The sequence below is a fragment of the Gallinula chloropus genome (assembly GCF_964237585.1).
Source record: "Gallinula chloropus genome assembly, chromosome: 16".
Lineage (NCBI taxonomy): Eukaryota > Metazoa > Chordata > Aves > Gruiformes > Rallidae > Gallinula > Gallinula chloropus.
In genome coordinates, this window is record NC_140101.1 from 5,948,904 (window position 1) to 6,090,590 (window position 141,687).

Below are 141,687 nucleotides of genomic sequence, written 5' to 3' on the forward strand. Positions count from 1 at the left end.
ACCCCGGCTCCCCAGGTTGTTCCCGTAGGTACCAGATGAATGACATCAGCTCCACCAGTCTGTATTTGCGGCTGCAGAAATAGCAAGGTGGTGACTCAAAACGAAAAGTGCTTTCCAAGTGGTTACGTTGTATTTGGTATATTAACCGCCACCCCTCGGAGGAGGTGGATGGATGTGGAGGAGGAAGAGGTTGTTTTGGAGATTTTGTGCGAAACTTCTTTTGACTGGCAGCATTCTGTGACAGTTCCCATTGCACTGCTTTTTACTGGCTCCCGAATTCGCTTATCTTTTGGCAAATCTCCTCCCCAGCCTGCTGCCTCTCCTCCTTGGGATGCTGAGACATTGTCAGGAAACAACAAAAGAAACACCCAGCACCCTCCCCTCCCCGTGGCACCGGGACATGGGATGAATGCAGCTTAGGAGTCAGGTCTCAGCAGATGGGTTTGCAGTGGAGCAACGGCTCCCACAGCCTTCAGCGTCGTTTCGGCCCCGGTGACCAGAATTTTGATCATGTGTCCCTGATTATTTCCTGAGCTGCTGCTGACTTTTAAGACCTGCTGCATGGCTAACTGATGGAAAATAAAACCTTTATAAGCGCTACTGGCAGCAGGGCTGGGGGAGGATCGTATTATGAAAGCCATATATGGCACACTGGCCTATGCTATAACTGTGTATTTCAATTGTGCTCTGCAAACTTTGCCCCTGCAGACTGATGGAAAATGGCTAGATGGAGCACGGATTCATTTTCTAAAGGAAATGAGGATATAAATTCATTTAAGAAATGACATGCCAATTTTTCTTGCTCCGTTTTCCTCTCATAATAAACGGTACAGCTGCCAGGAATTTTTGTGAAAATAACACTTGCTTTCTCCCTTTTTTTTTTCTTTTCCTTTTCTTTTTCTTTTCTTTCTTTTTTCTTTTTTTAACACTACCCAAAGACCAGAGATCAGAGGCCCAGAGCCAGATATATCATATTTAAGATCTCAGTGGAGGTAAAACCTCACTTAAACAGATGAGGATCTGTCCCTGTCCCCGCTGACTGCTGACAGTGATAGTGACACAGGCTGCAGTGTTACTTCCTCAAAACTTGGAGAAAATACATAACCCATTTACTTAATGGACTGAGCTATAATGTCATCAGTTAAGTGAATCCCGCGAATAAAGAACAAGATGAAGTAATTGCTTCCAAAACATTTCTGGAATGAAGTAAAGCTTCGCAGTCGCTGGTCTCCTGGGGTCCCACTGATAACCTTTTTTGAGCAAAGTTTGTTGTCCTGTGATGCAGAGCTCCTTTCCAGGTATCCTCAAGGCCTTCATTCCACAGCCAGCGTTAGAGGGGACAGCTTGAGCTAACCCCACTGTGGCTGGGCTTGTGGAGTGCCAGCTTGTTGAGTTTAAATCATAGAGCCCCCTCCAACCACACTGATTGAAAGTGTTACAGAGGCATGGTGCCAAGTGCTTTTCAGCTTGTAAGGGGGCATAATAAAGTCCTAATGCCTCTAAATATGCCGGTCTAACGATGTGACTGCAGAAGTCAGGGCACTTGACCTGTGTCCTGTGAGCACTGCACAGGGCTGGGAGGTCCGTGCCGGTATGTGCACCCGTGCTGGGTGGTGCAGGATGAAAGCACATACCTTCACAGGTACAGTGTAGAGCAGGGCTGGAACAGCCAGGGATCACCACTGCAGAAAAGTGGCTCTATTCCCACAGGGATCCAAGCCCGTGCTGCCATGTGTACACTGGGGCTGCTGGCTTCAGCCCCTGACCTGGAGCAGTGCTGAGCACCATGGCCACACCTTGGAACACCAGCCCCATGCCTCCTACTCCTCGCTTTGCCTTGGACTCCCTGTGTGGCCAAATTCTGGGGGGGAAGCCCATCTGAAGTGTGCAAACTGGCATGCATACACTGTCTTCCAGTGATATTTCTGGGGGTGCTGAGCACCCACCCGTAGGTCCTCTGCAGAGCAGTTACAAGCACAGCCAAGAAATGACGCAGAAAGCTGGGCTGTGTGTCCCAGCTGAGACAGTTTCAAAACAAATGAAGAAACTCCACCAGTCTAATGCTGCAATCGTCACTCCTGCTGTACCGTGGGAGAGCTGATGGAGCTGGGTCCACAGTGTGTGCAGGCTGTCTGGTAATGTGTGGCAGAGCAAGGTTGGGAGGGACATCGGGGGGTCTCCTGGTCCAGCTGTCTGCTCAGCACAGGGCTATTTTCAAAATCAGATCAGGTCATATAAAATAATCAGTTTAGCCCTTGATTATAATTTTTAGAGGTTTCTGCCTCTGTGGCCACACAAAGGGCTAATCTGGCATTTGGCACAATGAATTAGGCAGAGATTTCCAGCTCCAGAGCAAAAGCAAGAGAGGCAGGAAGCTCCTGAGGTAGGTCAGCCGTGGGCAGCACAGCCTGTCCTTTGTCTGCGGAGACCCACATGGCTCGGTTCCCCTCTTCCCTCCTGTCCTCACTGCCTGGCTGCTGAGGGTCGTGGGACCCTCATGGTTACAGAGGAAGTGAAACACCTTGGGGAGCGGGGCAGGAATGGTGATCGTTCACTGCTCTTCCTAACTCGCCTGCCTTCTCCTTCACACAATGCCCCTGCCTGCCCTTCTCGTGTCATTTCTGTACTTCCCCCAGTGATGCTATTTGCACACTGGTGTTTGCTCCCACATACTTATTTTTCTGGCTACTTCACATTGGCTGAAGCATTTAGTTCTTTCCATCTGACTTAGAAGTTTCTGGTCTTACAATTGCTCTGGAAAAATTTAAGCGCTTAATTAACTTGCAAGTACTGGAAGGGAAGAGACAAGGAGATACACCATTGCACATGTTTTGTTTGACAGAGAGACAAGCCCTGTGGTACAAAATGCACAAGACCGGGTTCCATCATGAGATCCAGACTCTCTTCCTCTGCCAGTGCCTTCTGCAATCTCCAGCCAGTGCCTGATCTCTCTACCACCTGCTCTCATCTTGCTTTGCTTCCCCCTTCACTTTATTTTCTTACCTGTTGAGGTGACGAGCAGCTCAGGGCAGACGCCATCCAGCCAAAAAGTACCTGTGTCAGCTAGCAAAGCACCTTCCCTGTGATCCCTTTGCACTCAGTGGGGAAGAGAGACACCTCAGAGTGATTCAGATCTGAAGTGGGATAAATCACAGCTCTTAAAAAGCCTTTTTCTCTCCATTAGTTGCAGTGGGAACCCAAAAGTGCTGCATTGCTAACCTGGACAAAAGAAAAGCTGGTGGGAACCTATGCAGACGGGAGCATATGCAGTGTTTATCACAAGCAGCTCAGCTGAAAACTTTAACACCTAACTGTAACAGATTAGGATGCTAGGAAAAGCTACTTTTCCTGGGTTTCTTTCACACACAGAATCTCGGTGCTGAGTATCGCTATCAAAGCAAGCAGAGCAGAAAGGACTTGAGCTCTTTTTTTCTTTGTAATAGCAGTGAAGGACAGCAAGCAAAATCAAGCACTGTTCTTCTGGGAATAAATGAAAGAAGAGGGATGTGTGTTAGAGCAACCCTTATGGAAACTTAGAGGGAACTTAGGGCCTGATACTTTGTTTGCAAGGCAAAGGGCAAGGATGAAGATGCAGTGGGGAGTTTGCCCTGTTGGGTCGTTCCTTAGTGGAAGCGAATATTGTGCGTAGCTCTGCAGAGTGCATGATGAGCAGACTGCCTCATTAGAGCCCATCTCAGTGGAAGAACTGCTTGGAAGGAGAGGGGAACTGCATAGTGTTTAGCTACCTGGCTTCTAAATGAAAAAACTTGGGGGACTGAAATAGAAAAATGTTGAACACTTCTTGTTGGTGTTCAACCCTAGCCTCTTAGTAGGGCAAATGAGACCTGCCGTGACAGTGGAGTGTGGAAGTCAGCCAGGGGTGTGGGTTCTGAAGGCTGCTGCAACTGCTGGGTGTGAGGATGGAAGAATACAACTTTGCTAGCAGGGCTGGGGAAGTCACCTCTCCTTCCCCACCCTCATCATTTTCCATACGCCCCTGCTGCCTCCTCTCTGCCCTGTTCCCCCTTAGCTTTTCACCCATTACACCTCTTCCCAGTTGGATTATTTTTAATTGATACACTTTTTCCTCAAAAAGGCACATGCTCATTAAGATAATCCATCGTTTGCCACCATGACTTGGTGTGGTGTGTTCCCCTTCACATGGTGTGCTGGGGTCACCGTCACCTTTAGCTCTTGAGCTCTGTTCTGCTGCCATAAGCTCTATGATGAACCACTCCAGCATGTGCTCAATTGTAGGACTTGTCAGCCAGCAAGCAGGTGACAGTCTCTACAGTAGCTAATGTAGGCATTGGCTGGGTAAAATAGCAATAAAATTCTAATAACTAATTTGCTAAAGCATTTTCCCATGGACAGATTTCCTGCTACAAAATCATGACTCAGGCACAACCACTTTCAGCGGTCCAGTCTTCAAAGGATGAAGGTTTTTCACCCAACAGGGTGTTGAATCCATTCCCTAGGATGTGTTAGGTATTTGTGCAAGCACCATGTCGAGGTGTTGTTGTTATGGTAACTCTTCTGTATTAGCCTTGATTCCACATATAGTGCAATTATGAATGCTGTTGTTTTAAAATAATCCGAGCTGTCTCCAGTCCAGGGAGCCAGCATTGCTCAGCAAGACCCGCACATCCACGCTGAGGCGGAGCTGCTTTACCATATGTTGTTAAAATAAAAAGTCGATGAGGGAAAATAACACATCAGAAATATTTCTGTGGAAAATCAATGGAGAAGTCCACACTTTCCTTGAACTCTTCTCTGCAGCTATGAGATAGACACCTATTTTTTTCCCCCCTTTGAAATTAATTCATCCTTGGTTCTCAGGTAATCACATGAGTCCCAATAAGCAAGACTGTACCATACTAATTGAAATGATTATATAAGCCCAGAAATTGTACATCCGTGCCAGACCTTCCTCACTATATCCCAAAAAAGCTAGGGGAGGGAGCTGGAAAGCAGAGGAGCATGTGCAAAGGGATGGTGTCACTTTGTGGTCACCCCCCGGCGAGGAGGCAGGGCCAGCTGGAAGCCCACGGCACGTGAAACGTGCTGACCCCCATTCACAGAGGGGAGAGGGTTGTGCTTCTTGCCTTCTCTAGCAGTCACTGGCTCTGCCCCAAGGTGTGTGATGAGGATCTTGGCAAGCTCACCTTGGGTAGGTCCCTCAGACCTGTTCAGGAAACCGTGAACCTCTCTGTCTGCAGTAGAGATGGTCCAGGGCAGCATCCTGACTCGCAGAGCCCAGCGTGCTCAAGCTGTGAGCAGCTTCTTGAGATCAAGGTCTGAATCTCACAGCTCCAAACTTCCTCTTAACTTGTAGCCTCCAGCCCAAAGCCTCTTTGCCCTGGCCAGCAGCTACCTCTGCCACCTTGCCCATATACAGACCCCTCCTGCCAGGTTCATGAGACGCTGCCACGGTGGCCTACAGCACAGGGACCCCTCTTGCCCCCTCCCTGTCCAGGTTTGATCCACTTTTCTCTTCTCTGCACGTGAAGCAGCTCAGATCTCAGGACAGTATTAAGGACACACAAAATCTCTGTAGACCGTGGCTCCACTATCTGCGATTTGCCTCAAGGCTCCAAAGCATTCCCTGGACATTGCCCAAGGGACCATAAATCCACTGCTATCTCTCCAGACTTTGAAGGACAGACATTTTCTCTTAAATAGACCTTCTCTGTTTTCATTCCCTTATTTATCTGGAGCTGACACTTTAACACAGTGGAAGCAGCCAGGCACTAAAAACAAAGCGCGACTCGAGTCCTTGACTTGTTCTGCGACTTGCAGACTGTGATTAAGAAGGAAAAAAAATCTGAGACACAGAGAAAGCACTTTTACAGATCTGTCTCTCTGGTGTTCATTTAGTCTCTTGGGAAATTTGTAGAACCCGAGTCTGGTTTGGGTCAAAGGGACCTCAGAGCCCCCCAGTGCCCCCTGCGACAGGCAAGCACACCCCCCACCAGACCAGGGTACCACAAGCCCCATCCAACCTGGCCTTGAACCCTGCCAGGGATCCAGGAGCAGCCCCAGCTTCTCTATGCACCCTGTGCCAGGGCCTTCCCCCTCCCCAGGAAGGATTTCTGCCTCTCAGCCCCTCTCCAGCTGCCCTCCTGCAGCTCAAAGCCATTCTCCTGGGCCTGGCCCTCCCTGCCCTTGGCACCAGCCCCTTTCCTGCTCTCCTGGAGCCCCTCAAAGGATGGGAAGGGGCTCGGAGCTCTCCCCAGAAGCAATCTTCTCAAGGCTGAGCCAGCCCAGGTCTCCGAGCCTGGCTCCAGAGCAGAGGGGCTGCAGCTCTCGAATCATCTCCATGGCCTCCTATGGATTTGCTCCAACACCTCCGTGTCCTCCTTGTCCTGGGGACCCCCAAGCTGGAGGCAGCACTGCAGGGGAGTCTCCCCAGAGTGGAGCAGAAGGGCAGAATCCCCTCTCACCCTTGCTGGTCATGCTGCTGGGGATGCAGCCCAGGACACGGGTGGCTTTCTGGGCTGTGAGGCTCAAGTTTGTCTGCATTGCAAACCTTCACACTGAGCTTTTGAAAAATGTTTCATTTAAGTAGATACTTGACCCTCTGTGTGGATAATGTGTCTCCAAAATGAAGGGAGGAAGGAGTAGGCAAGGAAGAAGAAAGGAACCGTCTTTGTTTCTATTATCTTCAAAGGCTGCAGTGTTTCTGCAGGGTTGTGGAGAGCTGGGAAGAAGAGCTCTCCCCTCCTTGCCCCAGCTCCGGGAGATGCCATCTTCCACCCCGTCTGGTGCAGGCCTGATTTCCCTTTAACCATTCACTGCAGCGTGTTTTACCAGGCCTCAGCTGCACAGAAACCAGACTACCCAGCTGGGCTGGCCTCAGCAGAGAGCATTACCACTTCTGGAGGCTGGAATCAAGGTTTGTCACTCCAGGTGCTGAATAAAGCTGAAACCAGCAAGAGGGGAGCACTGAAAGGTGGCCAGACATCCAAAAGTGCTCCAAGCTGCATGGGATAAATGCATCTTATGTATCTTGTAGGGCAGCTTCTCCTCTGGGTGTTCATGCCCTGATTGCTTCTGTGGGTAGCAAGGCGACGAGTGCTGTGGCGTGAGCACCGCCGGTTCTGAGGGGATGCAGAGAACAACAGTGCTGCTCTCAGGTCAGGCGGTGGGATCAGAAATAAGGAGAGCAGTGACTGGAGAGGGAGGAAGCTGAGGACATCATTCGACCCCAGAGCACTTGGAAAAAGTCTGGAAAGCGGTTTGGTTGTTGGTTTGGCAAACAGCACATGAGCCCATGTCACAGGCCTTGCCGTTCCCCCCCAGGCAGCGAGGGCTTCACGGGCTCTGTAAAACCCAGTGTGCACTGAATCACTCGGAGAAGGGCTTGGGGGAGTTTGTATGTCAGGCAGCCAGCTTCGAAGCTCTTGGCCCTGGCCTTGAAGAGGAAAATGAAACTGGTTCTAAACACGAAAGGTGGTTCTCACGTGGGTTCTTCTGTCACCACCACTATGTGAGACTAGCACGTGCATGCAACAGGCACGGAGCCACTGCCACCAAACACATCCAGACTGCCAGCTGGACTTCAACCAGACATCCAAAGGTGAAATCTTATCTCCATGCCCGAGAGAAAACAGGAGGAGATGCAGATGGTCCCAATAAACCATTGCAGGAAACAAAGTACACTTGATAAGGAGCAAGGGAAAAGGAGGACGAGAATTCCTAATGTCAGTGATTCTGTTAAAGACTTTGACCATGCCTTATGGGAAACTGCAAAGTTAAAATATAAATAAACTGACTTTAAAACCTCAATATTGCAACAGTAGTGGCTGAGTTGAATTTAAATTACCTTCTGTAATTCTTGGAATGTCTAATGCTCTAAGAAAGTGTGATGTTTTTCTTACCTCTTACATAACTTTTTTTGGTCAGATTTCTGAAGCAGTGTATCGATTTGATTCTTTTAAGGCAGAGATTATCGAGCCTCTTATCAGCTGCTTACAAATAAGATGCGAGGCTCAGGCCTAAGGTGGGGAACTAACAAAGGAGTTCCCTAAAAATCCCCTACAAAGTGTAGGGATTCTTCTGAGTCTTGTCTGAGGAGCCGGACCCTTTTTGCCAAAGTCCTTGAGTATGGATGGAAGCATCATATTAGTGACTGTCATTTTGGTTTATTTTATTTATCCACTGAGTGCAGTGCAGAGAGGGAATCACTTCCCAGCTCTAAATTACTGTAGGTCTTGTCCACAAATAGGACCTAAGTGCTGCAGGCTGCACTGTGCATTTGCTCTTTGCGTTCTGAAAGACCCGTTGGCTCAAGAAAAAGGCAGTTGTGTATCTGCTCATAAACAGTGCAAACCAGACAGCCACACACATAAGATCTAATTTGAAGGTTTAGTTTTGTCTTCGCCATCTGAATAGGAATGAGAATTACATCAGCAAGAGCACAGTCTAGCCTCCTCAATGGCTCAGCATTTTGGGACAAGGCTGTGCAGACCTGTCTTATTGATTAGAATTAATTTAGTAATACTATTATGCCTCTACCAAACACAAAATGATTCTATAAACCCTGGTGGGTTTTTTTTTTTCCCTTCTAAAATGGTATACGAGACAAGTAAATCTACGGGACACTCTTAGACTGACTGCTGATTCATTTCTGATTCATAAAAATAAACAGATAGCAAGACATATGTCTGAGCCAAACAGCATTTACTCTGTGGGAACATGTAAATGTAATAACACTCTTTAACAGGGTTAAACAATATTAGCCCTCTGATTTGTCATTATTAGTGTCACTAATTCTAGTTTCATGAACATCACTGAAAATATATGGCACGCAAAAAACAACTACCATAATGTGAGCACATCCATCTGTCTTTCCAGAAGAAAAACAGGCTTGGCAGGGACTGCAGTTCTGCAAGGATTTGAAACAACAACTTTTTATTCATTAAAATGTGGTTATGGTCTGAAAATGGACTTGGGGGAGAGGAGGAGGGAGGGAAAAAATGATCTCTCATTACAGACAGCACTTAGCCATTCCAGTTTGTCTTCCATTGGCAATCTGCACTGACAGATACAACGGCTTATTACTGCCCCCATTGAAGCCAACGGAAAAATTCCCTGTTGAATTCAGTGGGAGAAAGACCAGACCCCAAATCTGGACTGCTGTCAGCGGTGGGGAGCCAATGTCAGTCTAAACAGAGCAAATTTGGTTTCTTTTCAGCCCCGTGTGTCTTCAGCAAATTGCCAGCTAAGTGTTGAATCCAGACTCTTTATAGCTCTTGAGGAGAGTGGCTAGTCAGGCTCTGCCAAGCTTGTGGAGTTTGAGGCTTTGCAAACCTCGTGAAATATTTACTAGCTTTGCAGAACGTGATTGACTTTTCCAAGCCAGTTTTCCTGTGACTTCAGGTCAGGGCTCACCTCTTTACCAGGACACTGCCGTTTTGTCTGGGCATCCCATGCACGAGAAGGCAGTGGAGGAAACATGGCACCAAGGGGGCACCTGCCCAGGGGTGCGCTTCCTGGACCGAATCTCTTCCCCTGCCTTGTTCTCCCTCCCCTCCTCGCCCGCTGCGCAGATTGTTTGTGCTGTGCCCACGAGTCTCACTTCGTACAAAGCCCGACGCAGTGGGGCTCCCCTTCAAGCTGCGAGGGGCTAATACCAATAAATAACAGTACCCCGAGCGGAAGAAACGCCTCTGCTGCAAATGAAGGGCCAAGCTGTGACGAAGCGCTGAGCTGGAAAGACAGACTGAGCTGTCTTCTGCCTCTACACGTGCCAAATAGGCCAGCGTGGGAACCGGGGGGGTACGTGGTGCCAGAGGCATCTCCGAATAGTGACCGTACCCATAGTGTGTCCCCACAGGGAGCTCCAGCTTTTTCCGAACCCCGCCGGCATGAGGACAGGGGAGGCTTGGTGGGGACGCTGGACACGCACGCGGCAGATGTCGGCAGCAGTGTCAGGCTGCAGGAGCCGAGCACAAAGCCATAGGTGACGGGACCAGATGGTTTCAGCGCTGCCTGGCCCCTGTCTTGTTGGCCTGTTCAGGAAGCACCCACGCCGGGGAGGCACCCAAACTGCCTGGCGCAGCCTGGTCCGGGATTTCCCTGCTTGTAGTTGGAAAGATGTTTTCCTGGTGCTTAACCTCACTCATCTGCACTGGGAATAAAGTGATTTCTTAAGGACAAGAAAACCAATTGACCATTGTCCTCCTTATAACAAACTTCTGCAAATCGGAAGGCTTCTAACGCATCTTTCCTCATTCTTCTCTTTTCTAGACTAAACAAACCCAATTCCTACAACCTTTCGTTACAGGTCATGTTTTCCAAATCTCTTATCACTCCTGTTTGCTCTTCTCTGGCCCCTGGCCAATCGATCTGTGATCTTTTTGAATTACGGTGCCCAAAGCTGGACATCCTGCTCGTATTTTGCTACTTTGGATACAGGAGGACAGTGAGGCAACCAGACTTAGCGTGAGAGGAGGAGCTGATTTTTAATCCCCTCCGTTATCCCTGAGCTGGATAGCACTGCTGTGGGGTTTCAGGAGAAAAAAATCAGAGGTGTAAGCTCACTGAAGAACCAAACATCAAATGACATCAATTCCTAGTTATAACCAACTCTTGAATTATCCCGAGTCCTAATTAACCCTGAAGTCATTGCTTTGCTCAGATAAACATTCACCTGCACATTCACCTCCGATGGGGTTTTCTTGCACAGCATGAAAAGTTCACCTTGGTTCAGCCCAACTCCTGCCAGCACCTCAGCCCCTCTGCCACGTTCCCGCAGTCCCACTGCTGAGTGGATCGGGCCAGATATTGCTGTGCCAACCGCGGGAACAGGGGGAGGACACTGTTGTCATGTCCATGTTCTATCTGTCATCTACTGGTAGCTATTTATACTGCGGTTATCGCTGTGGTGGGGATGAGCGCGGGGTAATGGTAACGCATTAGAGAGCCTCTGAAGCGGAGAGCTGAAAAAAGAAAGATACTGTTGGTTTTTTAATGTGCTAGACTGAGCCTGGGAGGGAACAGCTACCTGTCACAGCACGGGGACGGCTCCGCGGGCACGGCGTCTCTGCAGACCCATGGCCTTCCAGTGCTGCTCAGCATCCCTGAAAAATCACAGTCTGCATCGGAAAAATGCAAATCCCTTCAGGACTGAGCTCCGGGGCTTTAATAGCAGCATGTTTTATTCAGCCTGGTTCCCCTGTGCTGTATGTTGTCCTTTATGTGCTTTCAATATTTAAAGCCTGTTTTTCATGACAGTGTTTCTTCTGGCATTTCCACTCCAAATTTCTCTTTTTCCGTTCCTCTTTCACACCAGGAAAGGTGTGGGTTTGTCCTCCCGCCGTTGTGAAATCTCCAGGTGTCCATTAAGATGAAGAGAGTGACAGAAAATTAAATTAGTTTTATTATCTGTTGTAGCAGTGCTAGGGAACGTGTGGGAGCCGTCTGTGTTTGGGCTGGTGGCACAGGTAGAGCCAGAGAGCAGGACACGGCAGCGCCTGGATTAGTCATTCTGTTTTTTTCTTAATTCTATTTTTCCCCTCAATTGATTTGTAAGGAACCATCGATGCCTTTTATTGTTATAAACTAAGCCATGCAGGAGGTTTCAAATGAAACCATTTAATTTTTTAATCCTCCACTTCCTTCATGAAAAAGCCATTCCCCAAACCCTACGCATTCGATGCCACTGGTGATGGGAAATCAAGGACCATTTTTAAATAGATTAATTTCTCCAGACAGTCCTGCGGTTAACAAATCCAGTTAATAATACCACACAATTTTAGAGAACACAGAGAAATGTTATATCTACTCATTCACCTGCAGAATAACTTAACGCTGCATGTCAGCATTTAAAGTGGATTGTCTGCAATTAGGCTGCTATAAAACATAAGTATAGCGGTCACAGACAATAAAACCCAGGGACGTATCTTTGCAGCATGCCTGAGCACCAGCAGCTGTACATGACTGTAACAGCCTTTCACAGGAGACCTGCACACAAGAAGAACACACATGTTGGTGTGTGTATTAATGTGTATACACACAGCACACGGAATAGGTCTGTCAGCTGTGTGGGTTATGCATTGCCTCCGGGGAACATGGAACTTGGGCTTGGGGAAACGTAAGGGAATTATTTTTAACTGAGGATGATTACGTCTGCTTCTGTGATCCTGCAAGACACCGGGGTTTCTCTCTCTTCCTCTGTGTTTTCCCTGGAGACTGCATAGGAAAATGAACAGAGCAGGAACACAGAGATCTGTGGCTGCTCTGACACGTGAAGAGGAGACCCACCACTCTGCTTTCCTTCAGCGATCCAAAGCACCTTCATGGCGACAGCTGTGACAGCACAGAGAACACCCTTGGAAGGCTCTGGATTCATCCCTCTGAAACAGGGTCTCAAGGGCTGGAAGTCCCAAATGCCCGGGGTGTCAGGGTGCCTGTGCGCTCCGCTCTGCGAGCCCTCTCGCCTTTGCACATGGAGACGGTGTCCGGGCACTCGGGGGGCTACAGAAGCAAAGCCCTGTGCTGGTGGCTTTGGCATTCGTGGCATCGCCCAGTTCAGGAGGGCTGAGGGCTGTGCCTGCTGGCAAGTGAGACCGAAATGCTTAACCTTGCTTCAGATGAGCCTTGCTGCAGCTTATCTACGGCGCTGGCGTCTGTCAGCTGCATGTTTAATGGCCTCGCTCTCTGGAAAGATGAAATATATGGTTGGGCAATAAAAGAAAAGCTGGGAAGAAAGATTTATAATTTTCCCCTTAAGCCTGTCACTCATGTCATTAATATAGATGTGATTTAGGAGGGCAACAACTTTTTCTTCTTTTTTTCTTCTTTCTTTTTTTGCTAAAAGCTTTGTGTATGTACCCACAGTCTGACAACCAAATGGGGCTGCCTTTCTTTTTTCCCCTCCAATATGTGGATTGCTTCTAATTCTGTCAGTCAAATGGAGCAGCAGTTTCGGGAGGGGAGTGATTAAGGCTCCCTCCGAATAAAGGACTGCATGCTGTGCCTCTGCTATTCATCGGAGCTGGGGATAGAAGAGCAATCCCGGCCTCCTGAATAACGGGATTTTTTCCAACATACAAAACACACCTTAGAAATACCACACAAACAAAGCTGCAAAGCTCCAAGTGCCGTGCTTATTTTCTGTTTATTTCCTCGTGCTTTATTTTCCTCTCTCATCGTGTGCTCGGGACCCCACTCAGCCCCTGACTCCAGGCTCTCTCGGCAATGCACTTGGCAGCTCCTTAATTTAGGTCTGTGCTTAGCTCGCTAAAACCACACAGGTTTAAGCTTGTGCTTAAAGTAAAGACTTTTCTTATATAATTTGCTAAAAGAAGCTTCCCCATTAGAACGGAACGAGTGGCTTTGGTCCCTGCGGAGGGGCAGGGGGGTAATGCTGCAGTGCTTCCCAAACCAGTGTCAGCTCACCGGAGTATTTGTGGAAGGAAAAACCTAAAAGTGTTTAGAAGTTGAAATGCTTTTGGAGGTGTTTCTAAGCCAAATATTTCAAAATTTTTTTGCAAACTGGCATTTTGCAATTCCTTGCAGCGTTATTTAGAGGTGTTAAAAAAAACTTACAATGTAAAATAAAAGCAGCTTTTTCTTTACAGTCAAACAATATCTTTTATTTGTCTTTGGATCATTTTTCTCTCCTTTTTGACTCCTCAAAGGTTTCTGACAAGCATTCATTGCAGGCTCCTCTCAAACAGAACCACCGTGTCGATTTTAGACTTTTATCAGCATTTTTCCTGGTGAATATTTATTCTTCACTGCCAGACATGACTTTAGTTTCTTTAGCTATGCTGTTCTCTTAGAAAGCAAGGCAGGAGCAGGGGTGGACATGCTGGAGCAGGAACAGTCTGCACGTCTCTCCCCCAGCCCTGGTGTGCTCCTTCCCAGCGCTGGCATCTCCTGGAGACTGAAGCAGGGTGGGAACCCAGAGCTGCAGCTCTCCCCAAAGCCCAGGGAAACGTTTCCACCTTCCTTTCAGGCTGGGAGCTTTCTGCAGCTTCCCAGCTCCACCTCCAGCAAACCTCCAACAGCATTTTCCAAAGAAAAGGGAGGAGAGGGCAGCTAGTTCTGGAAGACGCCGCACCAACCAACCGAGCAACCAGAGATGTCTCTGTGCATTTGAATGAAAGTGGGAGCATGGACTGGATTTTGGGGGTTTTGTTTAATTTTGTGGTTCAGTTAAAAGATAAGGCTCATCTCTGTGTCATCTGGTACGCATTCAGGAAAGCAAGGAGGTCCCTGTCCTGGTAGCAGGGCTGGGAATTGGTGCTGGGCAGGGGAGTGGAGGTGTTAGTGCCTTGCTCCACCAATGGGAAACCAAATGGCTGTGATTTATCAGGGCAGCCAGGGAGTATTGGATCCAGGGCCCCCAGTATCAGTCCAGCACCACTGTCATGATACTATCTGCTCCCTGCAGTGAAGATAAAAACTACAGATGACCAGAAATTGTACTCCTACATACCAAGTGTATCGAATGGATAGCGGAGGCCCTCGGAGACCGAGCTTTCATTGAAACGCAAGATATTACTTCCTGATTCCCCACTATGTTTTATGGTGTGGCAAATTTATTATGGAGATAATCTTCAATGCCCACACTTAACTGAATTTAAATCCAGGAGAACGTGTCCAGGTCAGGGTTTTTTTCCTCATGGCTTTTACTGGCTGCAGCCGTCGTGCACACGTGAGTGGCTGCAGCAGCACGTCCGCTGTGTTTGCTGAGGTACGATGGAGCGAACGCTTCGGTACAACACGGTAAATGTTTCATGAAAAGAGTATCAAATGGACTGTCTAAAACCCTCAGAGACTGTCTGCTCTGCACTCAGACGCAGGACATTATTTCATGATTCCCTGTGATCCCTTTGGCATTGTAATTCTAAACTGCGCAAAGAGAAGTGGATGAAGGCGGATTACAAATTCTAGTCCATATAAAGAACCTGTAATTATTTGTTAAACTGTTGTGTTTAGTCTCATGTTCTGCTCTCTCCGGGCTGGGCTGTGCAGTATTTTCCAGTTTAACTCCCTGTCTGTAACACTGGTTTGTAAGAACTACGTGTACCTCCTCCTGTTTTCTCACAGGCCGGGAGATAAGATTTCTCCTTCAGATCCCAGGCGATACCCTGAGCGCGTCTGCAGGCGGAGGATAATTGTCTGTGGCTACGAGCTCCAGTCCCACGCTGTGCTGGTGGGATGCTTTCTGACCTGATGGCAGTAAAAGTGTTCTGCGTGTCTCCAAACATCTTCTTGTATGGGTTTTGATTTTGCTCTTGTTTCCCCTTAGACATGATAGGATTTGTTTTGCTTCAGGACAGAAGCTTCCGTGTCCACCCTTCCTCTCTCAGCAAGTGTCCCCTGCGTCACCGGGAGATGGGTCTGTCTGTGTCTATACCTATATATATGTATCTATCTATGCGTATATTCCCTCTTCCCCTGTTCCGCTGTGATTTAAAATAGCAGCACTTTGCCAGTCTCCTCTCTCCCACCAGAGACAGGTAGGGTTATTTTGGAAGGTGCGAGGGTTGTTTGTTTTAATTTTTCTTAAAGGCACCAAAATGGTGTTAAATATAATTTTCATGAAACGCTCCAAACCCACCGCATTTGCCTGGGTGTATTGTTTTTCAGGCTCTCTCCCACCTCTAATCAGCTATGATTCGGCACAGTTGGCAGTCTCTGCTGGGTAAGCAGACTGTCTGAATCACAACTCAGCCCTAGAAAGGATGGTCTTTCTAGGTCAGGGCTAAATATACTGAGTATGGGGGTGAGGATGGAAAAGTTCCCATTCCAGCTGCTACCCTGCGCTGAGTCTGCGGGGATAAAACTCCCCACCTCGCCGGCACATTGGGAAGCTTCATTCACTGGGAGCTGCAAGGAGAAAAGGGGAAGTCCTCAGTGATCCTGCCCTGGCAGCAGAGAGGTGCCTCTGGGCACAGCGTTCAGAAGTGATTCTGAGCGACCTCGCCACGGTGGCTCAGAGCTGGATGGAGAAAAGGGGCATCGAAGTAGCCACTGGGCATGAACTGGGCTCATGTCCAAACTTAGCACCACTCCTTCCTAGGGCTCCCAGCTGTGGTGGTAGGACTGAGAGGTCCAGGTTCACCTCCTGGCATCATGGGGTGCCCTGTGAATGCACTCGCCTGCTGGATGCTGCTGGTTCTGTGGTAGCTCCCATCCTCGGGCAGTGACGGGCTGACACCAGGTCTTTTCTTGGTCTTGGGGATACTTTCAGGATGGGGGGCTGGCAGGGAAAGCAGGCTTGGGCAACCTGGCTGTGGTGTGAAGGGCGGGATACAGATGATGTGCCATCATGTGTGGTTGAGGGTGCCCCAGATAGTTCGTGAAGTACCAAGGCTGGCAGTCTAGGGAGAGCCAAGGGCTTGCTTTCTCCAGGGCTGATGTCTGCATGATGCCTCCTGAAGCACGTCAGCTATGGAAAGAGCACTCACAGCATCTCCCTCCAGCCTGGTCCAGCCATCCCTCCAGCCCGTGGCTGAGACTTGGCAATCGGGCTGGAAAAATTAGAGCACAAATCCATGTGCTTTTTGAAGTCAGTAAGGAAACAAACTCCCTTTTCCAGGAGTGGGACTGCATTTCCATCGGCCCCTTCCTACTAATTCTGCAACACCATCTTTCCTTTTTACGTAACACACTAGCCTCCTGCATGAGTTTTCTTTCCTTTCTCAAGATGAAGCTTCAAGATTGTTACAGTTGCTAGAGGCAACTCTTCTGCAAAAATCTTTTTATAAAATGTATTTATCTAATTAAAAATCTTTTTAACAGCACCGTGCCTGCAGGATCAGATCTCTCATTGACACTGTGCAGGGCTGGGGCAAGTGTTTGCTGCCTCTGCAGAGCCATGGATAGCCAGGCTGGAGGGGCACAAAGTGGCACCTCCGACAGCTAATCCTAACACACCTTTTCTAATAAAAAAAAGGGGGATCTGAGACCTCTCTGGTTTATTATTGGAAGAAAAGTAATGGGAAGGGGGGAGGAGTGAGCGTATAATGGAGTCAGTTCAGCATAGTTGGCAACAAGAGTGAACAGCCTTACATCAGTGACATTTTCCAGTGAAACAAACCTGTTGTACAGAGAACAATTTTTAATTAACTCTGTATCTCATGTGTTGAGGAACGTGAGCAAACTTCTTTATGACTTTACTTTTGGCTGCAAAGTATATCCCAGTTTTTATTCTCCAAAAATAGATTCCTGAGGTGAGTGGCAGGGAAGAGGGTTTCTAAATATGCCTGTGAAACTCGGCACAAAGCAACTTTGCGAGCGCTTCATCGATTTTTTTATCTGCTTCTTTTACATGATGTAGAGTGGGGTGTATTAAACTTTAAATGGTCCTCAAGGCTCGGCTGAAGTTCCTAAGGAGTTCGGAGAAACCAAACACTCAATGCTCAGCCTTGAGGGGAAGGAGCCCAGGTGGCCAGCGTGGCCCCATCACCGTGGCAGTGCTGCCAACCTGCTGTGACATCTCATGAGGCTCAAGAGAGCAGCCCAGGAGCTGCCGGTGGGCCCAGTCTGACCTCCTCGTCCCCACTGCGAGGTGAGGGCAGCAGCCTGTGGGCTGCAGAGCCCACCCCAAGCTCTGACACAGCGAAGAGAGAAAAGCATTTCCTTTCCTTTGGTGTTACCCTGTCCCATGTGTTGGGCTTTTCTCCGGTGGGGCAAGAATGCTGCCTGCCAAGGTGTGGGGGGACTGGAGGACATACCTGGCTTCAGGTACTGGGCTGCTTTGGGTGACTCCTCTTGTTAGAAAGTTCCAGGGTAAAATCAGGAAGGAACTGGGAGTGTCTGTGCCACGGCAAGGTTTCTGCAGCGATGCAGGAGCCCCACTGAAGCACAGTGTAACATCTGGAGATGCCTCTCCAGAAACTGAAGCTACCGAATTACAAAATTAAACACTTTCTCTCTGGGTTTTTTTAAAACCTGTGGTAACAAGAATAACCTTTGCTCTTAATTAACTTACCCAATCAACAGCAGAAACCAATTGGGGTGTCTGGCTATCGGGGTGTCTGGTTTGGATGTGTTTCTGCATGTAGCTGGAGATGCCCACAGAGCTCTGCAAGCAAGAGCAAGGCAGAAGCTTTTGCTGGCTACAATCTGAACTAGTGTGTAGACAAGAAGAACATAGAGAATGAGTTTTAAAAAGCACATGAGCATCTCTCTGGCTTTGCACATCTTTTGACATTCCAGGAACATTGTTCAAAATACAGATCGCGCTTACGGCCACAAAAGGAGGTTGATGATTTCCAGTCAAGCTGAAAAGATTTCATGGGGCGCTGGGAAGGAATTAAAAAGACCCATCTATGAACTGATTGGTTTCACTTATGGTCCCAGGGCTCTGGAGAGCTCAGGTATTTGTCTTGGTGGGGATCCCTGCTTGGCCTGCCCCCCCGCTCCGTTGGCACTCCCACTAATGTGTATAGATTGGAGTGGTGTTGCAGACACAGTAATGGCACGTTGAACGGCACAGATCATCGGGGAGCTGAATTTGTATGCTTTAGCACAAATTAGATTGCATTGCTAAAATCCTAATAAGCATAAAGATGGATCCAGAGGGATTGTTACAAACTGAACCAGAATATAATAAGCTCATCCAGAATTTACCTAATGGACAAAAGGAGAGATGGTTCTCAAATAATGGGCACATCAAATGAACCAAAGAGCATCTAGTGAGAAGAAATATGATCCCGTTCTGGGATGCTGGGGCCTGCAGTGGGACATGGAGGAACTTTGCAAATTGTAGCTGTGTTGGAGAGCGATGCCGGTGAGTGGGTAGCAGACTCTCTTAAATACAAGAGTCAAGGAAGTACTTTATGTATGATGAATAATTGCTTTTACGAGGCCAAGTCCTTCATTGAAGCTAATGGAAAAATTGCCGTTGACTTCAATGGGATCAGCACAAGAAAATAATAATGGTCTTGTCTGCGATATAAAGCCAAAAACAACACACGCCCCCCCAAAAAAGAGCCAGCATTCACAGCCGCCAAGAGCCTTCTGCATGGATCTAGGAACACTGCACTTGGTGAATCATTTCTCTGTTAGATAGAGCATTTGTTCTGTTCCTGATTTATCTCCAAGCAAATTTAGACTGCTCAAAATTGATTTGCTCGTTATAATTTTTTCAATGCCTATGGGCAAACTCTTGGCTCCTGCCGTTCCCTATTGTTATTCCTGCTGAGCAATTGGTTGTCTCGCTCACGTGGGTCTGATTTACTCCTTGCCTGCCTGATGAAATGTTATAAATAGGGGACAGGTAAAAAACCCAGCTGCCTGTACCTCACCAAGGTGGGCTGGCATGGCTCAGAACTGCTCCCTTACACTACCCATAGCTCCAAAATTTGGAGAGTGTTTTCTCAAGCCATTGCAAAGCCCCTGCTCTTAAAATGAACTGTGTGCACGTGGTAACAGGTGATAACGAAAAGCAAAGAACACAAGGCAGCAGCTAGGAAGACCTTAAAAGGGTTTCCCTGAAAATCAGGGATCCCCAAATCTCCATGACTGACAAGGGGGTTGCTGGTACAGGTTTTTCACAGTCATGATGGGGGTGAATCAGAGTTTAGGAGGAAAAGACCTAAAGAACATTACTGGACATGATGCTGTGGAGCCTGCTGAGTCTTAGGGCAAAACCAACCCAGCATCAGTACATTTTGCAGGGGTTTATTGTCCCAGAAGTCCGTACATCCCACTGCAGGGGCAGATTCGTGGCTCATCTCTCGTGTCGGCAGCGCTGCTCGACTGCACGCGCTGCACAAGGCTTCGCTTAGCACGGCTGTGACGAGGAAGATGCCACCTCTGACTCCAGTAACACACAGGCTCACCTTACGTCAGACTAAGCACCTGATGACGTTGGGTTTTGCCAGGAGCCACTGTGCCTTGTTGGGATCCTTTGTTCCTGCAGCACCATACACCAAAGACATTTTTTTTTGGAAATGCTGAGAATTTGCATGTTATTAAAATGCATGTTCCATTGGGCTTTCCAGTTAATTCTGTCTTTTTTTTCTTGTTCTTGTTCTTTTTTTTTAACAAATAGGGCTTGCTTTTACCATTGTTCAATTTTTTTTCTTTTATTTAAGCAAAATTTTCAGCCATTCAGTGCCTCTGTTGAGATTTTTTTTTTCTTTCATTACTTTATGGCAGATGAAAGTTAAGAGGTCCAATTACTAACATTTTATGATAGCACAGAATATTATTAAAGCACTTAAGAGGTTATTAACACCTTTTATGTACCTCATTATTTAAAAGCCTGCCATATTTAATCATTTTAGCACCATTAAATTGGCATTAACAACAACCCTATGACTTACACTCAGAAATGTCACCATTTGACAACACTACCGCAATAAAACATCTCACAGGAACCTGGTGGCACCAGGTGAACAATAATACTTCCCCAAAATTGGGTGCTTTTTTCATGCACAGAGAGCAGCACGGAGTGCCGGTGGGTGCCCATCTAACCCTGCTGCCAGAGAGCTGGGGGGAGCTGGGACAGCACATTTGGCAGGAGAGCTGGCATTGGTGTAGGACTACCTGAAGTGGGTAAGGAGCACAAGTCACTGACTGGGGTGTGCAGAAAAGAACCTTCCTGGCTCCCTGTGGGTGCTGAGGCACCTTTGCTCTCTCGGTGTCTGTGCCAAGCACCCAGCTCAGACTTCGAGGGCACTGAAGTCAATGACCGGCGCGCTCCTACCTGCGCCTGGTGATGGATGAGTAACTCTGACAGATAAGCAAGGGGACAGCAGAAAAGCCCTTCGTTCCTTGTCCTGCCGGGTCCCCTTGTTTATAGGAGCTGTTACACATGTGCTACTCCCTCTTGTAAAGCTGTAAACTCACGTCTCCTGTGGTTCTCCTCTTGGGTCCCTTCCATTTTTCCCACAGTGCCTTTGCTGCCGCGGCTGACACGCAGTCTGGCAGTGACCAATTCTGCACTCACTATCGGCCTCTGCCCGTTGATTACCAAGGACAAAAACCCAACAGCCACAGAGCCTGGAACGTCACATTAATCAAGCCAGAAATATTCTTTTTACAGCCTCCTGATTATTTCTAACAACCTGCTAAAAGCCAGTGGGACTGGGTGGGTCGAGAAAGCTCTGCGGCAACATTGGGAGCGATCCAGCCCCTCTCTGCAGCTCGCAAGCTCAAACTCCAGAAGCAAGATTCAATTCACATGGGATGCTTTCCCAGCAAAAATGGGATGAATTGTGTTTGCTCTTTAAGGCTTACAAACAAATCCCTTTCCCATAATCATTATTTTCATAGATGAATGTTAATAGTATATTTTGGCATTTTTAAAACACATCCTTGAATTTACTCTGGCAGCTGCTGCACGGCTGAACACAGCATCCGGAAAAATCTATTCTGTGGCTTATCTGCCCAGACTCCAGTAGCATTCCCCTTTCTTTGTGATTGCCTAACAGAAACAAAAACGGAAAAGGTCCCCAAAGCCCCAAGTCTGGGGCCATAAAAGGCCTCCTGAGCCGTTTCTCAGATGCTGGCACTCAGACAAGTGACTGTGTCAAAACCCCCAACAGGTCTATGTACAAACCACATCAGTCCCAGCTGCTGGAAGGATGCCACCACCACTATCTGGATGTTAGTGCAGCCCTTTGGGGAGAGTATATGTCAGTATTTGTACCTCCAGAGGGTCAGGGCTTGTGGCTGCTAACGAGGCTGCCTGCCCACAGCCCCCTACATACATGATCCATGGGCACTTCCCTGTTTCCATTGTCCTTGGAGGGATGGATTAATATCCCAGCCCCACACTTGGGTTTGCTTTGCCCTGGTACTACGTCTCTATCTGCAGCAGCTCAACGCTCATCGGTCTTCAGGTCTGTTGAACAAATTACAGGAGCTTTCAGACATCATGTGCTGGGCTTTGCCCCCCACAGCAGCACCTGGTCACTCAGGTGGGGCAGAGAGAGGTGGACCCCTCCCCTCCAATCCCCCTCTGCAGCTGAGCCAGCCCCTCCTTATCTGGGCATGTGGGGAGGTAATTAGCATGCATTAGTGCAGGGTTTAATAGCAGTGCCCTGGCTCTGAGGTTAGAGCTGTGTTTTGTTCCTGCTGGAGGTTTAGTTCTGACCTCCCCTGGTGCCTCCCATGGCTCTGGGGTTCCCTGCCCTCCTGCCTGCAGCTTAAGGCCTTTTTTTTTTGGTGGTTGTAGTACCCTTGTCTAGAAGATTCCTGATGACAAATGCGCTGAAGTCAGGGATGGGTGTAAGGCACTCATTTTCAGAACAGCTTAGAAGTGAGTGCAAGTTTTACTGGGATTTGAGCTCTTAATTAATTTGGCTTGTTTGAGAAATGTCCCTTTTCACAGCCAAGGGGTTTCTTGAGCCTCCTGCAGTGCTGGTTCTGCCATGACCTTCACCTTCTCTGCCACAGTGATGGAGCCAGGATGCATCTTTGGGGCTGAGCCATGGAGTATGTCCTTGCTGTGCTTGATCAGGACCTGAGGATTAGAAGAGGTGGGTGCCTGTGTGTCTGATGTCTCCCTGCTGTAGCTGTCCCTGCTGTGTGCTTGTGCCAGCCAAGGGGGATGGAGAGAGGAATGTCTCTGCGGGGTCAGCAGTGGCTCTTGCTGGACTGGGCAATCTGGTTGTGACACTCGTTCAGGGCCTGAAGCAGCAAAGGGTGTGAGGAGGGAGCACTGAGGGGAGGGAGGTGCTATATAATGCCTTCCTTAAAATGGCAAAGCCTCCATCCTGCCGATGTGGGTGAGTTTGATCTCTTTTATCAATATAGCTACAGCAACGTATAGCTGCTGTGTACTCAAGGCTGTAGAAGAGATCCCCTGGGGCTCTTCTGACAAATTCTTCATTGCCAGGAGAAGTGGGACTTTTAGTTTTTCTTTATGGGCTGATAGCTAATATACATTAACTGTTCTGCTGTGAAATCCAATGGTGGTGAGGATCAAGACCTAAAGGCAGCACTGCTAGGTGAGACTAGCCGCGGGCCACTTACCATTGAGCATTATCCCTGGGGTTATTTCAGACTCACTATTGCTCTTTACCTGCTGAGTTCACTTAGAAACCTGTCTCAGCAGTTGTTCTGCTTGTGCAAATGCACTTCACGGGACCGTTCGTCCCAGCCTGTGTAGCCAAGCCAGAAGAAGTTTCTAGTTTAGCCTGCCCTTCATCAGTCGAGGGGACCATCTCAGCAAGTGCAGCTAGGCAATTTGGCTGTGCTTAGCAGAGTATCGGCCCAGGCTGGTGCAAACCCAGGATCGTTTATCATCTGGGTATATGATGGATGAGGTGATATGAATTGGTGGCTTTGGTCCATTACTGTTGGAACCAACCGATCTCCTTATTGGCAGCCTCAGCAGAAAGTCTGGGAAAGACTTTTCATGGCCCATGGCACCTTTCCCTCCTCCTCGGAAGCCGCTGTCCTTCAGCAATCAGCACAGAGACCCTTGAGACTTTGCTACCTCTGCTTTCTGGAGCTCTTCCCTGCCTTTGCCGGGACGCTCCAGATGGCCAGCTGCGTGGCCCAGAAGCTGGTGCTCTGATGTTGCCCAGGACCCCCAGGCAGGTGACGCAGATCCCACAGATACTTTCCCTCCTGAGATTTGCATGTCTCCTTTGCAGCACAGAGGTGTTTGCATTTTTATTTGTTTTCTTCCTGCCCCAGATCCCACAGTGAGCTCTGCGCAGAGCTGCTGCGGCTCGGGGGTGCAGGCGAGGCTGGCTGGCTTGGGCAGCTCTCCTGGTGCTTGCCAAACGTTGGGCACTTGAGATTAAAGTTAGCCCTGGCTTTTCAGGTCTATTCCAGCCTATTTAACTGCTGAGCTGTTCATGAAAAACAAGGTGGGAAATACGAAACCTTACACAGCTCCTCCAGCTCACAGAGTCACTGGGAAAGATGCAATAGATTTACAAGCAGAAAAAGAAGAGCTGTTCTTTACGTAAGCTCTCACTTTGAACAAAGGCAGTTGATTATCAAAGGATAGTTTTAGGTGACAGTTGTTGCTGGGGTATTTTGTGCTGGTTTTTTAATTATTACTATTTTTTTGTTACACAGCATGATTCTTGAGCAGATACGCAAGCAGGATTGGCTCATCATTCCTCTTTAATTCCACATCATGTCACTTTGGAAGGGAAATGGCTTGGTAAAAGCCAGAGAGTTCAGATATGATGCTGGCAGATCGTTATGAAATATTCACAAGACATTTAGTTTAACTTGGTGCTAATTGAACGCTGACAGCACAAGTTACTCCTGCCTGCAGCAATAGTCTATCACGTTTAGGCAAGTGGCATTCCTTCCCCTTTGATGCTCTCCTGGAGAGCAGGCTGCAGGGGAGCCCAGTTACCAACCAGCAAACACTTGGGCAGCAGCATCAGAGGCAGATCCCCTGCTCACCATGCAGGGAGGCTCCTCCAGAGCCACAGAGTGTTTGTTTCCATGTGGGCTGTAACGAGACTTCAGTTCCATGGAAATACTTGGCCTTATGTGAGGGGTGAACTGAAGCTGATAGAGGGATTTTTGTGCTGTCTTACTCAGCAAAGGCACCTGAGAGCACAGATTAGCTCATGTCACTACTCTGGGTGCCGTGCCCCAGAAATCCTGAGATGATGTTGCTTCAGGGCAGTGACAGTGATGCTGGTGGGACTGTGTCTCTTCGTGGAGACACGGACTGACTGACATCTTTCACTTTTACCTCTACAGTTTAACATACTGTTTGCTGATATTTGGGGATTTGTTTCTTATCTGTCAGTTCAGCTTCCCCATGGACATTTAATATCAGGAATTTTCTGACCATTTTAATTGTCTCTTATTCCAGCGCCAAGCAGAGTTTGAAGCAGAGTGGTAATGCCATCGTTTTAGTCATCATACATGATATGTGGTCTAAATAGCTTGGATCAGAACTCAGTACCCAGCTCTGCCTGAAACCCTCTTCCCATCTGTGATTCAGATGCAGTCATCTGCTGTGTGTGCCTCAGTTTCCCAGCTATGGAGAAAGGCCAAGTTGCTAATCAAGGACTTTTCCCGTCTTCCTGTTTGGTGGCATTTGCACCAGGCTTGTCCCATGCCAGCAGCACCAGGGGGTGCACAGAGGGACCATGTGGGGATGGCTGCCTCAGCCAGGACCTCCCCTCACCCTTGGCACTCCAGTCCATGCCAGCCACATCTTGTTGCTCCCGGTGTGGCGAAAGCCTAAGAGATTTTCACCTGCAGCAACATCTTAGCCAAGTGTCCCACATGCTGTTCATGGAAATGTGCCTCTGTCTGCCCAATTCACCCATCCCAGGGAGTTAAACCAGTGGTGGACTTGCATCTGAGAAGGTGTTAATGAAGCTGGAACTGAATATTGAGGTGACAGTGACTAAGATTACTTGCCTTACCTGGCATGTGGTGTGGTGGCTGTGAGCTCTGATGGAGCCCTTGCTGGCTGCAGGCAGACAGCAGCGCAGCCACCATGACTGGCTGAAGTACTACCAGTACAACTAGTAGTAACCATCTAAGAGCTCCAGCAGCTCTAAGCAGCAAAGACCTGTTGTTCAGTGCTTGTATAAATGCAGGGAAAATGGGCATCCCTGTTCCTGGAATCCTTTTGAGAAACTAGTGAAGATAAGGAAAAATGTGTGTACCACTGCATGGGCAGCAGTCATAGCGTTGTGTCTTTCCCTTTTACATGGAAATCATTGGAAAAGGGGAGTATTAGGGAAGGGTTTAAAGGACATAGCTGTGACTTCTTGGAAACCTGGGGTGGGGAGAACTATATGAACTTCTTGGGTGCTCTGGAGAATGAATCCGAGCTGCCCAAGCAGGACCTGGGTGTAAGGGCTGAGCTGGAAGTCCACAAAACTGAGTATTTCTGCCAAGAATTTTATACAAGGTGGCTAATCATTCCAGGTAGGGATCTGCTGCAAAAACACACCTTGCTGTTAACAAGGACATGAGCTTAGACGTATTTTCAAAAGCCAAGTGTGCTGTACTGGGCTTAAAAAGCTCCCAGGCTGCTGCTTTCAGTGAACCTCCTGCTTTTGGATGGCTGAACATTGCTCTCACAGTAGCACTGTCCTTGGGAGGGCTGAGTAAACTTAAAGTTCCCCTGTGTCTGCCTAAAGCATCCTCACCGGGAGGAGAGGATGGAGTGCTGGGAAACATCCCATCCTCCACAGAACCCTCCTCCAACTGGCTTCCATAGGCATCCCTCCACAGGAGGGAAAATAAATGAGGCTTTCAAAATTGTTTTACTTGATTCATTTTATTCTGGGCTAGAGCAAGGCAAATAGACAGAGGGAGGACTCCACTGATAAAGTTTTTTGGTGGTTTTTTTTTCCTGAAGCAGAGAATACCAGAAGATAACACAACAGCAAATTACCACATATTTTAAACCTGCGTAGCTAAACATTCCCTGTTGGGGCTGCGCCAGGTATCTCATGGTGCCAGTGAAAATGGGATACAGATGTTCACTTGTTTGGATGGAGACACTGCAATAATTCATGCCTGCTACAAATGATAGGACGCCTCGCCTCTGCAGGAGAATATCCTGATCTTTTTGTCACTAATAAGAAAAATACATCCTCTGTACCTATGCTGAGGAAGGTAAGGCCTGGAAAGGAAGGGGAACCATGGGGCTGGTGGGCCCAGAGATGAAGGGAAACCATGGGGTTGGGGGTGTTCCCAGTTTCCCAGATGTAACTTCTGTTGCAGTGACACAGCCTGTGTGGGTTAGAGTGCAGGCACAACGATACCCTTGGAGGGTGTCATGGCTCACAGGGGTGTCTGGGGGAGGTACATGTCGAGTCACTGACCTGCAGCTAAATATGTGAGTAGAGGGCCTGGGCTCATGGAGCTGTGGAGGTCTGGGATGTTCTCTGAGGCTCTGGGTTTGGTTCTTTAGAAACTCGCTTGGTCTTGTAAGATGAAGTAGGTGGGTTGACAATGAGCTGAACTCAGCTGAGGTGAAAACAGTCTTACCAAAGACCTCAGCAACAGTATTCAGGAAGGTGATCTATCTGCTCAGATGTGCTGGAAGTGGGAGCTGTGTACCCCCAAACCACAGTGGGACAGGGGAAAGAGCTGAGCCCCTCACACTGCAGCCTGGCAGTAGAGCTGATGCTCCCCATCTGCTCTTTCACGTGCAGCAGGTAACTGTGAAACCAGCATCTGCCAGAAGGATTTGTTAGCATACCTGAGCACCTGCACCGCTGGCTTCCCCCTGTTGCGCTCCTGTCAGGAGAGGTACGAACAGGTTCACGCCTGCTGCACAGCTCGGGGTTGAAGGAATGCATGTGCAAATTTGGCAGGGAGAAGTTGCACTCTTAAAATTAGACTCCACTCCTTGAAATCAGAGTGCTCAGCCTTCCCTGCCTGCTGTTCTATTTTTCACTTTCTTCTTGTGATGCCCATATTAAAATGAAGATTTTTTTTTTTTTAAAAAAATTGGTTTATAATTATTTTTTTTTAATCTTCTTAGTTCATTTCCATGGTGGAGCTGGAACTGAATCCAAAATCACACCCCTGGGAATCCAGCACCAAGGCTGTATGAAGATTTTAAAGGTGAGCACAGGGGGGTTTTCTGCTCCCTTGAATTGTACTTTCTTGGTAAGTTTTATGAAGTGGGTTTGGGCTTGACACAACTGGCACCATTTGGGATGTAATGACTCCTTCTTCTGGCTTATTTGGGAGGTGTTTAACTATTTCCTCACCTTTCTCAAGCTGTGGGTTGACTTTTCTGTTGCAGAATGCCTGGTTTTCAACTGAAAAAATGGCAGTCTTTTGATTCACTACCTCTTAAATGCAGTGCTTTATTTCCCTAATTTATCTTTTTTTTTTTAAACTGTTTTTCTTGGCTTCAGCCACTCAGCAGATTTTTTTCTAATTTAATGAAAAGTTTTGGCATTCTGAAATGGCATCTTTTGCAGGACTAACTGTTAACTGAAATGTTTTGCCCTTGTACTGTTGAGTACATTGAAGTTCTCACATCACTGGAGACCATGGACAACCCCAGCTAGCCCAATGTATTAGCATAGTGATTTTTCAGTCCTCAGCAATATGCAGACCATTCACAACTTTTCAAGGGAAATGCAGATCCCTGGATAGCAAACCACAGGCTGATAACAGCTGAATGCCTCTTCTCATGTCTCTGGACTCCTTGAAGTCCCCATAGCCCCGGGAGGTCACGGAGCACAGCTAGAAACTGCTTCAGGTTCACTCCTGCTTGCTCACACCATGTAGTAGCTTAGCAAATACACTCTGCCCCACTGGTGTTTCTTCAGTCTCAGCCAGAAATAAAGGCAAGGTCTATTTTTTTCTCCTGTAAGTATGTTCAAAACATGAATTTCCATGAGTTTCCAACATAAGACCTATATCTGCATGGTAAGTAGAGTCACTTTCACTTGCAAATGAGGTTGGATCTGCTAAAAAATCTGCTAATTTGCAATAAAAATAGCATCCATCTTTGCTCTGCAAATATAGCCTATTTGAAAACTGTCCCATTTTCAGAGCTGTAGCAGCTTGTAGGATGGGAGAAAGGGGAAGGAGGAAATACCTTCTGTTTGAAGTCACTTCACGTTTCTCCAGGACTGTTTCACACACCTTTAGTCATTACGTTGCATTTTTGCGTTGTCACGTTAATTTTCCCAGCAACAGACTGATAGGAACAGTGTGATGGCGCTGCAGAAGCAGGGGAAGCTGGATTGATGGGGAGGGAGAAGGATTTGTTCAGACATAAATATCTCCTGCCATATTGAGGGGAGTTTTTTAAAAAAAAAAAATGGCCAGCCAAGAAATTGCTTTTTTGTAGGAACGCTCTGTTTCTCTCTCTTCACCCCCTCCTCCTTTTTAATGTGTGTTTTAGTATGAGAGACGAAGAACAAGGAGGATGAAGTGGCTGTTTGGTGAGCCTGGGATGCTGACTGCAGCTGCTCTGTCCTGGCCCGGGGGACGCGGCAGGTGACCGTGTGCGCAGGGGCGTTACGTAAGGACGCCTGGTCATGTAAGGTCTTGTTGGAGAAGCTGCTGACTTGCTTGCAGGTGAAAGGCTTGAAGGAGTTGGAGGGTCAGACTTGGGGAAAATGAGGGCACGCAGCCCCAAACCAGCACCTCGGCACACAGATGGGTGGAAGTACCAGGTACAGAGAGGAGAGATGGTGCCCAGCTGTCCTGCATCCCATGGAGGATGCAGATACCGCACAGAGAAGAGCAGGTGGTGGTGTGCCTACAGAGCAGTGCCTACCTGCCCATGTATCACCTGTGTGTTAGGTTGCTATTTGTGTAACTCCAGACTATCAGACACCTCCCCTAAGGGTGGGAGGAGATGGCATTCTTGCTAAGCAGTTTCCCATCTCACCTGTGGGTGAGGCTTCCTATGAGGAACACTGTGCTCTGGTGACCAGGAAACACATGGCAGCAATCTGGGGTTTGAGAGTGATGTGGAAAGTGTCAGTAGCACCTTCTAAGATGAAGTCTGTCAGACTAAAACCTGCCCTGCTCCAGTACCCACATCTGCCAGGCTTGGCAATGCTGCCTGTGCCCTGCCAGCATGATGAGGCTCAGTGCACGCTGGAAACCTTTCCTGTGCTCCCATGGCTCTTCATTCAAGAGGCAGACAGAGAGATACCTCAGCTTTGGAGCTGATGATAGGAGTGCTCTGCTGGCAGTTGTCACTCCTTGAGTATTTTGGGGTAGACCTTGTGGACTGGTGTAAGAAAATAAATGCATCAGTAAGGAGGTGTGAGGAAAAGTCCCAATATCCGAGCAGAGGTTTTGCCAATAAGGGTGGGAACGGCTGCAGCTCCATAGATGCCTCATTCCTCATGCTCCTCCTGCGCTGAGGCCAGTTGTGATGGGTCACGCTGTGCTTCACACCACCCCTGAGCCCTGAACCGAGGTTTCCACTCAGTACATCCAAGTTTCTGACACCGAAAGCCTTGGGTGGAAACTTGCTTGTGTCTGGATGGTTTGCAGCAGGCAAAAGCTCTTAAAAGAAGAACAGCTAATTGCGTATTCGTAATGGCACATACAGTACTTGAGAGAAGCCCTTAATTTCTCCTGTGGTGGATCTGGAAATTCACCTCTGGCCATGCTCAGCAACAGCCATCCCCGGTCTCTGAAGAGAGTGGAGCAAGAGGAGCTTTTTGGCCCTTTTCCTCTGAGAAAGAACCACTAATTCCTCCAGCGTGAGCATGTTATTATTTTTTAACAAAAGAGCGTGATACAGCTCTATCTACCAGTTGGAAGCAACGTGATTTCTGTCATGAATACTAATACACGTTTGACAGTCTCCTATAAATCCAACACGTTCTGAAGAGCGTTAACAGGAGTTGTGGGAACCATACTTAAATCCCTCCCCTACTTTTTTTTTTTCAATTAAAAGAAAAGGAAGCTAGTGAGAGTCTCTATTTGTATCCAAAACAAATATGGCTTGGGTCACGGCAAGACTTCTGCACGTCGTGCTAGACCTGGGTCTACAGCACATTCATTGATTTTTGTCTCTATGAATCACCCTAAAGCTGTAGGCAACAAAAGCTGAAGCTATGTAGATGTGATTTCTAGTTCATTTGTTGTTCATTAGAAAGATTTTCTCTCTCTTATTTGCGGCACCCCTGCTGCTGCATGTTCATTAGGAGAATGGAATGTATTCCAAATATTTCCTAGCTCTGGCAGGGCAGATGGTGGAAAGTAATTTTCCAAACTCTTCTGGAAAATTGGGGGGGGGGATGGGGGTGGGAAATAAAGTCCAAATACCCCTCATTTCATCCCCCTTCCCTGCACACCAGAAGACTTTGGTATTTGGGAGCGCAGACATGCCGTACGCTCCGTCTCTCTGGTTGTACAGTGCTGTGTGTCGGAGTGGTGGGAAGTGTGTATGAATGGGAATGTATCACGTTACATGTGGGATGTTAGCAAGGCTGGGATTTTTTCACAGGAAACGGCATTTGCAAAGAGCACACAGCAACATGCAGTACCCTAGAAGATGTGTGTGAAGGAGTGAGCAAGATTCATTTCCCTAAAACTTCTGGGCAGCCCAATTCCTAAGGGAATCCCAGGGAGGGAGGACAGAGCCTGGGCCAGTTTCTCCATCCAGCCCTGCGCCGGGATGTGAGCAGGACTGGCAGCTCCTCAGACACCCCGTGCCTGTGCCCTGCCCTTCACCTGCACGGGCAGAAGGATGTCCAAGCGCTCAGACAATGGTGGAGGAAGCAGCTCTGGCTGCGTTTCCCTTCTGCTCCCTGGGGAGTCGGGCGAGTGTACAAGCCAGGGCCAGATTTAGCTCTTGGACCCACATGAAACATTCCCGTGCCGACTGCTCCCTTCCTTCGTGCTCAGCCGCTCGTCACGGGAGTGGAAGTGCCGCACGCACAAGGGGAACAGAAGAGCCGAGCCAGTGTGTGGCAGGCAGAGCCGGGAGCACAATGCGGAGCAGACAAAGAGCGGGGCTGTGTGTGCTGCCTCCCCGGTGCCATTCACTTCTCGCGCCTGGAGCCGGTTTCCTCTTTTCACGAGCCTCTTGACCTGCAGATCCCTCTCCTCAGCAGACAGACCCCAAAGCCCCGCAGCCGGATCCTTATGCCTCTTGAGATCAAACCAGCAAAACACTTTGGACACAGAGCCTCAACTGTTTGCCTCGAGGCTTTAAGCTCCTTGGCGCTGGCACCCGGGGTTCCCATTTGTTTTCCAGCTCCTGAGGACAGCAGTGGTGCTCTCTAAGTCAATACAAACAAGCCCAGAGAGGCTCGAGGCAGCGTGGCAGAGCTTACCCAAGTGCCCTGGCACCATGCAGCGCTCTAGCCCATGGAGTGTGTCTCCAGCAATGATTTGGGCTGTCAGCTCAGCACCCCCAAAACCTCACACACAGAAACCTGACAGAACAAGGAACTTCCCTGAAAGAAGGGCACCTGTTGTCCTCTCCGTGCCACTGGGACACTCAGCTTTGGGAGGGGGGGGGGTGTGAGAGATTTTGAAGCCTCTCCCTTTCCCCAGGCACTCTCATGTTGCAGAGCATGTGGGTGCTGGCAGAGGTGTCGGGCCTCTCCCTTGGTTCGCTCCCAAAACTGGGTGCAGATACAAGAACAAGCAGTTCATGGGAGATGTCAGCGAAGGCCCCGGGAAGGGGTGCACCCGCCACACATTGGGCAGGACACCCCTCCAAGCCTGCACTCAGCTTTCAGGCAACTCGATCCCGTGGTGTCCGACCTTTCTGCAGGCTGAGTTAAGCGTTAGTACAGTAGCACTAGTGGCTGTGCTGAAGCAGCACTGTGAAACGGATGCCTTCTGTAGCCGACATGACCTTAAAGCCCATCGCTCAGTCACCCAGCGGAAAACACCGGGGGCAATGCTTCCGAGCGGCCGGAGCGCCGGCCGTGTGGCTGCCCCATGGGAGCTGGCATTTCCTCTTGGCTTCCAGGCCTGCTCCACCGCACCACGTCAGCGAGATGCTGAGATTCCTCTAAGCTCCATCGAATACCTGCACTCACAGCCTGTCGACGCGTTCAACTCCTCTCCACGAGCTTTGGCCAGTAGCCCTCAGAGATGAGCAGTGCCTATAATTGATTCATCAAGACTCCCGTTAATTTGTTTTGCAATATATTTGATTCCCAATTATGCTCTAGAGTCAAACTCCCTTCAGGTAATTTACAGTGTAGCCCACGTATGTGTAAAAAATGTATCGCCATCGTGTTTTTAATTAAAACGCGTACGATAATACCGAAAGGAGAGAGAGGGAGGGGACCCAGATTAAGTTTTTAATTGTTTTAATAGTGAGATTTGGTTCAGTGAGAACGGGGCATATTGGTTTCCTTGGAAACATTGGCGATGTATTAGCTGTATAAAAATCTAGCATAAAAGCTTTGCTAAAGTGAAGCCTTTAGGTTTTAACCGGCATTATAACTCTTTTCACTTGGAAAATCAGATTCACATGTGGCCCCCGGAGCCCTGAAAAGGTGTCTGTTGTGCTTTCTCTTAAGACTTAGAATTAATAATTCCACAGATTATCAGAATCATTCGAAATCTAAATCTGCAGTAGCAACAACAACGAAAAAAACCCCTTCGACAATTCGCTATCCCTGATTCATAGGATTTAATTAGATGTGCCTGTAGGTTCTCTTTGTGCCAGGCAGTGCTAGGTTCAGGCGAGACTCCACGTGATCTGAGAAAGAAGCACAAACATTTGGCTTTTTAAACGTTCTAGTAAACCCAGAGATTATCAGGAGTGGAGTACCGGGTGATGCTGAGTGTATACCCCACGTTTGGGTACTTTATTGCAGACAGCACCGAGACCTGGAGGTATAACGTGCAGAAGCACTCCCAGCTCCAAGGCGAGGGAATGGCTGTAGGTCCTGCTAACGAGCTGGCCTCACACGAAGTCTTCGATGCCTCTGTTTTTCCTGGCGTACGTCTCAGGAAACAGAGAACCCCCAGAGAGCCTCATCCTCAGAGCCAGCACGTGGGTTTGGGGCTACAACACCCCAAGGCACCCAAGGAGGTCAAAGGAACAGTTTAAGGTTGTTCTCATCTTAAGTTTAATCGTGTTCTTTTCGTTCTCTTTGACAACCAGTTTTGTCTCTTTTGTGTTAGAAAATAAAGCTGAGGGAGGCTGCAGCTCTCTGCAGCCAAGTGGGACTGAAACGACCAATTTTACTATCTGTGACTCACCTCCCAGCCCAAACTGTGATGACATAGAGCATCTGGGGATCAAATGCCGCAGAAACTCTCTCCCAAACAAAAGGTGGGGGGATAGACTGCAGATAGAGCACCAGATGTAGGCTTTCGGACTGGCAGGGAAGCGAACGGGCAGCTTGGTTTTAGCATGTAAGAGTAATCACTCAGTTGAAATCATTTCAGCAGCTGAGTAAATAGACCTACGGAAAAGGCATTTACGGGAGCATTTGTGTTCCAGGATCCTCCCTCTTTCCTAGTCCTCCTGTTTTGTTTGTTTTTCTGTCTCTCTGGTGTGGAAGCTTCCCAGTTAACAGGTTTATTAGGTAGCGCTGGCGATGTCAAATGTGCAGCCAGGCAATCCGCACGGCCCCTGGGCCGAGCACATGGAGTGCAAGTTCAACAGCCCGTCCAGGAACAATGGGCCTCTCTGCAGCAGCAGGGCTGTTCAGCTGTGCGCTTGGCTCCACGCCACGCCGAGCCCCGACCGCTCCAGCACAAGCTCGGCCCGTACCACGAGTATCCCGCAGACTTTTCCTTCCGCTCCCTGCTCCCTCCCGCCAGCAGCGCCCAGCTCACTGCCCGGCCGTGTCCCAGCGAGCAGCTCGGGCCTGTCCCAGGCTATGTCCCTAACCAGAGCCCTCCAGGGTGTCACGGAGGGGAACTCTGAGGGCCCCAAGGGACATGGAGCTCGAGGGCACTCCACCACAGCCCGGGCCGCACATCCTGCCAAAGGCACGGGCAGGCGGTGCCTGCGGCTGGGCACGGCCAGGGGGCACAGCCGCAGCTCGGGACGGGTGATGCCGGCGTCCGGGGCCCACCGCGTACCGCGATTGCGGGAGCCTGCGCAGGAAGCGCCGCGGGGCAGAAGCCCGCACCCGGCGCTGACCTTGCGGCCGGCTCCGCAGCACAGCTGCCACACGCCCCGCAGCTCCCGGCGGCCGTGGCAGCCACATCCCCACACCAGGGCCCGGCGCTCTCTCCGCGGGTCGGGCCCTTTAAAACGGCGACGCGGGAAGGCGCGAGCTGCTGCCTTCGTCACGGCACCGGGTCACCGCGCGGTCACGGCCCCGCCCCACGTGGAGCCGGAGCCCGCACGGCCGCGCGCGCCCCGCCTCCCCACCCTAATTGGTTGTCTTGCGACCGGCGGCCGGGAGCCCCTCTTTCTATTGGCTGAGTGAGCGCGTCATTTAGATTGAGGGGCGGGGCACCGCCGGCCCGCGACACCGGGCGCCGTCTGGGGCCGCCCCTGCCGCGTCTGGAGGCGCTTAAAGGGGCGCGCGGCGGGGGCCGCGCGGGTGCTGGGCGCGCTCCCCCCCTTGTCGCGGGGCCGCACCGGCAGCGCGTGCGTGTGCCCTGGGCGCATCGGGGCGGCCCTGGGAGCGGGGGAGCTTCATGTCCCGGCCGCCGGCAGCGGCAGGCCCAGGGCGGGTGCGAGGGCGTGGGGCAGCCTCGGGCGGCTCGGCCCGGTGCCTGGCAGCCGCCCTCCGCGTTGTGTGTGTCCGTACCCCCCCCCCCCCCCCCCAACCCCGGTCGGCGGGTGAGGCGGGGGGAGCAGGGTGAGGTCTCCCGGTGCGCCCGGCACCGGGTGGCGATGGAGGGCGGGGGCGCGGCGGGGGCTCGGGCCCCTCGGCTCGAGCGTTCCCCAGGCAGGGCTGGGCCGAGCTGCCCCAGAGGAGCCCGGGAGCTCGGGTGGGGAGCGGCAGAAACGCGTCACGCCCTGGCTGTGTTTGGCGGGTGGGTGCGTGTCCCTGCGGGTGCGTGTCCGGTTGTGTCTGTGGGGTGTGCGGGCCTCGGCTGAGGACACACCCCTCCACAAAGGAGCCCTGCAGCAGAGCTGGCTACTCTCGGGTGAGCCCTGAACCCTCATGTCGGGGAGTTTGGGGTCCCTTCCACTTGCTTTCCAGTGCCCTGTGCCTCTCTCCAAACCCCTCTTGTCCCACCGAGAGAATTCAGGGATTGTTTTCACTTTGGGCACTTAAAACTCCTTCCTCAGTGCCACTGTGTTTAAATTTTGGTGCCATCCTGGCTTTCCCAGCACTAGAAATGGTTTCAGCTGGGGAGCTGGGCTTTTGGAAGGGGACCATCTTTTGTCACTGAAGCAACCTGTGTCCTGTCGGTGCCTCTGATAAAATGTGAAGGGAGAGGGACTCTTTCTGGTGACCTCAGCCGGTGTTGCGTCAGGCCCGGAGTGAGACAGAATGGCTTGGGATGACGTTCGGGTGCCTTCGGTAAACATTTTTATTGCAGACAAATACTCATTGACTTTTCAGCCCTCTCAGTTGGGAACGAAACCCAAATGGGCCCCAGCCCAACCCTGGGCAGCGATGGAAAAGCCCCTCAGGAGGCAGCTGGGAATGGCCCAGGTTGGTGCCAGCAGCTCCTGCACCAGTACTATCATCTCATGTCAGCCTGATGTCACGGTGGGGGATGTGAGTCATCAACACTCGGCAAATGGGGTGAAGCCTCAGGTGGAAAATGCTTCTGTTCCAAACAAGGATGAGGGCTCCTGTACCCATCACGGTGCTGCTCTCCATCCCAGCAGTGATGGTGCTCTCATTGCCGGGGAGAAAACTCAAATTTCTGTTACCAAACAGTTAAAAACCAACAAATAACACCCCAAAGTTAAATTGCCAGGTTAGGCACCCAAAAGCAGAGCCCATGCCTGGAACTGTTAGAAATTAGGCTTGCTTGAAAATAAATATAGAATTATTCACCATGGTAACTATTGCCCTATTGCGTTAGTGCGTATCGATTTAGCGTTAATCCAAAGACTAATGCTGTGAAATATTTGGTCTCTTTAATGGACAGCTGTTTAGCTAACGAAGCTTTGGGGAGTTGGGGGGGTTTTTTGGTTGGTTTTCCCTTTGAGCACCACAACCGCTTCTGGAAGAAACTGATGGGACTCTTGGGGTTACTCGTTTCTCACCCGGGTTTCTCCTTCCAGCTAGGTTTTACGAGCTTGCCCCCGGTGCTACACTACTATGATGATGGTGATGTGGGGTGGCTCAGATCTCCACTGCTGCAGCGATGCGGTGAGGAATAAAAGGAGAGATTTAAACGTGACCACAGAGGCAACACCCAACTTCTGGTCTGGCAACGACTGAAAGTATCATCCCGAAGCAGCCTGATGAGTCCATGTCAGTCCATTTGTCCAGGGCCCCCTGGCACTGCAGAACCTCCGTACACCTCAGCACATGTAGGTACATACCCATTTATATATCTGTTTGTTATGCTCGTGGGCCAGCAGCAGGAAGCTGAAATTCACAGGGTTGTGGTTTCCGGGGTGGAAGGTAGATGAGGTCGTGTTAGTGCAAGGACCACTGTGAAGCACTTCAGTTACCTGATGTACTTTGAATTTTTACAGGCCCATCTGGGATGACTTTAATTATTTGTTCTGAAATCATGGTGGAAAAATGCTAATTGTTCTTAAAGCCACATGAGTCGTTCCGATGAAGTTGGGAGGTGGGAAATGGTGCCTTTTGAAACCAGCATCGACTTGCAACCAGTTATTTTTCTTTTTTTTTTCTTTTTTTTTTCCTTCTTTTTTTTAAAGGAAGGTCAGGAAGGTGTGTGAACTTGCAGCAGCCTACATCTGAAACTGGGTCCTTTATCTGCCAGAGCTTTGCAAACTTGTAAAAACTTCCCCTAGAACAAGCTGTCTGATTCACTGGGAGGGTGGACACCTTCCCCGCCCCGAGCCCCATCTGGCTCTGCCACAGCTCCGCTGCAGCCTGGGCACCGGGTGCTCCCAGCCTGGGCTCGCTCAGTGTCAGTGCTGCTGAAGGGCTGGGAGATGCCTCCACTAAGGCTTCTTCTGCTGCAGCCCATCCCCAGCACATCCTGCCCGCAGACAGGCCTCCAGCCGTGCCCTTCTGATACCGATAAAGTAGAAATTTCCTATTTACAGGGGCAGAAAAGTGTTTGGGTTGGTGCTTAGACACTTCCACGTGCTGCCCCGTCTCGTGTGCCCGGGCTCACGGGTGACACTGGTGTGTGAAAGGCAAAACCATGTCACAGCGGGGAGGACTCTGTAACCTGCCAGCTGAGGACTTGACCCGCCCCAGAAGAGCAGCACCTTACCTAAAGCTGTGTTTACTTCCTTACAGCTGCTCAAGGATGTTCCACATCCGTCTTAAAAATACAAAGATTCAGAACCAAGCCCTGACTTGTGGCCACAGCCACACAGCTGATGACCCCGGTGGGCTGGGCTGCAGTGGCAGGGCTGGTGCTGGCAGGCTGCTGCTGTCTCATGCAACACAAGGTGTGCAGTGCTCACCTTGGCTCCGCCTCAGCTGTGTGTCTGTAGTGTAGAGGTAGTTGTATGCTGGTGAGCTTGGCTCTGCTGACCCCCCCGCCCCTGTCTGGGCAGTCGAGCAAGGTCTGTCAGAACAGGGTCTCTAGCACTTGGCTGCCACAGATTTTGAAAGGAATATCTGTGTTTCCAGGTAAATAATACTGGAAGTGATGGATGAACCTGCATTTGCCCTATGAGTTGGGGCTGCGTGTGCACCTGGCCTTAACTTTGGAGCCAGCCTTTCCAGGGCTTGCGGCCCCAGCACATGTAACATCGCATCACACTTTCACTAAGCTTTTCCAGAAACTTGCCTGGCACAAAAGAAACCCGAGACTCCAGGACCAGTCAGAAGGCAGGTTTGAAATTCCCCTCCTCTGCAGCACTCATGAGGATACTGAGGCTGGGACCAAAAATAGGGAAATAGGATTGGAAATGCTTCGTCTCCAGCAGTAGTGTTGATTATTTTCACATACTTGTCTATCCTACCTGGTGCAGCCCCCCAGCCCCCCCGCCTTTGGGGGTCGGTGCCCATCTGATAATCCCGTCTGCCCGGCACTGGGAAGCACAGACTTCTCAAAGCTCGTTTCTGTCCGAGCCGCAAGATCCTCTTCCGTGTTTCCTTTGGATTAGTGATTGTTGGGAGTCACCATCTGTCAAGTGGCAAAGAGTAAAAGATTAAACAACCTGGCGGCGCGCGTTCCGTCCCGCTGGGCTGCACGGGGCCGCCGGAGCGCAGCCCAGGCTGGTATTTCACCCTGGAAGTTGTCATGTGGAAATCAATCCCTTTTTTTTTGGGGGGGGGGGGGGAATAAAGGTTAAACCTTCCCAGCTCCTGACCTGTCTCAACACCATCGGTCTCACGCAATTTCTGCAGCTGTGTCCAAGATGGGGTGGAAGCCTGTCCCCTTCCGGGTGCAAGCTTCCTGCAGCATCCCTGGGGAGCATGGGCCTGGCTGGGGGCTCCTCGCAGCCCTCCAAATCCTAAATCATGGTGATCAAGAATTATGGGAAACTAGGCTTTCCTGGAAGATGACCGGAGCTGCCTCTTATCTCCCAGTAACAGGATTCACCAAATACTGCAGCAGCTCTCTCGCTCCGCTGTAGTTAAGCTTGTTTCAGCATTTTCATTCCAAACCTCTGTTTCCACAGATTTATTTCCCAGGAAAAAACAAATTGGAAATGAATCTGGCTCGACTGAACCTCAGCACCCCGAACGCACGGGGAGAGGTGATGGGTTTTCATTTCACCTGAATGACAGGCAAATGGGGTTACTCCGTTCCAAAGCAGGGGGCTTGAAATGGAAATGGGAATTTCATTGTCTGAACCAGTCTCTGAGCTGTGTGGGGACAAGCGGCACCTTGGTGGCAGCATCCCAGCAAACGGCAGGACTCGCGCCCGCTTCAGCCGTGGCTGGATTGGTGCAGATGGGCTTTTCCCCCCCACGTTTCTCTTCCAGTCTTTCCGGTTCGGTCCGTGCCGCGCCGCGTTCGGGAACTGCGAAGTGAGTCAAAGCTCTGCAGGGCTGGGGGCTGCGCTGAGGCCCAAAGGGATCTCAGGGGTCTCAGGCCGCTGCGGCCTGGGCGGCACTGCGGGACTGAGCGTGGCTTTGCTGCGGGATGGGTGAAGCCAGATGCTCTGCCGGGGACGGCTCCCAAAACCACCGCCGGCTCCTGCGGCCGCTGGCGGGGCCTGGGTCGGTGGGCACAGCGAGCCCACGCCGCGGCAGCACCCGCCTCGCCCGGGGAGCCGTCGGAAACAACTGGGCTTCGGGTGCCGTCGGGCTGGGGAGGCCCCGTCCCGTCCCGGGGAGCCCCAGAGGAGCCCCGCCGGCGCGGGGGGGGGGGGGGCGCCGCCGGCTTCACGTTCCCCAGCCTGGCGCGGCTGCGGGGCAGCGCCACGGGCCGCCCGGGGGGTCCCTGCGGGAGGAGGGGGTCCCGGTGAGGGGGTTTGTTCCCGGGCGGGGGGGCGTCCCGGGGCACGGGAACGCGCGCGCGAGGCCCGGCGCAAGCGCGCGGGGTCCCCCAGCTCGCGCGAGGCGGCGCGGATCCGGCGCGGGACGGCCGGCGGCGCGCGCCCCGAGCCCCCGCCCGGCGGCGGCGCGAGGAAAGGGCAGTCCCCGTCTGGCGCTGACGTCACGAAGCCCGCCCGCGGCTGGCGGCGGCGGCGCGCGGCCGCGTCCCCGTGGCCGTGAATGAGCGCGGGGGGGGGGGGGGGGGGGCGTGGGGGGACGGGCGGAGTTGGGGTGGGGGGGGGCGGGAGCGGAGCGGGGAGCGGGCGGGCCGCGCTCCCACCGCGCTCCCACCGCGCCCCACCGCGCCGCGCCGCGCCGCCGCGCCCCACAAAAGTGCGGGGTTGCCGCGGCCGGGCCCAGCCCAGCCGCTTCCCGGGCCGGAGGGGGCGCGGAGCAGCCTCCGAGCCGCGCCGAGCCGAGCCGCGCCGCGCCGCCGCGGGGGGCACCGAGCCGCCGCGGGGGGCACCGAGCCGCTGCGGGGGGCGCTGCGCCGCGCCGGGTTTTTATTTCCAATTTTTGATCGCAGCTGCATTTCCCTCCCCCCGCCCCCCCGCGCCGAGGAGGAGCCCCGGCTTTATGTGGTGCTGCCCGGAGAGCGCTCGGCGGCTGCGAAGTTCTTTGTGTCGCCGTCCCCGGCTTTTTTTTTTTTTCTTTTTTTTTTTCCCCTTTTTTTTCTTTTTTTTTAAATGTATAACTTCATGGGGCTGAACAGCACGGCCGCAGCTCTCCAGCCCAATGTGTCCTGCACATGCAACTGCAAAAGGTCTTTGTTCCAGAGCATGGAGATCAGTAAGTACTTGTCCTACTGCTGCTGCCGCGGGGCCGGCCCCGGGTTCCCCCGGGTGTGAGTGCGAACGGCTGCGAGCCCGGCGCTGGGCACGGCGGCTCCGGCGCTGCGCCGCGCCACGGGCGGGGAAGTTTCCGCGGGGGCTCCCGGCGGCTCCGGGACCCTTCGCGGCGCTTCCTCCGAGTGGGGCTTGGGGTTTTTCTGTACGTGTTTTCCCTCCCTGCAAGCGCTGCTTTCCGCGCCGCGTCTGTCGGGGTGCCCAGGGTGAGCGTGACACGGCGTGACAGTGACACCGGGCAAGGGGGGCGACGGGACGGGCCGGCCGCGGGCGCAGCTTCCCCGGGCTCTCGCGTTCTCCTCTCTCCCACCCCTTCCCGGGCCCTCTCGGCAGCGGAGTGTGAAACCCCAGCCCTTCCCCGTCTCGGCTCCGTCGCTCCCCGCATCTCGCCCCCTTCCCCCGCGGCGCAATCCCGGCGATGCTCCGGCTGGTGCAGCCGCCCGCCGCGCCTTTCCCTCCGCCGGGGGCGGGCGGGTGGGGGGAGAGGAACGGGGGGTTGTGATGTTGGGGGACGCCGGCCCCCGAGCCTCCTCACGGGGGTCTTCGTTACCCCCCGGTGCGGATCACCTTCCTCTTGGTACTGCCAGGGCGGGGGGAGCGCTGCGGTCTGGAGCTTGTATTTGGGAACCTGTTCCCCCCCCCCTTCCCTGCACCCCCGGGCGCTTTTTGTCACGAAGGGCCGTTTCCCTCTTCTTATTAGTATTTTCCCAGCCTGGCAGAGTAACAGTGAGTGCAGAGGCTGCCCGAAATACCCACTACTTCGCTGTTTGCTCTGCCCCTCTTGGAAATGAAGCGCAGGGAGGCGAGAGGGAGGAAGGATATTCTTGCTGGGGAAAGAGGAATGGCTTGGTTTCCCTGGCAATCTGAAGCAGTTGGCATTTAATGTGCAGGGAAGGCTTTTCGAGGCGTCCCAGGCTGGGTGTGGGGTGTCAGGATGCTACCCTGCTTTAACACTTTGCTCCGTGCCGTGAGATCTGAACCCTGACGCGGACAGACACGAAATGGTCCGAAATGAAAACTTGGGGAAAAGAGTCTGGATTTTGCATCTCTCGCTGGCACTGAGACGGGGCGGGCTGGCGGCCGGTTGGTGTGGGGAAAGTCAGCTGAGCTCTGCCTGTTCTGCTAGCACAGGATTTGCCCCGGTACCTCCAGCCAGGTTGCAGAGCAGTATTTTAGAGCCAGCATCTGTCTCTTGGTATTTTGGATGGCTTTTGTCCAGTGTCATCTGCCTCCGCCGTCTGCAGCTTGGTCCTTGTTTAATTCAGGTGTCTGATTCCTGGAGAAGATCCGTAGGCATTTGTATGCCGGGTACTGAGATGTGTTCATGCTGAATTTTAGCATAAACCATACCCTTTGTACTGTATGCACATTTAATCTTGATTTAATCTCATTCGTGTTCAGACAAAACTAAGCTGGATTTGCCTGATTTTATTAACACTACCGGGACTGAATAGACCATTATTCTTTGCTGACTTTAACAGGCCGGGCTAGATGTGCATACCAATAGCCGTGTATAAATAATGAAGATACAGTTCTTTTTTGTGTCAGCCTGTTAGCGAACGTAAACTGTGTCCCACAGAATTACAGGGATGAGAGACTTGGCTTTGTGTCTGATCAAGGCTCATGGTTATGATAAAAGTTGTGAATTAAAATGTGTAATGTCTTTTGAAGAAAAAAGCTTCTCTTCCAGTCTAACTCTTGGCACGAGGTTTCATTGGAACAACTCAGGCTTTTAATTTAATTCCTTGACTTTCCAGAAATAGCATATTTTGTAATTTTTGCCCCCATTTTTTTCAGCAGACGAACGGCTTTGTCAGAGGCGGGTGCTTGGTTATAGATGGGGAGGGTTGCATGAGAGGCTGGGGATGGGCAAGTACACTGGAGGACACCTTGCCTGAATTTGGATGGGTGTCGCGGGTGCCTGATGCCACACAGCTCCCGCGGTCCTTCCCCGACGTGTCCCCTGCCAACCCCATGTCTGTCTCTATGTCAGCCACCCAGCTCTGGGCTCCTGACACTCAGGCGCCGAGTTCCCATTAGCTCCCGGGAGCCTCAGGCCGAGCTCCCTTCTTGCTGCCCTCCCCTATGTCGCTTTCAGGTAGGCATCCCCATGGCCAGCGTTCCGTGTTTATTGTGGTGATGGCAGCCAGCTCCCTGTACTGCCGGAGGGCTGTGGGTGCAGTGCAGGGGCTGTGACCTGACCTCCACCCGGCTTCAGTGGGCAGGATGGAGCTTAGCCTCCCTGAGACAAAATCAAGGTACAGCATTTGCCCCCCACCTCCGCTAGCTTGATTTTATCTTTCTTAGGCGACTCGGAGGGAGCCCCAGAGCAGCTGCTGCTGGATGCTATTCCATTTTCTAGCCAAAAGTTAACATGCAGAAATGCTCTGGGCGAGTGGCACCACTGCACAGTCCTTCAATCCCCCCCACTCAGCGAGGTTACCCGTGCAGCCCATCCCCAGAACCCTTTCTTCACAGGCTTTATTCCGCACGGCAGGCTGCGGCGCTGCGGTGGAGGAAGCAGCTGGTTTCTGTGTGTGGCGCTCCCAGATTAGGATTATAAAAGGGCTTTTGGGGGGGCGGGGGCGCGGAGTCTCGCCCGCGGCTGCCGGGGCCGGAGTGCCAATACGCCGGGCGGCGTTAAGCAGCCAGACGTCTGCGGCAGTGGTCTCTAATCGCCTCGACTGGGTGGAAGAGGTCAGGGGTGATCGCCGTGGCGGAAGAGTCTGTAAATAACTAATTATTTGGCGCAGGGAGCGGAGCACGCCTGCCTCCCCGCCGGCATCCCCGCTCGCAGCTCAGCTCCTGCTGCCGGCTGGGTCGGTGCAAACCGCCATTGCCTGCATGCTCAGTCCAGCCCCACGGCCCTGATGATGGGGATGCCTCATGCCTGTGCCCATCCTTGCGAGGACCAGAGTGCCAAGGCTGGGGATCCTTCTTCCACCGGGCACCCCATGTTCCTGTGGGAAGGCGACTTTGGGGGCGAGGGGCAGGCGTCTGCACCTGGCTGGCTCTCAGCAGAGGTTTTGCTCGTGCGGCAACATGAGCTGAAGCATTCGGGGTTTAGGAGGTGTTGTTACGTCTCCCCAGGAGATGAGGCTGTTCCCCTTGGCTGGCAGCAGCGCTCTGACGTGGTGTCAGTGCCAACCATGAGAGCGGGTTTCTGCCCGAGCGAGGACTTCGAGGTTCTCACATCCTGTGGTTCACTAACAAACCAAACGCAGGTGGCTCAGCCGGCGGTCACGTCTCCTTTCCGCCCCAGACAGCTCATTTGGCAAATACGCTTCTTTCCGGATACTGTCAGCAGCAGTTACGGCTTCTCCCGGGGCAGTGTGGGTGACAGCTGTGGGCTTTGTTGTCCCCTGCGTTTTCCTGCAGGAGGTAGGACATGGAGGGCTGCCGGAGCTGCTGCCAGAGTTGTAACAAGCCGGAGAGTCTTTGCACAGGGCCTGTCTGCTTTGAGCCATCTCAGTTTGAGTTCAGCTGAGCGGGGGAGATCCCTGCGCCTGGCTCCGGCCGTGTGTCCGTGACAAGTACAGCTTTGTGCCCGGGTCGGCATCCCCTGGTATGGCCCAGGCGGAGCAGAGCACGTGTGGCTCTTGGTTGCAGTGGCCCTAGGACTTGTCTGCCTGTGTCCCCAGGGACCCTGGCAGTCTGGGACCCAGCTCTGCAGGTCCCACCTCTTGTACGGAGGGCAGCAGGGAAGGTCTGAATTCCCTGAGCCTGGAGAGCACAGGGGCCTTAAAATCACAGCTTGTTTTGTGCCCTCAGGCGGTGAGTTTAATCTTGACGGTTTATAATCAGTGCTGAATTGCGGGATGAAAAGATGCAGAGGAGGAAATGGGAGGAAAACAGCTAAACTTTGGAGTTTTCCCCCTGGTGAACACCTGGATTGCATTGTGCTGCAGGACCGGCCGGGCACACACAGCCCCAGCAATGATCCAAAGTAACCACAGCTCATGCAGAGCGGAGGCACGACATAGGATCAGGGTGTGTTCAGAGGAGGGTGTTTTGGCACAGTGGGGCCTGTTGGCCTTGCACCGTGAAGGGATCCACCCCAAATAAACCTTTGGGTGCCCTTGTCTCATTTCATAGTCAGCTTTCAGATCCTGGTTGCGAGAGGAATGGCACTGAAGAGTGTGGGAAACAGTGACCATGTTCCTTCCCTTAGAGCCAGGAATTCCCAGGGCAGGGGCTGGGATCACCTCCACGCTATCAGGCTATTGGATTAGCCCAACTACCGCTGTGCGTGTTGCAGATGGAGAGAAGAGTGTCCTCAAAAGTGCGTCCTTACCTGTTTTTATTTGCTGCTGCTCTCTGAATGCACTTAATGTTTTTAGATTTCCTGGGCTGAGAGTTGGTGGCTGGACGAACCCAGATTTAGAATGAATTTGTAGACCTAAATTATAAACGGAGAGACATGAGGAGACCTTTCCAAGGGAAGTACTAAAACACATGGTGTCACTAATAGACGGCAATTATAACCCAGCTTCTTTCCTGAGTAGCTCACGGTGCAGTCAGGGCAGCCGGTCCTGTTTCAGGGTACAGTGGCCGTCAGGACATGGTAACCCAAATTAGCTAAGAAAGATCATTTATTTGCAATGTTTTTTCATGTAAAAAGCTGACTGTCATTTGCTTCTGGACAGGAGTCCCGCGTGGGGTGTGCAGTTTGGTGTGTCGGGTCCCTGGAGTTGTCCTGTACGCGGTGCTGCGGCTCTGGGTGTGTTTCGTCTGAGTGAAGCCTGGCTGCAGAGCTGGTGAGGAGAGAGAGGTGCCAGCGCCCTGTTGCTGCACCCCAAGTATGTCCCCCGGTGTCCATGGAGCAGGGGATGGATCATGCAGTGTTCTTCCTGCCTGCGTGGCTAAAGTGCCGGGCGATTAGGGTATCCTTATTTCGGCAGTTGGGCAGTCCCAGATGAGGAAACAGGTCAGAGACTTGCTCTGTCTGCAAGCAGCGTGGCCTGGTCTGGCCCAGGGAGGAACTGGGAGGATTTTGGCACAAGGCTCCTGTCTGCAGAGCAGGATCTGGCCCATCACCTCCACCTTTCAGAGCTGGTTCTATCTGGTGCTGCTTCCCCTTAAAGGCAGGAGTGGTCTTGGAGCGATGCAGGATGCAGCCTGAGCTGGGAGCCCTTCAGTACTCGTAGGACACGGCCCTATGCCTGTACCTCTCTGAGAGCCCATGGGTTTTCCGTGCTTGAAGAAGTACCGGGATGCGATGTGTGTGTCTACAGAAGGAAAGCAGGGGGGTTTGGTGGTACGAGACAGGAGTCTGCAGTGAAGCAGTTAATGAAATGGTAACTGGAGAGAGGAACTGCGGGGTTTGGGATGGGTTTTTTTTTTAATTGTTTGGGTTTCTTTTTTTTAAGGCAGATAAATTTCAGCTGTAGAAGTTTATCATCCGAATCAGAGGATTTGGGGAGCTATTGAGAGTAAAGAGAGCTTTGATGATTTGGCAAGGAGTACAGCTTCTAAGGCAGCACTTTGATCTGCATTTTAAATGCTTCTTTGTAATGACAGTTTCACAATTTCTTCTCTCATTTTAAGTCAGTTTTGCAGAGGTATGTTTTGAGAGAAAATAGTAACAGCACACATTATTCTTGTTGGCTTTGGAGCCAGCTAGAACTTGTAGTTCATCCCAGATCTTTTGGCTACTATGGTAAATTTGTGATTACACCAAAAAGGAAATTAGTTGAGATGTTAAATATTATCAGAGCTTTGCAAACCTTTTGAAATATTTCCAGCGTGAAACCTAAACTTGCATTAGCATTTTCGCTGTGGTATGTTGCACAGTTTATCTAAGTATCCACCTAATATTGCAGGTTCCTTATTGAGCTTTTTTTCCTTTTCCTCTGAAGGACACACGTTCCTGTGTTTGAAAGGATTGCACATGCATCCTGTCAGTCTCGTGTTTGCACCTGAAGACCTTGGTTCTGATGACTCAAGGCTTCTAAAGACACCCTGGTGCTGCTGTAGCGGTGCTACCGGGAACCTTTTCCTTCCCCTTCTGCCTACCGCACAGCCTCAGATAAACTCTCCTTGGAGGGAGGAGGTTGTTGTCGCCTGCGTATTCTTACACAAGAGACCTTGTTGCGTTAATTGGTGCAGTATGGGTAGAGTAGGAGAGAGGGTAGGAATCAGGAATGGTTTTCATTTAAGTCTCATATGACATCTTTCCTTCTTGTAGCCGGTTCGGGGTAGGGTTTATACCTCTCTTGGAGAATCCACAGCCCTAAGGGTGAGGGACTCCTAAGCAAATTTTCCCAAAGGGATTTAGAGCTCTGTGGTGCTGGTTTGGGGCCTCTCCTGAGCTGTCACTCTGAGCTGTCCCAGGCTGGAAGCTCGCTGCTTGTGGACTAAGTTCAGCTGGTGCGTAGAAGAGGGCACACCTTTCATTTGCAACCTAAATAAACCCATAAAGTTGCGTCTTCACCTCCGTGTAAAGGGCAGCATCACTGGAAGGCCTTAGTCAAACAGTAGACGTTTGTGTGTATACATTTGACTTACATCTTTTCCCAGACGGTCAGTGACTCGGCTCAGTTATCCGTGTTACCCTGCAGCTCTCCGGTGCAGGATGCTGTGTCGGGGCGTGTGGGGCTGCCTGGCCCTGACACTTGCAGATTCAGCTGTCGCGCTTGGAGATGCTGCATCCAAGGCACTGCTGCATGTTGCGGGCTCAGGTTGGCACCAGGTACCCCCATCACCCTTAGATTTTTTTTTTTGACTCACTGCTTTTCGTCCCTGCACACAGCAGGGTCACAGTGCTAAGGCTGTAACTGATGCAGTATCCCCTTTTTAATTCCAAGTAGGCAAGCTTCCAGTTTCTGATTGATCCAAGACCAGGCTTACGCTCTGCACGGGAGAGGGTGCGTTTCTGTGCATGTGTGGGGTGTGTTCGTGCTGTCGGAGATGCTGGTGTTACGTGAAGATCCCTTGCAGATCTTCTGGAACTTGCCTCACAAGTTGTCAGTGTTGGTGGATGTCCCCCGTGCTCCCAGATGCGTCACATATTGGTGTTCAGTGTGTTCAGTCTCGCACGTATCTTTAATAAAATGCCTCAGACCAGCTAGTTTCCTGCTTGTAATTAAGATTGTGCATTTAGAGCAGCAAGTGCTTTTGTGCCTGGCAGTTCTCTAGTCCGCTGGTGAGAGCTGCTCGTGCCACAGCGCCGAGGCCGGTGCCGGTTTGCTGGCACGAGGTGTCTGCACTTCAGCAGGTGCAACAGGATTTCCCACCTAGGGGATCTCAGCCCAAGCCCCCCAGCAAAGCAGAATTTAGCCTTGAAGTGTGAAAGCTGATTAACCCCCAGACTCAGAGCGTACTGAGAATGAAAAGAGGTTCTTGCACAAAAGTCAGCACGACTTTTCAAGAACACACGCAGGACGCGGCGTGGGGATTTTTGTGTTTTCCATTTCTTCATTCTGTCCGATACGTGAAGTAGCTGGTTTGTTACTCTAACCCCCTACAAACGATTGTCAGTAATAATTCTGTAAAACTATGAATCAACTCTGCATGACTTTGTGCAAATAGACTGAGTAATTTCTTTGTTCTTTTCTTCTTACTTAGTAATTGGAGTCTGTAAAAGCCCAAAGGTTTGGTCTTGTGGAAAGCATGATTCATTTATTGGTGTCTGTGCCGACTAGTTATCTTTCAGTAATTCCAGAGTGCTGCTACAAGCCAAGAGTGATTCATACATGGCTAAGTGCACAAACAAATGGGGTCATGGCCATCTGCAGAAACTTTTCTAATCTATTTATGGTATCGGAGAAAGAAGTGGGTGTATTAAGGATGATGGAATAGGTGTCAATTACATTAGTGAATATAACCGGTTAAGTAACAGTAACCATTACTCAAACCCACATCTACTCATTGCTGAAGATCATGACAGTAGGTCCTATTTAAACGTTAACATGGGTCTGATATGGGAGATGGATTGCCTCCTGAGGAGCTCACTCCCATAACTGTGATGATAGTCTCTTCTAAATCCCTTGAGATACAGACGTTAACTTGCACTGTGCGTATCTGGAGTAGCAAAGTCCAGCTCCTTGCTGTTGCAGACCTCAGTCATTACATGCTTTGCACGTGGAATTCAGCCTAACACTTAATGAAGTTGCTGTTGATGATCAGGGGTAGGGTTTCTCATTTGTTCATCGGATGGAATGGCAGCACAACATCTTAGTACAGATGGGGAGGTGAGGGTGTGTGTTCACTGTGTCCGTTTTCCTTCCAAATGCATCTCAGTGCTTTGAAAACCTCAGGCAGAAGACCTGAGACGACCTGCATCTTAGGAGGTAGCATTCCTTTACCTCCATCCCTTTTCACATTGGTGAGAATGAATTTTCAGGTAACCAAAGCAATGCTGGCCACAGCCACCCCTGCATTGCTTTACTCAGGTTTTAGTCCTTTGCTTCGGGGGAGGCAGAGTTTGCCCCTGCCGTGCTCATGAGAGGAGGAGCCAGACCCCAGGGCTGGCACTTGGGTGCCTGAGTTGAATGTGGGATGGAGAGGGTTTGAGCTGAGCAGCAGAAAATAGCGGGGCAAGAATCCCTCCTTGGGTGTGTGGGTGAGGGCAGCTGCCTGGCTATGCCTGCTGGCTCTCCGGCCTTGCACGCTGCGGCCTGGCTTTGCACCCAAGAGAAGTGTGTCCAACAAGATCTTGCACTTGAGCATACAGCCTTGCTGTGCTCTGGAAACATCTCCCACCTCTGAGGATGGGTGAGTGTTACCCTGGAGGTGAGCCCACGGATCAGTGCCGTGAGGTTTGGAGTGGCTGCAGCCCTGTGTTCTTGGGCCCTGGGACACTCGTGCCGTCCCTGCTTGGTTGTGTTTGATTTCTAAAGGCCTCGGCTGGAGCATAGAGCTCCTGGACTCAGATCTCTGTAAATTGAATTTAGGCATCGGTGCTGGCCAAAAATCCAGAAGAATTTGGCAAGGTGTCATTGTCCCTTTCCTGATGCTTTGAGTGCTGTGCCCATGTCTGCAGCAGCCTCGTGCTCTCGCCAAGGGGATGGGGCCCGGCTGACACATGGAGTGTGCTGTGGAAGGGGGGGGGGAAGTGACCCAGACTTTTGCCCAAAGGACTGATGAGCCTCTCCTGATGTCTGAACAGCTTTCTTCTGCCCTTGCTTTATTTAAGTCAACAGATTGTGTAAGCCACATGCTAGATTTACCTGCAGGGCAAGTGGGAAGGAAGCAGTGCCATTTGGATGAATTCCCAAAAGATGTCTAACCGCTGAGCGTTAAGACTAACATTTCCAAGCCTGAGTCCCTACAACCGTCCTCCCGAATCTGCTCGCTGCCTCCTCCATCCATGTGCGACGCAGCTTCTTTGGCTGCTGTGGTCAAGTCCCAGGGGAGCTGCCTGCTACGGGCCCCTGCCCATGGGGCTGCTGCGCGCTGGGCTGTGTGCTGAGTGAGTGTGGAAATTCTCCCCCTTTGTGGTTTCTGTTTAATGCTATGATTAATACTGTTATTTCTAATTAATAACACACACCCCCCCTCAAAGCAAAGCTGTGCCCTGAGCCTCACGTTCCTTCCCTGCTGTGTTTCCCACGGTGCTGAGGATACCGGCTGACTGAAATGGGGGGATGAAACCTGTGGGTCAGTAGCTCAGATGACCCAGGGCTGGACATGTTCTTGGTGCATGCTCCAGGCTTCAAAGCAGGCTGGATTTCCTTGTGCTCTTCACAACTATCAGTTCCATGAGAGTCTTAGAGCATCAGTGTCCCTGATGCTGTCTGGGCTGCCAGGTCTTGGCAACCTGAAGGCAGCTGACTCTGCCACTTTCCTGGAGGAGCAGGTCCTGCTCTTCCTGTGGGTTTTCTTCATTGTTTTCATTGTTATTCCACCTTACAAGGGGTGGTCTCTTGGCTTCAGAGGCTCTGACCAGCACATACCTATTAGGCTGCTTTGTGCTGAGCTTTGGTAACGCCTTGGCCTGTTTGGTGCTGCCCAAAGGACACGTAAGACTGTTTATGGACCCTTGCCTCACATGGTTCAGAGCAAAATTGTCTGAAATAGCCTTGATTTCCCATATAATAAACAGGGATCCTACTTTTATTGTTACACTCCTATTACTGTGATGGGACTTCCCTTGAATGGGAAGATGCATTTCAGCGTCTCCCTCTCCAGCGTGCTCAGACACACGCACACAGGGCGTGTGACGCTTGACGATGCCTCAGCGCTGGTGTGTAACACGATGAATGTTTGAGGTTTCTCTGTGACTTATTCATAGCAATAATATACAAACTGTGCCTTTTTCTAGCAGGTGATGGCTGTCCTGCCGACTGACATGCCAGAGATGGGCTCAGGAATAAGGGGGGAGGGACAAAAGGTCTCTGATGGGGGTCCTGCTGGCTCCAAGTGAGGCACGGCACGAAGGATGGGGTTACAGTCGTGTTCTGGCTTACTGATAGCTTTTAATCCTCATCATTCTCCTGGGTTTTCTTGATAAATACTTCCCAACATCCATTGACCTGCCATCCAGGCCTGAATTGTAAGGAACGATAAATGTAATGGACAGCCTCAATTTAATAGATTCACTACGAGCTTTTTATTAGTGACCTGGGTTGGGTTGTTGGTTTTTTTTAAAAAAAAGGCAAAAGATGGCTGCATTTGTTGAACTTCAGAAAGCAGCTCTTTCAAATCCTAGGGGCATGTGTGCCTGAGTGGGCTCGGTTCGGCTGATTTGGGGATGCTGCAGGGGAAGGATCTGTCCTGCCGTGCAGCCTGAAGAGCGCTGGCTGGTCTCATGCAGGATAACACCCGCATGTGTATGTTCAGGAATCCCTCTTTTGACTTGACAGTGGGGTTTTGCTGCTCTTCAGCCCACAAGTGCACTCCAGTCGCAGCAGTTTCAGGGGTTTGGAGATGCTTTTCATGGCCCCCCTGCTTTTTTTTCCTGTTTGCTTGGGAAGGGATCACGCCATATCTTGCAGCCATGTGTCTTCCTTGGTTACGCTGCTAGAGATTTGCAGTCCCACGTTCAGTATCTATTAAATTAAGGAAAATGGCCTTTAGAAAGATACATTTCAAGTGGAAGAAATGCTTTATGTAACATAAGGGTATGCGAGGGGACCTACATACAGGCTTAAATTGGCTGTTACCAAAATAGGTATAATTGGGTTTTTGCACAATGATTTTACGGCTTCTGAGTGTAATGTCCTGATGAAATCCCACATCCAGTCTGTGTGCAGCTGAGGGGATGGGGGCTGAGGAGCCCAGGGAATGGGACTGGTTCTAGGAACAGCCCTGCCCTCGTTTGCAAAAATCGGACGTACCCATCGTTTGCTGGTGCTCTGCTTGTTCCTTTCCGTCTCACCGTGTGGCTGCCTGGTGTTGGGGCTGCGCAGGGGAAGGGGTGTCTCTTACTACGGTTGTAACTGCTCGCAGGTGAAAAATGCAGCCCCCTTGCAGCTGTGCCCTTCTCACTGCACATGCCAAGAACTGCAGCTCTTGTTTTCCAGCCTGATCAATGCAGTTAAAGTTGTTGGGTAATTTAGTAGCTGGAGGCGCTTCCGTGGGCTTGGCAGGAGAGCAGCTGCTTGGCTTTGCCCTAGGAAGACTGGAGGGTTTCCCTCTGAACCGAGGCTTCCTGGGTCCAGGCACAGGCCACGGGATGCTGTGGGGCAGTCACTGTGCTGTTCTGCGACCGGGAACCTGAGGAAGTGGGGGATGTTGTGTTTTGACCTTGCATCCTCATATTAATCCAGAAAGAGAGTCTTTCCTGTCCTGTATTTAAAGCCTTTCCATTCTTCTGCCTGGAGAGACAGAGCGTCAGCTCTGTGGGGTAAAGTGTGACCCAACCTCTTTTGGAAAGCGGGTCCCTGGGTAGCTTTTCTCCATAGAAAATGAGGCTCTCCCGAATCTCGCCGGCAGAAGCTGGAAGAATCATTTTTTAATTCAGTATATCTTCAACCAGTTAAGACTTGGAGCTGGTTTTCCTTCCAGCTTACAAAACCCTTGCAAGGATGAAAACTCTGGCTTTCCTAGGAGTGTCTTAGCCAGCAACAAGGCAGGAAAGCCCTGCACTGTGAGGCAGGGTGGCAGAAGCTGAGATGGGATCTGCTGCTGCTTTGAAACTATCACTATTTAATTGTCCAAACAGCATTTCAAAGAAAATCTCCGCTCTTCTCTATCTTCTTCCAGCTTTATAATTCCATATAATCACTTTTCTTTCTCAAAAAGAATAGGGCGTGATTTTTTTTTCTTCTTTATTTTGCAGAAGAAGGAAGGGATAAATTCCAGATGTTGCTGGGATACACTTTTTGCCTCTGTTTAATGTTTAGTGGCTGTCAGTAAATGTGCTGCAAGAGGTGGGGCTGATGGTTTTATTCCAGGGCGAATCATCTACAATAAATCCCATCTGCCGATGGGGGAACAGTGTATCTTGGGTGTGACTTGGTGCCGTTAGGAGCTGATCCTGCCTCTTCTGCCTTATGGGAAGGCTGGGGCTTGCCTGAGTGCTCCTCCGGGGTCTTTGGGGTACTTGCTGTCCCTTTCCCACCTCTGCCGAGTCCTGGCTCCATGGGTGAGTGATGCCATATGGGGTTCTGGTCCCCTGCCCCTGCAGACCCCAGCGTGGCAATGGGCACTTCTGCTTTTTTGGGAGCAGCTCTGATCTGTTGGCAGCCCTGAGTGGGCAAGGCATGCCCTGTCTGTGTGCCATCCTGCTTTGGCAGGACTCTTCTGTCCATGCTGCTGGGAAGCCGGTCCTTTTTGGTGCTGGGCTCCAGTGATGGGCAGTCCTCTTCCCTCCTCCCACAGCAAAGACTTGGCTTTTCGGGGCGTGTGGAGCTTTTACTGGCTTTTGGAGTCTTCTTGCAGACTAAACCAAAACTTGTTTTCCAGCATGCCTTGCTCACAGGTGTTGTGGGACAGATGCTCCATTCCTTGTTTCACGTTTTCACCTGTTCAGACCACGTACATCTTTGTTGTGTTGGCAGCCTAATTGATTGCACAAGGGAGTGAGCCAAACCCCTGGCAGGTGGTGGTCTGGCCAGTCAGTTACTGGTTCCTCACTGCTCACCAGGCAGCATGAGCCGCCCTGTACGTTGGGCAGGACGGTGGCTGCAGGTCTCTGGGCACTGATCCATGGGGAACATGCGCTGACTGCTCAGCAGCTGCTCTGCTGCTGATGGCATTAAAATAAAAAAAGAGGGAAAAAGAAATTTTGGCATCTGTGGAGGAAGAGAAGAGAACCAAGGGTGGCTCCGGGCAAGTGTAAAGCACTGATTTTTAAGGGCAAATTCTTATTTGCATGTACAAAGATGGACGAGGCCATGTGTGAACATGTGAGAGCCAAGTGAGCTGGGACAGAGGTGAGAAGCAGTGTCCCAAACCCCTACCTGATGTCAGAGGGGTCAGGCTCACTTTTCCCACACATCCCAGGTGGTTGCCAAAGCATCTTGGGCACAATGTCATGCAACAGGGTGAGGTGTGCTGAGGGTGTCATGCCAGAGTGCGGATGCTGGCGGGATGCTGCAGGGCAGGGCGTGAGGGAGAGCTCAGCTCTTGCTTTCTGCCCTGTTGGATGTTTGACCAGACACCCCCCCAGCGCTGGTCAGACAATTACCAGCATGGGGGCTCTAGCCCTGCTTTGGAGCCTCACACCTTTGGGCCTCCCCAGCTGTCTTCAGCCTCTGCCTTCTCCCCTTCAGCCGCTAGCCCTCCATGGCCTCTTACCACTTTTGAGGCTCTGCTTTTCCCTTTGGTCCCTTTTGGGCCTCCCTCTCTTTTTTGGTCTCCACTTTTCCCAAGCCTCTGTGAACACGAATGATGCTCACGTCTGCATGATTGCTTTGTTACACCTCCTGTGTGTAAAGCACTGGTTTGTGGTACTTCCAAACTTGTTCCTCCAGATGGGCCTGACTTAAGGTCAGTGAGCTGAGCCAGGCCTGGGCACCCCAAGTTATTTCCCTGCTGTAGTAATTTACAGCAACTCTCTAACCTGTAATCTTCTCCCAGGGTGAGAAAGTTGCTTCTCTCTGTCCTCTCAGGTGCATGGAAAGTGACCTTTTAAAGCTTTATTTGGGAGGAATGATGTCCCAAAGTACTGCAGCCTGGGCTTGGTGTGTCCGGGAGCCTCCCACGTGCTCAGGCTAAAAGCCACTGGTAGGACTCCTTCTGACCGTGGAGGGTACTAATTAGTACAATTAACCAGTATCAGGGACAGACAGTTGTTAGGAGCTTCATAGGTTGTGCTCGTGGGGTTGGGGGATCCATGTCCTGCTCTCCCACCAGTTTTGCAGGCAACGATCCACTGCTCACCGATGGGTGAGAGAGGGGGCAGGAGTTCTCTTTGATTGCAGACTATATTCCTGCTTTGTTCCTCACTTGAAAATACACCTGCTGGGCATTGCCTCTGGGGTTTTGTGCCAGATTTTGATGTGGGTCTTCCTCTTGAGCACCCCGTGGTGCTGCCCATGGCCATGGAGAAGCAGCTGGTGCTGTCAAACGTGGCAGTGGGGGAGGCGTCTGGGGTGGGCTGAGTGATCCCCAGAACCTCACATACTGTCCTAGCTCTTCAGCACGCCATGGGGAGGGTTGGCCGTGGGTGCAGGAGGAGAACAGTCCTTGGGGAAGCCTGTGCAGTGGGACGGCTGGAGGAACGGGACATGACATTGCAGCTGCTGGCATGGGAGTGGCGCGTGGGGTTGGTGCTGGGGATGGTGAGCACTGGTCTGTAGTGCTCGCGGTACTTCTGGCTGCGGCCGAGGCGGTTCGCTTGGGTGCAGATGCCCACCGTGGTGGGCTGCGGGGACACTCCTCAGGAATGAGACCCAGGAGGGGAGCTGGGGTGTGTGTGGCAGCCGGTCGGAGGTGGCTCCCATCACTGACGGATGCTTTCTGTTTCTCTTTCAAATGTCTCCAGGCACTGAATGTTTAGGTCGCACCTTTCCAGGTAAACTGGGTAAGTGAAGTATTTCAAGAGTTGCCAAGATCTAATTGCGAAGGCTGATTGCATGATTGCAGCTGCTGTACTATAAACACCCTGGGTACCGGCTTGACGAAACGGGTGGTCCATTGCCTGGCCCAGAGAGCAGCAGGGACCTGCTGTGTGGGGTGCTGAGGGGGGATGCAGCCGTGTTTCAGCGGCTCATTTTGCAAACCCAGTGATATTTTGCCTCCCCATAACGGATCGTGTTTTGGTGATCCTGGATGGGGTTTTTTTTTTCTCCTGCTGCTTGATGGAGAAACGTTTATCAAGCCTGAATGTCGCTCTGAACGCCAGTTCTCTTCCATTTGCTGTTCCTCTGGCAAACTAATGAGCAGCATTGCATCAAGAAAAACAACTGTCACTGGGTTTTGTGAGTGTAGTTTGATAATTTGAAGCCTTTGGAGGCTTTGGTGTGTTTGTTGAGCATGGCAGGAGCTGCCTGTGGTCAGGGTGGACGAAATCTGGCGTCAGGAGCCCTGTAGAACCAGACTGCTGGGTTTGAACTGAATGTGTTTGCAGAAGAGCCTTTCCTGGCTCTAAAAGGCATCGTTGTAACATTTATGGGTGCCTCTCTCAAATTAGAGTTGAGTTTATGAGAGTGCCTCTAAAACAAGGTGTCCTTGCTCAAATGTGGTGTCCCAAGCATGCCAGGGAAGAGCCGACTAAATAAAGTGTTAACAAGTGGTGAATAAATGATTTTAATAGATGGCTAATCAATGGTTATAGAGCCTGGGGAGTCAATAGAGCTTATGGCTTTGGCTTATAACCACGCTCAGATCTTTAATGTGCTTATAATACCTACAAATCATTCACAAGGCTTTTATCAAGCATCTATTAGTAAACATCATAATTAAAATAAGACAAAAAAGAATTATTTCTCTATTTTGAGCCTGATTACACGATCTGGCTGTAAGACACCCTCAGCCCCCCAGCAGTGCTGTTGTGGTGCGGAGCTCAGGCTGGGGACTGGCCAGAGCCCAAGGCTGGGAGCAGCCGGCGCATCCCAGTACTGGGACGTTCACACCAGTCTGTAGGGAATCTGCCCTGCACAGCCAGTGATTTTTATTTTACATTAATACCTTAAACAACAGATTTCAGTAACTATGTGGGGCAGGCAGAGGGACCCCCCGGCGTCACAGCGCTCTGAGCAGCGTGGTTCAGGGTGTTTCTGCTGCAGAGAAAGGTGTTTGCTGTTGTCCGACTGTCGCACCTGGTTTTTGTCCCGTGGTTTAGGAGAGCGTATGCGCGGGGATGTGTTCGGCTGGGCTGCTCTTCCTGCTTTCCCCGCTCCCTGTCCTTTTCCCCATCCCATTTGTGTGCATGTTTGTGCCTCGGAGGGAGGTGAAGATGCAAGTGAAAACACGTAGGGGTTTTTAGCATATAAATAACAGAAAATTAAATATATTTTTTGTTGCTGTGGCGTTGTTCCCTGCAGTCTCCAGTTGCTCGCTCCTCCATCACTCACTCCTGCTCTTTGGGGATTTTTAATCTAACCAGATGGATGTGGTTTGGAGTATGGTAGGACACCTCAGTGATCTCGCTGCTAGCTTTAACTGTGTGCCCAGCGAGGAGCTGTGTTTGCAGACGTCGGTGCATACCCAGAGAGTCAGGACATCTTCCTGAGCTTCCGAAAGCCACAGTCTGCTAGGCACAGCTGCCTCCATGGGATGGCTCCTTGCTTTGCCTTCCTTGTCTGGGTCCTTGTCTGCAGTTACAACCTGGGCCCGTATTGCCAGGCATGGCCACCTCCACCATGCCCCCGTGTCATCTGGGCTGAAGCCCTGCATGTGGGGGGCAAAAACACAACCCCTGGGCAGAGAACACTGCCCCCAAGACCGACTCCAGGGAGGTTCAGCTTTAATTGTCTCTTTTTTCTTTGAGTTTTTAAAACTGTTCCACCATCGTCCTGGTAACTCCTGGGTGTCTCTGGCATAGATGCTCCATCCTTGAGTTTCTGTACACAGGTGGTGGCTCGCTCTTGCCTGCTGGTAGGGGCCCAGAGCTGCGCACTGGGGATGACCAGGCACTGCTACCCTCCCCACAGCAAGCAAAAAAGGGGTGCAGCAGTTTCTGTTGGGTCTGACATTGCCCCTGTGGGTGGGTGCGGAGGGTGAAGAGGGGATGCCCTCACCAAGAGCCACGTCTGTGATTTAGGAGGAGATGTGGTACTTGCGCCCTCCAGAATCCAAGGGCAGGATGGAGGGGTTGCACAGAACAAAATAGGCAAGGCAAAATGTGTAACTAGATGAAAACACAATGTCTGCTGATTATTTTTTTTTTTAGGGGTTTGGGTGAATTCTGTCCAAGCAGACACACAGACACCCCCCTGTTCCCCAGGAGCTGGGACACTCTCTGTATTCACCACAGCACTCCCCTGTGGAAATGCACCATTCTGTATTGTATTGTTGTGGGTTTGGGCATTTTGTTATATTAGTCTAAATGGGTTTGTTTCCATAGCTGCATCCTGCTGATAAAATCCCAGCGTAGGATCTGTCAGTCTCCCCGTGCACGCGTACCAAAAATAGACCATACGCAGTTGTCAGGAGATGAGCTGCCACCATGGCAGGTGCCGGGCTGCGAGGAACTTCAAGCTGGACCTCGCTGGGACTGCGGGCACGTGGCATCTCCAGTACCACCGCAGCTCTGTCAGTACCCAGGCAGGGACCCAGAGCACCTGGGGCAGGAGTTGCTGCAGGGGGGATGGTGTTTCAGAATCAGGGTAGGAAGCAATGGAGGCAGGGGGAGAAGAAACTCCCTGTACCCATCTTTTATCCTGGTAGCAAGGTGTGGGTGTGGGAGTGTTCTGCCGAAGGGCTGGTGTGTGGTGACTGTCAGGGTAATAAAAATTGAGCTGGTAAGATTTCACCTCCCATCAGGAGGGGGTGGTCTTTTAATGGCTACATGGGTTGTCTCAGCTGCTGGGGTGGTTTTGCTTGACGTCAGGCTGGGGGAGCTGAAGTTCCAGCCTGGGTACAGACCCCTGGAGCCAGTGGAGGTGGTTGCTGGCTGCACCCAGGGCTGCTGGGCCGGTGCAGAGTAGCAGTGTTATGCCCAGAGAGGTGCCACTGGGTCTGCTCCTGTTGGTTCCTTCAGGTTCTGCTGGTGTGGAACGTGTCTTCTGGCAGAACCCCATTTTCAGAGAAGGAATCTTTCCTCTGGGAAGAGCAAAACTGATTTTCATTTCACATCGGTGTTGCCAACAGTTCTGATCGGCAGGTTGACCGCGTCGCGCTTTGGCGCCGGATCACGCCGCTGCCTGCCGGGAGTGCTGGAGGCCGGCGCTGCTCCAGCTGTCTGTGGTGGCATGGCCAGAGAGCGTGGCCAAGGGCATGGCCGGGGCGTGGGAGCAGCCCAGGGAAGGAACCGTTCCCGGAGGGCAGCAGGCCAAGAGCATTTCCCCTCACTGCTCTGCCACAGGCACCCCTGAACCCCTTCCATGCATCTTTGTACATCCTGGGAAATGGTGTTTTCTTTCTGGCAGAGATGGCAGAGAGCTTTTAATGGGGCTTTTGTTCTCCCTCTGCGCCGTTCCCTGGCAGTAACCTGCCCTTAGGTCTCACATTTATTTAGGGCATTTGTAGTTCTGTACGTGGAGACCTGAAAAAGCCGAAGGGCTTGTCCAGGGTCATGCAAGCGATACGTGGCAGAGCTGCGTCTCACGTTCAGCTTCCCTGGATGTTGAGCTGCTCTCCAGGCTTGGCAGAGAGGGAAAGCCTTGGTTTGTCCCCTTTTAACTGAGACGGATGGGGAACGTTGGGTCAAGCTGGAAAGTCGTGAGCTCTTTAATCTCCACTAGGCCCAGTTGTGCGGGAGCTAGGAGCTGCCCCGAATGCCTCTGGTGAGGGAGGGTGGGCTGTGCGTGGCCTTCTCCTTCCCTCCCTCTGAGACCCAGTGCGTTTTGGGGGGTGATGCCTGCCGATGGCCGCAGCCGGAGCTCACATTGCTGCACAATGCTCCCTTCACACGCCCGCAGATGAGAGGTCCAGATACTCTCCCTGCCATTTGTAGAGGGTCACAGATTAGGGAGCGTTCCCAGCTCCTCTTGCCTCTGCTGGTTGGGATGGGGCCAAAGTGGGGACCCCTTGGAAGGAGTCCTGCTGCTCCCCAAACACACCCCGACTTAAAATGACAACAGCAGTTCCCAAAAAGAAACATGCTTCCGAAACACAGCCGGGATCACCCCCACTCTGGTTCTTGCGGGCACAGATGCTCTGCTGACACCGGCTGAATCGAAGCCTTTTAGCCCATGCCAGTAAGTCTGGAGGGAACTGCCGGAAAGCCTCGAGGACGGAGGTGCCAAGCGAAGTCGGGGCTGAGCACAGTGCTTACAAAGGAGGGATGGGAGCGATGTACTCCGTCTGTTGGATTTCAGTTTTGTTAGAACATAATGGTGGCTGTTTGAAGGTTTTCAGCAGGTACAGAGCGAGTAAGTGCCCTAACAACAAGGGAAAGGGGTTTGGGGGTTTTCCCCCTTATTACAGACTTTTTTTGACATGAAACACTTGTGAAATTTTGTTCTCCCCCTCCTAACCCTTTAAATCAAAGAGGCGTTTTTAATGGCTTTTAGGCATATTCAGAGATGGGATGTGAACCCTTGATGTGCGTTTGCTTGTTCCCTGGCTGGCTGAGCACTACCACAGGTTCAGCCTTCACCAGGCCCAAGGAGTTGCTCCATGTTGCACCTGGGGAGAGCAGCCCCTTGCTGGGGTCTTTGAGGGGGGCAAAGTAGAGGGAACTGTTCCATAAATAACTTGAGTTTTCTTGCATGTTTTCATCTTCTTTTTTTTTTCCCCCTTCTTCCTGGCAAGAAGACATAACAAAAGAATTGGCAGGTTCATACTTTTTATTATTGAATTAAAATCTATTAAGTAACAGGAGTGAGCCAAAACCTGAGGTCGCTGTTAGGCAGCGCTTGTGGTGAAGTGAAACGCTTCTGGATTTGGCTCGCCTCTGTGATTTGTGTGTGTGTGCGCGTGTATTATGTGTGAAGAATGAGCATATGAAGCTCAAATAGGGGTTTTAAATAGAAATAATACTGGCAGCTCTTTCTCCGTGCATCCGAGGCTGTTACGTGTCTGGCTCTCACCGACAGGAATTGCAGAGGAGGTTGGGTTGAACTCTATGGCTGATCCGACTGCTGCAGCGCGGGTTCGCTGATGGGGAGAAGTGATGACATTTCTCTGTGTCTGGTGGTTTACCTCCATGGAGGGTGAGGGGAGGCTGAGGGGAGCCTGTTTCCACCCGCAGTTCTGAGATCCGTGGTGCTGGCACGGGGGGGATGGGTGTGAGCTGTAGGGCAGCGGGGGCATCGCCTTCTGCCCCACTGTGCTTTGGTGCTTCTGCATCTTATCAAGGGGTCGTGACTGCGGAGTCGCTGGTGGCAGCATGACTGTGGCCACACGTTTGTTCGGACCTTGTTTCATCCTCATGGCAAAACCCATGAGTTAGGTCAAGGCAGTGTGACAGGTTGAGCTTCTTCCCTAAAGCTTTCCGGGTGGTCCTGGTTACCTCCATCTCTGGTGGAGACATGTCAGTTGGGCAGGGTGTCAGCCACCCACCCCCTCTCCCGGGACAGTGGGGCTGCTGCCGAGCTCCGCTCCGCGCACCCATGGGGCTGCGTTGCAGAACCCCCCTGATCGGGAGATGTTGGGCACCACAGCTGCAGCCCTTGGAAGCAAACCTGTGCTTTGAGCTCCCATGGAACCCCTACCATGGCACGTCATTACGCACCCTAGCACAGGAACAATCCAGGGTTAATTCCTCTGCGAAGCCACAATGTATGGAGAGATGCTGCTTGTATGGGGTGTGGGTGGAAATCACGTCACATTCAACTCTCTGTGAGGGAAGAATAGCATCCAGCCCTATTTTTTTATTTTTTTTTTTACTGCTCATTTTAGTAATTTCTTCCAGATAACCTACACATCTGTGTCAGTGCAATTAAAGCAGAAATTCTGTCTAATGAACAGTTGTAGCCCTTGGGCTATTGCGGAATGAGCAGTGAAGTTGGAAACAGTCTTATTAAAATAATAATTAAGAAACAAGGGTGGGGAGACAGAGGGAGGTGCAAACGAGGTGGTGGTGGGATGCACCTCTAAAGGTGGGGAGAAGAGAGGAGCTGTGAGCATCCTGGTTTGGAGCTCCCACTCTCCCTGCTGTGCCCCCCCAGTAGAAGTGACTGTGTGGTGTGGTTGGACTTGGGGCTGTGCTGTGCCAGGGGCTTCAGGCCACGCCATGTCACCACAGCATGACGTCCTTACAAGTCAGCCTGGCACTTTCCATAGGGTCACCTGGTCCATCATGGCAGTGCTGCCTGTCCTGCTGTTCCACATCAGCTGGTTTGCTTTTTTTTTCCCCCAGATTTTGGTTCTCTAACAGCTGATGGAGCTCAGGAAGGGAGGAGAACGTTTCTTGTCTTAGGTTTCTATCTGCTTTTGCTTTTCCCAGCAAACTCGTTAAAAAACATGCTGGGCACACCCATGTAGTTTGCTTTAACTTTCCTTTCCGCCTTGCTCTCCTGAGGACAGGGACTGCCCAGCCTGGCCTGGACCAGTGATGGAGACTGGCTGGTGTGTCTCTGTGAGGCAGCTTATTCTTTTGCTTTTAAGTAAATAGATTTTTTTAAAAAATCCTTTTCAACATTAACCCTTGGAGTTATTACAGCGTATCCTCTCCACAAGTCATCACTCTGTATCGATAAATCAATTAATACTTGGAGCTGGCTTTTTCAAACTCAATATGCTCCTGTTTAGAAGTGCGTGTGCTGCAGAAAGCCAGTGACATCTCAGATTAACAAAATAAAACAAAATAAGCAAATTAAGTAAAAAAAAAAAAAAAAAGAAGAGAAAAAAGCCAAACAAATCCCACTGGAATGATACATTGGAATGATTTTAGTGGGATTTATATCTGAGCTGTGGGGGTTTTGTGGTTTTTCCCTTTTGAAATGGTTGTGAACCAGAGTGATTACTTATCATTTTCATTTTAACTCCATCTGACAAATCGGTTTAGATGGAGAAAGCAATACTGCATCTTTAAATGGCTACTCTGTCAGCGCATCTTGCAGGGCTTTAAATGCCCTTTGTTATCGCAGTCTAGACAGGACGCAGGCGGAATATTTGATATGTTATAAGGCAAAGATTTGACAAGGTTGAATTAATTTACTGGCTTATTTAAACCTGAATTTCAAAACATTTTCCCTCACAAACCCGGCTTTCTCCCTCTATCCTATATTTTTTTTTCGAAGTTAGTACAGTATGTTTCAACTGTTTAGACTGGGAGAGGAGACATTAGCTTACTGCAGCCTGCAGTACTTTAATTGCCCTTTTTATGACTGTCTAGACATCATGCAGATGCATGTTTGTGGTGAGAAGACATTTCCCCCTCTGGTTATACGATAGTCTGAAACCTTTACATTGCCTATCTCCTTACCCCCTCTGCCTTGGAATGTGCTGTGCTCCCTCCACCTCCAAAAACCACTTTTTCCCCCATTTAATTTCTTGAAGAATGCTTCAGCCCCTGTTTTTCTGCTCTTTTCCTGCGTGCTTATTTGCAAACACTAACGCTTGCAGGGGGAATAAAGGTATGTGGAGCAAATCGCTCTCGGAGCCTCGGCAGCAGGTCAGGGAGCGGAAGCCACGGCTGAGGGATGGCTTTGTGCCATTAGGTCCTGTGCGACAGGCTGTGTGTACCTGCAGCAGTGCCGATGGATGATGCATGGATGGATGGATGGATGGATGGATGCCTGTGTTTGTTTGGGTTCCACTTGCCATAAGAGCACAGGCTTGCAAGCCAGGTTTAAGAATGAAAATATCACCGAGGTTTGAATGGGTTCCGAGTTTTAGTTATGCAAATGGGATGCATTAATTAACCCTGTTGCTATAGCTACTGCTTTATTGTTAAATGCAGTGAAAAGGGGACAAGCTGTGTCCATGGATAATCTTCCCCTCTGTGCTCTTCCCCCCCTTCCCATCCTCCCAAAGTCGCCCTCCGCCCCGGTGCGAGGGCAGCTGCCGCTCTGCTCCCGGGGGCCGGGGTGCCACCCGCTGCCCAGCATCCTTGTCCCCGCGGGCAGGTGGCGGGTGGCCCGCAGAGGCAGTGTGAAAGCTGGGCTAGAAATCACCCCTGCAGAGGGGATGGGCGAGCTGGGGGGCTTCTCGCCCCCATGGCCTCTTCCCTCCAACCGCCCCCAAAACCTATTGTCGGGGCTGACCTCACGGGTCGGCTCTCCGCCGCCGCTGCCTCTCATCAATCTGCCGTCTGGGGATGGGACGGGAGTGCTGGGGACAATGGGGCGGGCAGGAGGGACGCAGATGTGCCTGGGGATGGGATGGTGGGATGGAGATGGGGACGCTTGGCCCGTCCCGCCGCGGCTGGGTGAGGGGAGAGCATAGGACCACATCTCATTCTCCGCTCTGCAGAGCGAACGCTGCTGGCTGTCCATGGGCGGACAGCTTCTCATTTTGTGTGTGCTTTGAGACTCACAAATGCCAAGCGCTACAACAAAACTTGGGCTTCCCAGCATATCCACTGTGGGAGTTAAACCCTTTCTCGGGCTGTTGCTACAGCTGAGGTGGAAGTGAATTTATTACCTTTAATTCTGTCAGATTTGGGGCGTTTTTACTCGCCTCCCCCATTCACTCTGGTGTGTGTATATATAAATACAGTTACTTCTTTTCACATCTCCGTGTGAGTGTGCACATGCATTCACTCCCATCTGGTGGTGTCCAGACCAGTTCAGGAATTGAATTTGGATATTGTGGTGACCAAATGCACCCTGGGCATTTGCATGCATTCTGCATATTTCTTTTCTCTGTGATGCATAATGAAGTCTAACTTAAGATCATCCTTGTTCCACGGGAGTGATTACCTTGTGAAAGGTCATTCCTTTCAGAAGCAAAAGCTGGAAAACAATATAGACGATCCCAGCTCCTAAGGAGAGGCAGAGGAGGGAGAGGTGTCCCGCTGATGGGCTGAGGAAATCCGGTCACAGTCGCAGCCCTGTCATGACCTGTGTGGCATTGGCCAACTTGCTCAATCCGTGTTTCGACATCCGTCTGCAAGCTGAGCTGCACGTCGGGGCAGCCCATGCAGCACTGCTGCCTGGGGACACATGTCCCAGACCCCACTGGGGAGCTGCCGCATCAGAACGGGGGCACAGTGGGGACCCCAGCACTGCACCCCAATGCTGATGGGCTCCTCAGGGAAGCACTGGTAGCATGGGGTCAGCCATGCTGATTCACACAGGAAGAATATCAGAGGAGCAGAGGTTCCCTAGCCACAGCTCGGGGTGTTTCCTGGCTTCTCTGCACCCCTGCCACATTGCTGGGCATGAATCAGGTGCTTGTAGCGGGGAGACACAGGCATTGCTGCTTGTCCCCATGTCCTTCTTGGGGTCCCACAAGACCAGAACTTCCTGGGAATCGGCTGATAAACAGTTTTCCCAGGAAAAATGGAAATGGAAACTTTCTGGAGGACAGCCAGGGTGAAGAGAGGTGGAAAGGAGGACACTGGGGAGGGAGATCGAGTAAAACCTGGTATGTTCAGCATCCCACTGGGAGAAGCTGCGGTCTGTGCTGAAGTTGGGCATAAACCTACACCTCCTCTCTCTTGCACAGTCACTGTGGGCCATTCTGCAGCGGGATGTCCCAGGTGGAGCAGGAAAGCCTGTGCCATTGGCTTTGCCGGGGAGGAGAGTGCTTTACCGCTGCCCGCCTTCTGGTGCACACCGCAGATGCAGTGTGCCACATCCTCATCACCTGTAGAATTGAAGTTGCCTTGTTTTTGTGGGGCTGGTAGCTAATGAGATGTGTGTTCCTTGGCGCCTCTGCAGCGGCAGGAGGAGGGAGCTGGCGGCAGCACTGCTGGGTGACGTGCACCAGGTGACGTCGTTCGGGCGGCCGTGGCTGGCTGTGAAGCTGTGGGTGCCCCCTCAGTGCAAGGCAGCTCCGAAGGAGAAGGGGCCCAAACAAAGTTGGGATTGGAAGCCAAATCCCATTAATTGCCATCAGCTTTCTGGAGAGGTGGCAGAGCCCTCCCTGGATGGAGCACTTGCTGTCCTCGGAGCGTCCGTGACTGGCAATTTGTCTGTCGAAACAGATGTGGGCAGCAACAAACATTTATTTCTATAACTAGAAACAAATTTGGTAATTGCCTCTTTCAACAGGACTTGCTCAAGCAGGAAATGAAATTCCTAAATGGCAGTTAGCGAAAGTATTTATAGCTAAGTTCATAAATGAGATGTGTTTTCCTTTGTCATGAGTTTCTGCTGGGTGGAAGGAAAAAACCCACCTCGATGGTAGCAAGCCATATATTGATTGGGAGTGTTTCCAGGGTATACAAAAGTTGTGATTTATTAATGAGTTTATTTTTACTAGGTGTAGAAATACACCTGACAAACAAAACCGCTTTGGCCTTCCAGGGTCGGCTGGCGGGCCTGGATCCGGATATTGCGTACTGCGTCATTTCATTCAGGCTTTGGTAGATTTTTCTTTGGTTCCTGCTGTTTGTGACTGCAGACAGTGAATTAGTGTTCCTGTGTCCGTCCCTGGATGCAGGTGCTCAAGCAGGCCCCAGACATGGTGCTGCCTTTCGGGGAGCAGGAGATGCTCAGGTTCCTCTTGCCTTGGTGAGGCTGTGGGCCTTTGCTCAATGTTTTCTAGCAAGTGAGCGAATTTACCTGTCTTTCAAGTGTAAAATCAAAATTACTTTATTCTTTTAATCCGGTTTAGCTGTCCTTTTACCCTTGGAAGTAACTTCAAAAGCAGCATGCTCCTTCCAGTCATCTCAGTGGGCTGGGATCACGCCAACGGTGTATAAAATGCCTTGTCTCAAAATCCTGGGAAAGGGAGGGTGAAAGAAACAGGAAAAAAAAGGGAGAGAAGGGGTTGGCCTGTGCAAAGTTTTCAAGAGTCTAAGCGCCCCGGAGAGCCTCATTGCTCCTCACAGCTCTGTGGAGCTAGTCAGTGTCTGCAGGAGTTTCTCTGAAAAAGTTCCAGTCAAGGGGTCTCTGCTCAGAGCCAGGGGGTGTCCAGGCTGAACGAGCTGTGGCCCCCAGCTCCCTGTTTGCAGTTCCCATGTAAAGGCTGAGAGCTGCCGTGCTGATCCTGCCTCTCTGGCCCTTGAATGCCAGTCCTGGCCAGCATGGCCATGCCAGCTTGGGAAGGTCGCCGTTGAAGAGCAGGCCAGCACTGCAGCCAGGACAGCAGTGTTTTAAGGACTGCAACAATTTCTGATCATTCCAGACTACAACAGTTTGATAATTCGGTCGCTATGAGCATGAAATGGGGCCATTTCCTCTAAAACGAATGGAAAAAAAAGAGGGGGTGGGTGTGCAGGATGAGGCCATCATTTCTCAGTGACTCAGAGGATGAGATGTGTGATTACCCAGCATGACCAGTGAAGATAATGAGCTACATTAAATGCAGCTATGGCCCAAGGATTGACACTGTGAATATGATTTCTTGGGGCCCCAGCACACATTTCCCAGCACAGGTTTTTTCCTCAGTCAGCTCCTTTCCTGAGGCCCACTTGCTCTCTGCCTGCGTTGTTGGCCTGCCATTGCTGGCTCACATGGCATTAACTCAGAAGTGGTTGTGCTGAATCTGGAAACACAATTTAGCTTCTAACTGTATCGCTGATGCATGGAGCAGGACCAGATCCATCAGCGGGCTCTTCCCAGCTGTCCTGCCTGTTGTCACAGGCCTGATCCTGCTCTTTGATGCCTCTCAGTGCTGCTGCAGCTCCAGCTTCAAGGTGCTGCTGCTGAGCACCAGCAGTGGCAATATCAGGACCATATCTGTAACTCAGCACTTCCCTGCAGCCTTGCACACAAAGGCACTTCTTGACAGTCTGATGGCCCCATCGTATGTGACTTTATGGGGTAGTGTTTAGAAGATAAATATAGCAGATGCTAATAGACGAATGTTGTGGTAATGACTTTTCCTGGTCTGATTGTTTCTCAGATGACCTAGCAGATGAGCTAGGTGGAGGGTGAGTAATCTGCAGTCTGAAGTTCTTTGTTCTTTCATCTCTCCTTCCCTGTCCACGGTCTCCGAGAGGGAGAACATTGGACTCTTCAAGGAGTGGAGTTCGGCATCTGGTGGGGGAATGGCCTCTGCAGGCCAGGAGTGGTTGGCGCTGCACCCTCCCTCCCATCCTTTGGGTTCCAGCTGTTGCCTGAAGCTGTTTTGGTTATTGCTTAAGTTAGAGCAGTTCAGGTGTAAGGTTTAGCATAATGGGCATGTCCCTTCTCCAAGCACAGCTGGGAAGGATGCGCCCGGGCAGAGCTGCTTGCACCAGGCTGCCTTGCTGCTGTGCCAGGGTATCTTCCTCCATGCCATGTGTATGAAGAGGAGGACGAGGGGCTGGGCATGGTCCTGGTGCTGACCTCTCCTACGGGATGCTGTGGAGTCTAAGCCCCCACAGCTGCTTACTGAGGAGTCGGGAAGTTATTCCCTGGTAAAATCATAGCAGGGTGACTAGATTCAGATGGCTCTTCTCAAATCCACATTCCTTAGCCTTGAGTAGAAAAAATGAGTTCCTCTCTTTGGCTGCATTGCTTAACCCACATCCTTTGACAGAGGCTTTGGTGAGCCTCTGGCATAATGACCACACCATGTCTGGGCTTGATACTGTCCCATTTAACCCTCGTGTCCTTTCAGGGCACTACTCATGTGTCCCGTGTCAGCCCTTAGTGGAGCACCAGGACTGGGCAGACCTCAGCTCTGTGGACACAGCTTTAGTCCAGACCTGCTGCAGACAAGTTCAGTAGTGTCAGCTCTGGCCTTCCTGGTTCTCTGCTCGCAAGGGGATGGTGTGTCGGTGTGCATACGGCAAGGCGGTACAAGGTGTCCTCAGCCTTCATTTTCCAAAAGTGATTAGGACTTGTTTTGTGCCCTAATTATTGGGGCATGCAAGGTAGCAGTAGGCTCCTGGCTGTTCGTGGCAAGGACTGTCCTTGTGTGTCTCCTTGTTCTCGATGGTGCCTCTGGGCACTGCTGTGGTGCTCTGAAATGTCAGTGAAGACCAGGGAGGAGAGCAGCTCGGGCTGTCATGTAGCTGACAGAATGGATAAGGGTGTCTCTCCTCCTCCTCCTCCTCGGCAGCCTGCTGGTGCCCAAGTCCCTGCCCTTGCTGCTGCCTTCATCTGGAGATGTGGGTGCTGAGAATGGCTTAATGCCAGACACATCACTTCGAGTTTGGGGCAGTCTTTGCCTACCCATTGGCAGTAAGTTTCGTGCGAAGACGGCAGCTCAGGTCTGCCAGAGAAAATGCTGGCTCGTGTCCTCCTTTTCCCTGTCAGAGCCCCTGGGGTAGGGGAGAGGCGGGGACCTCTGGCCCAGCCGCTCAGATGGATGCTCTCTCTAGGATGCTGATGCAGAGCCCTGGGTTTGAGTGCTGACAGACACTTGCTGATGCTGGAAGAGGGCACCCATCCCAAGCCTTGTTTTACATTGCCTGTTGAGGAGCTGCACAGTCTTCTTTGGAAGCCTTTAAGGTTACTGGCCTGAAACTGTTCTTGGCTGAAATTCTTGAGCATCCCTGCTTGGCATCCCACAAAGCTTGTACGGACAGGGAGAAAGGACGCATGAACACTCTTCAGCTCCAGGCTTCAAATTATTGCCAGTACCAGTTCGATTTGTACCTCAATTTCTCCCATCACCTCCCTGATTACTCTTGAATAACCTCAGCTGCACATGCTTAGTCAAAAAGTAGCTGTACCATTATTTATGTCTTTTACATGCTTTTTTTAATGTAACTAGAGCGCTGTCATCAAGGGTTACAAAGAACCTGTTCAAACAGAAGATGCCCAAGGGTGAGGGTGGATGAAAAGATGAGAAAATTGGGAGGAGAGGGAACTGCAGTCAGGGCTGCACACATCTCTGCTGTGTCTTGCTCTGAGTCACGCGGCCAGGGCAGCTCTGTGGCCATCAGAAGTGTTAATGGAAAGCCGGGGATGAAAGTGCTCGCTGCAGGTCTGCAAACACTCCTCATTAATTCATCCGGTTAATTTTGCAGTGTCTGGAAAGACTGTGTGTGTGAGTGCATGTATCAAGACCTTCCTTTCTGGGGTGTGAGGTGGGGGTGCGTGGAGGACGGAGCACTGCAGTCAGTTGAACTTAACCCTAAATCCCTAAGGATTACGGAAGAAGCCGGAACATGCGGTGTGGCATTACAGTGCCACCATATTTAGCCGATGGGAGGCAGCAATTCATTTACAGGTTTTGTAAGCTTCAGGAACAGCCGTGGTCTGACTGACCCCAGTCCCCAAGGGCTGTGCCGGTGGCCGGTGCCACTCACCGGGCGCTGCCGTGGGGCGGTCCCCACCGAGGTGTCCTGCTCCACGTCACTGCGGGCTCTCGGCTGGAATCTGTTGAATCACGGTGCTGAGTCACCGGCGTGAACCATGCTCCCTAAATAACCACAGGCCGCAAAGCGGCCGTGCACAGTGAGGAGCGGAAAGTGCTGCTTCATTGTTGGAGCAAGGGCTCAGGGGGCAGAGGGCAGGATGGTTTTCTCAGCTCTGCGTTCTCAGAGCATCACCTGGCTCTTTGCATGGGGCCACCCTGCAGGAAGCATGTTCCCCCGAGGGCTGGCTGCTGGCAGAGGGATCAGGTTCCCTGTTCATGCCGATAGGTTTGTGCCTAGTAATTGTGTCCTGTTGCCGGTGAGCTCCTTGGCCCCATGCCTGCACCAAAGGCCACATTCCTCCCAGAGTCCCGGGCAGGACTGAGTTCCTTGGCGAGGCTGAGTCAGAGCTGGGTCTTGTTCCTGGGCTCAGTGACCCAGGGAAAGACTTTGTCCCTCTAGGACGCACAGGCTGGGAGCCAGGGTTCACCCCTCTTGAGGCATCCAGGATCAGGGTGAGCACTCCTCCACCCTGCTGTTGTGCATCTCCCACGCCGAGCTCTGCTCTGACTGCATTGGCTTCCTGGGGACCTTCATTCCCCAGTGCCAGCCCCTGTAATCTGAACATTGGCTTCGTCCATAGGTGCTGCCTCAGCAAGGAGGGAGGTTGCATGGTGCCCAGTGCCAGAGCTTTGCCCTAAAACCATACGTGGGCACCTGCAGACCCTACTTGGGCGTTCAGAGGTGCTGCAGGGGCAGAATGGGGCACATGAGCTCAAGCTACTTGCCATTAGAAGTCATTCTTGGCCCCATGTCTTTCAGCAGCTCAAGAGACGCCACCCAAGTTTGTCCAAGACAGGTTACACCTCATTGTACTTCAGTGGGAAAGTTAGAAAAGTCTCAGCCTGTTTCTGCCCATCTCATTGGGGCTTGTTTGGCAGAGGGAGGAATCTGCAGAACTATCCCGCTCAGTCTTGGTGTCAGAGTTGTTGCAGTGTGTGGGAAAAAGTGGAAACCAGAGCTGGAAGCCCAGTACATGGTGGGATTCCTTGGCTCTTGGGTTAGGCGCTTGCAGGATGTTTCCTGGGAACATCCTTAGGTATGTTGGAAAATGGACATTTCCATGTGCTTGGGTTGCAGGGTAACATCCCAGCATAGTCAGGGGCTCTGCTGGGTCACAGGTGTTTGCAGAGGGTCTTCACAAGATGGTCCATGCGCTGCGGTGGGCTGGATGACCTTTAAAGGTCCCTTCCATCCCAATGCATTCGATGGTTCCATGAAAACCGGAGGCTGGGTTGGACACGCTTGTGCCCAGTGAGGAGCCTGGCTGCTGGGGCACATACGTTTGTGGGCAGTGACACACGCTGCTGATTCAGGGGAAATGTATTTCCACAGTTCTCTGAAACTTCTGAAATAGCAAAATCTACATTGTCCTCGGCCCCTCTTCCGTCTCCCTGACTCTTACTCACTTCCTTTTGGATTTTTTCTGCTACTCAGATTTGCATCGGTTTCTAGATCAGGAGAAATTGCTGGAGTTAAGGTCTCATTTCAAACTCACCTTCCTGCCTTTCCTGTGCTGCTGGGGCTGTCGGGGCGATGTTGGCAGTGGGTCTGTGTCCACTGCTCCCAGTGCCAGGTGAAGGATTTGCCTGCCGCCGTTACCAGCTTTCCTCTCAGTTAGGTGCATTGGAGCAACCTCAGAACATCAATTTAGATGTATACTCCCCAAAAATGCTAATAAAACAAGTGGTAGTGGGGTTGTGATGCAGGAGGACGGTCCCTGGAGCATCCAGAACCTGAAGTGCCTATCCCATCCATCCTGGGTAAAAATTAACTGATGGCTCATTAACTTTCCCAGCGAGGCTTGCTCTGGAGGTATCTCATCCAGTCTGGCCTGAAGCCAGGCGTTGGGTTGCCTCACACCAGGCTGATGTCCACCAGAAGATGTAATCAGCAGCAGGAGGGGTTTTTTTGCTCCGCACCCTTAAGAGCAGTTTTTTGATAGTCTATGTCAGCTTGTGAATGGGATTCAACGTGCTTGAACTGTCCCAGCAATCTGCTTCAAGTCAGAACTAAAGGGGTTTTAATGATAAAAATACCCAGAGAAAGTGAGATCGAGCACAGGAGAAGCAAAGTATTCTGCAGGGGATTCTCCGCTTGCTTTAATTCTGTCTCAGCAAAGCAGACTTGGGTTTTAGCATGATGCACCATGGTGTTCATCACAGCTGGCATCTTTTGGTTTTTTAAACTGTGGCTAGTGCAAGCTACATTTGCTCAGCCATTAATTCTCCTCCTCATTCCTTCTCACGCGATACGCAATTCCTATACATATGTATATATATTTAGAAACTGTAATTGAAGCTTGCAGATAACTGCTTTGACCTCCAGATGTGCATTATACCCGGCTGAAAGCAGAGATCATCTTGGCTGAGACCCTGTCTGAAAGCTGCTCTGTCCTCTCGTAACTGATCACTCGAGTACCTGAAATTATTGCAGCGAAGGGCAGGTGTATTTAATTTCTTTCCTCCTCTTGGTACTTGCTTTGGAGCATTTGCCTTCAGCACTGATACCCAACGTGGAAGGAAGAGCATTAGTGAAGTTTATAGTAAGCATTTTATGAACTGTATAATAGTTTAAACTGTGTAATGATCTAGAAAATAAAAGAAATACATTTAAAGTATATCACAGCCACCCCTCCCCTACGGCTCTTGTGAGCTGTGTGTATGTACCAGGGCTCGGTGCTCCCTTGATACCTCTCCCTCCTTGCAAAACACTTAAAAATTGCAAACCTGTGGCTGGCAAGCACTTTGTTTCTTAGCACTCAAAGAAGCCCTGAGATGCTTCTTTCTGCAGCTGCTATTCTTGTGGTCTTTGGTGGGAGGAGCGGGGCCGGGTGCCCCAGCAGCCGTGTGCCGCTGAGGTGCCTCCGCGTCAGCAGCAGCTGCCAGCCAGCTTCCATCTTCATACATCCCAGACGATTGTCATCCCGCCGGCCAGGCATCAGCGGCATGAGCTGCCCTCCTACAAAGAGCCCTGTGAGCAGGAGTTGCCACGTCTGCCGGCTCCGGGGAGCAGCAGAGTCTCCCGTCATTCATTAATGTAACGCTATAATTACTGTGAAACCCTCATTCAAGGCCACATGTGGTTTGAAGTGCCGAGCGGGTAACGATCTTGGCAGAATGGGACATGACAAGAGAATATTTGGTTTCAGGGTTGCGAGGATCGGGAGGGGGGGGATACGGACGGACACACAGACACACGCGTGCGGCCCGAGTCCCAGAGCTGCAGCGTCTAGACAGAAGATACAGCCAAGCAGGTTGTGTCACTTCAATACGATGCCTGAACCTGTTAGTGTGAAACGTATTCCGGAGTAAAGAAAAAAAAAATTATGCAAAATTAAATTAGTGTGACCTTACTTTGCATTGGGAGGCTGAATATGCCCGTCTTGTAAAGCCTGGTGCGTTTCTAACACTTCCCTTGGGGAAAATTACAGAGAGAAATGGAATGAGGTCTCTTCTAATTGAAAAGTGACAGTGATTAGGAAGCCAAATACAAAATGTGTTGAGGGTTTTTGGTGGGTTTTATTTTTCTTGTTTTCTTGTGTGTGTGTTTTTAAGAATACCGGTAGAATTCTAAATTAACGTGCTTTGCAGTTCGGCTTGTTTTTCATTCCCCAAAGGCTTTTTATTAGCATAGCAGCTGAATTGCACTTGGATAATAATGTATTAACTCAAAGTTTGGGGTTTTAGTGATCTTTCTCCATTAGTTTGACTTGAACTTGCCGTGTGCATCCAGCTTCCTGGCGTGGTGGGGTTTTTCCCCCTTCTGCAAATGAAGCCCACAAAGGCAGGTTGAGACAGAGGGAGAGAACTGGCAGAAACTTGGGTGCCTCAAGTGGGTATGAGCCTCTGAAAACTTGAAAAGCACAAATTGGGTGTGTGGGATTTCTATTTTTTGGTTGGTTGGTTGGATTTTTTTAGGGTTTTGGTTTGGGGTTTTTTTTTTTCCCAAAGGCCAGATGGGGCTACGTGAGTGTTCCTGGGATTAAAGCTCATCTCTGTGTAGCTGACACAGGCTGGGCTTGGGGTGGGGCGGAGCAAAGCTCAGGGCACAGTCTGCTCAAAGAGCAGAGGTTCTTGGATTTGGCCTCCTCCTATGTAATACATACAGCAGTGGGAAGAACTTGTGATGTCACCAGCACCACCAAAGAGGACATGGGGCAGGTGTGTTGTTTTATATGCTGTTTAAGTGTCCCAGCCCTCTCCTGCATTGCAGGATGAGGGTAGATGTGCTCCGGTGCAGCGACTGAGCTGTTTCCCTCCCTGAGCTGAGCAATGCTGTTGGCATGAAAAGGCCAGAGTCTGAGCGGCGGGAGCTGATCGGGTTTTATCAGACAGACATGTTGCACCAAACCTGTTTACAGGATCAATTATTGGTTGTGTTATTTGCAGCTTAATTGTTCTTCCTCCTCCCACAAAGCAAGATAGTAAAATTGATAATACCAGTGTGGTTGCTGTAACATTAGGTGGGTTCCACGTTGAAATGTGGGTTTGAAGAGTGAGGCAGCTCTTTTACAATGCCTCAGTTACAAGCGTCCCGGAGCTGGCTGGATGAGGATGGATGAGATGCTGTGTGTTGTCCTGGACTGTGAGGGAATTCCCACCCTTTCTCCTTCAGGCTCTGCTTGCAGTATGTCCGTATGCCTGTGCAGGAAGCTTGGCTCAGCTCAGATGTTTGGGATGGGACTGACACGTTGGTGTGTCCTTCTGAGGAAGGAATGAGGGCAGTGCTTCCTGACAGCCAGAACTTCACCTGTGTCTCCAAAGGACTGTGGCCAGTTTGGCAAGGTCTGGTTCATGTACTGGACCTCTCGTCCTCGGAAAGGAACTTTCCTTTGCCTTGGGCATGTTTTTCTTCAGAAATACATCCTCTTTTAACAGAAATGCAGTTTTCCATCACTGGCCTCGTTTATATTTTTCCCTGTGTTTTCTAACCGTGGCCAAAGCACATGCAGTGTTCGGAGGCTACATTGACTCATCTTCCTAAAAACCTTGGCTGTTTGGGGGGTTTGCTTTGGTTTTTCGTTTCTGTCATGAATTCCACAAAGTGCAGGCTTCTCACCCGAGCTGGGCAACCTGCGGGCACCACTGCCCACGTGTAGGTGAGGCAGAGGGGTGCTGGGTCAGTGGTCCCTTGGGCTCTGGGTCTCTGTGGGTGACCTGGAGAGCAACCAGGGGATCTGTGAGGAGCATCCTGTGCCTGGCTTAGGGTGCCAGGGACCAGGGGCTGGAAGTCAGCAAGGGTGCTTGCGGGCCCCCTGGGTGCAGCCAGTACTGGGATGTGGGCTATGTAGGGACACCCTTGCACAGGGGGGAAGTGATGTGGGTGGAGGCGTTGGACCTTTTCTTCATAGTTTTGCAACATCCTCCTTTAAGTTTCAGTGTGTTTGTGTCATGGGTTAATCTGATTTGGGTTTCGAAGAAAAGAGCTGGTGTCTGAGCCCTGTTCTTCCAGCACCTGTGGCAGCAATCAGGTCCAGTTACTTGTTCCCATGAGAGAGCTGTACAAATGCTTTGGGGCTGGATCCAGGATTGTTTGGAACATGTTTTTTTCCAGGCTCTTCCCTGACAGTGGCATTCGGGCACCTTGCTGGGGTAGCCATGAAAGACTGAGACCTTTTTAGGAAGATGGCTTTAGCTAAAAGGCATTTTTAAGGCAGAACTCCCTTGTGTGTGGCTTTTAACCCCTCTCTCCCCACCCTGTGTGCAAGCTCATGGTATAGAGGCAACCGCGTTTTAGGGGTGCTGAAAGTAGGGCTCCAAATCACACACATCTTGCTTCAAGCGACAGACAAGGCTCCTGCTTTCGAGGCCGAACTGCTTTGTGGAGGCTGTGGGCAGACTGGGTTAAGCATTTCGGGCAGCAGCAGCAAGAGCTGCAGTTTAGCAGGACGAGCTCCGAGGTAACTGGCAGCGCTCACCACCTGCACTGTTTTCTTGACATTTATTTGCTTTTACTGGCACTTAAATGCCACCTGCCAGGAGAAAACACTCCATAAAAAAAAAAAAAAAAAGAAATTAAATTAAATTAAATTTGCCTGACTCAGCAGAAGCCACCACAGCTGGTATGAGCAGCGTGAGGCTGCCCTTCGAGGCACGCCGGGTCTCCCTGCGTACGCACGGAGAGATGTGTGTGTCTGTACAGATAACATACAGATGGCAGCATTCGCGATCGCTTCAGGCACGGCTTTCCAAAACTGGATTTTATAGCTGTCCCTGCTGAGGAGCAAAGGAAGTTTAAATCCCCGGAACTATTGAAATTTGCTGGTTTGGCCCCTGCTTTACGAGGAGCACTGGAGTTGCTACTGCCCGGTCCTGGGCACAGAGAGCCTGGGATGCTGCTGGTGTGAGGGGACTTGGGGGCAGCGACCAAGCGGGTTGGGGATGCCATAGCAATGTGGTAATGGCAATAATAACCCAGTGCTGCCTTTGCCTCCTGCCCTCGATTTTCCTCAGCCTCAGAGAGGTGTGAGGAATTATTTCCTTAGGAAATTTTAGGAGCGGCTTCTTACTGCCTTCTGCCAAATGTCTCTGGAGTCAACCGGATAGTCTGTTGTTTGCTTGTTCTTGTTTGTTCGGAGGATTTTTGGCAGTTTTCCTTTATGCCAGTTCAAGCCACTCAAGCTGACGCTGTCAGCTGGCTGAGCCCAGAGCCCGGGGGGGGGGTGACTACAGCTTTGGGACGTGGCCCCCATGGACAGCTGCCTCACGCCCATCTGGCATCTCACCAGAAAGCAGGAGGTTTCCCTGCTTGCACCCTGTGCTGGGTGGGCTGGCATTGAGGAGAGGGTGGCTGCCAGCACCAGTGCCTGCCATGCCATGCTGTACCATGCTGTGCTGTGCTCTGCCATGCTGTGGGCTCCCTGTGCCACTGTCAGACCCCCGGGACAGAGGGGACATGTGCTGGGTGCGAGGGTGTGCCAAGGAGGACTTCAGTCTGGTCCTCCCTGGAAGGAAGGAGTGGTGGTGATGGGAAGAGAACTGTATAAATGGAGCTTGCATGTGGCCAAATGGTTTTGTTAGGGTGGATGATGCTGGTCCATGGCTGTGTGGCCCTGAGTGAGGCACGCTTGGCACTGCGATGCTGCTGGTTTTGTACCCAGCAGTGGGGGCATCTGCACAGTGCAGCTGGGGGGCCCTTCAGGAAGTTCTGCCTGCATTGTAGCTTGCAAACACTCAGCTCGGTAGATGGTCATTAAAGATCCCTCCTAGAGAGTCTTCTGTCATATTCAAAAAGTGGACTGATGCTTTTTTATTGAGTAAGGAGCTGGGCTCAAAGCATGCAGAGCCCATGTACGCATGTGTGAGAGGTTTATGGGGAAGGATGCCGCGGTGTCGTTGGCCTCTCGGCCACCTTGGTTCTTGCATTCAATTACATGCTGCTTTTTCTGATGGCTTAAAGTCTGTCTGTCTCTCTCTTGCAGCGGAGTTGGAGTTTGTACAGATAATCATAATCGTGGTGGTGATGATGGTGATGGTGGTGGTGATCACGTGTCTGCTGAACCACTACAAACTCTCTGCGCGATCCTTCATCAGCCGGCACAGCCAGGGGAGGCGGAGAGACGAGAACCTCTCATCAGTAAGTCACACCCTGCTCGTCCCACCTATGTCATCCCACGCTGTCTGCCAAATGATGTGACACCTCGGGGAGACATCTGAGCCAGGGCCATTTGTTTGAGTGGTTTTTGCCCATGTGCCACTTGGCACTGCTTGGAGAGACACCCTCGGGGTTGGGTCTTGGCAGCAGCTTCTGTCTCTCGGTTGCTGGGTGGGGGCCCTTCTAGGGATGCCTCTGGCTCTGTAGGGTGCTGTGTGTTGTAAGACAAGGTCAGCTGTAGCCTCAGCCTCTGCCCTCAGTGTTCCAGTTCAGACTTTACACCAGTAGAGTGACTGTTTGGGTGCATGTGCCTTACCTTTGCCAGGTAAACTGGCGAGTCCTTTGGCGGCTGCAGTTGGAGGGTCTCGGGTGGCTGTGCAGAGTCACTGCCTGTCTCCAAGCGAAGGGGAAGGCCTGCAGCTTTCTCCGGCTGTTGCCAGCAGTGCTGCTGTTGCTGTGGCAGAGGGGTCAGAAAACACTTGTCAGCCAGACAAGCGGAGATCTCCCCGAAGGGATGCTCGAGAGGTTCCCCGTGTAACCTGGGCTCCCTGCTTCATACAAGCCCGAAGGGAAACGTGTTAATTGTACCACTGACAAGGAATTGAGGGGACCCTCCAGGCCTCAAGGCAGGTGTTGGTTTATGCAGTGGCGAGGAGAGATGTACAGGAACCTGTAGAGAACAGACGTCCCATTTCCTTGGAGGGTGAGCACTGACAATTCAGTGCTGCCTCCATGGCTCTGCTTCCAGCACAGGGAAACTCCTTGGAGCTTCTTAAGCGATGGGGCTTCCTCAGGGACACCTTGGTGCCCTCTCCTCTGCTGGTTGGCCAGGCGGGCTGAGCACACCACTGCTGCCTGGTTGTGGTCTGCATGGGGCTGTGCCTTCCTCTATCAAATCCATGCTGGCTCCAGGAAAAAGTTCAAACACTGGGATTGCTTTATTTGCTTTTTTTTTTTCTTTTCTTTTTTCTTCTTTTTTTCCTTTTTTTTTTTTGAGAGAGATTTCCAACATCTTAATAAATCAGTCTTCCATATGGCACTGGCAAAGGCTGCCCAGCCAGCAGACACCTGGGCACGGGCTGTCCCTCTGCTCCACAGCTGCCTTTTTGTCACACACTGCAACCAGCAAAGGAAAGTCCCTTACAGGATGGACACTCTGGGCCGAAGTGAGGATGAAACCCCTTGGAAAGGAGAGTTGTGTGAACCCTGCACTCAGTTAAACCACCCCTCTTTTGGGGGAGCATGTCTCTGGAGGGCACGGCAGGGAGCTCAGCTCACAGTGTTTTATTGATGCTCTGCAGTAAGATCAAGGTGCTGGCAGTACGTGATCCCCCTGTTAAAGCATCCAGCACGAGGGTGGTGATCACTCATGCACCTCAGAGCTAAACACCCCGCACGTATCTGGGCTCCTCCTGGAGTCACTCAAATCTTACATCTCATATGCACCCACTTCCAACAGCAGCAGAATGTGGGCATCCCAGCATGTGAATTATTAAAAAGAGCAGAAATATTGTTTCCGCATTTTCAGGTTATTTTTTCTACTTGTTTATCATGTCCAGAATCTTGAACTATACCCAAATGTTTCATTTTACATTTTCCCCTTCTCCCTGCCCTGTCTGTGCTGCAAGTGGCAGCCGAGCATCCCGCAGCCCGAGCATCCTCCTGATGGGATGGAGAAGTCCCTCGTGTGCGAAGCCAAGAGCTCGCTACAGTGGGATCAGTCACCATAAAGATGGGAATGGTAGCTCCTTTTGGATGCAGCAGAGCGCATCTCCCTGTAGGAAACAGCCCCAGTGTACACAGGTGCTGAAGGCTGGCGGGCAGGGGCTGGGCTGGGTACTGAACTGGGGTTTTTCAGTCCCAAACTTCATTTTGCTTGTCGTGACTGCAGACAGGCACCAGAGCTGCGCACATGCTTTCCATCTCCTGAAATATTAAAGTAGTTCATCCCATGGTCAGGACGCCACGAGCTCTGCCAGAGTTGTGCTTTTTTGTTGTTTGAGCTCCAAGGTGACAACTGAAAGAGAAATTAATTTCCCTAAAGGGGGGGGGGTTAATGCAGTTCTTGGTAGGAAATCTTGTATAACATCATGTGCCTCTCCATCCCCCTTGTCACCACACTTAAACTCTGTCTCTTTATACCAAGAACCTTTATTTTTCCAGAACTAACATTTAAGAAATGCCACCAAATGCATTTTTGCAGTAAGAATGGTGCTGTCCCTGCACCTCTGGAACAGTGACATTCCACTCCCCCAGGAAGAAGCGGTTTAAATGCAATTTCCAAGTGTACATTTGCCGCGTGAAATGGAAAACGTTAAGTTCCTCTGAAGGCTCAGAGACTTAATCTGCACCGGGCAACTTTGCAGAGAAGATTCTCTGACATTACTAAAACAAGCAGCTCTATAAAAGTCGAAGATTGGTCCCTAAAAAGAAATCAAAAAGTAATTTTAGGTTGTGCAGCAAGTCCTGGAATACTTGTGCAGGCTTTTAGAGCTGTGTCGCTCTCAGCCAGCAGAATCTCAGCTTTCCTTTCAGCAAACCCTGGCTTTCTAGACTCAGCCATTGCTGAGATGCAGTCAAGTCCTAAATATTGTGGAAGTCAGAGGTGAGCGAGGAGAGCCCCGAGGGTGAGGATTTAAAGCGGTGATGCTCCCTCACGGGGCAGTGTGGTTTTGCTTGGCTCGGTGGGGCTGTGTACCCATCGCACAGCCAAAGCGCAAAGGCTCCAAGTGTGCATGTTTTCTGTCTCTGAGGCTTTGCCCTCCTCCCATGGCTGATTTCCAGCAGTTTCAATCCCACTGTTGAGTTTCCAGGAGACATGAGCCGTTACCCAGCCAGGCTTCGCAGCAGCGTGAGGCAGAGGGTCAGTGTCAGTGAGCAATGACCACACTTGTCGGTCAGCCGTGTGCACGTAAGCGTGTCTGGGTCAAGCCCTTCAGTCCTGGGAGAGGTGGTTAATGACATCTGCAGAGATCCAGGTCCTGCAGAAACTGGGCCTCCTGTCTGCTCCTTCTCTCTCTGCACACCCCATTTTAACAGTGTTTCTGTGGGTTTGCTACTCCAGCATCCACGTGTTGCCCAGAGCATCATGCCCAGACAGATGCCTTAAGGTGTGATTGGAGCTTGTCTTCTCAAAGCTTGGATGGAGTATTGGGTACTGAGGGTCAGGGGACGTTTTGGGTGGAGCACCTCATGTAGGGGTGCGTGGGTGCCCCCCCATCGCCTGCCGCAGCGGGAAGCCCCAGCTGAGCCCGGCGATGCTCCAGCTCCCCGGGAAGTGCTGGGCTGCAGCCACCCTCGCAAGGAGCCGGCTGACATCACTCCCGGGAAAGGGGGAAGCAGATGGGATATTGCCATGGCACTGCCCACTGCCAAGTTAAATATAAAACATCTAGCAGAAGGCAGCGGGGTACTCGCTGCTCAGGAAGTCTGCCACGGGGACGTGGCAAAGTAAACACAATTTTCAGAGTGCTTCCCGCTCCTGCCCGCTGCTTCGGCATCCTTTGGGGTGAAGCAAAGGGCTGGTAGCACATACAGCAGGGCTGGAAATCCTTCCTGTGCCCGCTGGTGTCGGCAGCAGGGCTGAGCAGGGTTAGAGGCGAGGATTTGGTCTGCGGCAGATGCAGTTCCTCTTGGGTCTTTTCGCTGCTGGGAGAATTTGGCTGGAGAGTGTCCCTGCAGGCCAGAAATAGGTGTAAGATGGACCAGACTAAACAGTCAGTGCCTGTGTAAACACTTGTGTGTTGAAGTCTCAAGGTCTGGGCTGCGCACCACACAACTCAGCTGGCATGTTCGTTAGCCGCAGCCAGGGAGGATGCTGGTATCACAGCACTTAGCCTCTGCGCTGAGGACATGCTCCCTAAAAAAACAGGGGGAAGTGAGGAGAATTTGGGCCATCTCATTTCCATATAAATCACTGTTTTCCTTGTGCAGGCAACAGGACAGCCTCAAGGTTTATGTGCAGAGCTGAGCTTCAAAACCAGGAACCTGATGGGTTTCTCTCTGTGTCTGATGCCACGTGGTGCGAGAGAGAAAAGATTTCAGAGCTGGGGAAGATAAAGAAGGGAGGGGGTTAAAGAAGGAGGGATGGGGACGTAATGGGTAACGGGTGGCTTCTCTGGAGAGTTTGGCATGACAGTGGTGCTGCGTTTCTGGCAGCTGGATGTGTGTTGCAGCACGCCTGGGCACTGAGGCTCCTGCTATAGGGCTGGGGGCTAGCTCTGTCTGCAGGGACACCCATGGGCTGTCTGTTTGGAGAGGGGGAGAAGTGGAGATGCTGCTTGGCCACCTGCTTGGATAGCTGCAAAGGGAAGCAGTGACGCTTTGCCTTGGGTGCTGGTGTTAGGCCAGATATGCTTCACAGCTGGGTGAGGTCCTGGGAGCATCAGTCCCCGCTGACGTTATCAGTGGAGGAGTCCATGATGCTGTGGTAGTGTTGTGGCTTTTTACAGGCTTTCCCCGGGCTCCACGGACTGCTGCCAAGGTTATTAAAGAAATGGGTGTTTCCACTGCCAGAGAGCTTCTGTCCAGCTCATCCGGAGAGCCCTGTTCATGGGCTGGGGCTGTGAATGGCCCCGGGATGGACACCTCATGGGGGGAAGGGGAAAGGAAGCACCTCGGCATTGTCTTCCTGCTGGTGGTAGAGGCTTCTCCCTGTGCCAGAACTGGAGATGGATCTGCAAGGATTGGGGAGCGCTGCCTCTTCCATCAGCCCCCCTGGCTGGTTTCCACCAGCCCTGCCCATGGGATGGGTGCTGCTCTGTGCTGTTATCAGTAGTATTTGGGTGTTTTAGTTCTCAGACAGAAGTGTGGAGGGTGAACTGTGGACTTTCCTAGTACCACCAGCAAATGGGAAGAGCCTTTGGTTGGTTGTTCTGATGGTGAATTGTAAACTAATCTCATGGTCTGGGTGGGGGATGGGCTGGTGGCTTTGTCATGCTGGGGTTGTTGGTGCCTGGGTTTCCGATGGCAGGGTTGCGGTGATTTTGGCAGTGCAGAGAAGCCTCTAGACCAAAGTTCCTCAGTCTAAGCCAAGGACCACTTATCCTTTTGGGGGAAAAAAATACTCTAGAACCATCTTGTTGCTACAGATTTCTGTTATTTTAATGATTTTATTTTATTTTTTTTTTTAGCCAAACCAAAATTAGGCTTAACATTTGGTTATTCAGTTATTATCTTTATTTTCCTATGATTTCCTTGATTGTGTGCATCAGAATGTGGGTGTGAGGGTGGTTTTTTTTCTTTAAAAAAAAAAATCTTGTCATTATTTCATGGAGCATTTTGTGATGCCTTGTGAATCACCCACGGCTCATGGATCACAAATTGAAAAATACTCCTCTGGCATGTTTGAACCAGGGAGAGAAACACGCTGGGTGGGTGTGGGCGGGAGGGGGAAGTCTGCGAATGGGAGAACGTTGTTTGCTGGTGTCGGTCTCATCATTCATTCTGCAAGTGATCCATTAAATGTAAACGGAGGTGAAAAGGGAGGGAAGTTTTGGTGGGAAGCGGTGATTTTGGTGGGTACATACCCGTGGCATACACCCTTACAATACCCAGTAGTGGCTAAAGCTGTTAGACCCCAGTGGGTTGTGCAGAAGAGGGTCTGTGCTGTGGATGCTGTGACCAGGGCAGGATCCCGGTGACGGCATCGTCATGCCTGGGCTGTGGTACAGGGTGAAACCCATCCTGAGGCATTAGCAGAAGAAGCTTCAGCAGTGCTGGCAGCCCCACTGACCCTGTTCTCTCTTCTCCTTTCCCATGCAGGAGGGGAGCCTGTGGCCTTCAGAAAGCACCGTGTCGGGGAATGGAATAACAGAGGTGAGGGTGACGGGGGTTGTGGGTGCCGTTGCCCTTCCCGCTGTGCTGGCCCGCAGCATCTCGTGCTTCTCACCTTCTTTCTCTCCCCTTCAGCAGCAAATCTACACCCCGAGACCCAGTGACCGCCTGGCAGTGCCATCCTTTCTACAGAGGGACCGCTTTAACAGGTTCCAGCCGACCTACCCCTACATGCAGCACGAGATCGACCTGCCGCCCACCATCTCACTCTCAGACGGTGAGGAGCCCCCCCCGTACCAGGGACCCTGCACGCTGCAGCTGCGAGACCCCGAGCAGCAAATGGAGCTCAACAGAGAGTCAGTCCGGGCCCCCCCCAACAGAACCATCTTCGACAGTGACTTGATAGATAACTCCGTGTACGGGGGGCCGTGCCCCCCCAGCAGTAACTCTGGCATCAGCGCGACCTGCTATGGGAGCAACGGTAGGATGGAGGGACCACCACCGACGTACAGCGAGGTGATAGGGCACTACCCCGGGTCGACGTTTTACCAGCACCAGCAGAACAACGGGATGCCCTCCATCCTGGAGGGCAGCAGACTCCATCATTCACAAATCAATGGCCTTGAGAGCACAACTGCGTGGAACAAAGAGAAAGAGAAACAAAAAGGGCACCCCTTTTAAAAAAAAAAAATACTAAAAAAAATTTAAAAATTTTAAAAAAAGGAAAAAAAAAAGGAAAAAAAGAGAAAAAAGCAAGAAAGTAAATGAAACACTCTGCACTTCTCGTTAAAAGAAAAAGGAGAGTTGAGGAAGATGAGCAAAGAAAATAAAAATAAAAAGCCCTTCCCCATCTCTCCATGTATAAATATTTACTTGTTATGTCTGGTCTGAATGCACAAGCCTACCAAGCTTGCAAAAACATTTCTTTATTGAGCTGTGTCTAGACGTTTAAAAAGGAGGAGAGAGGAAAAAAAAAATCAACTGTAGTCCTTTTTATTTTGTTTTTGTTTCGTTTCTAGTTGAGCTGTGTGTGGATGCTTTTTTTTTTGTTTGATTATCTCACTTATCTTTAAAGACAAAATATTTGCACAAAAAAAAAACCATTTTGTTTAAAGATCTGCAATATAAATATATAAATATATATTAAAAAATAAGAGAAAGTGTATGTGTAAGGAGCAGGAGTATTTTTGTATTAGAAGAGGCCTATTCAAAAAAAAAAAGAAAAAAAAAGTTGTTTTCTGAACTAGAAGAAAAAAAAATGGCAATTTTTTTGAGTGCCAACTCAAAAAGCGTGTATTACATTGTAAAAAAAAGACAAAAAAACAACAAAAAAAACAAAAGCAGGGGTTTAGAGTTATTTATATAAATGTTGAAATTTTTGCACTATTTTTTAATATAAATATGTCAGTGCTTGTGTTGGTCAAAGCCTCTATCATACCTACCGTGAACCTGTCGAGGGATATATGTCCAAGTGAAGAGCCAAGTAAGCTGGAAAGGGGTGGAGAAGGGCGGAAGCGGAGATGCCAGCCCTGGGAAGGAGCGGTGAGCCAGACTGCATCTTATGCAAATCCTTCATTTCCAGAGTCCCTGCCCGTGGCCGCCGCCGGTCACGGCTTTAATACATTCCCTACAAAGCAAGAGGAGTTGGTGTGTGTGTGTCTGTCTGTCACCTGGTAGGATTATTGGAGTAAAAAGGTAAAATAAAAGCGACTCCCTGCTTCCCCCAGTCAGCGATGACAGAAGCAGACAGAAAGTACTTGATTATTTTTTTTTCTTTTTTCTTTTTTTTTTTTTTTTTTTTCTTTTTGGACAACTTTTTGGAGGTGGGGGGGAGGGGGTGAGAATAAACTTCTGTGTCTGAAGGAACAAAGTGGTTTTTGGTTTATTTCTTTCCATGTTCAACTCAAGGGCCCTGGTTGGAGCTGAAGCGGTGATGTGTGGAAGTTACTGGGAGCTGATGGTGACGTGCCCGCCGGCTGCCTTCCAGTGTAAATTTCTCAGTTCCAAGTAGGACCGTTGAAAGCGTGGCGGTGGGGGTGGTGAAAGCTGGTTTTGGTTTTGTATTCACCTCCCAAACCTCTTCTTTGGGCTCCACGGGGGCAGCGGTGGCTCACCGCTCCGCCGGCCCCGGGCTGCCTCCCGTCACCACTAGTTTTTCCTTGGTTTTTATCTCAGCTAAAGAGGCATCAGATACAGTAGTTGGAAATGAATCTGCTCCTGTGATGTATTAATTAAAGCCTAAAGAAATACACTTAAATGCTTTAGAAGCAACCCCCCCCTGCACCCCATTACCTCTTCTGAAGATGTCCTCACCCGCAGCAGCACAGTCCCACCTCATCCCACCCGCGGTCCCACGCCCGGCGTTGTGCATCTTTAATTTATCTTGGTTTTTGGAAGCATTTTGTCTTACTTATGCTATTGTTTACATTTTTTATATCGCGTAGGTGTCTGGTAGGTGTTTTACCCTCGTGGTGAGTTCGTACGTGTTGGAGAGAGCGAGTGAGAAACCTGAGAGAAAGGGATAAAGCTGTTCTTGGTCCCGTCCCACCAGCCCGGAGAGCATCTCTCCGAGGGTGAGGAAGGGTTGGGAGGGGAGCCACAGAGAGCGAAGCTTTTACAAGGAGGTGTGATTTCATTTTCCGCAGGATGCTATCTAGTAGAGTGACATAAATGAAAGATATAAAGGCAATAACTATTGTTTTTAACAACTTTTCTATTACTTGAAGAAAAAACAACCATGAGAACGGTTTTGAAGTTCTGACCATTTGAACAATATTTATATGTATTTTAAAGAAGACAATGAATAGCTGAACTTGAAGTTTGATCGTTATTTTTTTGCTTTTTTTTTTCTTTTAATTCTTATTTTTGCCTAGAAATAGTCCTGTACCTTCTCGATATTTCAAACTGCTTTTCCACAGCTCTTGAAATCTCCATAGCTTTACAGTCCTGTAACCTAAATTTTGATGACCTAAAAAAAAAAAAAGAAAAAAAAGCCACAAAAAAAAGAGATAAAAAAAAAAAAGTCATGCAAAGGAATAACTCGAGTTTGTTGCGAAAGGTACAAAAGTGATGAATTTATACGAGTTTTTAAACTGTATCTTTCCTTTATGTAACATGTCTATTTAGTGCCTTATTAAAGAAAGAGTAACCTTCCCTTTTTAAAGAGGGGGAGGAAACACAAAAATCATTGTTAGCATCACAAGTCAACCAGCGTCTGGTCTCTTGCTCCTTTGGACCTTGCATTCAGTTTTCCAGTCCCTTCTTTCCCGGCAGCTCCCCGGAGCAGCTCCCTGTGCCCGGCTGCTCGCTCGGCCGCTGCCCTTCTCTGACTCTTTGTTAAGGGAACTTGAACACATTTATGCACATTGTCCTACCTGGGGAGGTAGGAAACTGTGGTGGATATTGTAAATGAGATACCAACCAAAAGAGATACCGAAATATAATATCTACTGCCCTCTTGAGCCAAAATGCGTGAATAGTGTCATTGGGTTGTTTGTTTTTCCTTTGGGGGGGGGTTGTTCTGTGATCTAGACTAGTTTGTTTGCTACAAAAAAAAAAGAGAAAAAAGAAGAAAAAAAAAATTAAAACAACCAACCTGGTTACCTCAGCAGGTTTTGGGTGGAATATGCATCATGCATCTGAACCTGAGCGGTGAACAGGGAGGTGGCTGGGGACTGGGGGGTGTTCAGTAACCATGTGTTGCATCACCTGGCATTGCCCAGCCACCGAACCCCCCCGCAGAGCGGTTGTGGGGGGCAGTGGGTAGGTTCTGGAAAGGTGCGGAGGGGTAGTGGGAGAGGGTCTGAAAGTGCAGTGCAATTAAACCCAGCTCTCATGCTTTGGAGTCCTCAAAATTTCAACAGATTCTCTGGGTTTCCCCCCCCCCCTTTTTTTTCCTCCCCCACCATCCGCTGCCAGGGCAGCTTTTCCTCCTCAAGCATCCCCCAAGCATCTGCAGCCGAGTGATGAGTTTGTTGAGCTCCTGGGTCCGGTTTCATTTACCTCTTTCCCTAGTTTGGGGGATTTCAGAGTGTGAGATGGGATGGCTCATCAACACCAAATCTCTATTGCAAATGATGCCTTTCGGTCCATGCCATGCACAAACAAAACCCAAGCTGCCACCTTCCCCGCTGCCAAGATGCAGCCCTGGAGGGGGGAGGAACCTGGGTCCCAGGCAGCGGGTGCAACTTGAGTCCACCTCGAGGGAGCTGAGTTGTCCCCCTTTTGTCTTTCTTCTGTCCGTCCCCCCGCTCTGCAGTCCCAAGAACTGTGTATTTCAAGTGCAGGTACCAGATCTGGGGCCCAGATCAACTGCAAGTTCTGAATGGGTGTTTAGAGATAACGGTCTGTTCTTTTTTATTATTGTCGTTGTCGTTGTTGTTATTGTTATTATTACTATTTAATGTTACTTTTTTCGCCTCGGGGTTCATTTCTCCCCCGTCCCCACGTCCCGTATTGCCACCAAGGCAGAGAATTTGCTTTGCACACCCTTGCTTGTGTCTCTACTCGTTTCCTTCTGGCCTTCGTGCAGCTCAGGAGATGGCTGTACCAGAAGCCAGACTGTGGTCCTGCTCCTTTAGGAGTCTTTAGCATCTTGCAGCTGTCAGCAGAGAGGTTCAGGCCCCTTCAGAATGATTTGGTTTTAAGCAAACATGGAAGAAAACAAGGCATCGCTAATGCTGAGCAACCTCTCATCCTATCCTGCCTTTTTGCTCAAAGTTTGAAGTCGCGTTAGCTTTAAAAGGGGTTGTTAATCCGTCCGAGTTTCTTAGCTTACGGCACGGCAAACAGCATCCTTAAAAGTGCCCCCAAGTCTTACCAGCCTGGAATGGGAACATGGCTCTGTCGATCCAGGCGGTGAGGAAGGATGGGTTTTGTTCGGGGCTGACACAGGTGCAACTTGTGTTCCCTTTGCAAACCCTCAACTTCACCAGTGTGGAGATTGAGCGTCACTCACTGAGTGTGTTGTTTCCGTAAGCGTTAGGAAATCAGTTCTATCTACATGGGGGTGTAAGGAAACCCAACTGCTTTCTGGAGAATCGCCCTTCTGTCTGTGTATTGAACCACGAAATTGCACTAAAACTGCTCTATTAGAAAATATAAATAAAAGCCCAACATTTTTACTAAGGATCGGGAAAAGGCTGAATCCAGACGTGTAGCATTAACAGTGCTAGGCGAGAACAGAATGAATTTTTAATCTCTTCTGTCTCTCTATCGCTCAGAGATTTTTCTATGTATAACACAAAGCTACAAAAAAAAACCACAAAACCAACACACACAAAAAAAAAAGCCAACAAAAAGTTTTCCAGAAACCGCGCTTCAAATTTTTGCTGTACTATAGAAGCTCATGAAGGACAACATTAAAGTCCTAATTTGTCTGCCTTATAGACACATTTCATTGTATTAATATTTTCTTAAAACTTCCAGTTGCATTGCTTTGGCTTTGGAGTTTGTTATAGGCAGTCCTGTATCCTGAGTTCTGTTCGAGTTTAAACTTATGTAAACTATTGACAGCACATGCAATGCAGTACTTATCTATATTTTGCTGTTTTAGTATGAATATGTACTCTGATGCCAATTTACAGAAATCTGTTGTAAACGCTTATTGTGTAACAGTAACCGATAGTGGCAATTATATGTCATTCTAAAAGCTGCAATACTTATACAATAAATTTTACAATACTTTGGAAAATTTGCCTTCACCTTTTCCTTTGTTCCCCAAAAGTCAGAGTTTGCCAGCACACTGTAATTTCAAAAACTTCCTCTTTTTATTATTTTTTTCCCAAATACTGGAAAATGAGTACTTTCAGATTTTGATACTTGCATAGGGGGGTTTCCCTCCCCCTTCCTTGTTCCGTAGCCTTCTGAATAACAGGCCAACCTCTGTATTGCCACAACGTGGGGGTTTTTTCCCCTCCCTGAAGCTGTAGCTGGTTCCTGGTGTATTTGCATGCTCCGTCTGTGTGTGCATGTGTGCGTGTACAACTCTCTTTTCTTTTGAGTAGATCAGGTGTCGCAGCTTTAATCCCTGAAGAACCATTCCCAGTTTGCACCAGTATGTCCAACACTTGCGATCCTGCCTTTCAGCCAAGAGCATCACTGATGGTCAGAAGGTCTTAACTTGAATAACTGTCAATCAACAAGGACTGTGTAGATTGACTCGAGTCCTAAGCACAGATAACTTGTGTGACTTTATTTTTTATTTTTTTTTTTTTTTTTCCTTTCTGAGCCCGTGGTCAGATTGCAGTGATCACATTAAAATGATTGAAAACTTAACTTGTTTGCAGGGGGTTTTCTTGTTGTGCTTCCAAAGGATGTCCTCTCAGCTCGCCCAAGCCTTGGGTTCCCTCTGGGGACTGGGGCAGGGGTAGCCCTGGTCCCCAAAGGCTGGCAGCTCTGCCTGAGCCCTTGGCAGCCTTTCTGAAAGCAGCCCCTGGTTTCTACAAGCAGCCCCTGCAGCTGGTTTTAGATGGGCAAGTGGGGGAAACCCAGCTTTAGTATGGAGGAGCCATCAGCATGAGGAACTCCCGAGCCCGGTGTGTCTGAGCAATCTGCGCAGCGGGTTGCTTGTGACAGGGCCCCGAGCTGATGGCCGCGTGGGAAAGTGTCGCTAGGAATGACAGAGCTACTTAATGGCAGCCTGGGACAGGGGAACCCCAAATCCACCCCTCTGGCTCTAATGCCAGGAGTGTGCTGTTCCCCTCCCACTCACGATGGGATTCCTGGTGCCCCACCCACCCACCCCCCGCCCCGTGTGCTGACGCTGCCTTGGGTTGGAGCACTTGAATTTCTCTGTATGGCAAGCAGTCGGCTGCTCGAGCACCATGCCATTGCCTGGCCTGTCGGCCTGGCTCACCAGTACCTGACAGGCCACACACCCAGCAGAGTCCAGTTTGGAGCTCTTCTACCTTTAATGCCCAGTTACCCCGAACACCCAATGTCAGCAACTGTAGCAGGGCTGGGGGTGGCACAGGCCTGTCCCCACCTGTTCTCAGGGCCCAGGTGAGCGGTTGGGCTTCAGGCCTGGCACCGTCTCCATGCCCTGAGCTCGCTTGGGGTTCCCAACGAGCCAGGGCACGCAGTGGAAGGAGGGGTTGCTGCGCAGCCGGCCCCCTCCCGAAAAGACAGAGATGTCTCGTTTTATGCAGATAGCAATTCAAATGCCCCAGTGTGTAACACTGCAGGGCAGCGCTGGGGGATCAGGGCTGTCAGGAGGAAACAAGGCGAAGCCCCACGGCGGGGATGAGCCAATTTGTTGTCCAAGACAGAGATTTGATTAACAAATGGGATGCTGCACGTGTCACCCTGTGCTGCACAAGGAGCTCGGTGACCGTGGCAGGATGCTCCAGGGGCTCCAAACCAGCTTTTCCATCCTCTGTGTAAAGAACAACCAAACCACCCCATTTCAGAGAGGGACAATGGTCCTGCCCCGACTTGATATCACGAGTATCCAAGTGGAAAGCACTGATACAGGGGAAGCACCCACCTTGCTCCAGGCGTGGTGAGGCAGGGGAAAGGGCAACGTTGGGTTGGAATCACTGGTTCAAAATTACATTTATGATTTTTTTGGGTTCACAGCTGAAACCAAACCAACGTCTTCTCACAGAAAATGGGAACTCAGCTCAAACCACATTTTCCAAAAGGGATTTTTTTTTTCTTTAAATGAAAAGAAAAAGAAAGCCAAGCTCAACCAGCACAGCGCGTGGGAATGGGCAGAGAAATATTGTAACTAAGCTACCTTTCCTCAGCTAATGAGGTGATCTGAGGACACTGCAGCACAAGATTGAGTTTAACCCCTTGTCATTCTTTTTTCTCTTTTGCAAGTCAGTGGAAGAAACAGTTTTGTGACTTTTGGAAACCGCAGGTAGCAAAGCCTTTGGTTTTAAACAGATTCCTGTGCTGCAAATGGAATAGAACTGAAGAAATCAGACTCCCTGTTCTTCCAGGATTGGGACCTTTTTGCAGCACTCCCGGCTCACCTGGGATGCACTCACTGCAAGGTGTAAATTCTGACTTCAAAGTATCTCAACTTCAAGGCAGCTTTTTGGGGTTTGTTTTTTTGTTTGTTTGTTTTGTTCCTCCCTGCCCCCACCCCCCCCCCAAGCTTTTTGTCTCCACCATTTATTTGCTCGTCCCCACCCAAATCCCTCTGTCTGTACCCAAACTCCTTCCCTCTGTCTGCCAGTACTTCCCTCCACCATCACCCTCTGCCATAACCCCTGCTCTGGCTCTCCCCAGTGATGATTAATTCCTCATCTCCTGCCACATTGCAGCCTGCACCTGCCTTTAATCCAGTCTGCAGCTGGAGGGCACAAAGCAAAACCTCCCCAGGGCTCGTTCAGCTCCAGCTCAGGGAGCAGCCACACCAGCAAAGAGAGAAGAGATGGCTTTGGGGTGCTCTGAGGTGGGGGAAGGTGTGAAACCTGGAGTCAGCCTCTGGCTTTTTAACCTGCTCAGGCTGCTTTTCCCGCAGGTTGATTTATTGGAGGGTTTTTTCCATCGTGCCACTGGGCCTGAAGCCCCTGTGCAGGCTGAGACCTGCCTCACCGTGGAGGGAGGAGTCGGGGAAGCCTTGCCCAGGGACAGCAAAGCTTGAGTAAGGTGCTTGGAGGTGCAAATTCTCCCTCATGGGATTACACTGAGGTTCATTGAGAAAGCAGCATGCTCCCACAGGAACCCTTGATGCTCACTGTCCACACTGCAACAGGAGTGCACTCTGCACACAGGCTGCTATCCCTGGGGGCTTTCTGCCTGTAAAAGAGTCTAGAAATCCCCACTGCTTTGACATAAACCAGGACTGCAGTAGTGTTAAGCAGCAAAAGACTGGACAGGAGAAGAGGAGGAATGAATTCCTGCCTCGTGCTCCTAGGTGTGATGGAGCTGGAAAAGCACTGCTCAAGATCCCTTCACCTAAGGTCCGATGGGGTCAAAACTGCTTCCCCCTCTCTCTCATCTCTTCTCAGGAGCCCTGCAGACAGCTTGCCCCCTCCTTTGAGCCCTGCAAAGAATGGCTCATGGGGCTTGCTCAGTGAGGGGGTGGGCAGGGGTTAGCAGCTGCCAGGCAGCTGGGGCTTTGACCCAGGTGGGTACAATCCAACCATTTGCCCAGGAGGCAAATTTAAGCAGCTCCAGGGAGGGTGCTGGCTGGTTTGGGGGATTTCTCTGCTCTCCTGCTGAGAAGGAGCTAATGGGGGCTTTGTCAAGGGGGTTTCCTGGCTGCCTTGTGCAGTTGCATGGGGTTTGGTTCAGGTTTCAGAAGCTGCCTGGGTGCTGCAAAGAAAAACAGATCCTCTGAAACAAGGTGAGATTGGGATTGTTGGTATTTTCAGAGTACCCAAAACTGGGCTTAATGGTTGCTTGGAGCAATGTGCTGCAGGAGCCAGAGGGTACTTTCCTCCCTCTGGTTTAAGCTACAAGGATCACTGCAGATCCAGGGTCTCTTCCTGGCTGTCTTCCCTATGGGGGCACATGACCCCCTACCCCTTAAGGGAAGGAGCCAACTTCCAGCTGGAGTGCATCCCTTGTCTGCTGGGTGATGCTGGAGTCTTCCTGGCTTCTTCCCTGGCTCTGCATGTGGAGACCCTCTTGTCAGGCAAGACTAAAAGGTGCATAAATTAAATTTAGATCTCTAGCTGACCAGACTGATGGGTCTGGACTAGGCAGAGGAGAGGTGGCACGCAGCACTCCATGTAGTGTACTTGGGGTGGGTTTTGCAATGCTGAGATGTGGGAGAGTGCCAACTGCCCGTCAGGATTCATTAGGTGTCAGCTCTTGGTGGGTGTTCATTCTGTTCCCTCTGCACAGCCCTGGCTCATGGTTCCAATGCACACGGTTGCCCTGAGATTGATTGTTAGCAGCAGCAATAAATCACAATCACAGCAGCCAGGGGTGAGTTCTGGATGCCAGTCAAAGAGCAGCTCCTCAGAGTATTTATCTCTTGTGAAGGCAGGGAACCTGGGCATTGAACAATTAGATCCGTGCAGCTCTGTGAAGCTGCATTTGATTAAGAGAGTAGCTCTGAAGTACAAAGCCATTGCTTTGGTGTTGATGAGCATTGCTAATAAGTGGCCTGGGTTTAAAAAAAAAGAATAATAAGAGGGAGGAGACTTAAGAGTAAAGCATCCCTGCAGCACTGCTCCCAGCAACGCGCTGCACTGGGGCCAGGGGCTGTGCACCAGGCTCCCACCTCCCCTGTTCTCCTGTGTTCTTGATTGTCAGTGCCTGGATGGACAGGAAAAGCCAAAGAACGTGACTTTTGCTGCATGGAGTGTTTGGCACAGGTGCCATGTCTTCTTTCCCTGTACCACAGAAGCTGCTGGGTGACTTATAGGCGGATATACCTGACCTGGGGAGGAGGATGGCTGTGCTGTCCTGGGCACACAGCTCCTGAGACACCTGTCAGCAGGATCTGGTGGTGGCTGTAAGCCCCAGGCACTCACTGTAGTGCCATGGGTAGTCCTGTTTGCCACCCTGTGTCCCCTTTGGTACCAACAGGATGGGCTGTGGCCATGGCTCCTGCTCCCATAGACCAGTGCTGGGTCACAATGTCAGTACCAGCTCAGCTACATCATGCAAGAGGTGCTTACAGAGCTTTGGGCCCATTTAGGTGGGTAAGGGGCATCCAGAACATGTTGGGAGCCCACAAACAGCCATGCAAGCATGCAGATGTGCCAGGCAAACCCCTGCAGGGTGCTCTGGTGTTTTGAGGGGAGTCTGTGCAGGGCTGGGGGAGTGAGCAGAGCTGGGGTGAGGGTGAGGAGGGAGCTGGCTTGGGTTCTAACTCGGGGTGAGTGCGTAACAATGGTTTTCCAGGGGAGATGAGCACTTGGTCACCCTAGACAACCTATTAACGTACTTGTCCATCACAGTGCACACTGATTTATTTCTTTTTCCCCTGACTCTCAAACCAAAGCTCTGCACTGTTCAGGTGAGCAGAACCAGGTTAAAACCCAAATGATGCACGGCTCTAATGGCCCCTTTGCTTTCTTTATCCCATCTCTATTTTCCTCTTCTGAGAGCTGCTGTTTGCCTTTGCTCTGCTGAACAGCCCTGTTGATTTTCTGTTTGATGAGGAAAGCTTGAGGTTCCCCAACAGCCTGGCCCTGGCACCCTGCCTCCCTGCTGCCAGGGCATGGAGGAGCCAGAGCTAAATATAAGCTGGGCAGGGGAAAAAATAAAAAGGGGAGGGAGAGCGGAGGAGGGGGAGTGAGAAGATCTGTTTATTTTCCTTCTGATCTCTGAGCCCTGTTATGTTTTATTGCTTTGCAAACAGGAGGTCTGGAAAGCTTCCTTCCTCCTGTGCCAGTGCAGGGTCAGCTGGGTGCATAATTCCTGCACTTGGAGGGGGAAAAAAATACTAAATATGACTAAATTTACAGTAATGTTGTAAGAGCGCCATGGAACTGGAACTCTCTTTACCCTCTCCAGGTCAGGTTTTACTGTAAATGCCCAAACAAACTATTTATATAAAGAATTTTTGCAAATTTGGGCTTACACTCTGCTGTGGAGACCTCGGATCTGGTGAGTAACCTGTGTGGGAAGAGCAGTGCCCAGAGAAGAAAACCCCTCCGGAAGGTGATGCAGGCAGGTGCTTTAGGTGGGGTGGATCCTGAGGAAGGTGAGGCACCTTGGGCACGCTGGCTCTTTGTGTATGTATGAGGATGTGGTTGCCGTTGCCTAGAGCCTGGCGGTGCTTCAAAGGGAACTCTTCCTTTTCGGGTGTGTGGTGTTTGAGTAGCTGCGTTGGAGAACAAAGGGACAGTATCAGGGAATATAATTGAGACTCCTCGAGGTGTTGAAAAGCACAGGGGGAAGCAAAGCTTTAAGGAAGCAGACTAAGGCTTTAAGAATTTGATCGGGCTTACTCAGCTCTTCCAATTCATCAGAAGATGCCTGACTCCTCGGAGAGGTTTCTGCCCCGAATCGGGGTCTTCTCCCATTGAGTCACGGGCAAATGGTGAGTAATTGCTGGAACCAAGTGTGGGTTTAGAAACAGGCTTTGCCTCTTCTCTTTGAGGGGAAAGGCCATTGGTTTGCTTCCCTGTCCTGGCTTTGTGCTGAGCGCAGCCTTGAGTTGCCGCTGTCTGTGCTGCCCATGGGGGTGGGGGTGCTCTGACACCCCCAGGAGCCTGTGCCCATCACTCACTTTGTGGTTTGGCTCTCAGCTTCTGGACTGGCTTTAAGATTTGTGTGGAAAATGTCATCCAGCACAGGTACCAGTTGCTTGTAAAGAAATTCTGCAACATCAATCCTACGTAGTGAAACCTCCAAGCCCTCAGGGCCCACATAGTGTTGTCCTCCATCACCATGCACTACCTGTACATGATGTCCCCTCAGCTTCTGTCACACCTTCCTGTGGCCAGCCCTGGGCTACTGAGTGAGACAGCCCTGGAGCCTCACCCCAACCTTGGTTGATCCTGGAGAATGTGCAGAAATTTTCACTGCCCAGCACTGCACCCCCAGATCTGCTGTTCCTGGAGATGCCAGTTTCTTCTTTGGATCCAGGGTGGCAATGCAGGACTGGAGTGGAATCAGAATGGCATTTTAATTGTAAACATTTGTCCAGAAATTAATGTTTCTGAACTAATGTTTCTCTCCAACCAGTGTGTTCAGAAACAAATGACTCTTGCTAATTGATTTTTTTTCCCCCGTATAACGGGAGATGTGCATGTAGAAAATCAACCACACATAATTGAAAATCCCCTTCTTTCAGCAGGTATCCACATAATCACTCAACTGATGCATTTGCTTGTCCTCTGGCAGTTACCACCTCAGAGTCACATGGCTGGCTGGAGGGGGTTAATTTTTCTCATTTTTTCTTTCTTGAACTGAATTAAGTGTTGAAAATCACTATAAACAAGCTTCCATGTATAATAAGTTTGTTTATTGTCCTGAATAAGTGTACCCATAGGGGGAATGTTATTGATGGCTTCCTGCCTGGTTGGAGAGGTGTATTTGATGTCTTCATGCCTCCAAGATTGGTAAACTCACTGTTCGTCCTGATAGGCAAACCAGTTTTGAGCAATATCCACGGGCCTTTAGCAGCTGATTGATGGCTCCTCGGCAGTGAAGGTACCATCTCTACAGCCCTGTCTCCACTGTGCCAAGCCAACTGCCTCAAAACCCCAGAAACCTCACACAGAGAACCAACAGCATGAGTGAGTGGGAGCAGAGTATAAAATAAGTGTAAAAAGTTGTAGGACTGAAAAGCTGTGATTAATCATTGCCTCTCATACAAGGCAGGTGAGATCTTGCCCTGCTGCAAACTGGGTCTTGAAGGTGACAACAGATTTCAGCTGTTCTAAGAGGATGAGAGTAAGTTGAGTATGTAGCTGGTGTGAAAACTGGTGCTACAGGAGAACTGTGGGGTCAGTGTCTGCCTGGGAGCATCCCTCACCTCCCTTTGCTGTCTCAGTCCATGAAGCTCTCCCACCAGTGGAGAGGGGTTTCCTCTACAAAGTGTAGGAGACAGTCAAAATGCAACAGCTATGGTGCCCTTGGCATCCTGGAGCTGCTGAGGAGAAGGCAGGAATGCCGAACCAGGGAGGGAGCAGAGTCAGAAGGAGCAGATGGGCTTTGGCGTGTCGCTGCAGGAAGGGGAGCAGCAGCTCTGGGCAGCCTGGGAAGGCAGGGTTTGCACACAGGGGAGTCAGTGGCTCAATGGGCTGGGCTGAAGCACTCATGTCATTAAAAAGCTCACGAGCTGTTTGGGCTGTTTGTGAGAGGTGCTGTGAGATCCCGAAATTAAGAGGCTGCTGACAGCATGGTTAGGTGGGAGGGAGCAGTGATCACCTGGTTATATTTAGGGGCTGCTTGAGGGCCAAGCTCCACCTTCGGATCCTTGTGTGAGATTTTTGGTGGCCACAAGATTACAGGGCTTGGCTTGCACCAGGCGTGACCACAGAAACACAGGCTTTGGTGCCTTTGAAGGCTGGGGGGTTGCAGGGAGGAGCTTCCCAGCCATGAGCTGATCACTGGGGTCTGGGCCTCAGAAATGATGCAATCCAGGAGTGTGGAGCAAAGTGAGACCAGACCCTGGGGCAGCTCAGGGGGAGTGTCCCAGATGGCTGGTAGCTGGTGGAGGGCTTTCAAACCCTTCTGCAGGTCGTGTTGACAGCTCTGCAGCATCTTGGTCTGTTTGTGGGATGGATGTACCTCTTGCAAGTTTATGGCAGCAGCTTACAAGGTCGGTGACAGTACCAGTCAACTTTGCTTCATATAGCAAAGTTCACTGCACACCATTGGTAACAGCCTGTGGCAGGTCTGGAAATTACTGGGAAGTTTCTCTGTGTTGCTTTGACCTCTCTTACTATCACCCTGAGCAGACTGAAAGTAATCAGGGTTTATTCAGAAGTAATTCTGCATCAGAGCCTCTCTTGAGGAGCAGCAGGTAACGTTATTTTTATTTATGATTTTTTTGTTGTTGTTAATAAAGCTACCTAACAAAAGATTTCATCATTCCAGCAACACTGAATGTAATGTGCTGGCAATAATTAATGCCGCTGCTAATGGTGGATTGGAATTTTGCCTTAATTATATCATTAAGATACATTTCATGCATTTAATTGTTTTTGTCAAATGACAGTGAAGCTCTCCCGCCTCACATCTCCTATTTCCTGATTCAATTACTTCACATGCAAGGGCAACTTGCTAGTAATGGCCTTTCACAGCTTTTGCTTTCCAGGGGAAATCAAGTAGGTTTTGGTTAGATATGCCAATACATCTCAGGTTAGCGAGGCTTTCCTGTGCTGTTTGTCAGTGTTAGTGGGGAACAGATGCACTGAACTCTTCTTCCTTGCTTGCCTGGGTTTCCTGAGAAATGGGGGAGGGGGAGAGAAGTGTGAAGACAGGCCTGGGAAGAATAAGAAGGTTAAGACTCAGCCATGCATGTTGATTTTTATCGTGTGCCCTGCTGTACCAGTGGGAGGGTAAGTTCAGGTAAAACATGCCACATCTAGCCTGAAGGCTAGCCTTGGGGTCAAGGGCTTGGGTCTTGGGGGGGCTGATGTGTTGGTCCAGGGATTCACTAGCAAAACTTCCTGGATGTCAATGAAATCCAGCAGCTGGAGTAGATCTGGCACCTCCAAACTGGTCCAGACCCTGCTGTGAAGAACAGCGAGATCAGCTTTGAGAAATGGGATAGGATCTTCTGTGTGTCCCCAGCTTCAGAGCTGATGTAACTTGCACAGGATGTGTTCTGGAGGAGCCTTTTTTCCTGCTTTTCTGGTTTGTTTTTGGGTGGCAATGCCAACACGTTAGCCATGACAGTGCTGGTCTGTGGAGCAGGTCACCGATGGGAGATGGAGCTGCAACTCTGGACCTACAGCAGCACCAGCCAGGAGACTCAGGGCTTCCCTCCTGCACACCAAGTTTCCTGCTTGCTCTTTGAAATTAAATCAGCTTGTGTCTTTGTGAGGCCAGAGCCAGTCACCCACAGCGATCCCAGTCTCCTGGCCAGGCATCTAGGAGGCACATGAATCAGTGTGGTCCGTTGTGGTCCAAAATAAGACCTAGAGCCCTTGGCAATGGTGACGTACGTGGATTTGTTTTGGATGAGTAAATACAGCTTTCACTGGACAGGAATTTGTAGTTATGTTTGCAATTCCCAGCTGCTCAGAGGGATGGGAGTGGTGCGCGCTCTCTACTTTGTGCCTCTTCTGACTGCAGCTCCCTCCCAAGTCTGTAATCATTGTTATGTGGCTGCACAAAGGAAAAATTCAAGATGAGCTTGGTTGGGAAACAGGGGAGTCTCTGGCTGCAATAATCACCACGGAAAATTGTGTTAAGCTGCCTTGAGGGGTAGAGAGCTCTTTGCTTGTCTCTAGAATCGCTGCTGGATTTTGGACCATCTGAAAAGAGTCAAAACTTCCCCAAAGGCCATCCAGGCTGCCACTGCTGTTGGCATTGCAAAGCCAGAAGCCCACAGTGTATCATACACATGATGTAGTGAAAAGCAGGTGAAGCAAGTGGGAAATTTAGGTGGGTTTGTGCAGATGACAGGGTAAGAACTTCCAGGTGACAGACACAGTAAGTGGTTAGTAGTTGGAAAGCCTTCCCAAGTTGTTACTGCAACACTGACTGTGGGAAACATTTGGGAGCAGGCTTTTGTTCTCAAGACTATAACCAGGCTGCTGAGGTCAAGGATTCAGCGAGTCAATTAGCTGTGTTTGGTATTTGGAGTCCAGTGGGGATGAAGTCAATTGCCTCTTTCTTTCTGTTTCTTCTCATCCTTTCTTGCTTGCTGCATGATAGAGCTGAAACTTGGCTGAGGCACAAATCCCAGCCAGCACTTAATAGGTTTAGCCCTAGCAGTGTCCTGAGGGACCTGCAGAAGAGGCAGAGGAGCTCTTTGGGCTCTGTAGAGCCCCAGCCAGCAGAAAGGAGTCCTATGCTGGAAGTGTCCTGCTGCATAGGCTGCAGATCTGCTTTACTACTGGCTAAAGCCTCGAGCACAAAGCTTCATGGGTCTCACTTTGAAAGCGGTGAAAGATGCTCCTCACACACTATGTCGTGGTCACATGGAGCTCATTAGGGATGACAACTCAGTTACCATCTATTAAAAAGCATGGTCACCCTGAATGGTTTCAAGCCAGTCTAGCACTAGTTCACCATTACCTATATCTGCTGGCCCGGGGTCTGTGCTGTGCTGTCAAGCTCTGGGAGTCAATAACCTTCATGTTGTTTGTAACTGCCTGTGTTTCTGCATGGAAACAGTCCTTGGAGGGCTCCAGAGACTGCCTGCTGGAAAGACAGTGCAGAAGGATGCCAATCCATGTTACACAAACTGCAGAGAAACCGCCTCAATTCCGATCAAACACAAAGCAGTTAATGACTGTGAGGCAGGTATTGTTCTGAGATTTGTTTTTAGTTCCATCAGATGTTGGGTAACACTGAAAGGAACTCTCTCTCTTTGATTATTGATACTTTCAATTAGCCAACAAAAAGCTCCCTCCTGGTTCTCGTTGGGTTAGAGACAGCTGACTGTTCTTCCATTATCTGAGGCTTTTCTTGAGGTGCTGATACTAATGGTTCTGGCTGGATTTATCTTTAACCTTTATGGTCTGGAGCAGGGAGGTTGGGTCTGGGCTGCCTGAGCTGTGACGGGGAAGAGGGCAGCAGGTGAAAGGAGATGGAAAAACTGCTGAGCTCCTTCTCCTCCTCTCTACCTTTTGTAAAGCAGGGCTAAATCTGAGATACCGTGCAGTTTTGGCTCTATATAGAGATGAGACATTATGAAAATACAGATTTTTATGTCAGAAAAAAGAATCCAAAATTAACTATAACTTCCTTCTGTCACCAGAGAAGTTGGACTTGCTTACAGCTCCTTCCTACTGATGCTTGGGCAAATGGCAGCCTGAGACATCAGATAAACACTTGATACCAAAAGGAGCTCAAATAAGAGGTGTGAGGAGCACTGATTTCCACTATATAAAGTAGTGCAATGCTGTCTTGCATCTTTCTACTAGGAAGCTGAATTTCCAGTTCAATTTTGCTTATAGATTCTGTCTGGAGTGTTCTGTCAAATACCTTTCCCCTGGCCCCATCCTTGCTGTGATCGTTAGTAATGAATTTATGTTGTGTTTTATTTCAGGTTCTCCAACAACTTTTGGAACAGAACTGAGCACCATTAATTGTTGCTTGTGGAATGAACCAACAACATAATTTATCAATGTGGCGATAACGGTGAGGTTTGTACTTCCCAGTCTTCAAAGCCTTGGATTAGAAATGACAACATTTTAATTGAAAATAATGGTAATTATCTCTTTGCAAAGGTGTTTTGCTGCGATACTCAATGTCATCTTTGAAACCAGCCATGAACAGAAGTCACCATAAGCAACAATAAACTAAGAATTCTTTTTGGTGGAGTTTGTTGCACTGCATCTGTTGTGTGGGAAATAACACCTCTGAGCTTTGTTTTGTTTGGGATTTCAAAATGGTTTGTGGATGGGAAATTTCAAACCAATGCCATCAGGGGGGAAAGAAATCAGCTGCTGGTATTTAGCTAAAACTGAAATGTTATATGATAATATGGGTGGTTCTTTAATGCAGTGTGTATATATCTATGTATGTACACCTTGAGAAAGACATTAATATGGAAACAAGACACTTGCTGTATGGAGATGAGAAGGAATTCTTCACCCCTTCCTGCTGTGAAATGCCAAGTGTTGTATGTTGTCAAACTGTGCAGCAAACTGAGTTGGGCATGGTGGAGCTGAGCACTGCCTGAACCCAAGGGGACAGTGTTCCCCTGTGGAACCAGGACCCTGGCACCGCTCAAGGACCTTGTGCCCAAGGACCATGGGTGGCAGGGGCTTGGTGAGGTCTCTTGCCCAGCCCCAGCAAACTTTCATTGGTCCAGAGCAAGTTTAAACTTCAACTGCTAAAATACCTTCAGACTTTTCTGGAAAAATAACGTCCAGGGTGCAGGGCAAGGACAGAATGTTTTTTTGATTGTTTTGCACTTGTTACTCCCTTTTTTATTGCTCATTTCAAGCAGCACCACCCTTCTGCACTGCTGCAGAGCCAGCGTGTGCAGCACCTGCCCCAGCTCCTCCTTTCCAGCAGGAATGGGGACATCCCAGGGAGAAGCTGCCAAGCAGCAGCTCTGCAGAGCCTCACCAGTGGAAGTGAGAACCAAATGAGTGTTTGGGATGTTTCCAACCTGGATTTGGGGCTGGGGGAGGCAGGCAGGAGTTGGGAGGGCAATGTGCTACGCCACACCTGGAACTGGGGAGAGATACTTGCTCTTGTGTAGGAATCCACCACCAGCCACATGCAGACATCTAACACCTTCTCCTTAGATCTTTATTTCACCTTAATCTATTGAAATGATTCCCTTATGAACTAGCTCTTGATGTCCCTATTAACCGAGGATTAATTAATTATTAATTAAGCAACCCAGGCTACTTATTAATTCAACTTGTTAATTAAGTATAGAACATTAATGAGGCAGCTTGATAATTGAGTTGTTCAGGAGGAGGTGAGGATGGGGAGGAGGAGATCTACCTGGTTCCTGGGGCAGAGCTGGGAATGTGGCTCCACGTGGGGCCATTGGTTGTGGGAGTTCTCTGAGCTGGATTGTGCAGTCACAGCTTGGGAGAGGCTTTGTTGGCGTCTTTCTGTGGTCAACCCAAGGTGACCTGTCAAGAAGAGCCTCCAGGACTTGCAGGCCAATATCTCAGCTGAGCTGTGTACATACTGGGACAGCACCAGTGTGACCATGGGATGAAGGTGAGGAGGGTGACATGGAGGTGTGGGAGGTGACGGGGAACAGTTGGCCTCCTGCTTTTGTCAGCCTCCATGAGATTCACAAATGGGAACTTGTGCTCCTTACAGGTTAGCATCAGCTACTCAGAAGTGATGCAGTAATTCCAGGACGTTCTCTTGGAAAAGTGTGCTGATGGGCCACTTCTTGTTGCTAGCAAGGCTCTGACGTCATTGGGTTTGTTCCACTGCTAATGCCATTCCCCAGGCGAGCTGAAAATAAAACCATCTCTAATCACTTCTGAAAGTTTCTGAAGAGAACCAAGGGAAGGAGTGAGCTAATGAGGAAGAACCCCAGCTTTAGAAACACCAGTGTATTCCCTGAAGTCAACAACTAAAAAAAAGGTATCTTTTGAATATTCATTTCTACCGAGATTTTTTCTATCGCTATAATTAATTTGTCACAAATACACTGACAAAGCATTTCTGGTGGAGTGATGAAGGCTACAGGCAGTGATTTACTTAGTCTCTTTTGAAGAAAAATAACTAGCTATCAAATAACTTCAAACTCTTAAAGCTTTACTGGCCTGATCCTGCTTTCATTAAAGAATGCTACTTGGCTTTGAAGACAGCTGAAGCTATTGAAACATTGTCATATGGATTTATTTTTGGTTAATTCAATCCCCTTCTGGTGTGTTGGTATATTATCCACGGGTACTTTGACAGGCACCGGATTTTTGTTCTGTCTTTGTGGAGAGGGAAGAGAACAAAACCTTTAAAGCATCCAGAGAGGGGCTCAGGGCTCAGTTCTGCTGGCTTTCCCCTTCCTTCAGCAGTAATGTCGGACTCCTTGGGATGCTTACTCCAAGTAAAAGATTTGATAGTAGCTGAATCACAAATCAATGCTGAATGTCTCAAATGACTGACATGTAACAGTGATAGAATCATAGGGGTTGGGAGGGACCTCCAGAGATCATTGGGTCCAACCCCCCTGCCAAAGCAGGGTCTCTAGGACAGGTCACACAGGTCAGTGTCCAGATGCATCTTGGATATCTCCAGAGATGGAGACTCCACACCCCCTGGGCAGCCTGTCCCAGGGCTCTGTCACCCTCACTGTGAAAAATGACATCTGCCTCACTAGATTAGGTCTACTAGGTAGGCTTGCAATGCCTAGGTGGACAGTTTGGGGAATCAAAGTCTTCCAGGTTTCCCCCTCTGCCTTTCTACCTCTGAAGAAATTGTGACATGAGTCATGGGCATCCTCACTGCATCCAACGGCTGACTCAAGTCAGCAGGAATGGTGGGTTTATTTAAGGGGTGAAGGATCAGACCTGATTCTGTAACCATTATTCACCTCAAGGAGCACTAACTCAATAAGTCTATTCATGTAAGCAAGCCCTTGCTGATGTGAGTTACGGTGGCAGATCCTGGCCCTGAGTTATTACATGAAACCATCTCAGGCTCAGGAGAAGGCTGCATGACTCAGATCTAGCTTTAAAAATAAAAGTTTAAAATCCCAAGTTATAATGTGCCATTTGGCTCCTGCTGAAGTTGGGCTAAAAAGGCTGTGCTGAATAATAAAAAAGATCAAGCTTTTGATGTTAAGTTGCATGTTCAAGCATAAAATCCAGCCTTGATGCTGAAGCTTAGCCTGGCTTATTTCACTCGGGCGAAGGCACTAAGTGAGGACCTTACACTGCTTCTCACTTAGAGGAAATGTCTGTGCATTAAAAGAAAAAAATGAAAGAGAAAAGTTGTGACAGATAAGTAATTAGGAAACATCTGGCCAAAGCAAAGGCAGCAGGAGTGATTCCAAGCCAAGGTGGTTCATTGAAAGCTTTTCATCTCTGCTCCAACAGAAACGGCAAACTTAGCACTTAAAAAAAAAAAAGAAATAAAATTCCAGCTTTCTGATGAAGTGTTAAAAAGTCAGAGACTGAAAAGTGCCTCTACATCCAGGCAGCACGGGAGCCTGAGTGGAGGAGGAGAGTAAATACTGGGCTGAGCGTACACGGAGGTGTGTGCCAGGGGCCTGAGGTAGGGCCAGCACTTCGACACTGTCACGGTGGTTTTGATTGAATTCTCAGTAGGGACATGGCTCCAGGACTGACACGGTGTTGATTGCACAGGCCGATGGTCGCACGGTGCCATTGTTGTCTTGTGAGCCCCTTGGAACCTGTTTTTGGCAGTGCCTGTTGTGCCGGCTGCTCCGTGTGCCCCTACGTACGGGCATCTCTAGGGCAAGTGGGGCTGGTGTGCATGAGCTGGCTGAGAGGTGTCTGCAGCCCCAGTGCCCCTTGAGCTGTTTCTCCTCCTCAAAAACCTTGCAGAGCTGCACGCAGAGCAACGGCACGCTCTTACCAGGGGTTCGGGTGAGCGATGGTCCCTTTCAGTTGGCTCTGTTTAACTTGGTAGGGTGTTTTGGAGATCTTTACCTGCATTTTGTGAACACCAGTGGTTTGGAGGGTCCGGTAAAATAAATCCTGGGATTGTTTGGGTGCTTCCCTCAGCTAATTGCGTTGGAAGGGCTTTGCTCTCCTTGAGAGGTGATGCTTTCTCACAGTGGTCTGGCTGTTGCAGCACCTGCTAGAAATGGTCTGCTGGGCTTCCTTCTAAATTTCAAACAATTTTGAGTTTTCAGACACAGTTTTAGATATTTTCTCTTCACCTTGGTGGGTTTACACACATCCAGCTTCTCCAGCTGCCGTGGCCCTTTCTTCATGGCACTCACACATGGTATCCCAGCAAGGATGGACAGGACAGCTCCATCCATGCTTCGCAGGCACTCAGAGACAAGCCCTGCTCTTGGTGGGGGCTGCTGCTTTTTTAAACTGCCCGTTGTTTTTATTTTTAACACACCAGAATGAAAGCCCAGAGCAGAACTCACAGCATCTCTCACCACTCGGCATCCAGCTACCACCCTGAGCTCTGCCAAGCAGGGCAGGAGGGGCTGCAAGGTCCCAGGGGAGGGATGGGAGTGGGCAAAGTGGGCAAGCACTGGCTGACGTCCCCTTGCCTCGCTGCCCCAGGCAAGGAGGAGGAGGAGAGTGAAGGAGAGGATGGGTGCTCCAGCACAGCAGCCATTTTAAGCTGCTCCTTGCACAGCTGGAAATCATTGCGATAGCGCCGGCTGCCAAGGAGAGTTACGAGGTTTGGCAGGGCTCGGAGGGAAAGAGGTAGCAGCTAAATCATTTTGAATAGTAAGTGCTTCAAAGCCGGAGTGAGAGGCCCTGGCTGGCCAGCGGGTGCCAGCGTGGGTCCCGCTGCCCAGTGCTTTGCACAGCTGGGGCTGTCCGGCCCCACGCTGGGATGGAGCAGGACCCAGCACCAGCCACAGGGAAGGGGCCCATGAGGGTCCTTGCAGGGTGATGAGCACCCCCAGGTCTGGAACTGCTCTGCCAGTGTGTCTCCAGGCACTGGCAACACCTTAGAGCCAGGAGGGAGTTGTTACTGCTGAGGATGTGCTCTGCAGCCCCACCGCAAAAACTCTCCATGAAGCAAGAACAGGAAGCACACAATATATTCCTTTCCAAATTAATTGCTATTATTTTGATTAAAACGCATTATCATATAAATATTTGATTAAGAATGCGATTAAATCTTTCTTGCTCGTGAACTGTGACAACTTTAAAGTCCAACCTTTTATAGCTTGGCACCACATCATTATTTTGCTCATTAGCCACGTTTAATAATTCCATCTCATAATATGCTTTGCCATTTGGAACCTGCCTTTGTGTGCCAAGTTCAAATCGATGCTGTTAGTTATTTGTGCCATTGCAGATAATTAAACAAAAATTAAAAGTGATTTAACCTTGCAGTCTGGCATTGGGTGGATGAGTGTTTGAGGGAGGGAGTGCATCATGGAGCACGAGTCAATGGGGGGCTCTTCTGCCCTCGGCTGCGTTGGTGCAAAGCCGGCTGGGAATGGGGTGGAAGAGCAGGTATGTCTCCTTGGTGGGGGCAGGGAGGCTCCGGTAATTCAGAAAGTCCCTTTCCACCATGTAAAGCTGCTGGATGTCACAAACAGAGCAGGCAAGCTTGCTGTAGACTCTCATAAATGAAATGACAGGGTAAAATGGGGATAGATTTGGGTCTTGGATGTGTGAGGAGGGGGAGCAATGTGGCTCTGGCTGAGGCTGGCGGGGTCCCCCTAAGGGATCAGTCCCCTCCCTGCCCTAGGACTCATCTCCCCAGGGTGAGGGTGCTGCCATCCTGCCCCGGCTCCTTCTGCTCAGCTCAGGCTGTTAATTTTGGCCAGGGCTGAGCACCATGGGCTCCTCCTGTCCCTCCACAGAATCAGACCCTTGCAGGCAGTCTGGAGGCAGAAGGATGCCTCTGTCTCTCCCAGCTCTCTCCAAACAGCCAGAGCCCACTTTCCTAATTTAAACTGCACACAAAAGCTTGCCTTACATGGTCACGGATGCTATTTTTAGGTTTGCCAATTAATCCAGCTCCGTTTGAGTTGGATTAGAAATCACATACCCCCTTAATTATAGGTGTATAAACTCCAGACTGGCAGCTGTTTTGACATTCTCAGCTGGGAAATTTGCCCTAAACAGCCGCCCCCCCTCCCTGAGCTGCGTCAGGATCGCGGGCTCGGGGCTGCCTGCCTTCGTGCCCATCTGCTGCGATGGCACCGCGCCTGCTCTCGGCGCGCTTGGACGCCTGCCCCGGGACACAGGTGCCAGGCAGCGATGAGCAGAGATGGGCAGCCTCCCTCTTTCTTCTTTTTTTCTTCCTTTTTTTTTTCTTTCCCTACAGGAAAATCTCCCCTGTGTCCCCCCGACTCCAGCCTTGTCTTTCCACTGAAGACATCTGCCAGGAACAGACACCCACTCTGATACTTCCACGGTGGCATCTCCACTGGGGGCAGTGGGAAGCACCGGCCCCACACGATGGGTCATGGGGCCAGCTCCTGGCACCGTGGGACACTGTGCCCCCCATGTAGGGCTGCCCGCCTGGCACAGCTCGGGCTCTGCACATCCAACCATGCCAGCCCATGGCACCTGTCTGCCCACAGCTTCCGGGCCCTGGGGCTGCTACGCGCTCCCAGCTGCACAGGGTGGGTAGCACTGGGATGGTGGGTGACCCCCACAGCTGCTGCTCCAGGGGCAGGGATTTGTGGTCAGACCCTGTGTTACTGAGCCCCTCTTCCCTCCTGAGGAGACATGCTGAGGCAGCTACTGGAGCATTGCTGCTACCTATGGCCCCACAGCCAAGGGAGGGCAGGGCCAGGCCATACCTGAGCCGTGAGCTAAGTGCTCAGCAGTGCGGGGTCAGCATCACCCGCTCTGGCTCTGGCACCCCCACAGGAGGGTCTGTGCCCCTCCTGCCCCAACTCACCATGGCTTCAGTGCCTGGTGGTGGTCTTGCTCCTTTCCATCTTTCCTGGTAGCCAGAGGTGTGACAGTAGCCGGCATGATTGCTGTTTTATCCTAAGAAGTGTTTTTATGTTTTGTTTTGGTGTAACACTAAATGCTTTTGAGCCTAGAGAGCAAAGCTCCCTGCTCACTCCAGCCCCATGCCATGTCCCTCCTCTCATTTAAAGCCAGTCAGCAGCATCAGCATGCAATACTCCTGCCCTTTTCCTGATGACCTCACTGCATCTCTTACATCCCTTTTAATTCCATGCTCCCCAGATCAGCTCTCCAGGCTGCCCCTGACCTGCACCCCTCCCCACTAACACGGCACCCCAGACCATCGCTGTCAGGAGCCCGGTGCCCCATCCCCAGCAGAGACAGTGATCCCCTGTCTGCTGTGCAGGTGCCCTCTGACCTGCCTCCCTGCCATCCCCGCCTGCCCACACACCCACCCTCTGACTAGCAGGAGCTAAACCATCCCCTGGCAGGGGAAAAACACGTTCCCTTTTTACAACCTGCTTGAGATGCTCCACACACTCCTTGTTTATGTTAAAGCCTGGCACACTCATGGGACAGCTTACACACTGGGAGCAGGCACCCAAAGTAGTTTTCCATTGAAGTTGCAGCTGCAGACCTTTCCTCATCTGATTTTCCACTGCCCATCAGAAAAACCCCAGAGGTTTGTGTTACAACTGCCAGGGGAGATCTTCCTGCAGGGAATAGAATGCTGCATTGGTGCACTGAGCCATTGCCTTCAAAGCAAAGAACTTCCTGGGCGCAGCCAGCAAGGTGGAGGGTGCTGCATAAAGGTCCTTCTGCCCCACAAGATGGTTTATGAAGCCAGGAGTCACGGTCAGTGATGAGGAAGGGAATGAGCTCATTTCTCTTCGGCTGTGTAGGACAGAGGCCAGCTCTCGCAGCTGATGGGGACATCCCAAGGGGGGCTGGAGGAGCCCTGGGCCACCCTGGGCCCTGCCAGGAAGCACAGTGCAGGGTGCGTACAGGATGCACACCACAGACACTGCTCCTGCCTCTCAATTCAGAGTGGGAAGGAAAAAACCATGAGGGTTTCTCTGGCTTTTCTGCTGCTGGTCAGACCAGCAATGCCCTGGCAGAGCATTGATCCCACCTGTGACTTCCCAGAGCTGTTTGGAAAGAAACACCTGTGTCTGGCAGGGGTCGAGAAGGGGAAAGTGGCTGCACCTGCTTTGATGGGCTTTGGAAACCCATAAAAGCTCTGGTGCAGGTCTGGGGAAGCCATCCTGGTCTGACCTGCTGGTCCTGGGGTGTGGGGCTGTCTCCTTGCCTCGCCTGCAAGGAGCAAGGTGGGTCTGATGCTTTATTGCTCTCAATATCTGCTAAAGGTGTTTCCAGAGCCCGTGGTACCAGTGTGATAAACCCCAAACCCCTGCACCCCCACGGAGTCAAGCCACTGGCACAAACCTTCTCTTCTGCAGGCTGACCCAGCTCAGGTCTCCCAGTCTGTCTCCAGACACCAGAGCTCCTCCAGCCCTTGGACCATCTCTGGGGCTCCCTTACACTCACCCCAACAGCTCCGTGTCCTCTTCATCCTGTGTAGCTTTGCATGCAGCCAGCAGTCCCTGCGCTGCAGAGGGTCAGAAAACACGAACGCAGAGGTGAGCCCTGATATTTAGGTGTGAGGTGGACCTGAATTTGAATGTTTCCAAATTCAGAACTAATTAGCAAAATGAAGATGTTACATCCTGCCAGCAGGTCTCCAGCTACGTGTGTACCTCACAGCTGCATTTCTGAGCAGGAGACCCACCTCGCTGCCCAGAGCAGGGAGTCCCTCCTGCATCGCTGCCAGCCTGGGCAGCTCATGCAGTGGCAGCTCTAGCTCGGCCCCAGACGCATGACAGAGAGATGGGGGGGGGGGGGGGGTGTAAACTCTTAAAAGTCCTTCTTGCCTTCCCTGCTACAACTGATGAGAAAACCAAGAGGGGGGAGAGAATTTACAAATCTCTGCAGCAGGAGCTGAACAGAGACCCGCTGACTTCATCTCAGCGTGCCAACCAGTGCCAGCCAGTCCCAGCTGGCACCGGCCACTGGGAAAGCGGGACTTGGATGCTGCTCACAGCACCCGGAGCCATCCGGACCCTTCTTGTCTGCTGCCAACACAGTAAAGAAACCCCTTGTGAGATGAGAGAGGACCTGCCAGCCTGCTCTGATGCCTTCGAGTTCTTGCAATAGCCAGCGGGAACTGCAATTAACGTCTGCTGCAATTTCTTCATTATCATAATGACAGTGCTCAGCAAAATATACGGGAGACATTGACGGTGACGCCCAGATGCTGGAACCATACGATGCCACATGGAAAATCATGGCGTGGTATAAAAACTAGGCTTTTATATGGTACAGCTGCCTCTGCATAATGCCCTTGTAATTTATCAGCATATAGCATCTGGTTCTTTGCTGTCATTCTTCAACTTTCAGACAACCATAATCTCAAGTGTCTTAATAATAACACAGACCTGCCAGACAGGGGAGGAGGGTGGATGGGAAGGGGGTGGGGAGCAAAATTACTCCTTTTGTGCCGTACATCCCAAATTAGAGGGGGAAAAAAACAGAAAAAGGGTAAGTCTGGCGGAGACTGGGAGTGCTGGAGGGATGGGAAGGGTGAGGGATGCTGGAGGAGGGGCTGGGGCTGCACAGCAGGTCTCAGAGAACCCTGCTGGAGGGGGCATGTTGTAGAAGTCGTGGCTTTGGTATACAGGCTTGGAAGAGCTTCCAGGCACCAGCTCTTTCAGGGACGAATTCCCTTCTGTAGGCTTAATGAAAACCATTTGGCCAAGGCTGTGGTTTGAGAGGGCACACCACGGCTGTCCAGGGCCCAGCCCCACAGCCGGGTGTGGGGTAGCAGCATGGCAGAGGGGGGGGTACCAGGTCCTCCATCGACTGCCCAGAAAATAAAATGCTAAAAGCTTTTCCTGCAGCTCAGTGCTGGCTGGGTGCAGAGCTGTGCCATGGCAGAGCTGCCTGCTTGCTGCCCTGGTGGTCCCTGCACTGTGGAGAGGCTCTTGTGCCACATCCCGACCCATTGTGGGCACTTGTGAGAGAACACAAAATCTCTGCACAGCCAAACACATCCTCACCGCCATCAGGTAAATCTCCCAGTGCATCTCCTGTGGGGAGGAACTCTGCAAAGAGAACCTGCAGGCACAAGGGCGATCTGAGCCCCGGTTATACAGGGGCAAACCCATGGACACTGCTGCGTGGGGTCACACTGGCTCCAGGACAAGTAAGAGGGACCCAACCGGCACCCAGTCCCCATGCACAGCGGTGCCACAGACCCTCCCCTGTCCCCAGCACGCTCCGGGTCCCTGGTGAGGGGACATGGGGACGTGGGATGTGGGATGCTGGGATGTGGGAGGTGGCAGGCTGCCTGCTGCTACCACGAGATGGCGAGCGAAGGAGTCTCTTTGCGGCCCATCCCGGGGAAAGGTGCGTGGCTGCGGGAGCGGGACACCTCGGCCTGGCTGGCTGTACCAAGGGAGGAGCGTGGGGGACAAATGCAGGAGCACTCATGGCCAGGCTGGGTAAAAACTATCGGAGCAGGATGTGGGAGTACATGACAGTGTGTCCCGTGGGCGTTTGTAGCCTCTGACTACCCCCTTCCACACAGCCAGGATCTCCAAGGGAAGGGCTGCCTCTCTGCTTGCCCTCTCCATCCCAGTTACTCCTGGGATAAGCCATTGCTTCCCCACCTCACCTGCAGCTGGGATGGGTGGGAGCAGGGCGGGAGCAGAGGTGTTAATGGCAGTGTGCTGGCCTGATGGGAGACACCTGGAGGGTCCTATAACAAGGACTGGAGAGATGAGCTCTGCTTAGATCTGCTGCCTGGGGAGCAGAGAAAGGTCTTCTCCTGAGAGCAGCGTGCAAAGGCAAGTGCTGGGGGTTGGTTTTGCCCTGGGGTGGGGGCTCTTGTGGAGCCCTGCTGAAAGGTGATGAGCTGTAGGGCTGAGGTCTTGCTTAGCTGCTGCTTTCCTCTGATGTTACCAGATTTTTGCTGCTGCCTCCTGCCTCTGCACTAGCATGTGCACGAGTGGCATCCTTTGCTTTGTTTCCTGCTGCTTCCCTAGTGGCTTTGACCTGAGAGGATGGTTGGGATGGCCCCAAGTCAGGCTGGCTGTCCCCTGTCATGGAGTTGTGTGGGAATTGGCCTCTCCCTGCCATGAGGATACTTTTCCCTGGATATTTCTGTGGAAACCAGCTCTCGCCTCCACTGGAAGGAGCAAAAATGGCTTTTTTTGTTAAATGTGTGTGCATGTGGAGTTCATATGTGAGCTGATTAAGCCCTTCCTGGTGCTGCTGATGGTGGTGGGCAGTTGCATGACTGTTGTTTCAAGGTGAGACTTGTGTGGCTGCTGTGAAAGGGCTAGGAGCAGGTTCAGCATGGCAATCTCCAGAACTGAGTCCTGCTAGTGTCATACTGAATGGGCATTGGAGGCATCATTCAGTATCACAGCAATTACTGTATCACCCTTTGGAGTCAAGTTAGGGTGGTTACAACAGTCATTTTGTGATGGGAGTTAGTAGTCCAATATACACACAGCTCCTGCACCCCCAGTTGTGCTTTGACCTGTGGCCCTGTTTGTGAAGGGCCAGTTTGTGGTGGTTCAGAGTATCCTGGGTTTGGGGTTGTGTTTGTTGTGTGTCACAAAACCCTCTGGCTACTTCTATGCTAGGAGGTGAGCAGGGAGACAGCAGCTGTTCTGACCTGCCCTCTCTGTTTGTGTATTGAAGAGATAAGAGTCTTATTACGTTAACAATCAGACGATCTGTGACGAACTGGAGCCAGTGGCTCTCACTGGGCCAGAAGGTTTATCTTGGTGGGGGGAGACCCCTAGCTGGGGTGAGATCCCTGGCTGGGGTGAGGGCAGGTGCTGCCAGTTTTGCTTTGCCATTACAGGTGAAATTTGTTTGGACTCACTGGAAGCTCTGGCAGGTATCCAGACGTGAGGCACCTCTGTGGGGTCGTTTTAGGTGACTGGTGTTAAACAGTGACTGTGGGGAAGGGCCCCAGTACCCAGGTGAAGCTCTGTAGCCTAGTGGCAGTGCTAGCTGAGCAACAGGAACTGGTCTGTTGGTCCCTGGCATGTGTGCTGGGGTGCATTAGTCACCCCCAAGAGAAGTTTAGACTAATGAATCTGTACTAAGAGCTTGTCTGTGCCCTGGAGTTGCAGCTCTGCTGAGAGAGGCAGCTCAACTCCCACCAGCACGTTCCTCCTGCACCAGTGCCCACTTGTGTATTCACCAGGTACTTCTTGTGCTATCAGTTGAAGTTCCTTTCAGCCACTACCTGAAACACTCCAACAGTACATCTTGTTTCACGAAGCTGTAAAAACCACAAGTACTACTTTCTTTCATGCAGCACTGAGATTAAGTGACCCAAGACAGCCTGCCCTCCAGCCATGCAGCACCCAGCCTTGTGTGAAGGGACTTTGTGCTGCTTCGTGGAGGATGGGCTCTGTCACCACCCCCTGTGGCTGGTGTGAAGGGGGCCCTGTGCAGGAGGGAGCAGCTGGGCTCCCAAGGATGATTTCTTTGGGGCCAAGGAGCTGGTCTGTGCAGGGAAGGACATGTAGTGTCAGCAGTGTGGTGTGGGGTGACTGGCAGATGTGACGCAGCCATCACATTAACCCCACCGTCCCGATCCCAGCCCTGGTCTGGAGCATGGGATGCTTTTGGTCTCTGCTGGAGGCATGCATCTCCTTGCAGCCTTCCTGAAATCCTGTATGTTCCTGTGCACCACAAAACACACCCATGGCAGGGGTGTGAGGGTATTTGGGCTGGGTCTCCTGTGGGATGCCTTCCCCAAGGGCTGTGCTACTCCACAGGTAACAGCCCTGGGGAGAATGCAGTAGGCTAGGAATTATTTCCCAATGTGCTTTAAATGTACAGACTGATACCCCCTCTCAGTCTCTGGTTAAATGTCTTTTTTCCTGGGATCCAAAGCACGCTTAGATCCTGGGCTGCACACCTCTCCTAACCACAGCCCGAGCCACCCAGCAGCCCTGCCCCTCCCTTGCCCCCTCCAAACCCAGACCACCATAAAATCAACGTGTTTGCTTCTGCGGGAGCTTATGAGCCTTGTGGTCTGGGCTGCTGCAATGCTTCAGGGCACATTTCCCCAGAACTGCTTTGCCAGCCCCTACTTGGAAAGCAAAGCCTCTCAGGCCAGCACCATCCCAGTGACTTCTGCCACACTGGCCCAGTCTGCCCTGGTAACTTGCTGGAAAAGTCTCGATACAGTAACATCGGTTTGCTTAACAAGGCAGCGTGTGTGCTGCCCTCTGAAAGCGTGGTGTTTACCTTGAGGCCGTAGCATTGGGGTTCGTATGTTCAGGTGAAACGTTCCTGGACCAAAGTACAGCCGAGGCAGCCGGCTGCAAGCGGGAATCCAGCACACTGGGAGCAAACACGTTACGCCAGCGGGTGAGCTGGAGCTGCATTCCTCAGTGTTTTTTGCCTGGCGTGGGTGTCCCTGGGATAAAGGAGCCAATGGGGGGAGCTGCCAAGTGGCCTCTTAATTAAAACAAATGTGTAGTTAGGTTCTGTCGGGTTCGGTGTTAATTAACACACAGGGATAAAGCCTCTTATTTTAGAGCTGACTCTTCCCTGTACCTGCTGGTTGTGATTCAGTCTTGTATTCATCTCCTCCTAATTCTCTTTGTGTCCGTGGAAGTGCTGAGTGAGAGGGACCTCAGGAGAGCTCTGGGCTGGGTCAGATACGTTTCGACTTGCAGACCTTCATCGACAGAGGCTCCTCAGCCTCTGGGGTAGCCTCACCAGGAGAGACTTCACTGTCATTCACCCAGAACCTCCCTAGGTGCAGCCCATGGGCTCTCCACATGTCCTCAGGGTCACAGGACCTGCAGCTCTGCTCTTCCAAGTGTTGCCAGACCCTTTCTGCCTGTTTTTTTGCCCTTTGGAGTGAGGCAGCCTGGTAGGCCTGGAGATTGCCAGTGAAGATTATGATCCAAAGAAATACATACCTTTCAATGCAAGCAAACACTGAGTGCTCTCCTCCTTGCTGCGGGCTTGAGTCAGGCCTGAGATCTGCTCAGTTCCTTCCTCATGGGCAGGAGAGCACAGATGTCCTACAGCTCTGAAATGAAACCCGCCCAGGGAGGAAATGCTTTCCCGGTGCCCAGCTGGGAAGCCAGAATTTTTCTGTCCCTTTTTAAAGCATTTAGTATTTTTTTAAAATGCAACTTGTTCGCTATTTCAGCCAGAGCCAGAGTGGTGAACGCTGCTGGGAAATGGGGCTTGGATCTGAACGCTTCCTTTGTGAGCTCTGGAGGGGCGGTGGAGTCTTATCTCTCTTCAGTCTCCCTTGGCAACATCTATTTACATGGCTGCACAAGCTGCTGAAATAGTTACTTCATCTTAGCTTTTTGTTTTGTTTCACTGGAAACCAGTATTTTAGCCATGTCAAGGCTTAAATTCTTTTGTGGCATGTTTAATCCAGGTTCGATGGCTCACTTGGGTCCCAGAGGTAGAAAACCGAGGAGAAATAAATACAGGGAAGGAATTGTTGGGATGTAAAAGAAACTGGGGGAGAACCCTGAACTCTCAGTAATTTGGCAGAAAGCCTTTATCATTTTTTCGTAATGTGGCTCATGAGAATTTATGAATCTGTTTAAAAAGGAGGGAGATGGTTTCAGAGCCTCTGGTGGCACAGTCTGATTGTTAGGGAAGTGAAGGGGTTTGGGTTTCTGGGTTTAGCCCATCCAGTGGGTTGGGGATGTTCCTGTCTTCTGTACTTTTCCTCCTGGCTGGTGGCAGTAGTGCAGGATGGTTTTGATGGGGTGTTGTCTCCTCCCAATTGGTAGTGATAGGGGCCTGACTGGTGGTGCTGGTTTGGTGTCCCCATCTCACCTCTGTATTTTGAACTAACAGCACCCCTATCCTCAGGGTTAGCCTGGGGGGAGGCCACTTCTCCAGAATGGTGGCCTTGGCTTGTGCCTGAAGATCCACCTCCTGCTGTGTCTCTCCCAGTTCCCCCTGCCACAGGGAGGACTCTGGGCATCAATTTTCTTCCCAGCTGTTCTGGGTCCCACCTGTTTTGACCTTAAGCTCTCTGGACTAGGGGCTTCTGATGGAGATGAGAGGTTATTGTCCCGTTTGTGCCCAGGGATGCTGTTATTTCAAGCCACCAAAGCAGTATCACTGCTGTAACTGAGCAGCCTTTGCCCAAGCCCATATCTACATGGGAGCCTGGAGGAGAATTTCACTCACTGCTTTATCAGCCTTATCGGCTTGTCCCTTGAGCCAAAGCAGTGACGAGTGTTTTCTTCTCGTTTATCTGTGTACCTGCCTTAGCTATTGGCTAGAAAAGATGGGCAATACTGTAGATATCTAAACAAATAACTTTCTTCTGGTGTGTATGTTACGCCAGGAATCAATTTTCCTGAAGTGCTTCCCAGCCTGGACAGGGTAGTGCTGTTCCTCTTGCAAGGCTTGGACATGAATCTGAGCAGGATCTGATGGAAAGCTTTTATCTAGGTTTGATTTCCAGCTGAGATGGACATTATCTGCAGGAAATAACCTCTTTTTTTTTTTTTTCTCTGTAACCCCCAGTTGATGTTATAGGTGGGAAGCTGCTATAAGGCTGCTGAAATGGAGCTGGCCAAGGGCTGGGGTCTCCTTGCTTCTCAGGGCTAGGTGCTGGCAGTGGTATCTGGCTCTGCAAGCCAAACCACAGCCTGGTCCTGCATCACACCCCATCCTGTGCGTGGCAGCAGCAACATGGGGTAATTCAGCCTAAATAATATATTAGGAGAGCTGATCTCACTGTGCAGATCGCTTTGCTGGCTTTGTAAATTTAATCAGTTTACATGTAGCCATTAGGTCAGGAAAGCTCCATTTACCTTAAATAATTAATCAAGATCAATTAAACACGGGGTAATTGTAAGGAACAGCAAAAGGCAGAATGACCCTCACTTCTTCCACTGCTTTACCCCTCCCTCTTAGACAGCCCCCAGCGACAGCCCAGCTTGGGCAGTGTGAGGGTCTGTCCCAAAGGGTTGACCTAATTACCGTCTCTTGTCTCGACTTCTGTCTGGGGTTATTGTTGCTGCCATAATGGCAGACGTGGCTAACAAAACCATCCAGTGGTTCATTAAGATATATTAGTGTGGTGAGCTGGCTCTGTTACACAAGTGCCGATGAGTGTGTCTGTACTTGTGATTTTTGTGTCACTTATCAAATGTATCATCAAAACTAATACTTGATACAACTCCTGAAGGAGATTTTTCAAAGAAGCAGCTCTCTGAAAATAATTCTATAATGTGCTTGATAATCATTAAGAAGCTGATGGAAGCCACAGAGGACTGACTTTCTGGCAGAGTGAGAAGAAGGAGCACCGTGGCAGGCCAGACAGCAGTGTGACGTGTTGCCTGGAACAGGGCTTGAAGTGCCTCCTAAGGAGAACTTTACAGAGGCTGAGAGCTTTGTCCATTTAAGCTGATCTAGGAGCTTGGTGGTAACTTGCACTAGTTTACACAATGTGTTTCTTGGGATCTTTATTGTGTAAATCTGTTGGTTCAACATAATAGAATCCAGCAGAAAGGGGTGTGGTAACTCTGGCCTTAGACAAGTCTCTGAGAAATAGGGGCAGGAGAGATGATGCAGGGTGTTCCTAGAAGGACCAGGTTTCCTTTGCTCCCACGGAGTTACAAAACTTGTTTTCACATTCTGAGAATCAGCAGCGCAAAAGGACTGTAAAGAGTTTTAAGAGGACTTTCTTTGGCTTGCTTGTTGGGAAGCTCTTTGTGGCAAGCTGGCAAAGGCCTGCTGCTCACTGGCTGGCCTCCTCCCAGAGAGGGGAGGATTAGGTAAGGTGGCTGTGTTTGCAGTCCTCTTAGCTGGTGCAAGAATGACTTTAGTGTCATCATCTCTCTGGACTTAGTTTCCAGAAGAGCAGGTCTCTGAGCCATGGCAGGCTTTGAGGGTAGCACAGGCTGGCAGTGGACTGTAGCATTGGCTTTTTGTCCCAAAATGGGACACTCTTATCCCAAATAAGTGAAGGCAAATAGCTCCTTGCTCAAAAGGATGTGCTGAGAGATGGGCTAGATGTGAATCACTGCTCTGAAACGATCGCTTCTGCTGCCCTTCACTCGCACGGAGTCTGCCTGCGGTCTGTTGTGACAGCTTTGCTGCTGCTTTGTCCTCAGACATGGTATTTTTATATGGGTACATCCATAAGATAATACATTAGAAAAAGCATTCTGCACAGTGATAACTCACTGATCTTTTTGCTTCAAGTAGGAAAATTGGAGAGGTTTTGTCTGGCTGTAATTCCTAGAGATCAGCATGTTAATGAAGCAGTCAATGAACTTTGGGCTGGATGTCGCAATGTCCTGTGAGCTGTAGCACTTATCTAGATTACTTTTCAGAGGACCCATGTCCTGTCTGCTCTGCAGGGAGGTTCATAGAGCAGTCCATAAATCCTTGGTAGTGCACACAGTGGATTTTGTTTTAATTTATAATCTGCTGCAAGTCACAGTGCACATAACTAGTTGTTGCTGGCCAGGGTGCCGGCTGTGCCAACACAACCCGTATGTGATGCACACCAAGGATCTCCCTGGGCAAACACTCTTCCCCTTCAGTCTAAATCTCCCATCCTGGTAGCAAACATGACAGCCTCGTATGCCTGAGACCTGGAAACATTTAAGCTATGAGGATGATGTGTGGCTGGGACTATGGGTCCCTGCACTGTGCATCAGCACCCATCACACACCTCCTTCAACAGCACTGAGAGGGATCTGACTGTGCACAGGCTGCAAGCCTTCTGTTGGCAACCTAACCTCCAGCCACCAAATCGTCAAGCTACTTGGGTCAGAGGGGTTGTGTTCCTGCTCTTAAACACTTGTGAGGTTTAGCAATAGGGGAATATTTGGCACTGTAATCAGAAGTTTGGGGGTGGGGAGCTGGCAGCCACAGGAGCCTTGGGTGCCTGCAAGGAGTTAACTTGCACCACTGGTTGCATGACAGCCCCCAGCTGTCTGTGCCTTCCCCTCCAGCATTTCTCTCCATTATTTCATCAAAGCAACAGGCATGGTTTTAATTTTCCGTGACTTGCTTATGAAATACGATCCTTGCTGTAATAAAGAAATGATTTGGTTTGTAATGGATACATAAGAAATCAATTTCCTATTTTTAAATTAGGTGGGATTAACAAAGAAGCAAACAATAAGCAGAGCGACAGGGAGAGGAGGAGGATGGGAGAAAGCCCCAGCAGCCCCCAGACAGGGCTGACTGTTGCTGGACATGTTACGCTGCATTTGCTAATGGCATCACTGAAGCAGTCACAGCTGTAGTGTTTCTTCCAATGTATATTCATTTCCTGCTTGAAAATGATGATGTTGGGAAGATTGCTGAAGATTCATAACTTTCCTTCTGCCTAGCAGTGACATTTAAGGTGTGACATGGCTTCCGTTCCAATTCACAGTTCAAAAAAGCCCGGCACCATCATAAATGTCATGAGTGCAGGTGCCCCCCAGCCTTCCCACCGGGTCTGCAGCAGGGACAGCACCCAGCAAACATGTTTACCTGGTCCGGGAGGTTAGGAGCATCTCTCCAGCAGCTGGACCAGAAGAAGCTTCTTCCAACTCCTGCTTCCTAAGGGTGTAGCAACAAGGGAGAAAGCTGCTTGTTTGGAGATTCGTAGCAGTGTGATGCAGTCTGCAGGGAGCTTTCTGGCTGGCACTACTAGAAACTGTCTGGTCCCCAAGTATCTCATCCCTTTTCTTTATGTTCCTCCAGTGGCCCTAAGCAGCACTGCCTGGGGACCCCCAGGCCAGACACCTCTTGGCAGTTCCATGGTCCTGCACTAATCGGTACAGTCATCTTCCTGGCAGCTCTGTGTGCTGTATGCCGGGGGAAAAAAAGACATTTTTTCATTCTTTTACTGTAATAAATATCCCTAGCACCTGACAGTCCTGTGCTAGTGTCCCATGTACTCTACCAGCCCTGGCAGAGCAGCGCCTCAGTGAAGTCTGGAGGGTTTGGAGAGGCACAGGCCTTAGCCTTTCATCTCTCGAGATGCTCTGTGTGCTTTTCAACCCTGGGAGGTTCACCTCCTGCATGGCACAAAGCAGGCAGAGCGCTGGCCCGGCATACATCCGAGGCCCAGCACAGGTTGTGTGCTGCAGAGGCGCCGACTTTGCTCCAGGACACAGTTCCTTGAAGCTGCAGGCGTCTCCGAAGGCAGATTGCCCTTTAGACCTTGGACTGCAGACAGTTGATATAGGCTCCCCTGCCAAGCTGCGCCGAGCATTGCCAGCGTGTGTTTGTGTCGTTCACAGATGTGCTGCTGCGCTGTTTTCCTAAGCACACGGTGATGTACAGGGAGCTGGGGGATCGCAGCGTCCCTGTGTGTCTGACTTGGAGGGTTTTGGAGGTGGGGAGCTGTATGATTGTGGTACTGGGGGTACCAAGCCTGGCCGAGTCTGTCCCCCTCAGCTCATCACTGGATTGCAGTCTTGGTAGAGCCGTTCCAGTGCCAGCATCTCCTCCTGGCCCAGCTCCATGCTTGTGCTAAGTGGCTTTGGAGCTGCCCCAGGGGTCTGTCATGGGTTGGAATTAGAGTTGCATTTGGCTGGCTGGTCTGTCTTTCCTTCCTGGATGCTACTGCTTTTTTTAGCTTATCTCAGTTCTGCATGGGTTTGTGAGTTCCTGCTGAAGTCTCTAACAAGATTTGTATGGTGGCTTCTTTTTCCTCCAAGCAATCATAATTTGGCCAGAAATAAATGTCTGCAGAAATCTTTTTAAAGTCTCTCCTTCATGTAGGTTTCAGCAGCCTCCTTGAGAGACAAGCCATAAAAACTGATGGGACTTTTGGAAATGGTTGGTGGGACTTCTAGGACTGGGCTGAAGTCCAAACAATTTCTTGTAATCTTCTCCAGAGAGATGTGTTATTGCCGGGGCAGGTACCAGATGCATTATCACTACTAATCTCCTTCAGGGGTGGAGGGGTGCCTGAGTGTAGATAGCAGTGATGAAAGAGAGCCAGATTTCTGTCTTTATAGAATAGAGACCAAGAAAACTCCATGGAATCCAAGGCCTGCTTCTACTTACTAGTGTCAGAGGGATATTGGGTTTATATTTTGAGATGACCACCAGTTAACCCACACTTCTCAAACAGCCTCCCCCTTCCTTCCCCAACTGCTCTCCTTGTTAAATTCATAGCTCGCTCTTTCTATGGCTACCTCTGGAGCTGCAAGTGACTGTTGGTTGCATCCCAAAGTGAAATGCAAAACTAGACCCAGTGTACAAACAAACCTCAGCAAAGAGCCCACAGATTCTTCTTGTCTCCACCAAAGCCAGCAGGGCTCTGCTGTCCAGCTCCCCTGTCACTGCCATGTGGCTCTTCATGAACTTGCTATTCAGGGTCCAGTCAATCCAGGGGCTGTGGTGGAACAAAAGTTCAGGCACATTTACATTACCTGGTTATACTTGAGCAAGCTATAGGAAGAGGGACAGGGGGTCAAATTGCTCAGTGAGAGTCAGTGCAATGCCTGGTTCAGCTGGGTCTCACCACCCTTCTGCCAGTAGGAATAACACCCAGGGCAGTTGTGCTGCTCTAGGGTTAGGTGTGTGCAAAGCAGTACTGCTTTTGCAGCGTTACTGAATGCTGCTGGAGATGATGTTTGCCCTGTGGGCTGGAATTTCTCTCTATGCCACTTGCAAGCAAGGCTTTGTTGGCTTCTGAGCCAGCTGAACCAGCATCGTCTTGTAGCATTTAGGTTTCACTCTCTTTCCAATTCTGGTTAAATTTAAAGCTGATATTCATAGCTGCTCTCAGGATCTGGAGCTCCAGAACACCATGGGAAGTTTCTCATCTGTTCAGGAAGACACAGATAAATATAGTGATGGTTTCCGGTGGGTAAAATGAGGTTTTGTTGTGCTCTTCACAGTCATAGCTGAGATGGTGTTCATATGCCCAACCTGTGGCTGTGCCAGCCTCCACCATGGCGACAGGGCCTTCCTAGGATGTCCCTGATGAGATGAGGAAGCAAAAGGGTTCACGTTATTAGTTCAAAGCCCACAAAACAACTCAGACCAGGGGTAAGATCTATTAACTGTGAGCCTATTTTCCATGGAGGATGAGCTTAGTTTTTTCTGGAGACAAGTCATTTGTCAGGAGCAAATTTCTGGGAAGGACTGTTCCTTGGCCATCTCAACCTGGGAAATGGTGTTGTGATGTTTTGCAAGAAAGAACAAAAACTAGTAGCTTGTTTTTTAACACCCCCCACCCCCCCCCTCTGCCCAGTTTTACAAAGGGATTTTTTTAGTTGAATAAATGTCCTCGAGGCTGAACAAAAACAGCACAAAAACTTTGATATGCTCCTCTGGGGGAATTAAAACAGATGTTTTCTCTTTTCCAATGGCCAGTATCTGACATTTCCAAAGAAGATACAAACACTTCTGGGATGTGTGTTCGAAAAAGTCCCGCTAGAAGCTTATTGGCTTGAACGAAAGCTGAAGCCAGATAATCTCAGAACCTACATCTGGTCACGCTTATGCTGGAGAAAAGCCATGGCAAGTCCATTGGCACTGGCGTCAGGAGGAGCAAAATTAATCCTGAGGTGACCAGTGTCACTGATGGCAATGAAGGCAGCATCAACCCCTTTGTGCTGGGTAGGGAAAGCTCAGAAGTCTTCTTCACAGCCTCTTACAACCAAGGCACCCGAAGGATGTGCATGTCTGCAAGGATCACCTACAGCATATTAATATATGTAGATTTCTATAATTTGCTCTCAAAATCCTTCTCTGTTAAAGTTCTGCAGCCAAAAGTTATACCCGTGGTGGCTGCAGAATGCAGTAAAGGCCTACAATAGCAATTTGGGTTTTTTCTTTTCCTTGTTTTCCTACCTAGCTGGTTTGCATACAGATTCACAGATGTGTTCTGGAGCCCCAGTGACTGGGATCTGCCAGCACCCATTTGACAAATGCGCCCTCTGCATCGCTGAGGTTAAACCACTGCCAGAAATGTCCTCCACGATCAACAGTAATGATTGCTAATTTGGAATTTAGCGTGCTCTGCTTTGCCATGCATAAAGCAGCCTTTCAGGAGTCTTCCAGCCAGGTACAGCTCTAGTTCTGATAATTGTCTTTCAGTTAGGGAGCTAATTGACTATACTGCAGCAAGTATGGAATAAATCATGTTACTATGGTAGCCAAGGTTTTTTGGAAAACAGTATTTCCCAGAGCACAAATGCCATTTCTCTGAATTTTACTTCTTTCTCTGAAAATACCCCTGTCATGACAGAATTGAGAGAGGTTTGAAGTTGGGGCTCACTTTTTTTCCCCAGTAAGACTTCTGCAGCAAGCTGGATGTAGCTTCTCAGTATTTATTTACTTGGTTTAACCTTCATCATGTTGACAGAACCCAGGTGTATGGATATCATATATACTCAAGCTAATTACTACTGGGACTGATATCTGAGCGAGGGATTTGAAGGAACAAGACAAAACACAGTCAAAACTTGACCTTGAAACATTAGAAATGAGTCCAAAATATGGCATCAGCCTTGGAGACTTCTCAACCTCTAAAGATTGGACCAAGGTCTGGGCCTGAGTTCTGTAGGTTTATCTGTGTGAATAGGAGTACTTGGCACTGAAGCCAGAATTTTTGCCTGAGTAGATAAAGAAAGATCATTTAGAGGGACTGCACTAACTAACATTAAGGGAGTCGAGCGTGGTTTCCCCTGGATGTAGTCCATCCATCACAGTGTTGTCTTGTTCAGTGAATCATGGCATAAACAAGGTACCAGAGACCGTATCCTCAAGAGCATTAGCAGTGAAACTGCGACTTTATTATTTTTATTTATTTTTCTAAGTTTTGCTTCTCTTCAGCCACCGGTACCTCCACAAGGGTTTTAACAAAGTATTTTGTTTCTTGCTTCCCAGAATACCAAGTGCGTTTCATAACACAGCTGTTGTAAATGTTATGGCTCCGTACTGTTCATGTGTTAGTCTTTCCTGCGCTTCCCTTCTCTGAAATCACATTTAATAGGCCAAGTTTTATGTTTCTCCACTAATTTGTTGAAATTTATTGCATTTGTTGCCTTCCCCTCTTTCTTTTGAAAATCAGGGGAACTTCCAAATTTCAATTTAAAAGCATTTTGTTCTAATTCATTTTGTTTTTATGGAGCATAGTATTTGTTGGAGGAAGAGAAGTTGAGATCATAATCTGGCACGCTTGACTAAGTTTCTAAATTTTAAACCGCCGCCTTCGCTCTTTTTAAACATTTTCTCTGCCAATACTAAACATTTTGATCATTCAAAATGTAAATTGTACTCCCCATAGATGCTGATGGGTTGTGGATATATTTACATACAAAGGAGCTGTTGAATGACTCACGCAGAAAGTTATTTTCTTGTTCTCAGCCTTTAACAGTACAGGAGGTTTTTTCCCCCCATTTTCAGTCGTTTCCGGAATGAGTTGCGTGCCCATCAGGCTCTGAGCAGTGTTTGAAAAGGTGCATGTGGTTAAAATGTGTGTGGAGTGAGAGAACCACAAGTGGTTGAAGTATTTTTGCCAGAAGTGCTCGTGAAAGCTGAGTTGTGTCATGCTGCATGGAAAGAATACACAGAGGAGAGCCCCGAAGGCAGCGGTGGTCAAGGGATGGAAAGTCTGCCAACCTCTGGGGATGAGGAGGGGAAAGCAAGGGCTCGGTCTGACTGTAAAATGCAGTGTGTTGGGATGGGGTTTGATGTTCTCAAGGCAGTTAGCCCCTTATAACAGCACACACCCAACTAATGAGATTGGCGTAAGTGATGGTACCAATCCCCTCATCAGGCAGTGTTGTATGGGCTGGGTGTTGCTCAGTTCTCCCATGTCCATGGGCTTGGGCCTTTGGCAGAGAGCCCTCTGGCATGAAGTATGAGTCCTTTCTTTTGTAACATTCAATGAATGTCGAGCCTGCTTGTGTTTGAGAAGGTGGAGCAGCGCACTGGAGCTGCCAGAAGAGCTCTGGAAAGCCCTGAGCTTCTGTACATCTCCTGGGCAGCATTTCAAAATGTGCTTGGAATGGTTTTTCCCAGCTCAGGACTGGGATCCTCTCATGAGACCCATTAGAAACTCTGAGACTGTAACTGGCTGTAACTCTCTGATATTCACATGGCATGTTTTCTTGATCTCCTTGTTCTTCCTTAAAAGTATCCAACTGCCAGGTCCAATACTGTCATATCAGTTTGGAAGTGGGCCAAGCCTTTCATCAACTATTTATGAAATTACATTATAAACAACTTTATTTTATATGCGTGGTAGTAGTCCTTGAGTCTGAGGAGTGCATATACTAGTTTCTCTTGGCTCACTTCCTCTGCCTTATTTACTGTCTTCCACCTTGATTTTTCTTTTCATTTGGAGCCCAATTGAGTGCATAGGGGAAAGCAGGCACCATGGGAGACCTGCAGATGTGGCTTGTGGCCATCAAACAGGTCAGGTGCTGATCATCTCTACAGAGAGTGTACTGCTCTGCTTTTGTCACAGCTTTCTATTGTCTGTTCAGTGTGATCTATCTATTGACTTATGCTGTATTATTCACTTCAGAATTGATAACACTTGTGTTAAGTCCTGAACATGGAGTCAGGAGGTAGGTAGAGGCTTTCCAGGCTATGTGACCTCTCCTAGCAAACTTTGAAGGGCATTTGTTGACCAGCCCTGGTACTGTTTGTTTAGCAAGGAAGCGAGGTCTATAAAAAGGCTTATTACACAATGTAAGTGATTTTCTTTTTGCTAAGCAAATATTTGCAATATATTTGGGGAGATCAAGCATTCAAAGTGAAAAAAGTAGGATACCTGCCAGGGACATAGGAAGCCTGTGAAGGACACTTTTATTTGGGAGAATATGGGATGGGTTTAGTATCTTGGACCTACAAGGAAGTCTACCCCGTTATCATTGAGCTGTAAGGCTCTAGGCATCTCAATAAATCCAGAAAACTCTTCCCAAACTACCTTTACTTCAACAACTCCATTGTTTTTTCCTGCAAAAGCAAGGTATTGTGTGTGGAACAGAGATAAATCCTGTGACTTTAGCAAATGAGCAAAGTCCTAATGTGGAGCTTTCCTAGAGGGTAGTTTATTTTATAAATGCCTGATGTAACTAACAGTGCCCAGTTACAGAGAGCACATTACTAGCTGGATGGCTGCTCCCAGCTGGTATTATAATTTCTGGATCGTTCCTTTGGCTTGAATAAAGTTGCAAAGACAGTATGTGGCTTAAACTCAAGCAGCAGATCAATGCTAGTCAACATTTAACTTCCATGTGTGAGTTACTCTGTGCTGTGGTATTGACAGGAGGCCCAATTTATATTCACATAGTTTATACACAGTGAGAATACTGGAAATTAGGTCATATTTTGTATAAACATTTATTTCAATAGTTTAAAGAACAAGCCATTCAAAACATCTGGAAATCACAGGAACATGAGGCATATATAATAGCAATATCTTAAATAAGCATTAGCAATACAAAGTCATCTTTCTCTCCAATAAACGTTACAACTTCATTTTTCTAAAAAATATTCAAGCCATGAAATATGTTTAGGTAATACATATATACAGCATCTCATTTTTGTTTCTTCTTTCCTGTCGTTTCTGAGACTAGAGCGGCTCGTGTGGTAGAAACCCTGTGCTACATACACCTTGGAGGCTGGATTGGTTTGGATTCTATATGCAGGACTAGGCAAGTAATTCACACGTGTCGTGGCTGTATGCGCGTGTAAGTGGCAGATCAGGGCTTAGAAGATGATGTGCATGTACGTTCCCATGGCTGCTTGCCTATTCCCAACAACTGATGTTGTTACGGATCATTAAGTCTGGAGTAACTTTTAGAATGCCCCTACCTACATTCTAACTAAACTAAGACCTATTTTTCATTATAACTCTCTGCCTAACAGTGTGCTGTTATGCTTCCAGTGGTGATTTGGTAAAATGTGTTTGTCTTGTCTTAGTATGTGTGGATTGATAAATAATGGTGGTTTTAATCAGCTACAACTGTTTTATCCTCATCTCTAAGGCAAGCATTTCTCTTTCAATTTCGTAGGGGAGGTCAGCATTAACTTGAACTTCAAAGTATTGTTTGATTTCTTCTACCTCCTTTTCCCAGAACTCTTTGGAGATATCAAACAGTTCGGTCAAGCTGACATCTTCTAAACCCTTCAGGTTCAAAGCAGCGTCAGTGGGGATGTAACCTATGGCAGTTGTCTTGGCAGAGGCTTTCCCTTTGATTCTGTTGAACATCCACTCCAGCACACGGGAATTCTCTCCGTAGCCAGGCCACAGGAATTTCCCTTGGCTGTCTTTCCGGAACCAGTTCACATGAAAGATCCTCGGTAGTTTTGCAGCTGGACGATGTGCCATGCTGAGCCAGTGGGCCAAGTATTTGCCAAAGTTGTAGCCGAAGAAAGGTCTCATGGCAAATGGATCGTGCATAATGATTTTGCCTGTTCAAATCACAAATGGAGAATTTAAGGTAATAAATAGCAAGTTTATTTTAAAGCATTTGGGTCCCCTCAGAATTTAGTACCAATGGTCCCTTAACCACCTTTCTTTCTGAATCAAAGAGCTTTAAGAAACAACACAAGCGCTGGCTTTGATGTACAAAGAAATATTCAAATCAATTTTTTTAACCAGTGTAAATACAGTTTCTTAAATCTTGAGTCAAGCAGCCTAAACTGAGATCCTCAAGAGCTGGCTTTCATTGTTCAAGTATGTACCTTAAGCTCTAACAGAAGAGAGAGTTTATTTATCCCAGAGTGTAACAAGAACTCCATATCAAGGCTTCTGGCAACCCCGTGCCTGTGCCCTGTTCTGTATGCTTGCCACCTAGGGGATTGTTTTGCTTAATTTGACTTTTACAGAGAATTTGGCTTTTAATTCCAGTACAAATATTTTCTATTGTGAAAATGCACAGGTTGCAAAATTAGCTGCCAAGACTGAAATGTGAAAGAGCCAGGAGGGAAAGGACAGAGCAGGCAGTCCAGAGAGGATTGCTTTTAATACAGGTAGGCAGATTAAATTTTGATTTACCTTTGTGCTCAGCAGCCGCTGTTGCTTCAGATCTCATAGCTGCTCCTATAAATACTCCATGCTGCCAGTTAAAGGCCTCATATACGAGAGGCACACCTGTAAAGGACAGGATAACTTCAGTAACTAGAGATCTTGAAACATTTTTATAACAGGTTTTGCTACCTGAGATACTGCTGTATGTGTGCCACTAAGAGTCAGGAAAAATTAAAATACATTATAGAACCAGTTCATTTCCTGCTCTCTTGCAGCAAATAAGTTTATATGAATGTATGCAAACCTGGCTACCGATTACTGAACACCATCCATGTTTCAGTGCTCAGTGGGAGATACCTGGGGCCTCAGAATCTCCAGCAGATTTTACTGGAAATAGAATCTGGTGGCCAGCATATTAGACTCAAACCTGACATTACTTCTATTTTTTTTCCCCAACTTTAGGTGACCTTTAACAGATCAATTTCTCTTACTGTCTTTCCTGTAAGCTGTCTACAACCAGTTCATCTCTCTAACTGGTTCCTAATCTGAACTAGTTAAACTGCAGCAGAGACAAGTATAGCAATTTGCTACATCTCTGCTACCTGGGCTAGAGGGTCCTGATTGCTCTCCAGCCCTGTCCTATTATCTGTCACCTGCTTTGGGTTAAAAGCTATCAATTCGGATGTGGAAATATTTGTGGCTGTGTGTGTGTGTCAAAGGCTAATGCAGAGAAGTTTGACTAACACGGTTATTTCTTTGCTTTCACAGCTGTGAAAGCAAAGCCTGTGTCTATGCCCAGTTGTGTTTCAAGCCTCCTGTGGTCAGCATTTCAGCTATTGCATCTCTTACCAGCAGGTCTGCGGCCTCCAAATATGATCCCTTCGATAGGCACGCCTTCAGGAGATTCCCATGCAGGGTCCAGGATGGGGCACTGGCTGGCTGGAGTGCAGAATCGTGAGTTGGGATGAGCACAAGGTTCCCCTGTGGAGTAAAATTAAAAGGTCATTAATGGCAGAACTAACTTGAAGTCAGTGGAGAAAGCCAACAGAGACTGTGGAGAGGGCCAGGGTACCGTTATCTGGGCTCCAATCCTTGTTCTTCCATGAGGTCAGGGTTACTCCTGGAGGTAACAGCTCATCGATGCCTTCCCAATAGACACCTCCATCGCTGGTTTCTGCCACGTTGGTAAAGATGGTGTTCTTGAATATGGTTTTAATAGCATTGGGGTTTGTTTTGACTGATGTTCCAGGGGCCACACCAAAAAAGCCGTTTTCTGGATTGATTGCTCTTAAGTTGCCTGACAGTTAAAGGACAAAAAAAAGTAAACCAAACTGTTCTAGTTGTACCCAGAGTTTTGTAGCATGCCTTGCTCCACCTAAAAGCAACCCATCTTGGACTGTAAATTGCTCCAATTTCAGTTCTGTACCTTGTTCATCAAATTTCATCCATGCAATGTCGTCACCCACACACTCAATTTTCCATCCTGGCAGGCTTGGGTTCATCATGGCCAAGTTAGTTTTTCCACACGCGCTGGGGAATGCTGCAGCAAAATACTTCTTTTCACCTTCTGGATTGGTAATGCCCAGGATCTATTGAAAAATTAATGCAAGTGTTAAACACGATCATTTTTTTCCTTGCGCTTTTCATTTTGAAGATTGTTTCCCAGCATGTGGTAATGATAAAATATTTGATTATGCAAACTTCTTCCTGCAGAAGTACCACCACATAATAGGGCTGACAAATAACTCCAATTGTACTTTATTAATCAAAAAGCCTATTTTTCTTGGCTTTAGAGTGTTGTAAGGAGTTCTTACGTTCTTAAAGAACATCAGGTATGTACAGAATTCCAGCATTTATTTTTATTTTGCTGATTAATGGTACGCAGACTGCATACAGCTGTGTTTCAGCTGAGACTGAAGAAAACCAAACAATATTCTTTTGACTGGAGTGAAGTGAAAGCACTTCATGTATGGGTACTTCTGTGCTTCTCAGGGTCCACAAATATTTTTTTTCTGAGACTGTTCTCTTATGCACTTTGAAATTCTTTTTTTAGTAATATTTTATAGTAATAAAATGTTTAACTGACAGCAGAAAGTAAAGGCAGGAAGGATACAATGTGGAACTCCTTCACTAAGCCTAATATCTGCAGATTTTGAGTGCGTAGACCTCTTTATAACATGAAAGATAACTTTCATTAATCTTTTCCTGTTAGATTTATAGGGGAAATGTGGATGCTTGGTGTTGATGTTTTAGGCTCTGCACAAGTACATGGGTCTGCCTACACGTCGCCACTGCCAGAAGTTACCAATCTTTCTCGGTTTCTGATTTTTACAAGCACTATTTTGAAATGTTTGGTACTTAACCTTGCAAGCAGTTTCCTATTTCTCATAAGCCTGCCATGTGACAATGCATATCTAATGTTACAGGGCTATCCGTATGAGACTAATTTCATTGATAGCAAGATGTGATGTATTTATGTTGAGCTAATTTAGGGTTTAATGGCTGTTCAAACACACATGATTTAATAGCTCTTACCAGCATGTGCTCAGCTAGCCAGCCCTCCTCTTTGGCAATTCTGCTGGCAATTCTGAGAGCAAAGCACTTTTTCCCCAGTAAGGAGTTTCCTCCATAACCGCTGCCAAATGAAATGATCTCCCTGCGATCCGGAAGATGGGCAATCAGCGTTAACTCCGGGTTGCATGGCCAGTTGTTGATTAAGGGTTCTGCAGAACAGAATGTTTTACTCATGAATGCAGCAATTTCAGTGCTGGATCACACTGTTGTTTCATCAGCGTCAAGTCTCCAACAGCAACCCACACCAGATGCTTCAAAGGAAACCCCCTGGTAAGTACTTGGGATAATCATCTTTCCATGAAACTCTCATTGAGCTGTGGTTCCTTTAGCTGACTTCTGCACCTAGTGCTGTTACACAAACCACCCTGCAGTCTGCTCTAAAAAAATGCCCTTGAGAATTTCCAGGGGTGACGTTTCAATGTCTCTTACCTTTTAGAGGCAGAGGACATCCAACAGAGTGAAGGCATTTTACAAACTCCCCGTTGCTCAGGGCTTTCAAAGCAGCCGTTCCCATCCGCGTCATGATCCTCATGCTGGCCACTACGTACGGTGAATCTGTCAACTCAATCCCAATCTTGGACAACGGAGACCCGATAGGCCCCATGCTGAAGGGAATGACATACATTGTACGTCCTGTAAAACAGGGAGTAGAAAATGAGAAACCTTTCAAATAGTATTTACCAACATGGGGCCTGTTTCTCATTCCTTTAAAAGCTGTTTGTCTTGTAGGTGTTTCTGGTGATGTTTAAAGGTCTGTAGTTTTCTGTTTGTCTACTTGTGTAGCAAGAAGTTTTATCTTAAATGCTGAAAGCAGCTGTTCAGACAAATTGCCTAGCCAGTAGTAAAGGTGGGTGGAGGCCAAGTTCTCTGTTGGTGTAAGTCGCTGAACCTGAAATTATTGCTGGGGAGTGGTGGTCCTCTCTTCTCACCTCACTTCCTACCTGCTGCTTGGGGACTGACTTCCTGAGAAAAAATCATCCCTCTTTATGAAGAGAAGGCTGAAAATAAAAATCCTTGCACAGGCTTTTGGATCTAGGGTACAATTAAGGACAAAACCAACAAAATTACTAACTTCACTGGTAGAAATGTAATCCTTCAGCTAAAATCTTTATTTAAAGAATGCAGTAACTAGTGTTGTCTCTGTAAGCGTAGAAGTTCAACATTTGCCATCCTTTTCTTGCCTACCTTGCATGCACCCTGGGAACCTGGTGTTGAAGGCTTTCTCAAAATCTTCTTCAGACATCCAGCGACCCAGCTGGCTAGTTCCAGTTTTAGGGATCGGAGTGGTATCTCTCTGCTCTTGAGTGATGATGACTGTTTTGCTCTCGATTCTTGCCACATCTCTTGGGTCAGTGAGAGCCAGCCAGCTGCATTTCACCAAAAATCAGAAATTTAGACTTTAATTATCAGTATAGAACCACTTAATTCTCCTGTGGGGTTGGTTTAGCATGAAAGACTACAATGCTTTGCAAAGTCAAATCTACAGTGACAGAGCCAGTATAACAGCCAATCTCAGAAATAAGTCATACATTCTCTCATACAGATTGTTTCAAGACTTTCCAGTATGACTGACAAATTATATGGCCTAGGAATTTCTGGTTGCACGTCAGTAGTCCTTTGCCTGTTACCTCAGTCTCGTTCTCTATTTCTAACTTCCAGGGAAAAGTTAATCTCATTTAATTCTCACTTTCATCAGTGTGAAGTTGTTTTGCATGGGGACCGCAAAGTGATGCCTCAAGCAAAGCGGACGCCAAGCAAGCCCTCGAAGTGTTGGTACGAGTGCCTGTGGGATCACAATCCAGCTTAGTGGATTGGCATAGCCCTTTAAGTTAGAGGCATCACAGAAGACATACTGAGCCTAGCATGATTGTAACAAGTGAAGGAGTTTATTAAAGGGATTCTTTTTCCCCTCTGAAGAAATTTTGCCATCTATTTACAATAGAGAGGATTGCTTTACATTTTCACCTCTGTGCATAGAAATTTTCCATGAGTATAAAAATGTTCTACTTGGGCTGTCATAACCATCATCACTACAGCTAAGCATATAATTAACAATGAATAATTTATCTGGTGAATCTTGCCCTTTTCTCTCCCAAATAGTCTGCAAACAGATTGCCAAATTCCTGCACTTAGTTATTCAAAAGTCTTTGCAGATTTCCTCCATGAAGATCTCTTGGTCGGCACATAATTCCTGAGTATGTACTTGGTGTTAATATTCTCCTTTCATGTTGGGTTAGTTGGGAGAGATGATGAAATATTTGAAAAAAGTATTTTCTGAATACATTACAGTCAAAGCTCCTCAGCATGATATGAATAATGCCTGTACTGAATAATATTTGAACACCCACAGAGCTATTTGAATGCCATAAAAAAAGTATTTGATGAATAAACTAATTGACTAAAATAGTAGAAATCTTCAAAAGATGTATTTGCTAAATAATATTCAGCCATTGCTAATGATTAGTTACATAAGTCTCTTGACATTATTTCAGTTCTCTGGTGTAACTAATCAATAGAGACAAGGTACCATTGATAGTCCAACAGAATAATATGCTGTATGTTAATTTTTAGAGGAAAAAAGTTTGCTTTCCCCCAGTATTTCACCTATGTAAGCTACAGTACCAAAATGTTCATGGAAAGCAAATATTGAAGGGCTACAGGCAGTTTTAAAAGCAAACAGGATAATTGCAATTCTGAGTTGATACTTGACTTCTTGCCTGCTACTCACCAGTTCTCATACTTGCTCAGCTTCTTGATCATCCCTTGTTCTACCATGATGTCCAGAATTTTTTTGTTTTCTTCCTCCGAGCCATCGCAGATGTGAATGCACTCAGGCTGGCACAGTTTGGCGTTACTTTCAATGAAATCTCTCACTTCTGGAGGTAAGCTCTGCAAATCCCCCTGGACAACCTTGGGCACGACATTTACCTCGGCTTTCAACTGTGGGGGCATTATCAAACCAGTAGCAGATCTTGTTGATGGATTTCAAATACCGATCGCACTCTAAAATCAAAGATAATGGGTGTGTTAGCGAACTATCATGCACTATCAAATGTACAATGCAAAGGTAGAATTTGTAACTGATTTGATTGTGTTCTTCTGATTTAAAATCAATATAGAGAACTTGTTTCACTGGTAATTTCCAGCTGGAAAAGACAGAGGCTGTTCTACTTACTGTTTCTATAAGATTGAGATGGATGTCAGGATTCTGCTGTTCCCGTTTCACTTGCTTTGGAGTACTCCTGCGCTCGCTGTTTTCCAAGGAAGCGTCCTTCTTCCTTAAGTATACTTCATGGTAGTGCCCATCCCACTTGGTGAGGTGAGGGAGGCTTGTTCTTTACGTCACCTCTGGAATTGTCTTGGGACAGTGCCACTGACACTGTCATCGTGCAGGGTTGTCAACAAAGCAGCCCTGACGAGGTAATCATTTAACAGGTTTGATTAATGAGTGCTGGAAGCACTGGTGATTCTTAGCCCCTGGGTTTGCTGTTTTGAAACGGTTACAAAATTTAGCCGTTTAACCAAACTTTGATCCCATTTGGCTTTGAAACCAAAAGCATCGTAACATCTCAGTGTGCAGGAAAGGTTGAGTACAAAGAGTATCTGGAACTGGGGACACGGGGGTCGTCCGGGCAAAGCGCAGTTGGCACATTGGGTAGGCAGATGCTTGCTAGTTGGCTGTGAAGTGGAGGCTCGTCCGAGGTGTGTTTACTCGCCTTGGGAACATTGCCTGATCTGGGGATAAAGTTCAACAGTGAGCACTGACAGGCCTGAATAATCACCACGTATGCCTGCCCAGAGGTCTTGTTTTTGTCCATGGGATTCTGAAAAAAAAAAAACAACCAACCAAGCAATGTAAAGCTATGGGTTGGGTCTCCTTCAGTGCAGGGGAGAGAGTTCTTGCTTACAGGTGGCTTTAGGGTCTTGAGAACTGAACTGTCATTTTCTATTCCTACAAGCTAAGAAGAGGCTGATCAGCAACTGTGCCTGTAATTAACCCCCTCCTTCAAATATCATTTTACTGGGATTCCTGTGGGGGGGTCACAAAAATATTAACTCATCTTTGGATTAGTACTCAGAAAAGGCACAGAACTGCTCAGGAATGTGGCTGCACACTGTTATGTGTGTGAAGTGCACTCTATGCATACATACATACATACCCAGGCAAGTGTGTAACTATGTTTTGCAGCACCATATGACACCAACAGCTACTACTACTCATTTCAAGGGTGTATGACCCCAGATGTTCTGAAGTCTTGCCTCTAATTTCTCCTGCCTGTCTGTCTTGCAGCTCTTTATCTTTCCCTACTCTGTTTCAGACCATCATGCCTGTAAAGGCTGATCTTCAGGTCCATTTGTCCATGCAGGATGGGTGTGTGAAGACTGGAATCTTTGGGACAAAACTGTAGAAATAAGGCTGCTGCCATTTCATTTCAGTCTGCTTACGCCCAGCAAAGCATCTGGGGTTTCGATGAAGCAAGGTTTTCATTCCAACCTGTCACTTCTTATATCAACGGGGCTTCTACTGTGCATGTAAAATATTGTCCATGGTAGTTTGCAGCACAGGAAATTTAGGAAACCTAGTGAAGTTTCCAGGAGTTGTTTACAGCAACAAAATTGATGTGAGTATCTTATGCAATGGATGTTCATAGCCCAGCACCCGCTCAGGTTTGTGCCAGTAATGAGATGTCCCAGCGAGGCTTTTGCTGAGGCAGCCAGCAGGGATTTGTGTGCCCTGAATGGGCAGGTCTGGCAGAGCAGTACAGGTCACTGCTGCAGCTCGCCTTCCTGCCCTCTGAGTCTAAAATACTTCGGAGCTGAATCTCACTCCACAGGAACGCTTCCCGTGGGACTGTATCCTCTATCTGTCTTGCACAGCTTTTTATTATGTTTTGTAAATGCAAAGGGAAGAAAATAGTGAGGTAAGAGGAGCTGTCCTTGATGCACTGCAAGGCCAAACATTCCTGAAAAGGAAAACAAGAATCTGGGAGGATAAGAGGTGCTCAAGACTCCTCCAGATGGGGCTCTGCTGTAAGCAAAGGTAAAATCAAACACAATTTAATAATGACAGTGGTGGTGTTTGGAGTCCACATTCTGTGGAGCTGATCAGAAATATTTTGGCCAACTGTTCTCTTTTTAAAAGAAATCATTAAGTACTTCATTAAAAATAGAATGGGGCATAATCTTCAGTAGTATTAAGCAGAACCCCTTTTTGGTGAAGTAGAAAAAATCCTGAGTCCTTTCTGCTGTCCAGATAAGTCATTATATGTAGAAATAACAAATGAGGGTAAACGAGCAACACTTCAGTTCTCAGAAAAGTGTGGACTAGAAAATGGCTGTATTTCAGCACAAGTAAAGTCAGAATTAAAGCTTAAAACTGACAGTGTAAGCCAGGATTAGTCCTAGTGCCTCTTCAGTCGTGAGTGGAGGAAAAAATCCCCAAACCCTGAGCATTAGTTTCTGCCAATTAAATTATAGTCAGGCAGGTGTTGTGCAAATTTTCTCACACTGCAATCCTAACCTCCCACAATCTTGCTATGCAAACTGTGGGCTTCTCTTGAGAAGACACTAAATATGCCAAATTGGTGGCACTGTGTTATGAACATATGTCCATTAAAAATCACATTAAGGATTCCAAATGTTTTTCATTTGTGATGGCAGCAGGGCTTGAGTGCAGATGTCCACTGGGAATTCTAGACACTTAAGCATCAAATTACTTGTATTTAGGTAACACCTCCCATCAGAGGATCTCAAAGCATATCACAAACACACAGTAAGCCTCAAGCCCATATATAACACACGCATAGTATTTGGTGCAATGAGATAACTGGAGCATATGCAAATCAGGGCCAAGTTGGGTGGGTTTTTTTCCAAGAATCTTTTCATTTAGAGATTCAGCTTTTAGACACCCAACAGAAGGCATTAAAGGTTTAATCTGAAGATACTGAAATCTCATAACTCTCAGTGGCTCCTACACCCCACCCCCCAAAAAAGTGGCATCTCAACTGAGTGAGTTACTATAGGTTTGTGTGTACTCCTGTTTGCCATGTACGTGTCTGCCTTCAGGATTCAGTGAGCTGGGAGATGCCACTAGCAAGAAACATGGGAGGGATATGGGGCAATATAAGGTATTTAAAAAAAAAAATAGTCTTGGATGTAAAGTTTATTTTCCATTTAAATGAGAAACCTTTTTTAGTAGTAGCTGTATTATAATACTCATCTAATAGCTGGTACGATTTCTTTGGATTGAACTTTTTTGGCAGTTTTTCTCTGTGCTTCTTGACACTTGAATGTGGTGCTCATCAGGTGTCGTCTTGGAAGCTGTCAAATTATTTAAATGAGTGTAAATCTGACATTTTGAGATGATAGTGTTCAACAAGTGCCTTGAACAGAGCGTTTTCGGGATGCTTGCTTTGATGGACACTATTCAGGCTGTTTGAAATAGAGGTGTTGAGCACTTTGAGTTCTACTGATTTACTGGAACTCAATGCAGTAAACGTAAAGGTTCTTGGAGGCTCAGCAAAAGTGTCATAAAGCTGAACTCATCACTACAGATCGAGGTGCAACAAAGCACTCTCAATGAGATCTGAAAGTTGTTAATGACATATAATAATACTCAGAAATTCTACTCCCCTCCCATTGCTAATTATCCTACATATTGTCACCTCCAAAGAATTTGTCACTTGAGCTTTTTGTTATAAATTGTAGCTTTTGATTAAAAAAAGGATTCTTTGAGCTGTTCTACAAATGGAAGAACGTTGCTGCTTGATTGTTATTTTTGCTGTGAAGGCGTGCTCAGCTCAGACTGAGCACACTGCGATTGCTGCTGGACTGGATGCCACTGGACTGGATGCCGCTCGAGCCCAGCTCCAAGGGCATCGGCTACCAAGTGTACAGCTCACAGACCGTGGCAGGGACTTCTCCCTTAACTTTCCAGAAGAAGCTGTGAACCGTGTAAATCTCCTGCAGTTGCATAAGAGTCTGTGATGGAGCCAAGTGTTTATTCCAACCCCTGCACAGCCCTGTGTGATATCTCTGCCTTCTCATGCACTGCGTGAACCATGAGACTGAGCTTCTGGAACCAGGTGGAACAGGTAGCACTAAACTGAGAGCACCATGCTTTCCTTCTTACCTCTTGCTTTCCAACCCAAAATGATACAGTCATTGTCCTGGGCAAATTGTAAGATCTAATGTTTGTGGATCACTAAGGTGATGTAACTTTTTTGCCTGTCTTCAAAGTTAAGTGACTTGTTCTGATGGCAAAGGAATGAGAAAGGGGCAAAACTACCTGGGTTATCATGGCTAGACTGTGCTTTCATTAGCCCATCCAGCTTTTTCATCCTGACAATAGACCTGCTGAAGTTTCTCAAACAAGTGGAAGTAAATCTCAGCAGATGGGAGCATGGATTAGTGCAGATTTATGATCTCTGAAGAAAGTCCCCAAACTTAGATGCTTAATTTAGTATCAGCTCAAGTGCCCAATCCTGAGCTGCATTTTAGGGAAAATCCTGGCTGTGCCGCTGTGCATGCCAAGGCTGATGTTATACTGTGGGTTTCCTGCTTGTTGCTCTACTTTGGCAGAGAAATAATAGCAATCATAGTTGTTATTATCAATGATGATGAGTTCCCTATTCTAAGCTCTGAGGCATGGTTATAGTCACCGGGGAAGGAGAGGGTGTCTCTTCCATTTTCTCTTGTAAGGAATCAAAACTGGAGTCTTGGAGATACTTTGGCACCTCCATATGTTGCTTGTGAAGGATACTGAGGGTTTCCTTCCCTCCACCACACTGGTGACCCTTCTCAACAACACAAGATGCTTAATTTGGACTCTAAGTTCACACCTGAATCTCAGGTGGGAGACACTGTTCCACATGCAGAGCAGCAAGCTGCTCCCTGTTGATGTGCTTGCTTGATTAGTGGCTGCCAGCAGCATGTTATTTACTCTTCATCCTCTTGCACCAGCTCCTTAGCTCTGGAGGTGGGATTAATTCATGTGATCTTAACCTTGATAAATAGTTGCTCTTTCTGAGCTGTTTCTGGAGCTGTGACTCTAATTTGGGGACTCTTTCCCAAAGGATCATTGTCCTTTGGTTCACAAAACCCCTATCAGGGATTACCTGAGGAATGGGCTCTGCAGCACTCCTCCCTGACCAGGGGCTGGGTACGTGGAACCCTGCTCCATGTGAGCTCCTCTCTTCTGCAGAAGGTCCAGTAGGCACAGGGAGAGTTTGAGCCCACCGAGACTGACTGACTTTTCCTTAACCAGAACAAGGTTGATAGGAACATGACTATGATTTTTGCGTGGTTACTGCATTTTTTTTTTGGCTGGATGCACAGCAGAACCACAGCCAGGAGTGTAGGGGACAAACTGTACTAAACAGAGTGGAAAACAGTCAGCATAAGGTTGTGTGTTTCACTTCACCTATGTAGCATCTGCTCTGCTCAGTCATAAAAGCCCAGATGGTACTGAGATTCAGCTTTGCAAATAAAAATGGTAACCCTTGCTGGAGCGAAATCTATTTACTGCAGGAGTGTGTGCGTGCAGCTGTCAGGGGCTCCCTGCTTCCTACCTGCGGCGGGGTAATGACAAATCCTGGCACACAGGTTCAAGCAGCAGGAGATGTTTCAACTGCTTGTTCAAGAGCAGCCCTACAGCTTCCTGCTGATAACCAGGGTCCTGCTAACTCTGCCCTTTTACCACCTCCTCGGGCCTTGAGAAATGACATGGCAGCACCTTTTAAGCTGGTTTGGGTTTTTTCTAGGAGGAGATAACCCTGTCTCCTCCTGCTCCTTCCTTTTGCATGCTGTTCGTTATTCGTCTGCAATCCTTCCCTTGCTAGGAGCACTCTGTGCTGTCACTTCAGGGTTACACAGCTCTGTCTACTTGACTGGCAATGTGGGTGTTTTCATTTATTTAAATGCTTCCATGTGCTTTTGTCACTCTGATCCCTCGTTCCATGCAGTCTGACCTTCTGGACCCAGTTCTATAGGCCCTCTGTGAGCCAAATTCTTTAAAGATGGATGGCTTTAACGATGAGTGTGGGTGCAGATTCAGAAGGTTTAGGTTCTGTTCCTTTCTCTGTGGATTTCCTGTTTGTCTTTGGACTTGTAACTTTACATCCCCAAGGCTTTATCCTCTGCCTGGGGAGGGTTTGGGAGGTGATAATGCCAGTTTCTCTCTGGTTTTGTGCATTCCTCCTAGTTTAGTAGATAGTTCCTGGCCAGAGAGCTTTAAAAACCTAATTAGACAAGATCATTATCTCTTCTTATCTTTATATCCATACCACAGATAGTCCCTGCTGGGCCTCCTCTAGATTACTGTAATGCAAGTAGGATGCTCTTATTTGAAATGAGAAACATTTTCTGTAACCTGTTTTTTTTACTTTGTAGCAACACAAAAGCACCAACTTGGACTAAATCATGTTTTCTCTTCCAAGTGAGACTTGTTCCATATTTTTCCCAGGAATATAGCTTTGATTAATATTTCAAGTATTTTGTAAGACTGGAAGCAACAACAGGATAGAAAAGCTAATTGTGAGAAATGAAAGCCAGTCTACATCTAAAGGTCACGAGGCAAACACTGCCTATGTTCTCCAACCGGGCTGCTGTAGGAAAATCAACATCACAGAAAGCCAATTATGTCTGTAATAGATCCCCTGTTTACTGGAAACCCCTGAGTAAGTGTTAACAGCCCAGGTGAAACTCGATGTGCTGTACCCTTATGCCCAGCAGGTTTCTAACAGGACCAAGGCAACTCAGATGGACCCCAATGGGATTTTTTTTCATGTAAAAGCATTTTTGTTTTCTCAGTGTAAATGGTTCCTACCAGACAAGTGCCACGAGTGTGGTTATTGCTACAAACCACACTCAGTAAAGAGGTCAAGGGTTCAACAGGACCCTAGCAATCATACTTCTTTCTTACACTTTTAGGAAGACAGCATTCTGACTCTGCTGTACATGTTTCTGTTGACTGACCATCTGTAGCTGTCTCTAAATTTACTGATTCAGGGTGATTCATACGCATATGAATACTGTTTACTTAGAGAAACCTCTTATACATGAGCTTAAACTAATATCTGCAAATGAATAGCAACCAACTTGCATTCTGCAAATAAAATAAAACGAGTAACCCTCTTGTTAACCTTGTGTATTTGAGGTATTTGTGTAGCAATACCTTGTTATCTTGGGGGAAAGAATAAATGTGCTCTGCTCAAGAGATCTTACTGTTTAAGACAACAAAAGAAGGGTATGAATGACAGAGCAAGAGACTGCAAGTTTGTAGAGGCAGCTCTGAACAAATAATAACCATTATTCACAAAACATAAGTCACTTAGCTGTTCTCATTTGTTTCCGAGGCACTTCCTCATCTTGCTGTTTAAAAAGATTGCAGAGAGGAGGACTGTAAGGCTGGCTTTGTTTATCCATACAGGAGCATCAAAGATGTATGCTTATGCCTGCTATACTGTACTTCTGGTACTGGTTCCCAGTGGAGAGGCATGGAGCTATCTGGTTTTGGTCTTTGAGGGATGCTGTAGCAGGGAGTAAGACTCAAGGATTCTCTACTGGTAAGTATTAAGGAGTGCATCACCTGCTGTCAATGAAGTCACACTTGTCTTTGAATATGCCCTTAAATGTTGTAGCCTGTTCTAGATTTCTTTGGATTTTTGAATCAAGAAGCTTGATTCGGGCTCCTCAAACTCCAGCATGTGTGGAGATCTGTGATCTGAGCTGGGAAAAATTTGCACAGGACGTTGCTGCTCTCCTGAACCCACCAACCAACTCCTTACTGCTGATTTTGCAAGGTTTAATGTGCACTCTCTGCCTATCCATGTGGAAGCAGAATTTGAACTCCTTTGGGCTGTACATCTCACCCATTGATTTATTAGGACAATGCTTTAATACTCCTGTTCTCTGGTGATCCTATTAACTTCCAAGCAATGGTGCCTGTTGAGCTGTGCACAAGGAGCTGTTCTCAGAACTGTTTTCCTGATTAAAGGTTAACAATGTGATAAAAGCAAGGAAACATGGACATCCTTGGAGTTTGTTTCTTACA

At 49.4% G+C, this 141,687-nt stretch overlaps 2 protein-coding genes across 4 annotated transcripts; one reads left to right on the forward strand and one right to left on the reverse strand.

Annotated features, from left to right (window-relative positions):
* Window positions 1–40,588: 40,588 nt before the first annotated feature.
* PMEPA1 (prostate transmembrane protein, androgen induced 1) lies at window positions 40,589–85,264 on the forward strand (the record flags this gene model as incomplete). 3 transcript variants are annotated; one of them, XM_084271776.1, is made up of 4 exons in its annotated part: window positions 40,589–40,691; window positions 77,512–77,666; window positions 83,448–83,501; window positions 83,595–85,264. In XM_084271776.1, 4 exons carry the CDS (start codon window positions 40,589–40,591, stop codon window positions 84,138–84,140), a joined length of 858 nt encoding a protein of 285 aa, XP_084127902.1. In that variant the 3' UTR covers window positions 84,141–85,264. The 3 variants fall into 3 exon arrangements, with proteins under 3 accessions (XP_084127902.1, XP_084127903.1, XP_084127904.1); XM_084271777.1 differs by having other exon boundaries at window positions 40,631–40,691; window positions 83,598–85,264; XM_084271778.1 differs by lacking the exon at window positions 83,448–83,501 and having other exon boundaries at window positions 40,631–40,691.
* Window positions 85,265–126,411: 41,147 nt separating this feature from the next.
* On the reverse strand, window positions 126,412–133,879 carry PCK1 (phosphoenolpyruvate carboxykinase 1). The gene is made up of 10 exons (XM_084271418.1): window positions 133,810–133,879; window positions 133,363–133,637; window positions 131,820–132,001; window positions 131,064–131,267; window positions 130,596–130,783; window positions 129,487–129,649; window positions 129,133–129,357; window positions 128,910–129,041; window positions 128,088–128,183; window positions 126,412–127,501 (listed from the first exon to the last, which is right to left on the reverse strand). Exons 2-10 carry the CDS (start codon window positions 133,584–133,586, stop codon window positions 127,047–127,049), a joined length of 1,869 nt encoding a protein of 622 aa, XP_084127544.1. The 5' UTR covers window positions 133,587–133,637; window positions 133,810–133,879; the 3' UTR covers window positions 126,412–127,046.
* Window positions 133,880–141,687: the final 7,808 nt, after the last annotated feature.

Coding starts and splice junctions, on each gene's coding strand:
- PCK1 (XM_084271418.1), bottom strand. CDS start 133,586: ATGCCCCCACAGTTGAAAGCCGAGGTAAATGTCGTGCCCAAGGTTGTC. Junction 132,002..133,362: donor CTGAGCAAGTATGAGAACTG/GTGAGTAGCAGG, acceptor GGTGAAATGCAG/CTGGCTGGCTCTCACTGACC. Junction 128,184..128,909: donor TGGAGGCCGCAGACCTGCTG/GTAAGAGATGCA, acceptor TGTCCTTTACAG/GTGTGCCTCTCGTATATGAG.